At 40.0% G+C, this 144179-nt stretch overlaps 4 protein-coding genes across 10 annotated transcripts in view; 3 read left to right on the top strand and 1 right to left on the bottom strand.

Annotated features, from left to right (window-relative positions):
* rxrbb (retinoid x receptor, beta b) overlaps positions 1-4776 on the bottom strand; it is a 19620-nt gene extending 14844 nt beyond the window's left edge. Inside the window, exons 1-3 of one of the 6 annotated variants that reach the window (XM_079895932.1) lie at positions 4634-4776; positions 3434-3631; positions 3169-3316 (exon numbers count right to left, since the gene is read on the bottom strand). In XM_079895932.1, coding sequence (XP_079752058.1) covers positions 3169-3316; positions 3434-3580 — 295 coding nt within the window. In that variant the 5' untranslated portion in view covers positions 3581-3631; positions 4634-4776. Of the gene's footprint in view, positions 1-3168; positions 3320-3433; positions 3635-4633 lie in introns of those variants that run through there. The other 5 variants (XM_079895930.1, XM_079895928.1, XM_079895931.1 and 2 more) reach the window with 5 other exon arrangements.
* A 2708-nt stretch (positions 4777-7484) lies between these two features.
* LOC307172516 (C-type mannose receptor 2) lies at positions 7485-14710 on the top strand. Its single transcript, XM_079894944.1, has 6 exons — positions 7485-7543; positions 7710-7818; positions 8101-8475; positions 8696-9037; positions 9717-9827; positions 14215-14710. Exons 2-6 carry the CDS (start codon positions 7791-7793, stop codon positions 14601-14603), a joined length of 1245 nt encoding a protein of 414 aa, XP_079751070.1. The 5' UTR covers positions 7485-7543; positions 7710-7790; the 3' UTR covers positions 14604-14710.
* Positions 14711-26529: 11819 nt separating this feature from the next.
* LOC307172515 (macrophage mannose receptor 1-like) lies at positions 26530-31560 on the top strand. Of its 2 annotated transcripts, XM_079894942.1 has the most exons (6): positions 26530-26825; positions 26963-27322; positions 27534-27875; positions 27976-28005; positions 29722-29832; positions 30774-31560. In XM_079894942.1, exons 1-6 carry the CDS (start codon positions 26798-26800, stop codon positions 31160-31162), a joined length of 1260 nt encoding a protein of 419 aa, XP_079751068.1. In that variant the 5' UTR covers positions 26530-26797; the 3' UTR covers positions 31163-31560. The 2 variants fall into 2 exon arrangements, with proteins under 2 accessions (XP_079751068.1, XP_079751069.1); XM_079894943.1 differs by lacking the exon at positions 27976-28005.
* Positions 31561-59619: 28059 nt separating this feature from the next.
* LOC307173060 (uncharacterized protein) lies at positions 59620-134616 on the top strand. Its single transcript, XM_079895864.1, has 40 exons — positions 59620-59753; positions 68796-68982; positions 69226-69397; positions 78888-78958; positions 79970-80058; positions 81599-81681; positions 81785-81872; positions 82070-82190; positions 82287-82416; positions 83079-83191; positions 89541-89702; positions 92887-93054; positions 93324-93509; positions 93643-93798; positions 93923-94055; positions 94938-95009; positions 100245-100353; positions 100573-100643; positions 100722-100861; positions 101221-101439; positions 101559-101610; positions 101916-102005; positions 102162-102368; positions 107828-107903; positions 108112-108304; positions 108465-108566; positions 115374-115536; positions 115661-115845; positions 115957-116115; positions 122916-122975; positions 125078-125168; positions 125292-129369; positions 129460-129550; positions 129946-130020; positions 130121-130223; positions 130624-130713; positions 130861-130953; positions 131065-131148; positions 131333-131465; positions 134259-134616. Exons 1-40 carry the CDS (start codon positions 59677-59679, stop codon positions 134398-134400), a joined length of 8814 nt encoding a protein of 2937 aa, XP_079751990.1. The 5' UTR covers positions 59620-59676; the 3' UTR covers positions 134401-134616.
* Positions 134617-144179: the final 9563 nt, after the last annotated feature.

Genomic DNA, 144179 nt, shown 5'->3' with positions numbered 1-144179 from the left:
AAGTAAAGTTTTAAATATATTTTTCTTTTTTTTTAACAAAAACGCATCGCTTCGCTTCAGAAGGCATTAATCCACTGGAGTCATATGGATTACTTTTATGGTGTTACTTTCTATTGTGTTCGACTGAAAGAAAAAGTAATATACACCTAGAATGGCTTGAAGGAGGGATCATTTTTATTTTTGTGTGTGAACTATTCCTTTAATAAAAAAATAAAAAACTGCTATTAAGTAAGGAATAATTAACGATGGGCTATCGAATTATTAGAAAAATAATGTAGGGCTGCAAAACGATTATTCGCGACTAATCGTTTGCAGAATAAAAGTTTTTGTTTACATCATATATGTGTGTGTACTGTGTATAATAATATGTATATATAAATACACAAACATGCATGTATATATTTTAAAAATATTTACATGTTTATATACATTTTTATATTTAAATATAATTTATATTATATATAATTATAAATACTTAATATATAAATAGATTTTTTTCTTAAAATTATACATGCATGTTTGTGTATTTATATATACATAATTATTATACACAGTACACACACATATATGATGTAAACAAAAACTTTTATTCTGCAAACGATTAGTCGCCATTAATCGTTTTGCAGCCCTAAAATAATGCACACCTGAGGTGGTATTGCGGCCACGACGTGAAGCATTATTTATCTGATAATTCAATAACCCAGTGAATTATTGCGGTTATATTATGGTCACCCCACCTCAAGACATTGTTTCAAATGTTTTATTTCAAGACATTTGTCAGAGTTTGTCCTTAAAATGCTACTGTGTGTACAGAACTAATTTCTTAGACATCTCTTCCCAAAACTGTTTCAAGAACAGCGACGTTGCTGCCTTGTAGGCTAACTGAGAACTGTCAAGTAGAGTCCTGCACGGGTCCGATTTTGTAAATCCGCACCCGCCCGTACCCGCAGTGCTTAAAACCGCATCCGACCCGTTTTCCGACAGCAGCACTAATTAAAATCCGCACCTGACCCGACCCGCTTAAAATAGAACCAACACCCGACCCGCACCCGAAATAAAATCAGTTTAGCCAATCACATTATAGACACATTTATACATTTGTAACATTTTACCAATCGAACAGACGCGGCTACAACACTATATGCCACGCAATTTCGTCTAGCCTACATCTGACAATTTTGGGTTCAAACACGCCCTGCACACCACACATACTTAGTGTTAAATTTGAAAAATACTGTTCGATAGAACTGATTGCTTTGTTACCACAGTTATCTGCATGCTTCCTCGGCGATGAAGTTCCACATTTGCGGCTATCCAACACGAAAATGCATGCAGCAAATAAGCAGTTCACAATATTTTCTTCAGATAACTCCAAATTTCTCCCACACACTGGACTTGATTTTTGATGACGTATTGTCGACAACTTTACAATCTCCACTAGCTATTTTTTTCTTCAACTCCTCAGCATCCATCTCGACGACTGCAAGCAGATCGTGCACGCGCGCGGTTATGATGAATTTTTAAAAGTGAAAGTAGCCTATAGGTAACATAATAGATTCCTGGGAGGGCGTGGCGCGTGGGCACAAATAAACTGATGTGGATTTTAAATTATTTTATCAACTTGAAATACAGGCATATTTTTGTAGATGTGTTCCTAAAAATATGCATATATTTTTACGTTTGCATGTGATTGTTTTAAACCCGTGTTTAGACCCGTGTTTCCCCCGTGTCCGACCCGACCCGCACCCGTATCCGACACAGTTGGATATTTTTCACCCGTTTGAGCAAAATTTGCGGGTCACCCGAACCCGTGCAGGAAATTATTTTGCAAAAAACTGATGAAGTTGTGGGGCAGTGCTGACAAGAAGTTTCTGTGCACGCATATGTTTCTGTTTGTGTGCAAGTGTGTGAATCTGTACTGCATGTATGTGTTTGGGAATGAGAGCAGGAGAAAGAGAATGTGCTTTCCATATATAATTAAATGTAATTTTGTGGTGAAAACAGAGAAATAGTTTGTCAGTGTTTTTTTCTTCTTCATATTATTTGTTCTATCTATTTGCTTGATCAATGTCCTTGTGGGTTTTGGTTCTTTTGCTGCTGTAGGCTATAAGGACCTTGAAATCACCGGAATCATTTGACAAAATGATATGGAACTGTAAAACGGTCAAGACCAGCCAGGAACTACTTTAGCTGTAAGTTTAGTGGAAAATAATCGCACACCTTAGAACAGTGGTTCTCAACCTTTTTTTCCACTGGGCCGCACTATGGTCCAAGTTCAAGTCTCACGGGCCGCATATCATTTACATTTGACGCAAACCAATCAGATGGCTGCCCATCTTGCTCATTGACAGAAAACTGATTCTTCCATTTTTCCAGTAAAGTTACTTTCCTACCTTCGCTTCTAATGCTACAACTCTTTTTATTTGCATGTATTCTCTCCTCATTTAGTTGGGGATATATATCCATACAAAAAAAGTTTTTTTTTAATTTTTTTTTTTATATGGCTACTGGCACTATTGGAATTCAGCCAAGCGCGCACTTGTGAGTGTTAACTGCGTTGGTTCAGTACATAGTAGGTCCCCGCATGTCTGAAAATAATATATGATCACCAAAATTATTTGATATGACAAAAAAAAACCCATTATAGTTCAAACTTGTATTTGTTTAAACCATTTTAATTTAATTGTAAAACAAAAATAAATTGTAAAACTGGAATTTATTTTTTAAATGTGGTCGGCATATCGTGGGCCGCAGGTTGAGAACCACTGCCTTAGAACGTTTGTCAACCAATCAGGTTCATCATTTAACAGGTTTGCTATTGCTGTGATCTAATGTGAGTGACAGGTTGTCCTGCCCTCAAACCTGTAAACACGTCGTCAGAGAAGAGAAGAGACTGTGTACTATACTACTATGTACTGTACCTATATAACCAATTAATTGATATCAGATCAAAATCATGACCAAAAATAATGCTAGAATATCAATATGTAAAATATGTTTAGCTGAAATATTGAGAAACATCTTGTTGCTGAAGAACTTTACCATAACAAGCAAACCAAGTTCAAATGGTTTGGGTTTTCGGGTAAATGAAAATGTTGGTTAAAAAAAAGGATTTTGGTGCATCACTAATAAAAAGGCAATCTGAAAGCTCTACGTTCTAGTACATACCAGAGGAGCGGTCCCCACAAATGGCGCACATCCGTTTCTGGGATAGCATTGGCCCAGAGCCACTGACAGATTTCAAGCCAAAGGGGGGTTTCACATCATCAGAGCTGCTGACAGCATGTAACCCAGACACAGACATTGAGGAGTTTATCTGCTAGAGATAAATAAACAAGAAGTGATGATTAGACCAAAGTCATCAGGAACACAATAAAAGACTAGCAATACAGTACTTTTATCATATGGAGAAGAACTTGAATGTGTGGCTCACTTGAGAGTTGGACATGGGTCCATAGCCGACGGATGGGGTGCCGGGAATGCCGGGAGAGCCGATGGACGAGCTGACGGCTGACAGTGGTGAATCTATGGAGCTGACAGGGCTACTGACGGCAGAAGTGGAGGGCGGTAAGGTGTTCATAGATGCACGCTAGACTGGCCAACAGAGAGGACACTGTTGATCTTTGATAATCTACTGAAAGAAGAGATTAATAACAATGGACTTAAAGACAGGAAACACTGAATGTGATGGAAGCGTTCCGTCATATTCCTGTATATGTCATTAAAGTCCCAAAATGGTCATTTCAATGAAGAACGGAAAAAGAAAGCAAAGCTGGTGCCATAATCACAATATCTACCATTTCAAATGTGTTTCCTATTGAATATCTCAGAAAATATGGAAAACATTTTACGATGTGTACTTTAGGAAAGAAACTGGGGCGTTTTGTCTGCTGTTTACTGCTCTATTAATCCTGCTGCAGATTAGGCCAATGTCTAAGGATGTGTCTCAATAAACTAAGAAGCTGCATAGCTAGACAGCATATTGGACAATAATGGGCGAGTTCGAACGTTATAATATCAGTAACGTTATATGATGCCCTACAATGCAGTCTATGTAGGTAGCTCACTAGATTCAAAACTTTGAACACGCCCATATATCCCAAAATGCTGTCTAGGTAGGCAGCTCACTAGGTTTTGGGATGCAGCCTAAATCTGTTCCTTATAATCACCCCCACCAAAACTGACACTATCAGCGCTAATGTCTGCCAACTCCTTTTATAATTGATATTGTATGGCTAAGAGCGAAAAAAAATTGTCATATGCACATTTTAACACGATCACGGGCGTTATTTTGATGCTCCTGACAGCATTTGGATAATTTATTATGTAGCACGCAGCACTGAGTGAGCGCAGCTAACAACGGCTAACGGGCTGTTTATGATTAAAAGAAAACCATTTGGTCCACCCTTATCATTCTTAATACCCTGTTCAAAACGGATAAATGACACTGTTTACAAATAATTATAATTTTGTGCAGCATACAAACCCTTGTATGCTACAACACAAATGTCGAGGCGAAATAATACGACAAGCCCCCGTTAGCTTAGCCTAGCCCGTCCAAGTGTTTGTTTGTTTTTCCGTCATTTTTACAGAAGTTTGCAGAGTTTATATGAGCATATGTACTCATTCTCACCTAAGAAACCCCGAATCCTCCAACAGCAACGATGTGTGTCCTTTAAAGCATCGTTTCATCTATATTTTACAGTTTAAGCTATAAATGTTTGCTTCCAGACAAATACCTTCTAAGTCAAGCCTCCTAGTGGACACCGAGAGTCTGTTCACATAAGAAATATATGCAAGCAAATAAATAAATAAACAAATAATTAAATAAATATACACGCTGAGAACTACATGTTCTTTTGGTTTTTAAATGTGATATTTAGTCTGAACACTTATTTGAAATCACATAAATATTGTTATTGTTAAAATCATAAAAAATATTGTCACATAAATATTGAAATCACATAAATATTGCCAACTGTTTAAAAAAAAAAAAAAAAAAAAAAACAGTTGGCACAGTAGGCTATACCTATATTTTATAAAAAATTATCAACTTCTGGTCATATGGTGATTGCCTGGGACCTGTTTCAGAAAGGAGGTTAAGTGAAAACTCTGAGTATGTTAACCTTGAAATGAGGGAAACTCTGGGTTTTCCGTTTCAGAATGGGAGGTATGTCAAACCCGAGAAAGCAGAGTAAGTCAGGCCCGTTTCTGAAAGAGAGGTAACTTATACTCAGGGTCAGTTACCATGGTAACTTACTCTGTGAACCTAACCTGGTCGGGAGCAGGTTTTCTTAGATAAACCAAGAGTTTTTCTTATGTTGTAAATTCATCTTGATTTAAGAATGTTTAGATATTTTGACTGGAAACAACAAGATAAAAAGGCTAAGTAAGAAAAGCATTTTCTGCAGTGCAGTACATTCATTTATTGCGCATTTTTCTATATAACATCGGAGATGCAGAGCACATTAGTAAGGCCACTGGATCAGAGCAGGAAGGAAAGTGTGCCTCGTTCTCACACTCTTTCTGAGAGTTTTTTGTGTTGTCCTGGACACAAACCTGTGAGATCCATCAAAGAGGAGATTCACAGGATTGCAGGTCAGTGGTGGAGAAATCAGTTTAAATGAGGCTAATCTTATAAAGGATGTTCACTTGATAACATCTTGCTGTGACCTCTGGAAGTAACCTAATAATTAGAATTTCCCTTATGATTTCAAGTGTGGTTGAATGTATTGATGATCCCATCATCGCACCTTCCGAAAATGAACCAGATTACTGTATGGAATGGGAGGATGCCAGATGGAAGGGTAGAGATATATGCCGTAACCACCACAGCTGTTAAATGAACACAAATTATTCACAATTTATTTGGTCATTTTTATTTACTACAAATACAAAAGCAACAGTAATTCTTTTCCTGTTGGATTTTAATATTCTTCCAGTATAGTGTATCTCCTTTTAATCTATCAGTGGTGGTGCAAGTCCAGCCTATGTTGGTTAGTCAAATGTTAATTTCATTAGCCTAATTAAAAAATGTAACAGGTTGGATTAGAGAACATTTAATTATGTGAAAAGAGCATTATACAACATGGAAACATGTGCGGCACATTGAAATATATTTTTTTTGTAAAGCCTATACACTCTCAGAAAAAAAGGTACAAAAGCTGTCACTGGGACAGTACCCTTCAAAAGGGTTCTAATATGTACCATTTAGGTACTAATATGTACACGTTTGGTACCAATATGTACCTTTAAGGGACTTAAATGCACTCTTTAGGTACAAAGGTGTACCTTTTGAAATGGTACCGCCACAGTGACAGCTTTTGTACCTTTTTTTTCTGAGAGTGAACCTTTTATGCTTAAAGATTTAACTGATTGAATTATAGACAATAATGTTCATTGTTAGTTGTTGTCACGTTCTTCTTTTTTTTTTTTTTTTTTTGCCTGTGGGATACCATGAAAATGAGTATTAGTTCAATACCTTCCTGTCAGTTTTCACCTGATAGCATAACAGTGATTGAGAATACTTGTGTATTGACTCGGAAGTATGCGGATGTCTTTTTGTCGGATGCTGTTGCCATGGTGAATCGTAATTTCTGAGCTCCATTGATCATGGCTTTTCATAGTCATGGTGCACGCGCTTCAACCTACTCAGAGTAGATTAAATTAACTCAATTCAGATGTTCTGAAACCGAAAACTCAAGAGTTTCCCATCTCAGGGTAAATCAACTCAGAGTTCAAGTTTTAACTCAGAGTTGGTTGAACCTCCTTATTGAAACAGGCCCCTGGTTTCACAGACAAGGCTTAAACCTAGTCCCAAACTAAAATGCATGTTTGAGCTGTTTTAACTTAAAGCAACTTGACATATTTTAAGATATTTTAAGATGTCATTTTGTCTCAAGATGCATGCCATTAATGTATTTGTTTTTCTAAGGCACATTTATAAATGCTATACGTAAGTATATAATAAATCAAAATAAATGTTTAAAAATGCATTTAATGTTTTTTCTCAAAACTGATGAAATATTTCTACTTTTTTATTTATAAAACATTATCTTATCGGTGCAACATCAATGACTATTTAAACTGGGTTTGTTATAAAAAGTGACATATGGTTGTAATTGAGTAATTATATTGTATCAATACTGGAACTCCTTCATGCTTTCCCTTATTGTTTGACTGAATATTCACAATTTTAGTTTAAATCCTTGACTGAAACTGCATGGTCATCTGAAATGATGACAGATTATGTCCCACACACATTCCTCAGGTGTAACATTTAATTTAGTCTGATCTGCATCATGACCTGTTCACCTTCATTCTTACACAGAATGCATGCGCATCTGATCATTTCCAACTGTCAAAGTAATTTTATAGTTATCTAATCTAAAGAATTATGGTGCAGAAGACTGTGGGAGTACATGACGACATGATTTCTCAAGAGTAGAGTAACAGGCGAAACAACATTCTTAAAACATAGCCTGCTTTTAAAATAGTCAGACACCGATCAGACAATGAAGAAGTAAACACATTTTAAGCATATGTAAGTATTACATTTCTAAATGCCAGAATAAAATATGCAGTCAAATGTAAAAGTGTTATGCTTTTACTGTAGTAACCCATGGGTTATTAAAAGTCTACATTTCTTGAGTTGAGTACTATAACATTACATGTCGTTTTAACTTGTGATTTTGATTCTTTTGTGTCAGATAAAAGGAGGAAAACAGGGCTGTATGGACCATGTTTTACTCACACACTGAGCTCCTTGTTGCTCATGAAATTACAACATCATGGTTTTCTTTCTCCTTGTTGTCTTTGGTAAGTGTACACATGGATGTAGATTTTATGATATCTTAAAAAGGATGACACAATTTACAGTAGTTATTGGGCTTTCTGTTGAAATGTGAATTTAAAGCTTAAAATTTAAAATGAAAATGATTTATTTAAAATAATGATAAAAATAAGCTTTTATTTTTCACATGCAAGCATGTTTTCAAGTGTTTGTAGTGCTTTGCATACCCCAAATTACAGTCAATGTGCTGGTACTTTTCTTTGTAAATGCATTAATTAATCAATGTTTATCCTATATGTTTTCCGCAGGGCTTTTGGCCTTCACTTCAAGCCAAATATCTCACCAGTATCACTTCATAAATATCAGAAAGAACTGGAATGAGGCTCAGAGATTCTGCCGTGAGAATTACACTGACTTGGCGACTGTGAATAATGCAGACGAGATGAACAGCTTGTTCAAAACCATTGCGAATGTTTCGTATGATGTGTATATTGGACTTTATAGAAGTGAAGTGTTCAGATGGCACTGGTCCCTGCCAGACAGTTACAGTGAAGAGATGTTCCAAAACTGGAGAGATAAACAACCAGATGTAAATAATAATGAGGGATGTGCTGTAATGGACAACAGTGGGAAATGGTTTAATATTAGCTGTGACTCACAAAGGCAATTTGTATGCTTTGATGGTAAGAATTTCTATCGCACTTTTGTCTGTACATTGTATTTATAGTTTACTGTGTAGTTTGTGGTAATGCATTACCATACCACTGTTTTTATTTAATATAACAGATATGTTAGTACTCCAGTTTTATACCTTTGTAATCTGTTATAAAAGTGCAACATTGCACCCTTTTATTTTCTGACATTAACAGCAATTAGAATCTTTTTCTTGTCATGTGTCTGTAGCAACAGCCGATGCCAAGTATATTCTGATTGAGGTGAACAAATCCTGGAGAGAGGCCCAGGAATATTGCAGAACCTTCCACACTGATCTAGCCAATGTCAGAAACTCCTCCGAAAATCATGATGTCAAGATCACTGTAAAAAAAATAAACGATGTATGGATCGGACTATTTAAAGACCCTTGGTCATGGTCGGATCAGAGCAACTCTTCTTTCCGTTTCTGGAATTCAAGTCAGTTAAGAAACATCAGAAGAGACCAGGACTGTGTTTCAGTGATGGTGAATCAAACAGGAAAATGGAAAGATGTTCAGTGTAACACCACTCAGCCCTTCATCTGTCATAGTGGTGAGTTCATCCTTTTTTATTTAGCAGCCTTTAAATCTGCTCAGAAATCTGTTTACTTAACCTATAAATGCATAAATGTTTCATCAATCATTATTCCATATTTGGGTCTTTAGCGACCCGGATCTATATCTAACACTGATGGAAGGGTTCAGTTTCAGAAGTTTTATACCATCATCACTGTCCTCGTCAGAGCTCATTTCCCATTCATCATTCACGATCTCAAACATATTCTCAAAACTATAATTTTCAACATATTCAAAATCAATATTCAAGCTTCCTTACCGGATCCACCATCAAGTGACAGTGACACTAATATTTGACTGCATACAGTACTTTCTCTGCAGTAAATCACAGAGCCATTTCAAGTCTTGCTATTCTTTTGTTTTCTGCCTGCGGTAACTGAGTGAAACGTCACTTTATCATTGTGTATTGTGACACCTTGTAGAATAAAGGTGAATTGCACTTATTCAGTCATCAAAGATTCAATTCTTGTTGATTTGGGGATAAAATCTAATTGAGATCTTTCTAATAATTTTTTTGTGGGGAAAAAAGCTCCAGTTTGTAGGGCTGCACAGTATGGCCCAATTATTATTATTATTATTATTATTATTATTATTAATAATAATAAGGCAAAAGCCTTAACTATGCAATTTATTAACCAAAAGATTCTCACTCACAGCTACTCCTGGAACAGGAACAACAGCACAGCACAGACCAGCTCAAAACACAACGGAGGGTGAAAATACAAGCAGTCAACCAACACAAATACTCACTACAGGTCCAGAGCAAGGTGAGAGATACACTCACTGTCATGATTCTGCCTTTGTGTCCCAGTTCTTCTCTTGTCTTGAGGCAGGATCATGACAGACTCATGTTTTATGTGTAAGCACATGGCCATTTGTTTGGGCTGTGTGCTTGCGTTGTCTTGTCACCTTACCCCGCCCCCCTTGTTATCTCATCTTGTAATTATTATATTATCGCTTACACCTGTGTTCCTGATTAGTTTGTTCCCTATTTAATCCCCTCATGTTTTCTGTCCTGCGTCGGTACATTGTCAAACATTGTGTGTAAAACTCTGACAGTCCTGTGTGAGTACTTTGTCTGAATCCTGTTTAATGAGAGTTGTGAGTTAGTGTTGCTGTTTGTTTCCTGTCAAGTCATCGTCGAGTCAGAATCTTGTCTTTGTAGATTATCTTGTCTTAGTCAAGGAGAACTCTCCTCCTGTCCTGTTTCGCCCCCTCGTGGGTTTTGTTTTCTGTTTAGTGTTGTAATAAACCTTGAGTGTCTGCATATCGTCTGCGTTTGGGTTCTCTCCTTCAACCCTATGACAGAATGTACCGACCACAGAAGAACCCAGCAGACTGTATGTCTTCTCCTGCTAAACCACAGCCGACTGACCAAGAACGATGGTGGCAGTTGGCCATTGCGACAGTAGAAATGGAAGACTTCCGTTCCCTCCCCAGGGTGAGTTGTCCCTGAAGAGGTATGCCCAAGTCGTGGAAGAGAAGAGATTCTTCCTGCCTGAGGTCCTGATTTCTCGCTATTTTATCGCTGGTCTCAATTCTCCTCCTCCTCTGTCTGAACGAGAGGAGCTGACTCTTCGCCCATTTCGAGCAATGGTGGATTGCTTATCTCGGAGAGAGCCAAAGGGTCCCACGAGGTTTTCATCTGCCATGCTTCCAGTGGTCCCGGAGGGTCGAGTCCTTGCTGTCGTCACTCAAGGGGATCAGGCTCTCTCCGTTTCTTCTCCCGAGGTTTCATCCACACCCGCTGATCTCCGTGGCAAACGAGGGAGACGGATTTCATGGGATTCTCCTTCTGAATCATCCTCGACGGAGTCAACGCTGCCTGAGACTGCCCTTCCAGCACCAGTTACGGTCCCCGCGGAGCTTCTCCAACCGGCCACTAGTCCAGCTATGACTTCCACACTGCGACCTAGGAGAAAGAAAAGGAGAAAGGGAGCCTCCCGTCCTTTGTCTTTTGCTGTCCCAGAGCCCGCTACTGCGAGCGCTGTCCTAGAGCCCGCTACTGCAGGCGCTGTCCCAGAGCCTGTTACTGAAGGTGCTATCCCTGAATCTGCTGCAGAAGAGGCTGATCCCGGATCTGCTGAGAGAGTTGCGGCCGATCTAGCCGCTAAAGAGGTTCTGCAAGCAGTTTCTGCCCACAAGGAGATGCCTGTCGTCTTAGCTGCTCGAACCTTATCTGACTATCTTACCGCTCTTGCCAAGATCCTTGAAATGCCACCCAGACCCAATTTACTTTCAAGTCACGAACCCACGACATCAGACATCGCTTCTCCTGAGTCAAGTGTGTTAAGCCTGAAGGATTCTAATGAATCGAGTCCTGTTCCGAGTCCTGCTTCGAGTCCGGTTCCGAACGATTCAAGGGAACCTAACGTATCAAGTATGGAAGATTCAAGTGAATCGGTTCCTGTTCTGAATCCAGCTCTGAGTCAGGCGCATTCTAGAGTCATCTGCCCAGATGAACCAGTCCAGTTCGTCTGTCCTCTCGAGCAAGAACCTGTTCCACAATCACCCGCTTCATCCCCTGTTTTGTCTCCTGTGTCGTCGCCCCCTGTTGTCCCTATCAAGACTCCTGTCAACTTGCCGTGTGTTTCCCCTATCACCCCTGTCGTTGCCCAGCCCCGGACTGTTTTCACCAAGACTGTACCTCGTGTTTCTTCATCTAAACCTGCCCATAATCCTTGTCCAAAGCCCTCGTCCCGTCAACCCAAGACCCCCATCTCACCTATCCTCTCTGAATTTCCCCCCATGGACTCAATGTTTCCTCCTCCTCCCCGTCCTTGTTTGTTGTTTTTATTGTTCCATCCCAACCCTGTTATAGTTTATTTGTGTCTGCCTTTGTTAGTTTTTGTCATGTATTGTTGGTTTGTGTCTATGTCACAGTCGGTCTTGTCCTGTGTTTAATGTCCCCTTAGGGAGCGTCTGGTAGCCGCTCCTTAGGGGAGGGGTTCTGTCATGATTCTGCCTTTGTGTCCCAGTTCTTCTCTTGTCTTGATGCAGGATCATGACAGACTCATGTTTTATGTGTAAGCACATGGCCATTTGTTTGGGCTGTGTGCTTGCGTTGTCTTGTCACCTTACCCCACCCCCTTGTTATCTCATCTTGTAATTATTATATCATCAGGCGCTTTATATAGAATCTCTAGGGGTCAAGGGGTAATTTTATGGATTTAGTTATAATTAATTTTGTTTAAATTATTTTTTTACGGTACACTATGTAATTTTTGGCTCTCTAGCAGTTAAAAAAACTGCATGCATTTTGCGTAAGAATTTTTTTTTTTTTTTTTTGATTGTGCTCTAGCTCTGCGTGACTGTGTGGATGAATATGGTTCTCATAACTTAAAAAAGAAAAAAACGATGATCCTACTGTTCATAAACATTCACTATAGGCTTAAGAGATATAATTAGTTTATATGAAAAGGAACTCAAGCCGATTAAGACATTACTGTAGCTTTACCCATTAAAAGACAGTACTTTCTTAAAAAATAAATTCCAGCACAGCGCTAGAACAACCATAATGAAATGACCCTTCACAATAGATAATCTCTCTTGTTGTGACAACTAACCTATGCCACTCCATACAAATTAGTCGGAGTAACTTTTCTCTATTTACGGATATGACGAGACACGCATGGGTGAGTGACGGATCTCCTGCGAAAACCATCACGCCCGGTCTTAAATATATACACGTATAATAGGCTTACCATAGTTAATCAGACTAAGACAAAAACATATTTTGGAAGGACTGAGGACTCAAAAGTTACTTAGTGCACCTTTCATTTTACATCAATGTTATGAATTTAACAGCTCATAAACATACTTTATTTCAAGAAGAAGAAAACATTAAACATGAAAGTATTATGCAGTAATTTTTACTTGTACTGAACCTTTTTGGCATAAAAGGTTCTTAAAACTAAGTTCTTTATAGAACCCAATTGAACCTTAAGAAGGGATAGTTCACCCAAAAATGAAAATTCTGTCATTTACTCTCCCTCAAGTTGTTCCAAACCTGTATGACTTTCTTTCTTCTGCTGAACACAAAAGAAGATATTTTGAAGAAAGTCGGTAACCAAACGACTGATGGACCCCATTGACTTCCATAGTAGGAAAAAAAATAATGGATGTCAATGGGGACCAGCAACTGTTTAATTACCAACCTTCTTTTTTTTTTTTTTTTTTTTTTTTTTTTTTTTTTTTTAATATTGATTTTTATTGGTTTTATGACAACAACAACATAACGGAAAAAAAAAAAAAAAAAAAAAAAAACGTATACGAGCACCCACACACAGAAAAAGGGCCAGAGTACATTACGAATGACATAAGTGCCTAAAATAATTACAAAGGAGAAAGATCAAATACATACAAAAAGGGGATAGAATCAGCATTAAAATCACAGTATTATAAATGTGTCAAAGTCCATTACATGCTACTGTTATTAAGCTGATGGAGGAAGGGACTCCAGATCTTAGAAAACTTATTAAGAGACTTTGCTTCATTAAACCTCATTTTCTCAAGATGAATGACAGAGGCCATTTCAGCAAGCCATCTCTGAAAACATGGGGGAACAGTGGATTTCCACTCCCTCAATATAATTATCTTAGCCACCATCATGCCCAGCATTAATGCCACTTGCACATAATAAGGAAAAGATGAAACTGTGCCAGAGTAGCCAAAGATGGCCAATTCTACTTCAGGCAAAATAGCCAGGTTATATGCCGCAGAATACCAAGAAAATATATCCTGCCAATACCTATGGAGTTTTGGGCAGAACCAAAAAGAATGAGATAAGGTTCCCTCTGCATCAACCTTCTTTAAAATATCTTCTTTTGTGTTCAGCAGAAGAAAGGAAATCATACAGGTTTGGAACAACTTGAGGGAGAGTAAATTATGACAAAATTTTCATTTTTGGGTGAACTATCCCTTTAAGAGGCTTACACTGTTTATTATAAATAATAATGTAACTCTTATGCATGCCTTAAGCCTTAATCAGACACATTTTGTAAATTATATATACATCATGATTAATACAGATTTAAATGTAGGCTATTATTATACCATTTTCCTTATTTCTTACTTGCTTACGGCCTTAAGATGCAATCACTTCTTCCACATACGACTCTGTATAATCCATATTTTTGTCTAATCATTCCAAAGATAACCTGATTCTGGTCCGTGAGAACCTGACGTGGACTGAAGCTGTGAGTTACTGCAGAAAACACCATGTGGACCTGGTCTCCATTCACAGTGAGGAGCTTCAGAACAGGGCAGCGAGAAGAGCCATCCAGGCCTCCACTTCTCATGTATGGCTGGGTCTCCGTTACACCTGCACCTTCAACTTCTGGTTCTGGATAAAGAACAGAGAAGCAGGCTGCTACCAGAACTGGGCGTCTGGCCACGGGCCACGTGGTCATGAGGAGTGTGGGCTGTCAGGAGCTATGGAGTCCACTGGAGGGCACCGTTGGTTCGGGAGGCCAGAGAGCGAAAGGCTGAATTTCATCTGCCACACGTGTGCAGACTGCCAGTTATGTTCTGATGCAGTTTAACCATAAAGAATGAGGAAGGCTTTGAAGATGCAGTCAAAGAGAAACTGCTTATTTGATCATATATGTTTAATAGGGCTGGGAATCGATAAAAAAAAAATTAACTAGTTAATTGCACAATTTGCTGTAATTAATTGCAATTAATTGCATTTCCCTCAAGCTTGTAATCATCAATATTTAAACTCAGAATCACCTAATTAAATTAAACAACACAGGGGGGGAAAAGGAACAGAAAATAGCCCTATATTAAAATAATATTAAACATTAATATATCAATATATTATTCTTTTTCAATAATCAATCAACATAATCAATTTAACAGAATTTTTTTTTCTAATTATCAAAATAAAATATAACCCTACAAAGCTATTATTACCAGAGCATGTGATCAGAGCAGGTCATTTTACCATTGTTGCCCAGCATGACTATACTAGCTCAGCAAACAGAAGTCTACTACTGAGAAATTTCACGTTATTTGAGCGGATTTTGCTTTTCCAGTGCGTGAATTGGTACATGATTTGGAGCGTTTGGGCCGTTAACGACAGAGCCGCCACACACACACACACACATACACACACACGGAACGGAGAGCGCGCCGCTGGGCCGTTAACGACAGAGCGCGCTGACACACACACACACACACGGAACGGAGAGCGCGCCGCACACACGGAGCGGAAAAGACCCGCTCATGAAAGCTGCGCGAGAATGAAACATGACTGTAAGACTGAAAATACTGGTTGAGGCCCTGGTCTGAGACAAAGGGCTAATTACCATTTGACCTCCCCCATACGACCTCACTTCCGCAAACTACTAAGAACTCACACAAGAATATGGTTTAATGTGAATGCTTATCATTGACTGTTATGTTTTTGGTGTCATTTGAAATGTCTCAAAGTGAGTGGTACAGATATCTCATATCCAGATAGATAAAATAAAAGGTAATTAGGTTTTAAGAGTTTATGGATAACTGACTTACAAAGGAAGGTGGTCTCTCAAGCAAATGGTCACCCACCCCCATGAAGGTGCGACCACTGCATGCAAATTTCTTTTGTTAGCACATGTTTCCATGTGAAAGAGGTCTGACTATTTAATGAGAGGCAGCAGAGAGTTCGGGGCCTTTTCTGTACTTCAGATCGGTCCGTTAGGCTGAGAGATATAGATCTCTCAGCCTCATGTATTTCTTAATGTTGGGTTTGCATCTTTTCTTTATTCCGGATAATTTGATGTTTTGTATCGATTATCTTTGAATTGATTATGAAATTGGCATGATACATTTACCTGACATAATAAATTGTTACGTGATTATTCCAACTGATTTTGACATTGTTCATTTAATGGTTAAAAGGAATAGTCAAACATTCACCCATGATTAATGATCCACAGATATCATTAAAACCCTTTCATTTATGGAGTCAGATGAAATAAACGAGAGAATACATAACTAAATGTATTGTAAATTTAACCAACCAATACTTTGCATGAGTGAGGACAGAGCACGTGATAACCTTCCCCGTGTATTGGCGGACCGGCAGATTGGACCAATATATCGGGCCTTACAAAATGGTGACCTCGAGACGTGATCTCAAAACAGATCAAAACAGATTCACGAGAAACGTCCTTTCCGGCAAGTATTGGGACTTTAATATCAACAAGAGTCTTGAACATCTTCTCTTTCTTCCGCGGTTGTGGTAAGTCAATTTTCTTTGCATTCTTAGAAGTGTTGAAGAAATGTTTGCATTGTTTATGGGTAAGCGTGATGCCGCAGCCAGATGAAGAGTGATTCGATTTTAAAGATCTCCTTGTTTGGCCTAAGCAACAGGAAGCAAAACCTAAAGTGAGAATAACATCTTCCAAATAATTAATAACTCGATGAAGAGCCGAAAAAGTAAAGCCTAAAAGCCGCATGTTTTCAGGCCATTGTTGTATCTGGGCTTGTTAAAGACAAACCAGCAACACGTGAAGAGAATGAGCAAACTAACAGAAAACAGAGAAAGAAAAATCTAAGTTTGTAAACGATCGGAAAACACGTGATTTTATAAATAAAAGGCAGATCGATGCATTGTTTATAAAAAGAAAATTTTGGGAAAACAGGATGATATGATTTACAGGCTAAAAACGCTCAAGGCTAATGCTAAATGCTATTGTCAATGCTAAGCCATGCTGCGCCCAAGGCTAATGCTAAATGCTATTGTCCATGTTGCTTTCAAAACGCTCAAGGCTAACTTTAATGCTAAATGCTAAAGCCATGCTGCGCCCAAAACGTTTAACCCTTGTTTTGTGTCACTGGCTGACTGGGAGGGAAAGTCTCCATTTGCATGAATTGTATGAAACAGATATTAGAAGTATCAGAATAATCTAAGTAGTCCCATTATTGTGAAATCATGTGTACTGATAATGTCCTGTTTACATTATGGGCTGAAAAGGTTGAGCCTACACTGTACAAACTAAGTAGAAAAGGTCTTAACATGGATGCTATTGACAATGAAATTTTCACTTGGTGGAAAGCAGTGGGTAGTAAACAGAAGAAATCAAAACATGGTGAAATAATTGAGGCTTTAAACTTCATAAGTTATAAAAGGCTAAATGAGTCAACAAAATTTCTATCTTCGCTTATGGATGCTAAATGTGAAGAAGTGCATTCTAAAAATGCAGAGGCACAAAAGTCTGAGGAAAAGATTCAAGATCTTCAAACACAGCTAGATAAATTACTAGCTGAGCTATTAGCCCTGACTGAAAAGTGTAAAAATCACAAAGAGACCATTGCAGATCTCAAGGCTAAGCTAAATGCTAAAAGCAAGTCTCCCAAAAAGCTTAACAGCGATTGGGCTAAAAATGTACACTTCTTAGATGAGGCAGCCTGCTCTAATGATCTCGTATCTTTCCAGACAGATGAAGCATGTGATAAAGTTATGAAAAGAGTGCCTGTTTCAGCCCTTAAGGTGGTACGGCACCCAAACGGCACAGAGTCAACCATTCGGCGTCCTTTAACAGTAACTGAATGTAGCTTGTTTAAAGCAGAGATCGGACCATTCCCTTTGAAAGGGCCATTCGAACCATGGTGGAGACGCATTGTTAGTCTAAAACATGCATTTCAGCTCGAACCAAAAGATATTTGGCAAATTGTTATCAGCTCAATTCCAGATGTTCTGAACTATAAGATACCACAGGTTTTGATGACGGGCACCATTGTGCAGTCAATGCATCAAAATGAGCCTGAGAGTGAAATCTTGAATAGACTAAAACAATGCCTTCGCAAGCTGCGTGGTTGTAGTCCTGTTGGATGGGAATTGATTTTCAATCGGAAACAGAGTACTGAAGAATCGTTTGAGACATATGCAGAAAATATGTTTGAACTTTTTGAGGAGTATTCTGGAATTGAAGGTGTTAACCACAACAATGTAGTTCTCCTTGAATTCCTGCTTACAAATGCAGGGCCGCGTGTACAGCAATCACTCATGTGTGGTGCTTCTCCAGCAAAAAATACATTCGAAGGTATTGTTAGCTGGGCAACAAGAATTGAGTCACGGAAACAAATGCATGGTGAGGTAGCTGTGTTAGAATGTCATGAAAATCCTCCATCTACAGGAGAATTCAGAAAGCCACACTGTGGCAAACTCAACAGATTCTGTAATTCCTGTCACAAAACAGGCCATGCAGAGGAAAAGTGTTGGTCACTGGGCAGAGGCAGACCTCCACCCTATTTCATAAAACGCAGACAATCACAATCTAATGACACGAACCAGCACTCAGCAAGTAACCAAAGCTCAAATGCATCTAAAACTCTTACTGACCTGACAACTTTGGTCACTCAAGGCCCTCAGCTATTAGCGTCATTTGCTAGTTGGGTAGCAGCCCAATAGCAAATAGCTTAATAGTTTAACATCTAAATTCATTGAACCTGTCTGCATTTTCAAAATTTGAAATTGTGCTTAACACATCGTGCACTACACATCGTGCACATAGAACACAATTTGGTTGTTTGTGCTACAAGATGCACATAGGCTAATTTAAAGTTTATTCTTTAACACAGGATTGCTTTACTGTAAGTGTATTTGAAATACTTAAGCAAAGGTGATATAGATGTTGTATTCTATTGTTTTGTTTTGGGGGTATTTGGAACACTTAGGTAAAGGTTGTAGATGTTGTATTCTAGGCCATGTATCCTGTGAACTGAATTAAACGTGTGTCTGTGCTGAATTTGGTGGCTATAATGTGATTCACAATGAATTTGAAAATCAGAAACAGCGAATGCATCTCATTAATCCTGAAACAAAAACCTTTTCATATTTAAGGCTTCAGAGAACAAAATATTGTCACGTTTGAACTCATTCTGGATATCTCTGCAATTATTTTTTCCAAATAGATTACCGGATTCGTATATTTCCACAAGCCTGCGCTAGACATTAGTGACAACTAATACTGATATCAGATTCAAGTGTACTTGAATGAGGGGGGCGAGTTATTTCCGTCCAGAATTAGCGAATGCTATTTGATCAACCTGGATTCGGGTGCGTTCCATAACCTCTGTTCTCATTTAAATGTTCCTTTAGATACGTGTACGTGGTTATACCACGGGCTTGACTAAACCAAAGCCATTTTAAGAAAAGTAAGTTGATCGACTAACGTCTTTTATGGTGGTCATGACCTCTACTAAAGTGAAACAATTTGATTAAGTTCCTGAGGTGGCATTCAAGGGGGCTATGTAAGTGTCTGTTATTTTGTACGTGTGAATACGGCAAATCTCAGATGTTTAGCCAATTACCTCTGTTTTGGTAAGTCAGACTGGCGAGATTGTGTCGTGCATCCTTAGGAGAAGGACTGCAAAGCGATATAGTTTCCCTGATCTATAAACGGAAAATATAAAGTAAGAGTAAATAGAAGAATCAAACGTTAAAATGGCCATTTAAAAAGACTAAATGAGAAGAAAGGGTATTTGAAACCTAGCAAAGGAAAAAAGAAAAACAGCGAATGTACATCTTATCAGCCCTGAGCCAAAAAGCCTTTTAATATTCAAATGTATTGACATGAGAACAAGCAGAGATTTGACCAGGCGTTAAGTTGTTCCAGAGACTCTTCAGAGACTGAAAACAATATAATTTGACTTGTATTGTTAAAGAATATAATTATATTATAACTTGAATTATAATAAACATTATATTACACTCGCCGAGCAGGACAATAATTGGAGAAGTGTGACTTTTGTCATTAAAATTGAATTTCTGAAACAGAATTTCATTTGTGTGCTACCCAGTGCCAAAAAGGGGCGGGGTATGCCTTTATTTTTCACCGTTAGAAAACACGGCTAGAATTGTGGCACAGGTAATAGCAAACCAAATTGTGCAACAACTAAAATGTAATCTAATCAGAGAAGTAAATTTACAAGGAGGGTACCACAGTTTTTTGCAGGTCAAAAAATATCTGCACTAACTAAAATGTGTGAACGACACCATAAACAGATCTGGCCGTAATGAGAGAAAGCAATGAGCATTGCACATGCAGCGGACTGAAGGCTGAACTGGAAAAGCAGCTTCAGGTGTCACAACACACTGAAACAACAGCAACAATTCAGACTTGGTCAATGAAACTCGGTTTCATGTGACATCTGGAATTAAAATTCGTCTGAATTTAATGTTTTTGAAATATTGGAATTATCTGTGGTTCGCTCTCCTCTGTTTTCTGTCTCAGGCTTAGGCTACTTCTGCAAAATGGTGGAGCCCACCTGGAGCAAATCCAGGACAGCGGAATTGAGACTCGGGAGATGGGTGAAAAGACATTACAAAAGGCCTTTTCACACGTCACACTATCACATTACTGCAAAAATATGGCCTCCCAGTATAGAACTGGAACTAAATTTGCAACACAATTGTTATAGATTAGAGTACACCCATCTCCTAGAAGTGAACACTGAACACACACCTCCATCACTATACACTGCACATCATACGAAGATGTGTCATCTTCACACAAACAGATCCAGATAGCTTCACACACACAGGGTAAAGCTGATCTCATGATCATGGTCTAACAGAGACACAGAGAATAGCATACGCTATTCACAACAAACTGCCAACTAATGTAACACACATGGACAACTGAATGGCTACAGTCACAAATCAAGACAAATTCTAAGGCAGACCTGCCATTAAATTTCAAATTCTATGATTGTTGGTGGGAGTTGGAAGATCAGAGGGCCCCTGATTTCTCAACTTACCACTAATAACAGAAACATAATTAAAATGGATAAGTACCAATTCAATCAAGTACAAAAATTTACAATTCAACTCTGTCATAATCTGTGACTTAGCCAGATCAATAAACACACTCTCTCACAGACACACACACAGCAACACACACACACACAAAAACACTCTCACAGACAAAAACACACTCTGACATTCTAAAAAATACTCACACACAAACACACAAAACCATTGATTGGTTTACACCGACCTCTTGCTGCATTTCTGAAACCTATTTTGATTTCTGCATATTTTTCCTTTGAGTAATTCAGAAAAACATTTCTGAAACTTATTTTGATTTTAATTTCTGAAACTTATTTTGATTTTAATTTCTGAAACTTATTTTGATTTTAATTTCTGAAACTTATTTTGATTTTAATTTTCTGAAACTTATTTTGATTTCTGCTTATTTGTATATTGTCCATTTTACTCGCAACAATGTTTTTGGACATCAATTCAATTGAATCTCTATGTTTGGTTACACCAAAATTTCGCTGACACTCTTCATGAAATGTTGTTTTAACCTAGCACTGGTTGTTTTGTTAGAATGTCATTTATTTAAATGTTTCTAAGAACAGGGTAAGAGCTTGTAAGATCTTCCTTTGTCCTTCCTTGACCCTCTATAGGAGTATTATTGGCATGGTAATTAAAAATCAGGTAATTAATGAGACCAAATGTACCACTCACATTTGCTGACATGAACATGGTATTTTACATTGAACATGACATGATTTTGCTTTATTGCATTATGCGTTCCTATGCATTTCCTTACGACTGTAAGTTCATATATGTGCTCAATCGTGAAGCGGACATTTAAGATGCTTTTCAGGTGTCAAAGGAGAACCCCTTCATCCACTGAGGTCTGCCCAGACCACCGTACCGCTGGAGGTGACAGGGTGGGTCAAGAAGGGTCAGATCATCATCGTGGAGAAGGTGCCAGGGAAGCGGAAGTTTCTCCATGAAGGAATGACACGTCAACTGATCAAGTCACAAGAGGTCCAGATTGACTCTATGAACTTTGCTCACGTCACAGGATTACAGGAAGGGAACCTGAACGCATCCATCCACCTGCTGGACTCAAGCTATACAGCTGGTGAGAACAGGTGTTCTGCAGGTGAACACAGCCCACTGAGCTTCTACAGATGCCAACATTGCAAAGACAATTTTTGTGCTACATCTTCAAGGATTATAACAAACGTCTTACTGTGACCCCGTAAGTGTTCATCAGAATGTGACCCACGGGATCAAGGAGGGAATCTGTAAGACTGAAAATACTGGTTGAGGCCCTGGTCTGAGACAAAGGGCTAATTACCATTTGACCTCCCCCATACGACCTCACTTCCGCAAACTACTAAGAACTCACACAAGAATATGGTTTAATGTGAATGCTTATCATTGACTGTTATGTTTTTGGTGTCATTTGAAATGTCTCAAAGTGAGTGGTACAGATATCTCATATCCAGATAGATAAAATAAAAGGTAATTAGGTTTTAAGAGTTTATGGATAACTGACTTACAAAGGAAGGTGGTCTCTCAAGCAAATGGTCACCCACCCCCATGAAGGTGCGACCACTGCATGCAAATTTCTTTTGTTAGCACATGTTTCCATGTGAAAGAGGTCTGACTATTTAATGAGAGGCAGCAGAGAGTTCGGGGCCTTTTCTGTACTTCAGATCGGTCCGTTAGGCTGAGAGATATAGATCTCTCAGCCTCATGTATTTCTTAATGTTGGGTTTGCATCTTTTCTTTATTCCGGATAATTTGATGTTTTGTATCGATTATCTTTGAATTGATTATGAAATTGGCATGATACATTTACCTGACATAATAAATTGTTACGTGATTATTCCAACTGATTTTGACATTGTTCATTTAATGGTTAAAAGGAATAGTCAAACATTCACCCATGATTAATGATCCACAGATATCATTAAAACCCTTTCATTTATGGAGTCAGATGAAATAAACGAGAGAATACATAACTAAATGTATTGTAAATTTAACCAACCAATACTTTGCATGAGTGAGGACAGAGCACGTGATAACCTTCCCCGTGTATTGGCGGACCGGCAGATTGGACCAATATATCGGGCCTTACATGACCGAGGCAAAAAAAAAAAAAAGTGCTGCGTTAATTGCGTTATTTATTTTTAACGCGTTAAACATTTCAAATTAATCTTAAAGATTAACGTTAATTCCCCCAGCCCTAATTTTTAATGGATGCTGCGAGCTTCATGTCATTCCAATGACAACAAAAACATGTCCAACATTAAAATCTGTGTTATATTTAATTCTCATCTTCTCTATGAATTCATGTATTTTAAAGTTTTTTTCTTTCTTTTTTTTTTTATAATTTATATTTTATTGTCTTTCTCACAATATGAATAATTACAGAATAACAAGGCAAAACACAACCGATACTTTAAGACAGTCACAACAATTTTTCCTTGAATGCCCCTATTGATAAGACATTTGTTTTTGAACATAAAAAAATGTAAAAATTAAATAAATAAATAAATAAATAAGTAAATAAATAAATAGGAAAAACAAAAATAGAATAACATTGTAGCTTAGAACCGGGGTATGGTATATGTTACTCGTACCGACAATCAAAAGTGCTTTCCTCATCTTTCTACATGGTACATTAAAAAGGTATTTGTCACATTTTACGCCTGCTGTTTCCATCCATTCACCACCAGAGGTCGCCTGTTCACCATTAAGACTTTCACTGCACACTATGTTACAGATTACCCTGGACTACATTTCCCATGTTTCATGGCTTTAATTGTTCCCACACCTGTAGTCAATTACAGGGACTATAAAGCACTCATGCACAAGCTCACCTATGGCTGAGTATTGTTAGCCTATACTGCTCTGGACTCTTGCTCGCCTTGGATATTATTTGCTTGATGCCTGGACTTTATTATGGTTAGCTGTTTTATTCTCTTGCCTTGTCCGCTGGATTACGGTCTTCGTTTGTTTAGCCTCACCTGTCTCTGGAATACTGATTGTCCTGCCCATCTCATACCTGTTTGCCTTTGTTTGGGCCCCTGCCTGTTCAAAACACATCTCTTGTGAATAAAAGGCTTTGCATATGGATCCGTACGCCTCATTTCTCCATTCCCCCGTAACAGTATTCATAAACATTCAGCCCTTACCACAAGTCCCTAAACAAAGTCCATTCTATGTTGCCTAATATATTTAAGCCATCCTCTCCAGATATTGTTAAATTTATCAACTTCCAAACGCAGTTAGCTTTTCCATATTATAAATGCTTAGCATTACATCAAACCATTCTTTCACTTTAGGCACCAAATCACTTCGCCATCTTCTTGTTATTGCTTTCCTACTAGCCAACAACATAATTCGAAGCAATTTATAATCGTCCCTTCTTTTTAAATTAAGAGTCTCAACTATCCCGAGATACACACCTTACGGAATCGAATGCTTTTTCTGCATCCATTCCCATTATTAAGGCTTCTAGTTTCTTATTGTTAATATGTTGCATAATATCCAACGTTCTGCGAATATTGTCATGTTTTATGAATCCAGTTTGATCTAAACTAATAATGTCAGGTAAAAAATGTTCAATGCGCCGTGCCAGAATTGCTGTGAATAATCTATAATCTATATTGAGCACACTTATAGGCCTATAATTTGAACAGTTGGTTTTATCTTTGCCCTCCTTAGTGATTACGGATATGATTGCCTCTCTCCAAGAATCAGGAATAGCCCCTCCTTTTAATATCCAATTAAAAGTCTTGTGTAATAGTGGAATCAAATTTTTTCTAAAAACTTTGTACCATTCTGAAATATAGCCATCTGCACCAGGACTTTTATTATTTTTGAGTTTAGAAATTGCTAAGTTTATTTCTTCTGCCGTTATTTCTGACACCAATGAGTTATTTTGCTCTTCTGTTATTTGTGGCAACTTTAATCTGTTTAAAAATTCATCGATCTGGGATTCATTATTATTATGTATCTGGGAGTACAACCTGTTATAGTAAAATTCAAAACTCTTATGAATTTCTTCTGTCTTGTACACCACAGAATTCGTCTGTGGATCTTTAATTTTGTAAACATGTCTTCCCGTCTCCTGTTTTTTAAGCCTATATGTTAGTAATTTTGCAGATCTTACTCCCAGCTTCATAATATCTTTGTTTTGTATATATCATTTTCTTCTGAATTTCTTGTGACAAAATCTCATTTATCTCCGCCCTTTTCATTTTAATTTCAGCCATGATTTTGCTATCTATTGTGTTTTTATGTTCTTTTTCCAATCTTTTCAAATCACTTTGTAGAATTTTGAGCCTTTCTTATTTCTTTTTCTTCCTAAATGCAGATCTTGCTATCAATTTCCCTCTCATAACTGCTTTGCACGCATCCCACAATATTGATGGGGAAACCTCCCCATTGTCATTTTGTTCCACATATTCACAAATCTCCTTTTTAATTTCCTCCTTCATTTGGCCATTAAGCAGGCTTGAGTTCAGCCTCCATGCTGTCCCTAAAATGATATTTAAATATATTGGACAGTGATCCGACAGGTCTATCACTCCAATAGCACAGCTTTCTATTTTGTACCTATCTCTTCCATAAATAAAAAAATAGTCAATCCTTGAGTACACCAAATGTGGTGCAGAAAAGTAGGTATAATCTCTCTTAGATGGGTTTAGTTCCCTCCAAATATCCAAAATTCCCAGATATGATATTATCTTCTTAATTTTTTTGCCTATAGCATTTTTCTGCTGTGCTTTTCCTGATGAGTCTAGCTGTGCATTAAATCTCTGAATAAGATCCCCTCCTCCAATTAGCATCCCCTCCCCCTCTGTTGTAAACAAATCAAAAACTTGTTTAAAAAATTCCCAATCTGATCCTGGAGGGGCATAAACGTTCATTAAGGATACTAATTCTCCTTCCAATCTGCCTATCACCAAAACATATCTGCCCTCTTAAAGTTTTTTTCTTTCATTCAAAGTTGTAAACACAGTGGCTTAATTTCATAAGATAATGCACTTTTTATTATAATCGGTGAATAGTCAGCAAATATGTGATCTGAACACATCAGATTGAGCCTCTGTCTTCATGCTTGTACTGAACATGGTTGTAATATTTGTAATAATATAAATACACAATGCATATCATAATATGAATCATATTACAATTTAAAATATTGTAATGTTATAATGAAATTGTATAGTATTGTACTAATATATGATCAAGTAGCTTGTTGCAGAACATAATGTAAATTGGTAAATGTTAGACCTTCTCTCACAAATGTATTTAAATATTTCATAGGAAGTAATGGCATTTATTTTGTTGTATCATGAGGTAGTGTCACGGAAAGTGGTATATAATTACACAAAGACGAGGAATAATATAGGAGATAGACTTTAATAACAATACTCTGGAAACAGGAACAAATGCAGGAGTAAATCACACGCTAACGTTAACGAGAACTGACAAACACTAAGGGAGAACTGAAGGCTTGTAGGCATGAACAAACAAAAGGAACTAATGAGTTAATTAACAAGACACACGTGAATATAATGACTAATTAAACAGACTGAGGAAAACTATATGACAGAACCAAAAACACAATGAAAGAGGGAACAAAGAACATACATGTTACAGGTAGTTTACAATAGAGGATCAACAACTCTTTTGTTTGCTCCTTTCTGCAGAAAGAAGCAAACAAAATGTGTACAGTTACAGTTACAGGAACAGGTGTGTGGGTTTTCATTTGCTTATCTAGATCTGTTCATTTAAAAGGAAAGAGTGAGAGTAGAACTGTAATATGCTTTACAGTTTTTTTTATGTGTACATGTGTACAGTTACAGGAACAGGTGTGTGGGTTTTCATTTGCTTATCTAGATCTGTTCATTTAAAAGGAAAGAGTGAGATTAGAACTGTAATATGCTTTAACACACACTGGGGTGTCTTGAACACTGCACCATCATGCTGTCCATTCTCCTTGCTGTCTTGGGTAAGCTTTTCAGTACAGACTTTCTCTCTTGACTTTCGAAACTGCTGATTAGCATTTACTGCTAATGGACAATGATATGCTTACTTTTCTTTTCAAGGCATTAATTAATCAATGTTTATCCTATATGTTTTCCCCAGGGCTTTTGGCCTTCACTTCAAGCCAAATATCTCACCAGTATCACTTCATAAATATCAGAAAGAACTGGACTGAGGCTCAGAGATTCTGCCGTGAGAATTACACTGACTTGGCGACTGTGAATAATGCAGACGAGATGAACAGCTTGTTCAAAACCATTGCAAATGTTTCGTATGATGTGTATATTGGACTTTATAGAAGTGAAGTGTTCAGATGGCACTGGTCCTTGCCAGACAGTTACAGTAAAGAGAAAAATAAACAACCAGATATAAATAAAAATGAGGGCTGTGCTGTAATAACCAGCAGTGGGAAACTGTTTAATATTAGCTGTGACTCACAAAGGCAATTTGCATGCTTTGATGGTAAGAATTTCTAATGCACCATTGGCTGTACATAGTATAGTTTACTGTGTAGTTTCTGGTAATGCATTACCATACCACTGTTTTTATAACAGATACAAAATTGCTCCAGTTTTATGAATCTTTGTAATCTGTTATAAAAGTGCATTATTCCACCATATTATTATCTAATATCAGTAGAAATTAACATATTTCGCTTGTCATTTGTCTGTAGCAACAACCAATAAAAAGTGTATCCTGATTGAGGTGAAAAAATCCTGGAGAGAGGCCCAGGAATATTGCAGAACCTTCCACACTGATCTAGCCAATGTCAGAGAATCCTCAGAAAATCATGATGTCAAGAAAACTTTAGGAAAAAAAAATGATGTATGGATCAGACTATTTAAAGACCCTTGGTCATGGTCAGATCGAAGCAACTCTGCTTTCCGTTTCTGGAAATCAAGTCAGTTAATAAACATCAGAAGAGACCAGGACTGTGTTTCAGTGATGGTGAATCAGACAGGAAAATGGAAGGATGTTCAATGTAACACCACTCAGCCCTTCATCTGTCATAGTGGTGAGTTCATCCTTTTTTATTTAGCAGCCTTTAAATCTGCTCAGAAATCTGTTTACTTCATCTCTGTAAGTAATATGCATGTAATCTTCCTCGTTTACAGATCTAAAATATCAATCAACCACTAAACCAGGTATATTTCTAGCACCAACATTATAGGGATAGTTCATTTAAAGAACAACAACCTCACCCTCATCTGGTTCCAAGAATAGCTGCATGATTTGGGGATGAAATCAAAAAAATTTTTGTGGGGGGAAAAAGCTCCAGGTTTGCTGTTTTTGTTTCTAGGACTGCCCAAATTATATATATAAAAAAAATTGTAACATTTCTTGAAAAAAAAAAGAAAAGAAGTAGGCCTATTCAAGAAAGAAATTACAGTAAAACTGTGAAATACTAATATTTACGACTGTCTTAATCTCTTTACTTTTCAAATATAATGTAAACCGTGTAAGCCTTTAATATGGCAGAAAACCAGATGGGGCCCTTAAAGTTTCTCTTTTGTTGACAACATCATGGTTTAAAATTGCTTTTCGCTCCTCAATACATAAGTTTGGGAAGATGCTTGATGCATGTTGCTTTCCCACATGCACATCATGAGTGACCCAAACTCACAGCGCTTGCAGAGATGAGTTCGTGTGGAGTGGCATAGGCCTGCAGAACCAGCTGCTTTGAGACACTGAAAACATGAGCTGCTCAGTTGTAACAGAACACAGTGGGAGTATCTGAGTATCATATCATTTCTGCAGTAATATTAATAATATACGCAACAACAATAATATGCAATAATAATAGTAGTAGTAGTAGTAGTAGTAGTAGTAATAATAATAATAAGAGCAGATAGTAATAAATAAAACCACACATTTTCTCAGATTGTTAGAACAGTCTACATTTCAGCATATTGCAAATGCTTAAAGGTAGTTCACCCAAAAATGAAAATTCTGTCAGTAATTACTCACCCTCATGTTGTTCCAACCCCGTAAGACTTTCATTCATCTTCGTAACACAAATTAAGATATTTTGATGAAATCTGAGAGCTGGCTCACTCCTTCATAGGCTGCTAGGTAATTGATATCTGCCAGCCCAGAAAAGTTAGTAAAGACATCGTTAAAATAGTCCAAGTGACTACAGTGGCTCAACCTTAAGTTTATCAAGTGACAAGAATACTTTTTGTGCGCAAAAACAAACAAAAATAATGACTTTATTCAGCTATTCATTTTCTTCTGACGTGAGTTCACGAGAGCGCCGCGACGCATGCGCGAGAACTGAGAAGATGGCGCTCACGATCATTTGATGGGAAAGTGTGAAAGGTAAGCCATTCATTTTGCGGCATTGGTAAGGCACTTCTACGTTTTCTCGTTGGTTTCTCACGATTCGGACATCCAGGAAACGCACACTTTAGAACCATTTTAAACACTACATCGAGACCCATCTTCTCAGTTCTCATGCATGCGTCGTGGTGCTCTCGTGAACTCACGTCAGAGGCCCACACAGAAGAAAATGAATAGTTAAATAAAGTCGATATTTTTATTGTTTTTGGCAACAAAAAGTTTTCTTGTCGCTTGATAAACTTAAGGTTGAGCCACTGTAGTCACTTGGACTATTTTAACAATGTTTTTACTAACTTTTCTGGGCCGGCAGAATGAAATTGCCTAGAAGCCTATGAACCACTCAGCCCTATTTGAGACAGCTCTCAGATTTCATCAAAAATATCTTAATTTGTGTTCCGAAGATGAATATCTTACAGGGTTGGAACAACATGAGGGTGAGTAATTACTGACAGAATTTTCATTTTTGGGTGAACTAACCCTTTAACTATGCAATTTATTAACCAAAAGGTTCTCACTCACAGCTACTCCTGGAGCAGGAACAACAGCACAGCATAGACCAGCTCAAAACACAACGGAGGGTGAAAATACAAGCAGTCAACCAACACAAATACTCACTACAGGTCCAGAGCAAGGTGAGAGATACACTCACTGGGAATATTTTTGATGCTGTTGCTACGACAGTTAGTTCTGTTTAGAATTTTTTTTTTATTATTGTTTGTGTCATTCATTCGCTTGTGTGCCTGTTCCAGCCAAACTCTCATTAGACTGACTGTGCATTAGTGGTGGGGATTTTTCAGTTACTATTTCTGCATATTACATTAAAGTGCCATGACATGTAGCCAAGTATGGTGTCCCATACTCGGAATTTGTGCTCTGCATTTCACCCATCCAAGTGCCTTGTTCAATGGCACCTCAGTTGTGGGTAATGAGTGGAAGAGAGCGCTGTTCATTCACTGAGACTCGAACCCGTGACCTTCGGGTTACAAGTCTGACTCTCTAACCATTAAGCCACAACTGCCCCAGTAGGCAGTTAAATATGCCAGTAGGTAGCAATAATGATTCGGTCACACTTTATATTAGGTGTCTTTAACTATGTGTACTTACATCAAAAAATAAGTACAATGTACTTATTGTGTTCATATTTTATTGCAAAACTCTTTAGCTGCTATTGAGGTGGGATACAGGTAAAGTTAGACACAGGTTTGGTGGTAAGGGTGGGATATGGGGGTGTAATTTCAGAAATTAATTACAGCTGTAATTACATGCAGGTTTATATATATATATACTGTATATATAAGTACAATGTAAAAAACATGTAGGCTATGTACACAATAAATACATTGTATCAAATGATTAATTTAGTATAAAGTGGGACCAATGATTCAACTAATTTGTTCAAAAACAGATTTATTCAGGAACAAAACATTGTACCGGTTAAGCAAATGTTGATAAAGTAACAATATTGCATCTAAAATGTAAGTTACTTAATATTATTTAACTGTTGTATCACACTCGCTAATGGTCTTTAGACCGTAAGAGGATCTTGAAACATTTTTGTCAAACTATTCCAAAGATAACCTGATTCTGGTCCGTGAGAACCTGACGTGGACTGAAGCTGTGAGTTACTGCAGAAAACACCATGTGGACCTGGTCTCCATTCACAGTGAGGAGCTTCAGAACAGGGCAGCGAGAAGAGCCATCCAGGCCTCCACTTCTCATGTATGGCTGGGTCTCCGTTACACCTGCACCTTCAACTTCTGGTTCTGGATAAAGAACAGAGAAGCAGGCTGCTACCAGAACTGGGCGTCTGGCCACGGGCCACATGGTCATGAGGAGTGTGGGCTGTCAGGAGCTATGAAGTCCACTGGAGGGCACCGTTGGTTCGGGAGGCCAGAGAGCGAAAGGCTGAATTTCATCTGCCACACGTGTGCAGACTGCCAGTTATGTTCTGATGCAGTTTAACCATAAAGAATGAGGAAGCCTATGAAGATGCAGTCAAAGAGAAACTGCTTATTTGATCCTATATATTTTTAATGGATGCTGCGAGCTTCACGTCATTCCAATGGCAACAAAAACAATTCCAACATAATAACTGTACTATATTATTTCTCATCTGCTCTATTAATTCATGTATTTCAAAGTGGTTTGTTTTCTTTTTTGTTTGGCTTTAAATCAGAGGGTAACACTTTATGATAATGTTCAGTTATAAGTCATTTATAGGTTATCAGATAATGATAAACTAATCATTTACAAAACATGATACGTTCATAAATGATTAGCATGTGTTATGCTAATGATTTACAAATGTGTTGTCATTTATCTTAAATGTGTAAATCATTAAATAAATCAAATAGATAATTAGTAGATGGTTGATATGTTATTAGTTGATACATTATTTATCCCTTATAAATCACTGAAGTAGGCTATACACCTCAAAAATGTTTTAGTATTATATCAATATAGTTAATCATTGACACATGATGAACAAACCATTAGTAAATTATCAGTATATAATTTATTGATTTATTGTTAAGTTGTAAGCTGGTCTGTGTTCAAAAGCAAAAACATGCAGGTATGCTATTAAAGCAGTATTTTGAAGAAGAGTAATTTATTTGTTTTCAAGCAGTAGACATTTATAAATGCCTTACAGTCAGGTGATTCCAATGGGTTATGTTAAATCCTTTTACTCATCAGCACAGACTTTGGTTCTGTGTGAAGTGTGTGGGATCTAGTGATAATATGAACCGGTTTTACCTTCCACTGAAGCTTACATCAGGTACACAGCATTTAAAGACGCCATGACATGCGTGTAAAAGAAGACAGCTATCTGCACCCTCACCAGTCAGCACTTACACTTCAGTACACACTAAAAAGGGTTCAACACCTGTTATAGATGTGTAAATACATGAATTAATAATTTACAAAGCTTTTTTGCATCCCTTAATCTAAAGTGTAAACTATTCATCACTTATAAACAGAGATGTAAAGTCCAGGTTCAGAAAGTAAAAGTCCTCCTCAGTATTTTGTTCCAATCACCTGGATTTGCTAATTAGCACAGTTTTTTCAGCCAGGAGATAGAACTAATAAGTGAAATCAGCTGGCTGAGTTCATAAACATATGGCAGGACTTTTACTTTCTGACCCCTGGACTTTACACCTCTGCTTGTAAATGTGTTACACATTTTTTGTAGATCTCTCTTATTTGTTACAAAATACAGTACGTGTATGTGTAAATACAAGTCATTTACAACACTTTCTGGAAGTGAAAATGTAACATAACCCACTGGAATCACTTGACTGTAAGTGTCACATTGTCAGTTTGTTTTGATTTCTGTTCTGATCAGTGTTTGGTTAGTCTGTTAATTAGTTCAGTTCTGTCTTCCTCCGCCCCCTGCCTGCAATTAGATCCTGCTGCCTCCATTGCTGCAACCATTTGTAACAGTAAGACATTTATAAATGTTTATCTGCTTGGAAAACAAATAAATTACTCTCCTTCAAAGTACTGCTTTAGCATACCTGGCTTTGCCGGATGTGCCAATGAGCATAGCGACACTGTGCGCCAGATGCCATGTCACTTAATGTTAAAGGTGCTGTATGTAACTTTTTTCACTCTACTAAAAATACCAAAATATGTTTGCATATATTGAAGAAACGTGCTAAGTTCACCTACTCGTTTCTCTGAAAAACACTTCTACAGCCAGTTATTTTACTTTGAAATGTGCGTTTCCAGGCTGGAACGTTTGTTTTTGTTTTGGTCTGTGTGATAACTGCACGCTGCCAATTTGCCAATTTTCATTGTCATTTGCGCTTGTTCCTGTTGCGTGTGCTCAAACTGGCAACCCGTGTTAATACTGCTGTGGAGCAGACGTGGAGATGGAGCAGGCTTCTGACCAATAGGAGCATTTTCTTAAAGCAGCCGCATTCAGCTTCTGGAAAGAAAACAACTAACGACTCGTTAAGTTGCAACTGACATTTTTCAGACAAACAAACAAACAAACAAACAAACATCTTTTAATGCTTTTATGTTGACAAAATGGATGATGAGGGAGAGCAATCCACACTTGACAAAACATACACAGCTTCATCTGGTAGGAGAAAACGAAGTGATATGGACTAATTTTACTGTTTGCAGTACAGAAAAAACAAAGGAGGGGTTCAACCTGTGCAAAACAACCAATTGCAGAGGGGAAAGATACCAAATATCTGAATACATCTGTTATGCGTAAACACTATTTACGTTGCATTTCAAACACTCTATTGCCAAATCACCGGCTCTGAAGCCCAGGCCTTCTCAAAGCACAGAAACATGCACCAGTGCTGCCTCTTCTCCAAATATGAAATAAAATGCTGCTATCACCCTGCTGCTATTAACATCACCTATGCCATTGGTGAAATGATTTGCAATGATTTATTGCCATACTTATCATACCAGTCAAGACAGGATTCAGTTGCAGGCTCAAACAACAGTTTGACTGAATAACAGGCCTAAAAAATGCAATAGAAAAACATCTCCTTATATGGCGAAGCAGAGCGCAAAGCTCACGCACCGGGAGAACAGCAGGGCGCCAGGCAGAGGGGCGGTGGCGAGATCCAGAGGCGGACAGAGTACACAGCTTCATTGAGTAAAAGTACAGATACGCCTTGCTAAATTTGACTCAAGTACAAGTAAAAGTACTACAGTCAGATGTCTACTTAAGTAAAAGTACTGAAGTACTTGTTTTTAAAAGTACTTGAGTATCAAGAGTACAAGAGTACATTTTCTAAATATTGCATTACTACTGCCACAGTGCTTACATTGGTAAACACAGCAAACACTTGAAGCGAAAACTATCATTGGGCCCTGTTTTAACGATCTGAAAAGCAAGTATCAAGCACGAAACGCAAGTAACTTTGTGGGCGGGTCTTGGGCGCTGTTGCTATTTTCCCGGCGGGATAAATGACTCTTGCGCCCGACGCAAATCTAAAATGGGTTGGTCTGAAGTAGCTTCATTACTCATAGGTGTGGTTTGGGCGTAACGTGAAATAAACCAATCAGAGCGTCATCTCACATTCCCTTTAAGAGCAGGCGCGCTTGTTCCATGGCGGATTGCTATTATAACGGCGGATTTGCCAGACGCACACCAAGAGCGGTTCACAGCCGAGGAGACCGACGTTCTCGTCAGGGCCGTAAAAGACAGAGAAGTGACATTGGGGATGGAGAAACACACCCAAATAAGCTTCGGTTAAACAGGCGTATAATAATTTGGGCAAATGTGTAAGCTATATGCTTTTATAATAATCTATCTATCTATCTATTGTAATAATGTATGATTTGCAAAAATGAAAACTGCTGCTGTGTGTAGATGAGAGAATCAAAGTGTATGTGCGTTGTGCACATGCTACATTGATTATGGCCAAGCATGCGCCCTTAAAATAGCATCTGAATAACTTGCGCCACTGACTTTAGACTAGGTTTCTCCTGGTCAGTGGCGGAATTGTTTTCTAAACCTGCAAAATAGCACCAGGGAATGTTTGCGCCGGAACACGCCTCCTCTTTTCGCTGAACCGCCCCCGAGAAGCGAAAGTATATTTTCTACCGACATGTGTCTGTGGAGGGAAAAGTCCGCTGTGCGCGGGTGAGAAATAGGAATGATACATACGTCGGTGTACAAAGTCAATTGCACTGGGTGCAAGATAGGGCCCATTAACTTGTTCAGAAAATGTAAATAGTCTGGCGAGGTGGGGCCACGGGTTGGCACATTCCCGGGATGGACCTGCTGCCTCTTCATCCCTTCTTTCATCTCTTATCTAAATCTGACCATGGAGTTGACTTTGGAGGAAAGCTGAAGGTGATTGCTGATAGGCTGTCCCAATCAGTGGCGTCTGCGCAATCCAATCACGTTTGAGAGGGAAACAACAAAATGAGGATTTCTGAGATTTTTCTTTTTTCCTGTTTTTTTTTTTTAGAAGAAGTAACGGGTACTCACGGTTATGGATAGAAATGTAGTGGAGTAAAGAGTACAATATTTGCCTCTCAAATGTACTTGAGTAAAGTCATGAGTACTCCCCAAAAATGATACTCGAGTAAAGTACAGGTCCCTCAAAATTGTACTTAAGTACTGTACTCAAGTAAATGTACTCCGTTACTGTCCGGCTCTGGCGAGATCGCAAGCTGATGATAGACAAGTGACTGGAGCGGGAAGACGGAACCAGTGAGCTGTAACCCAGGCGGCAGCAGAGAGAAGGCCTGGAGAGATCGACAGAAGATGATCCACAAAATAAAACAAACAGGGGAAAAAATGGCACTGGAGCCTCAAAACAGAATTGAACAAGACACAACTGGAGTTAAATATTAATGGTCTGGGTTGAAGCGTAGCGCGAACCAATCACAACAACCTGGTACAAGACAGATGACACAAGGAGAATAAATAGGGGAATTAACAAGGAAGGTAATCAGTAACAGGTGCGGGGACTGTGCAGGAAGTAAAATCAAAACAAATCAACCACAATGACAGCGGAGATCATGGCGAACTGTCAAAACAAAGCCATGTGCTCCGAGACAACAAAGACACGCGGACAACGAGCATAAGGACAAGAAAACATGCGAATCAGACCGGTGGAAAATGCTGGCTTAAATAATCTCCTCAAAGTTGTTGCACCTCGCTACAAAATACCTTCCCGTACTCACTTTTTTCGCAAAGTCGTCCCAAAAGCTAAATGCAGAGGTACTGTATGTAAATGAGGATTGCAGTGCTGCCAACATTCAGGAATATCTTGATAAGATGCTGCATATTTGCCAGACAACGGTGAGACATTCTCAGTGGGCTTTTTTGTGACTGATGATGCTGGCCTATGGTTTTCATACTGAAAACAAATCTTGATTCACGGTTTCAGTCAGTATTTCACGACACGACTGGCCCATACTTCAAGGCAATGCTTTTGGACCCCAGATTCAAAAGAAGGCCCAAATAACTTTTTCAGCATGCAGATTTTAGCAGGCTGAAGGAAGGAGTTACCGCTTAAATTGAGCATGAGATGATAGAGAGCCAGCCAGCTGCTTCGTCAACTACCACTGATTCAACCATGAATGAGTCAGCTCGGTCTGTTTTGGGGTGCAATGTCAACTATGACCCAGAAGAGCAGCAATCCAACTTACCATGCCACATTTCAGATGACTGCCAGTGCTGCCATAGAATGCTACCTCAATGAGAGCTGCTCTGTGTCACTGATATCAGATCCAGTAGCAATAAACAGGCAGCTAAAAATCCTGCACCGACACATATTGCCTTGAAAAACTTGACCATGCCCTCCTACAAGTGTCTCATCCAAACGGCTTTTCAGCACAGCTGGAGACATTGCTTTTCTACATCGGTCAAGACTTCTTCTATGTCATTTGATTCAGTTTGCATTTGCTAATTTTCAAGAATTTCTGATGCATTAACATGTTTTAAAGCTGAATCTGCTTTAAGAATCTGTATTTAGAAATGAATGTACTCAATTCAAAGGATGCACTCTCTCTTGCATGTTAAAAACTCTTGCACATTAAACTGGTCAGTGTTCAAATGTTTTTGAATGATAAACTTTGCAAATTTCAGTGATCTTTAGAAATCAAATAGAAAATGTGACTAAGTTAAGGACTGAGGGTCCGTAATTTAGGTTTCATTTGTTCAGATTTACATTTATGCATGTAAATTTTATTTTGGCAGTTTTCAACTACTGAATACTTTCTTTCAACTTCTTTTTTTTTCTTCTACTAGTCCTCTTATATAAGATCATGGGTGTATGTTCTGACAATTTTGTACACAAAGTTCCTCTGGAAAATAAGAAAAAAATAAATAAATTCCTTTTCATTAAAATGTTGTATTGTTTAAATGGGAAGATATTTAAAGAAATGTATAATTATAATAAAAAGAATAATTTATTACGTTATATAAGTTATATTTGTTAAACGACAACAGAATTATATTAATAACAGACTTTTCACTAACTTCCGGGGTAAGCCCCGCCCACTTCCGTTTTCATCCAAATACAGCCACAGATACAAATAATTTTGAGATTGTTACATATACAGATACTGGCTCTGCTGCACACCCTTAGAATGCTGATACGAAATAAGCTAATAATTTTTTTTTTTTTTTTGCCCTGTAAACACCCATTTGCAGTCTATTGTCCAATGTCTGGCGAGGAGAACTTCCCCATTCATGTTTCTATTGTTCTCACTTGATGAACCTTTTACACCTCTGTTGGTATGAGATTTATCATTATTCTTTTGTTTGTATTCAGCCATTATTCACCTTTATTCTGGCATTACACGGCTTGCCCACAACACTTTGATCCCGCTATACATTATTCCACCTATTATCTGAAGTATATACTTGGGACCTTATGAGAATTATTTTAACAAATTAGTTTATGGAATTGAATAGCTCCTGGAACAACAGGTGCATTAGAGCTACAGATAGTATCAAACTAACACAATTTAAAAGATTAATATTACGCTACTCAAAACTCACTTTCAACCACCATTGAACATTTGTATTAACTAACGATCGCGATCTAATGTGGATTTTAGTCATATAATGATGTTGAAATATGCTATGTTAGCCTTTTAGCTAATCACTACACATGGGGTCCATTCTTCATACCTCGCTAACTCAGTTAGCTGGATTTGACTGATGACGATTTGGCATGATCTGTTACAATGCAGCTCTAGCCAGGGAAGATTAACTAAAGGGAAGCTACTAATAAGGGAAAATTTCAGTGTCTGAAAAGTCTGAGGGTTGCATCTGACAGGGCCTGCAACATTATTGTTGCATGTGCCATACTCCACAACATTGCCACCATCAGAAAGGACAGGACCCCTGTGGTGGAGGTGCAGCCTGATTATGACTTCTAGCCAGTGCACTTGAACCAACCTAGTGTCAGAGCTGCACAGGGCAGAATTGTGGAACACCATTTTTGAGTAATGTTTAAAGGGGGGGTGAAATGCTATTTCATGCATACTGAGTTTTTTACACTGGTAAAGAGTTGGATTCCCATGCTAAACATGGACAAAGTTTCAAAAACTAAGTTGTACGTTTGAAGGAGTATTTTTGTTCCAAAAATACTCCTTCCGGTTTGTCACAAGTTTCGGAAAGTTTTTTTCGAGTATGGCTCTGTCTTACGTAAGATAGGGCGGAATTTCCTTATATGGGTCCTAAGGGCACTTCTCCGGTAAGATCGCGGCCGCGCGCGCACTCTTAGACCAGAGCAAGAGAGTGAAAGCAGTTCGCCATCAAAGCGCCCTGCCCGGCTTTTGGGAAGTCAATGTCACCAAAGAAGTGTGTTTTTGGTTGCCAGGGCAAGACAACCCTGCACAGATTCCCAAAGAACCCAGCGTTAAGGAACCCGTGGATGGAGTTTGTTTTCCTGAGCATAAACGGAGTTGTGTAGCTGTTTGTTCCCTGCATTTCGACGATGATTGTTTTATAAACAAAGCCCAGATCGTCTAATGCTTAAGGATCGAGCAGTCGCAATGATAAAGGTTCGCGATCGTGCGTTGGAACCGGACGGTGAGTAACTGTTGAACAAATAATGTCTCTGTGTGTTGTCACTAGCTCGGTGCGTTAGCACAGCTAAGCTTCGCCCACACGGCCCGCCCCCAGCCGCTCGGTTTTTTCCGGAAAGACTCGGTACACCCTATCTTTCTTTGATTAATATAATAAAACAAAATACTTTTTGGAGATATGAAGGATGCAATATTACTCTATAGGTACTCAAGATTAACAGGAGATTGAGTGAAAATGAGCATTTCACCCCCCCTTTAATAAAAGAGAAGACAAATATGCCTAATCCCTTAAGAGTTTTATTTCACTTATTCTTTGTAAAGAAAAGTAATCAGTTATCAGTCATCTTTGCCAGTAATAAATCATCTTTTGCCTGCAATAAGATATATTATGTAAGGTTAACAATAGTACTCTGTGTGAAATGATGTATTAGCACTTACTCTGAAGTTCCTTTTGAAGCAACTCTTAGTGCCAGTTTTTTCTTTGTTAAGTGGTCAAGTTCTATTTCTACGGAGCCCTATAGGGACATGGTGGTGGAAAAAAATGTTGATGGGAGAAAAAAATATTTTTCAAATCTTTTGTGTTCTCTTGCAAAACTTTTGTGTTCCTCCGTGAGATACTTTGCGTTTTAGCTTTGAAAACTTTTGCATTTCCTCGCAAAGATATATGCGTTCCCTCACAAAACTCTTCATTCCCTTGGAAAACCTGTTGTGAGTCCAAGTTCAAACACTATGAACAGCTCCATGTTAACGTACGGAGCTGTCTGAAACACTGCCAGCAGGATATCAAACAGGAAGTGTTTGTCCGAGCTCACAACAGGTGTTGCGAGGGAACACAAAGTTTTGCGAGGGAATGCAAAGTTTCGTGAGGGAATGCAAATATTTTTGCAAGGGAATGCAAAGTTTCTTGGGGGAACTCAAAAGTTCTGCGAGAGAACGCGAAAAATAATTTTATTCTCCTATCCCAAATTTTTCCACCTCCACGTCCCTTTAGGCCAGGTGCTCCATAGAATCCTGCAGGCACCCCTGTTTGCACCATAATCTAGCATAAGCTAAACTCTGTCGGACAGTGGCCATCCAGAAGAAGGATTGGACACCCCTGATAATGTGTCCTTAACAGACAGATTTTTACAAATGTTTGTTAAATACTGCATAAATGGCTGTCAGGAGCTAAGGAGTCTACTAGGGGAACCGCTGGGTTGAGAGGTCAGAGAGCGAAAAACTGAAACACTGTAAAAAGAACTCTGTTAAAAAAGGAAAATTTTTGAAAGTAACAAACTGTTTTCCATTAAAACAGTAATATAATGCAGAAAACAATGCATTCTGGGCAATAGTTGTCATTTCCTAAAGTAAACAGCAAAATATACTGTGAATTAACAGCAAGAACTGAAAGAAGAGAGGAGCTATGTCACGGTCACCAGCTGGGGTGCCCTTGAGAGCAGCCAGGGGGCACTCCATCACAGACTACTGTCAGTCCTATCATGAACTGTAATTCCCACAACCTATTGCCTGGACTCATAATGCCTGATTACATCCACCTGTGTCTCATTACCCTTGTTAACCCTGTCTATATATACCTGGTTTATTCAGTCATTCTCTGCGAAGTCTTGTTTAGTGTTATGCTGCAATTCTGAGCCTTCTGTCTTTGGTATCCCATATTTATGGTTTTGATTCTTGTGCCCTGTTTCTTGGATTTTCCCTGTTTGTCCTGGTTTTTCTGCCCTTTGATTGGATTGTTTGCCCCGTGGTTCTGACCTTTGCCTGTATTTTGGATTACAATTCTGGATTACCCTCAAATAGAGGTGCGTTTGCATCCTCAGTCCCGTGTGTCAGAGCAGTGCGTAACATGCAGAAACACAACTTTAATTAAATCTGTCAAGATCTCACCAGAGGATGATTTGCAAAAAGAACAGGGGTCTGTTTCAGAAAGGAGGATAAGTGAAAACTTTGAGTATGTTATCTCTGAAATGAGAGAAACTCTGGGTTTTCTGTTTCAGAATGGGAGGTATGTCAAACCTAAGAAAGCAGGATAAGTCAAGCCCGTTTCTGAAAGAGAGGTAATTTATACTCTGAGTCAGTAACCATGGTAACTTACTCTGTGAACCTAACCTGGTTGGGAGCAGGTTTTCTTGGGTAAACTCAGAGTTTCTTTAAGTCTCCTCCCCCTTTTTAAAGCATAAATTAAATTCTTTATTCACACTACAAAAAATAATCTTAATGCAAACTGAAACAAGATTATTGTTCTTACCTCATTGGCAGATAATAAGCAAAATAAGAAAAATGCACTTAAATAATTCCCCCCCCCCCCCCCCCCCCCAGGAAAGACTAAATAACTTATGTAATTTTTCTTATGTAGAAAATGCATCTTGATTTGAGAATCTTTAGATATTTTGACTGGAAACAACAAGACAAAAATGCTAAGTAAGAAAAGCAGTGCAGTACATTCATTCATTGCACATTTTTCTATATAACATAGGGGATGCAGAGCACATTAGTGGTAAGGCCGCTGTATCCAAAGCGGGAAGGAAAGTGTACATCGCTCTCACGCTCTTTCTGAGAATTTTTGTGTTGTTTCCTGGGCACAAACCCGTGAGAGCCATCAAAGAGGAGTTTCACAGGATTGCAGGTCAGTGGTGTAGAAATCGGTTTAAATGAAGCTAATCTGATAAATGATGGTTACTTGATAACATCTTACTGCGACTTCTGGTAGTAACTAGGGCTGGGCGATATATCGCATGACATTGACATTCACTACAAAGAGCCGTAGTTAACTGACAAGCTGAGCCATATCGCATTAATTATCGCAGGCGATACGTCCGTGATATTAATGCGATATGGCTCAGCTTGTCAGTTAACTACGGCTCTTTGTAGTGAATGCCGCTCCATCTGAAAGCAGGTGATGGCGATTTACTACTAATCAAGGAACCGGCTTTACTGACGAGATGCGCCTAACAATGTCATGCGATATATCGCCCAGCCCTAGTAGTAACCTAATAATTCAAATTTCAAATAACTCTAATATGGTTGGATGCATTGATGACACACATATTTCCATCATCGCACCTTCCAAAAAGGAAATGGAATGGAATGATGCCAGATGGAAGGATAGTCCGAGATATATGCTGTAACACCAACACAGCTGTTAAATACACACAAATGATCAATTTATTTAGTCATCTTTATTTCCTACAAATACAAAAGGAACAGTTATTCTTTTTCCTGTTGGATTTTATTGTTCTTCCAATACTTGGTATTGTGGCCATCTCCTCTTCATTGCCCCATTTTGCAAGCCTCTGCCTTCTTGCTGTTGGCTGAGTAGAAGTCAAATGTTAATTTCTTTAGCCTAATTAAGAAATGACACAGGTTGGATAAGAGAACATTTAATTATGCAAAAAGAGCATTAGTCTATGTGGTAAAAGCTGCTGCACATTGAAACAGACACTGAATTATATTTATTAAATATGTCAAATGTTTGTAAAGTCATGTAGCCTACACCCATTAACCTTTTATGCTTAAAGCTTTTCCAGATTGAATACATTTTTATGCTTCATTTCACTTTTCTTCTTTATTTATTTATTTATTTTTGTCCGTGGGATACCATGAAAACAGCAATTAAGAATTAAACATATTGGCTTAAGAATGTGGAAGTCTTTTTGTCGGGTGCTGTTGTCATGGTGAATCGTAATTTCTGAGCTCCATTGATCATCGCTTTTCATAGTCGTGGTTCATGCGCTTAACTCAAAGTCAGTCTACTCAGAGTTGATTGAACTAACTCAATTCAGCTGTTCTGAAACCGAAAACTCAAGAGTTTCCCATCAGAGTAAATCAACTCAGAGCTCAAGTTTTAACTCAGAGTTGGTTGAACCTCCTTATTGAAACGGCCCCAAAACACGAGAAACCAAGGAAACAAAACCAAGCATACCAACAAAACATCCACATAAAGACCTGAGAACAAGTAGAACACAAGGTTTATGTCTGAGTCCAAAAGTTGAAAATTGCTGCCTCCGCAGGCAGCATTCTAAGGTAGGAAGGCAACAAACCATGTCCAAAAACGAAGATTGTGTTGCATCCTGTCTACTGAGATACCTTCATCTAACCGATTTTTTATGGTAGCATAGACATATCCTTTGCTACCTATGATATCGCACAATCCATGTGCTTTTGATTCTGACATTTGGGCTGAAAAATAAAAAGGGCATCTGAAAGTTGCGGTTGCAGCTTGTGTGTATGCTTTTGATAAGCTTTTTTAACTTTTGATGTAATTTCTAGCAAGAAATATCTTAGCAATTAAATATCTGCTTAGTTACCACCAAAGAACTCTCTATCTTTAGGCTTTTCCAGCACATCTACAGTCCATTCCTCCAGAAGTTCAGTGTCTTTTAAAGTGAAAAGTGGGTATTTTCGGACACATATGGACATTTTTATAGAAATCCTATTACTCTTTGACAATAATGCAGGTTCTCATGGAGGACATATGGGAATGTAAATCAGCAGCCAAATGGACCATTCCACAATTCATTTGCATATTGCCATTGTTCCCTTAGTTGCTCTTTTGGCTGATTCCCCTTGACCCCCAAGAACAAACCCCACAATCAATTCAACCTGACCTTAGCATGGCTGACCTCACCTTCACTCCTCCCTGAAAGAAAGCAGCCTGGACACGGATTTGTACCTCAAACCACAGTCATCTCTGCCTAGAACTGCACAATCAATCCTGCCATGGCATATTAATTCCCTTATTACATTTCAATTTGCCTTTACCAAATGTACTTAAACGTTGTTTTTATTTTCAGTCGTTTTAATCCCAGCAAATCTAAATTAGTTTTCAGGTATGAAAAACTCTATATATCTATATATAAGAAAAATTACATTTCTATTGGATGGATGGATTAATGGATACGCTACATTGCCCGGATGCAGATTTTTGTCACTGCTTTTCAGGAAGCAATCCTGGGACATTCCGCATGCTCTGGATCACACGTACATGGTACGTAATACCAATAAGAGTTCGAAACAGATGTCACAAAACTCTTGTTAATGGGCATGGACCGTTACGCAGTAGCAGATTTTAAGCAGATTCGGGCATGCCAGCTAAAGACCAGTCCTTGGATTTCGCACAAACCCTCATCAATATCCTTTATAATTGCGCAGTTCAATGTTAATGTCTTGTTGAAGCCCCTGTGTCAGCAGCTGCAGTCCCACCACCCCTTGCTCCTTTCTCACCCTCCTCTCCTCTTGTGTGTTGTCCAGCTGCTGGTGATCCCTGACCTCCTGACCCTCACTCCTGACCTCAGCGAGTCTTTCCCACGCCACACCCTTTTGTGTGAAGTTTGCTATGGCAACACAGTGGTCAGTGGTAATATATGCATTATCCTGCTAAAGGGACATTTCATAAAGGAAATTATTTGACTTAGCACATGAAGCAGAATCACTAAGCCCAAAGAGTCAACACATTAGAGTTGCTTAAGAATGATTTTAAGATATCAACAAAAAAAGTTAAGGAAATAACACTTAAATTACATCCCACCAGGATTTGATAAGGTGTTACTATGGTGTTGAAAGGGTGAGAAGTTTAAAAAAATCTTGGGTATATCTTACAGAAGATCTTTCCTGCAAATGCATGAACATCACGTTGTGACAAGGGCAAATCAACGCATCTATCATTTATGACGGTTGGCCAGGTTTAAGGTTTCCCAAAAAGTGCTGAGGACTTTCTATACTGGTGCTGTGGAGAGCCTACTCACAGGGAGTATTATTTCCTGGTTTGGAAGCACAACTGACCAAGATCAGAAAGTCTTGTCCAGAGTGGTAAGATCAGCACAGAAAGCCATCAGGATTTCGCTCCCCGGCATCAAAAACATTTACACTCAGAGATGCAGGACCAGGGCCAAAATAATTATTAAAGACTTTCATCATCCGGGACACAGCTTATTGTCTTTGCTCCCATCAGGGAAGCGTTACAAGATCATGAGAACCAACACAGAAAGGCTGAGAAGGAGTTTTTATCCTAAGGCAATCCGGCTAATGAATGAGGACACTTGATGAGTCTGTACACATACATTACATACAAACACAGACATTATCATATACTGATGTTATATGTACTCATGTTTGTTCTATATATTATTGGTTTATTTGTTTTTATCTTATTGTTGTTAGTATTTTTGCATTGTGGGACGAGAAACTAGGGGAAAACCATTTCACTATATTGCATCACATGTATGTATGTGACAAATAAAGAACCTTGAACCTTGTTCTGGGTGGTTACTAGGGCATCATTAGGTGGGTGTTTATGATCCAAAAGGGCTCATACACAAGTATATCTCTGATATTTTGGCCCCTAGATATGGCTTGGGTTCAATCAGTGTAAGTCTGTGTTTTTCTAATCATTTTGACATATGCCAAGCTCAAACTGTATTCATAAAATCACAGAAAAGTAAAATACACTTTTTACACCTTACATCAATGAAAACACATTATGCAGCAAAGTTTAATACATAGAATTAGAAGTCTGCTTACTTGTGAGCATCAGTAAAAGTGAAGCCTGGGTCAATGACATACACGACTGAAAAAACATGCCTAATCAATCTAATCATTTACCAAGTTCTCAGAAATGTATTTGTATTCATGTTCATTTATTGACTCTAAAATTGACTCTAAAAATGTCATGTGTAACCATCAAGTAAAAAGTAATAGCATATTTCCTTACACCTTGAATATGTGTGTGTGCACATAGTTTGTATATATTTGTTAATATTAATGTTAATATTATTTATATGTATTTTATTATCATTTTATTTATTTATTTGCCATTTATTTAATATATATTAAATATAGCATGCATTTGATATATATAGTCGATTTAAGTCAAAGTATGTGTGAAGTACATTTTTAATGTATTGTTGAATAATTAATACATAGTAAAAAGCATTAGCATCACATCACAAGCACCATTAATAATTAAATAAAGGCAGCATTTTCCCTATTCCTTTTTTGCTTGTTTGTTTTAAACAACAGTGCATTTATTCTCATTTTCAGACATGTTTGATTCTTGAAATCAGGGGTGTTATCTTTGTTAATCTGTAATTTGTCAAAGACAAACTTTAAAAGCAAATTGTAAGCATTAGATGCCTGTGAAATGACAACTTTAAGATAAAGTCTTGGAAAAAGTCTGCAGTTTGCTCAGCATATCGTCAAGCCATATTTTATCAGACTCAAGGGCTTGAGACACTCTCTCCATCAGATTGACTATCTGCAGCACAGTCAAACAAGCCAATGTAGTTATTCTTGCATCCATCCACCTGTCATCTATACTTCTCCCTCACTCGTTCTCCCTCTCTCTCAACCCCTCGACCCCCCAATCCTGTCACTTTCTCAGTGTATTGTAGTACAAGAGATGTTCTCTTTTCAGGCCTGGTCTCTTAGGCAACCCCACTGCTGCATGTAATGAGATGGATAGAAAGAAAGGGAGAGAAAGATGTGGACACACACAGATACCGACAGAGACAGAAGAGGACGCTGACCAAGACGGTCACTGACCACAAAACTCCTGTATGGATTTATCAACAACATTTGAAGTTCAAGACGATACTGGACAACTAAAGGTAAGTTGGAAAAGAATCACAGTGGCATGGGATTTCTAGTAAATTAAACAATATAGTAATTTAACTGGATGTACTTATTTTGATTGGTTTGGCATGGGAAGAAAAAGTGTCAGAGTCAGGATTACAATAAGACAATAAAACTCTTCATAGAGTTTTATTATAATATAATATAATATAATATAATATAATATAATATAATATAATATAATATAATATAATATAATATAATATAATATAATAAATTAGATGGCAAGCTTCTCTATATCAGTGAAGCTTCTGAAGATTTAACTCTGAAGTCTATGCAACTCTACAGTGTGGTGGTACTTTTTATACAAGTTCATGATTTATATGTATGATTTACTGTCTGTTTCAGAAGACTTTTGTTGTCATCCTGTTGTCTGCATAGCAGCTGGATTGAGCTGGATTTCTGTGGCCCTTCTCCAGTGTCTCCTTTCACTTACAACCTGGCAGTCAGAGACTGATTGTCCAAACGCAATTCTTGCGTCTTCCTGATCATTGTGCAGGAGTTGTGGATGGACATCATGCCTCTGGCTAGCCGCCCCCATCAATCTGAGATTCACTACTTAAAAGGGAAAAAAGACATGATGAAGGAAGGGTATTACATCCCAATGTGTGAAGGAGCCTTTTTGGAATTTCTATCAGAATTGGGAACCAAACCAAAAAGATCCTTTTGGGATTAAGATCCTTCTGGAAAAACTCAAATTCGTATTTTAGATTTAGATTCTGATTTTTACCATCCAGGTGGATATTGGGTCATTTTTAACAGAACCCTCCTTGTATTGGAGTCATGTCTTGCGACTGGGCATTACCATAAGGATTCCGATTATAAATTATGATAGACATTCCAATTAGAATAATTTTTACATTTTATTTTTATTTATTACAAAAAATAGAAAGTGAAAGATGTGTTAACAATGAGAAACAGTGAAGTTAATTATGTGAGCCGAGGTGAGTTTATCTAGAACGTACAGCTTGTGGAGAAGTTATAGCTATGCTCTACTACAGTATACTTTGTATGTGTGTGTGTGTGTGTGTGTAACTGAGACTTGCCTTGTCAGATGGCCTGTTATTCTTTGACTGGGTCATTTGTATTTTTAAAACCACACACACACACACACACACACACACACACACACACACACACACACACACACACACACACATATATGAGAATGTTTGGGGTAATATTTTTTATGTTTAAGTTTCATGGTGACCATGACCGTGTATTTATTTGATCAAAAATACAGTAAAACTGTAATATTGTGAAACATTATTACAATTTTAAAGTAACTGTTTTCTATTTTAATATATTTGAAAATGTAATTTATTCATGTGATGGCACAGCTGAATTTTTCAGCAGCCATTAATCCCTTCTATTATGCTGTTTTGGTGCTCAAGACACATTTCTTATTATAATCAATGTTAAAAACAGTTTAAAGCTGCTTAATATTTTTGGTGGAAACCGTGATACATTTTAATTAATTAGAAAGTTCAAAAGAACAGCATTGATTTGAAATAGAAGTCTTTACTCTAACTTTTGATCAGTTTAATGCATCCTTGCAGAATATATTAATTTCTTTAAAAAAAAAATCTTACTGACTTCAAACTCTCAGACAGTTGTTAAGATAACAGCCCATGTCGGAGCAGATAGCATTGTGGGCAAGTGTGCCACATGTAGCGCCAGGTGACCCTAGTTTGAGTCCTGGCTTGTGGACCTTTCCCGATCCTGTCCCCCCTCTCTCTCCCACCTCACTTCCTGTCTAGCTACTGTCCTATCCTAATAAAAAGCTAAAAAAAAAAAAAAAAAAAAAAAAAAGGATTATAGCCCAGGTAGCAAGGTAACATTGATACAGTACAATGATGAGTTTTGATCACTACCATAATTTTGGTTGTTGGACATTTCAATGTTTAAAGTGTGTTGGATCAGCATTGAAATGTTGATGAAAGTCAACACACATGAGTGGAGACACTGAACAAACAGTGATTTGTAGTTGATGAGCACAAGATCATTCAGGCATGTATCTCTGCAGAACACTAGAGGGTGTTTCTCAATCAGTGGGGCGTTTACAAACCACGATGGGCATTTTTAACTGCTTTACCCAATTTGCTCTAATCCACTGAGGGCTTGGTTTAGGGGTGGGCCTCCATGATTTTAGCAAGTCAGTTGAAAATGATTGAAAAACATCCATTGTAGTATGAAATTGGCCACTGATTGGTAAACGGCCATTTTGGTTTTGCATGTGCACTTCTCAGTATGATTGATGCTTCCTCATTAGAGAGAAAACACAGGTGCATCCTATAGGCTATAGAAGTCTTGTGTGTTGAACCACCTACCAACAAGACTTAAAGGGGTCATGTGATGGTTCTAAATACAACATTATTTTGTGTATTTGGTTTAATGCAATGTCTTTACGTGGTTTTAGGTTAAAAAAGTAATTATTTTACACATATCATACATTATTGTTGCTCCTCTATGCCCCGCCTTTCTGAAACCGTCGATTTTTACAAAACTCATCATTCTGAAAAGTGCGGTGTGCTCTGATTGGCCAGCAATCCAGTGCATTGTGATTGGCCTGAATACCTTAAGCGTGTGATGGAAATGTCACGCCCCTTACCATATTTGGAACATCAGCTCCCAAAGCAACGATCACAGGTGATTATGTCGTTACTACCTTATTAATTCGAGCCCAAATCTGATCCGGAAAATGCTGTCCAAGCTGATCGATCAACTTTGCCAGTGCGACTGGACCAGATCGTATCAGATTGGTAAGGTTTTATTTCATTGGGGACATAATTACTGATTATAATGACTTATACTCTCTTTTTACTCGTTGTGCCGTGCTATGGGGGGGAGAACACAGTGTAAACATAAAACCATGTCTGCATTTGTCATTGTAGAAACGACATACAAGCGCTGCTCTATACTGCTCAAAACCCGCGTTTGAATAGTCCGTGGCAAATTATTCAAATATGAAAACATACTTACAGGCTGTGTCTGTGAGTCAGAAGTGGCAGATTGTACTTGCAAAGATCTTTTTAGAATCAGCCTTTGTGACAGCCGGCCTTGTACTCTCCCAGGTTCTGGAAACAGTCCCCTGAAAAATGTGCAGCACACAGTCAAATATTTTGGTTTTACTGTTCTGGAACAGTGTTGTAAATAAAGCGTAACCACTGTTTTCCAATTGTGTCTGCTTTTGGAAGGTCAAAAAAAGTAGTTTGGCTTTCACAACGAAAAACACAGCGTCTCCACAACATGGCGGCGCCGGCGGCAACAATAATACAGCGAGAATAAAAGTTACGCCTTCTTTCTTTGAGTATATATTTGGGCGGTGTTATGAAACTCTGCCCCCACACACTGACGTAGATCAGTGTGAGGGGGAGTGTTTAAATGAAGCGTTTTTAGGAAAGTGTAGCTGAGCTTGAACTTTTACAAACAATAGGCTATCTCTTTGCGTTTGAGACTTTGAGCTTATGTAATTCTGCAGCTCTTATACATGCACAAACAGCTACATAACACACTAAAGAAAAAGGAAACAAGAAATCATATCATATGACCCCTTTAACACAGTTTCAAACAATGGTGCATCTACCTTATTATTTCTCTGTTCCTTTGTTTTGCATGCTTGCTATTTGTGTTTGATTTGTATTGTTACTGACTGTAATTAGATAGGTTAAAATGTTATTAAAGTGTTTGAATAAAGCATTCATTTTTCTACATTCTTTAAAAATGTAAATCAAATCTTGCTTTAGTAATGTCTATTAAGAATTTCCTGAATAAAGTTCTAACATCATTTCAAAGATTTCTTGAAGTGCAAGAGACATGAACATGAGCAAGAATGTCACACTTCCACACAGCCCATGTCTTGCATTCACCACTTTTGAATAAGAAACAATATCATATAAAACTCGTCAAAACTCCACGAAACACAACAATTATTTAGCATATCAGTTAGTAGCCTACACTTGTTTTAACAGCATACACACATCTGCCCCTGACATTTTGACTGCCCATTTCATTTTTTATATTATTGATACGGCTTTATTCGATCGTTATGCAACGGAACGGTCTACGGGCCTTTAAATAATAGGGTTATTGAGTAGTTACACTGTCATATAAGAGCCTGCACAGCAACAGGAAATAGAAATGAACACAAAAAAACCTGCCTAGTACTACCTTACACAGCAGCACTGACGGTGGACTTGCGCTCAGCAGTAGAGAGGACGAATTCTTTCTAAGCACACTGCAGCGGTCACAATATGACGTCACACTCTGCACATAATGGGTCTCATTCATGAAACATTCGTAAATATACGAGTAAATATGTGAGTGATTTGCGCGTAAAGAGACATTCCCGAAAATTCTTCTCCTGATTCACAAATACTTCGTAAACGTCAGATTTGATAGTGAAATGTGTGTGTGGGTTAATGAATTCCAATCAGTCGTAAATGGGACGCGCGTGCACGCTCATTCTTAATTACCATAAATCCCGCCCATTAAAACCGACTGACAACTATATATGGGCATCAATATTATGACACCAAACGAATGATTTCAACATGTCTTCTCAAAAGCGAATGAAGAAGAGAAATTTCTCAGATGCAGAAATGGAAGTTTTATTATCAGAAGTTCGTTCAAAACGCCACATTTTATTTTCAAGCGTACATAGTGGCGTATCAGGTCCTAAAAAAAAAGGATTTTTTAGGTAATACCTAAATGCTTTAGGTAAAAATGCTTGGCAGCATATTACAGATGCAGTTAATGGAGTTTGATCTGTTAATCGAACAGTCCCAGAAGTGAAAAGAAAATGGTTCGACATGAAGCTTGACTGCAACACTTGTTACTTGCGGACTTGTAAAAAAAAAAGATAAAGAATAAACAGCTTGAATATAAAAAATAAATAAAAATAAAATAAAAAAAGACTTGCGGACTGGTGTTCCGTTTGCAGATGCTATTACTGGCTCTCGTAATAAAAGTAAAAAGAAAAACCGTATGTAATTACTATATAATCTTTTTTCAAAATACTGTGTAAATATGTACCCGATTATGGTGAATTAAAAGGCAGCCTTATTAATGAGCAAAACGTTCGGATGTTAAACGCACTATTTATGCGTGGCTGGGACCAGGTGTAGATTTCTTTCGTACCAACTAACATTTGGGAAATACGAACATTTTAATGAATCCGAAAATTTACGCCAGAACCACTTTACACTCGATTTACACAAAAATTCGTTCTGCTCGTGTTTCATGAATGAGACCCAATATGTTTTAAAAAACATCATTTAATTATATTCTAATATCCCACTTAAAGTGTTTATTACAAATACATGACTAAATACTAAAAAAGAGTAAAAAATTTAAATGAACCACAAATTTTCGCAGCATCTTCCCACGCCCGTGGTCAAGCCAAGAGGGTAATCCATCGGCCGGATACTGAAGCTTCCCCGGGGCCGCCATTGATTAGCAGACCATCACCTGCTGTTAATAATAATTTATAATTCGTTATATTTATATAGCGCTTTTCTAGGTACTCAAAGCGCTTTACATGAAAGGGGGAATCTCCTCAACCACCACCAATGTGCAGCATCCACCTGGATGATGCAACGGCAGCCATATTGCGCCAGAACGCCCACCACACACCAGCTTACTGCTGGAGAGAAGACAGTGATGAAGCCAATCAGTATATGGGGATGATTAGGAGGCCATGATGAACAGAGGCCAAGGGGCAAATTTGGCCAGGATGCCGGGGTTACACCCCTACTCTTTTTCGAAGGACATCCTGGGATTTTTAATGACCACAGAGAGTCAGGACCTTGGTTTAACGTCTCATCCGAAGGACGGATAAAAGTTAACGGAAAAGTTAAACTTATGTTCATGTTTTCTTAAAAAATATGTTTTCCTTGGTTTTATTACTCTGTACTTTGTGCTCTCTTACATTTTCTGCTCATATTTTACTCTTTTGTACTCTTGTGCTATTTTGTTCTTCGCTCTTCTTTCCACGTTCTGCGCTTGCTTTTCCAAATGTTGCAGTTCGAGTTTCATGTAAATTAGGGCGGGCTTAAGTGTCACCATTGGTCCACTAGTTCTAGATTGACAGCTCCTCCTCTAGCCAATCAATCGAAGAGGGGAGTTGACGTCAGTAGTCTGTGTCTGACACTCAGCATAATGGGCCGATCCATTAAAAATCGCACCCGAGCCTCTTGTTGCATTTCTTTATATACCCAAACCAAGACAGAAACTTCTTTCACATGGAAACATTTGCTAACAATGGGAATTTGCATTCAGAGTTTACACCATAGACAGTAAAAGAAATGGACACAGCGACCCCATAGACTTCAATGGAGAAAAGGGAAGTCAATTAGAAGCACTCACTTCCTGATGGCTGAGCAGACTCAAACTGAGCTTGACGACGTAGATGTGACGTGAGCAACCTGTCTGACAGTTGTAAGTCTTCTAGTAGCTCTGCCAAGAGAAATCTGAATCATTCCCTTCTGAATCTTGCAGAGATGGAGAGCGTGAGTAGGAGCTGTCCATGAGCTAGGAGAAGGAGCAGGAGCAAAGTATTCTGATTTTTTTTTTTTTTAATTTTGCCTCCACATCCCCCCGATTACCTGCAAGCTTCTCCTCCTGTCTATACGGTAAAGTCTCTACTGTGTGACAGAGAGTCGCGTGGTTATGACGCAATTGTTAGCCTATTTTTACAAAAACGGCTTCTACGGGGCCATAACGGAAGATACAAGGTAATGGAGCCTTTTTTACATTGTCATGTTTCTTTAGAAATAATTAATGGACAAATGGAGTCTTTAAACACCTCAGATGTGAAGTTATTTGCTGTTAATGTGACACCAAAATGAATGGGAGTCAATGGAATGCTAACAGCAGGTGATGGCTTGCTAGCCAATGGCTGCCCCTGCTATGCTTTCCGGGTGCTGGCTTACCCCCTTGGTTTACACCTTTTGAGGGCAGGATTCCATTTGCCTGGAGGACCCACCCTCCTCAGTAAGCAAGTTATCTTTAAAATCTTAAAAACTGTATTACCTTTTGGTTTACTTATTTGGGGATGAGACCTTTGTACCAGTCACACTGAGACATTTCAAATGATACCAAACATGTATAATACTGTATGATAATTATTCACATTAAACCATATGGATATTTGGGTGAATTTTGGTGATCTCAGCATGAGAGGAAGAATGAATGGGGGAAGAGGGAAAGAGATGTAGACTAGGATGATTCTGAGGTGAGACTTGCGTCTCAAATGGTGATGCTAACTTCACAAGAGTGACTTCAAATGTTAATTTCCTTTGTTTTCTCAGAGAGTTGCCCTCTCTTCCAGTTCTTCCAGTTTTCCAGTCTTACAGAACTAACATCACTTCATAATGTTGATTCTTGATATTATCATTGATTTTTATTTATTTTTTGTGGAAATCTCAACAAACTAAGGGTGCAAAAGTGATGTTGAAAAAACTATCACTTTGTAATGTTAAATCAATAATATTACCATTGATTTGTGGTTGAAATCCTAACATTGTTTCAACAGTAACTGAGGGCGCAAAAGTGATGTTGAAAAAATAGCACTTTTTCTGTCAGGACCAAATATCGTCAAATACGATTGACAATTAATATTCAGTTTGGATTGGCGGTATGGTTCCATTCTGGGCAATAACTCCCTGCACATCCATGCAGCCTTATGTTTACAGTGATAGGCATTCAAGTTCCTATAGGTAGACGTGGATCAGCTGAGAGTCAGCTGACGCGAGCTTGACTAACATGACCTGCCAGAACTGATGCTACGCTTGATGTAATGATGAATCAAAAATATTACCATTGATTTTTGGTTGAAATATCAACATTGCTTCAACATTAACTGAGGGTCCAAAAGTGATATTGAAGCAGCATCACTTTGTAACGTTAATTCAGTGCAATTAATGTTGAGCCATCAGCATTGACTTAACATTGTTTCAATGGTTGCTTGTTATCTGGGAGGGTACAATGGGGCTAAAGGCACACCGGGGTAAATGGCACATTTTACTTTATTCTCTTTTAAACCACTAGATGGCACAAAAATTGAGCTTGGCACTTTTCGCAAAAACGCTTTTGATGATACATGTGAAAATTGGGTTGATCCATGATGTGATCGCGGACAGCAACGCAAAGTTGATTCCGGACTAATTTGTTTTGTTCCAGGTAATTAAAGCGATAGTTTTAGGGCTAAAGGCACAATAATTAACATGATAATAAAGCTGGCTGACTTTTCCATTTGTTGACATGACATTGTTAGATTCAGAGAGAAAATATACTATATCTGTCATGATGAATTGGTCGTAACCCACCGGTTTTCTTGGGTACAATGAAGTAGGTGCTGAAGAAGCCGGACTTCATTTCGGCTGGAGGGACAATCTCGATCGCACCCTTCACCAGTAGGGTGGCGACCTCCGCATGCATGACAGGGGCATAGCCACCGACCATGGTATAGCGGACTCCCCGGAAGCGGGGAGGAGACCGTGCGAACTGAATCTCATAGCCGAGCCTGATGGTTCTCACGACCCAGCGGGACAGGATGGGAAGCTCTAACCAAGAACTGAACCAGCGGGGTCATGCGAACCACAGACGTACCCTCGATGGAGCAGCGAGGGGAATGACCGGCCCAGACATGGGAGATGTGGCGTCCTGGTGTGGGGGCACGGTTATAAGCCGCATCCTGACAGAGTAGGCCAGGAAAGGACCAGCGTTCCACAGGGGCCTGCTCTGACAGGGGTCTGGCGACAGAGGGGGACGAGAGTTGCGAGGCAGAGCGTCACACACTGCCATCCACGGCCTCTTGGGGCTCGGAGGAAGGGGCATCAGTTCTTAGAAAACAAAAGATTCTCCCCCAGCCCTCCACTGGGGGAAGGAGTGGTCCTGCTACCAGCTCCTGAGAGGAACTGAGCCCTAACTCCAAGCTGCCCGTCTCAGGAGTGCTGCTTAACCTGCCGTTTGGCTGGCTAAGGGGCAGAGACAGGTGGTGCTGCCCTCCTGCAACTTCCTCCTGCTCGGGGCCGGTGAAGGCCTCGGCGGGAAGCAGACTAAGGAAACTGCACGGACGGATGACCATCGGTGCAGAAGGGCCTGAGTCTACATCTGGGTAGTCGAAAACGACCGGGAAGAAAGGCACTGGGGGCAAGTGCTGGTAGTGTGCAAGCATGGCTTTCAGCTCTGGATCTGACTCGGCTAACGCTGGCACTCCAGAGGGAGGCAACACAGTCGAATCCTCATTTCCAGAGGAATCAAGCCCGCCTTGTGATGATGTGAGTGACATGACATCATCCGCCGGAGCCCCGAATGAAAACACTGAGTCCCCAAGAGGAACCAGGCACACACAGAAGCTCCATGGTTTGCGATGTGGAGGGGGGCGTGGCCTGAGGAAGACTTGTCGGTTATTATGGCACATCGTAACCCTCAGATCACCCTGGCCACCAGCCAAAGTATCCCCTCTCGAGGAAGAGATAGATTGGGGTGTGGCAGAGGCGACTCTACCCACACCGAGATCATTGAGTCTCAATTTAAACATCGCAATGGTCATGTTCCCACTATGAAAACATGACTCATCCACGAGCGCTGCCGAGCATGATTAAACCTAACACACCAAACAGCGCTCGTGACCATTAGGCAGATGGATCACACGACCACATCCAGAAAACACACAGGCGAGCCGTCTTGAAAAAGACGTGCCACGTGCAGTTCTTTTAGAGACAGGAAAAAGCTCAGCAGAGTGCTGAAGTGCCCAGGGAGAAGCACACACATTGTCGGCAGATCACTGCACAGATCAGCAGCAGGCAATGTGATCTCGCTGGAACGCGCCGTTACACCAACACACTGGAGAGCCGCTCATCTCGTAGAGTGAAGATAATTCAGAATGGCTTGTGGGAGTGAATAAAACTCTGAAGCGAAAACATAATGCGAGATTGCCGCACTCCTCCTTTATACCCACGTGGTGGGGCGGAGTTGCGCCATGCAAATTCCGCAGACCCATGGCATTCCCATGCCATTGGCTCGTTTTGTAGAACTCGAAGGTGATAGGCTTCTAAGCGAAACCCCATTTCGTTATTCACTGACGTAACTTGTAGTGACTGAACGAAAGGGAACAATGGAGTCTGAAGTAACTGCTCGCTTAAATAATCTTGCTCGTCCAATTTCAAACCGGTTTTCACATGATGAATTTTGAGTTCGTAAGCTTTCGAATGATACCTAATCTTTGATGATTACTAAAATATGTGATATGAAAAAAGGCAATAAAAGCAGCTAGCAGGACGTGACAGTTAATTAAACCTGTTTTTCTCAAAATTCCGACTTGCCAACTTCAGATAACCATAACTTTTGTTACAAAAGCTTTAATCGGTAAAATTTTACCATGTGATGGGATTTTCCAGATCGCATCACATATTTAAAAAAATATGATATTAATTATATCATATAATAAAATATCATATACATTTGGTACTATAAAGCTTTGTTCAATTATTTTGGGATCTCATTCACTGCTTTCAGAATCTTTACTTTTTAAAATAATTTTGTTTATGGCAAAATTACCGTTTTAAATTAATATTTTAATGACAGTATATTACTGAACAAAAATAAATTATTTTATTTAACAAAAAACAAAAACAGTACAAACTTTGCTAAAGTGATTGTTTTGAACAAGTATTAACTAAAACATTTTTAAAAAAAATCTTTAAATCACGATTTTCATAGAATGATTCAATAAAATACAATGAAATACATGGACCTAGATAATATGGACTTTGTACTACATTTTCAAAATGACCACTAATCCAAATAAAATTGAGCCAAAACACATAAAATCATTGATTTTTTTTTTCAAACCACATGGCTTTAAAGAAGGCATATTGACCTTTCAAAAATATCTGGGGTCAAATTGACCCTGAATCAAATTTGACATCTATGAAAAATATGCTCATTGTATCTTTAAACCTTTCTGAACCTTATGAAAACTTCATAAATGTGGATATCTTGTGTTAGAGAGTTTTCAAAATGCCTGTACACATTTTGACCCATCTGTGATGTCTGGGGTTATTTTGACCCAAACCTCTTCTTTTTTTTTTTTTTTTTTTTTTTTTTGTGAAAAAAAAAAAAAAAAATTCTAGAATATTTTCCTGTTTTGTTTTACTTTTTATCTGATGAATCTCTTTCATGATATTGCAAACTTAAGTAAATATCATTTATTGGTCAAACTTTAGCCTTTTCTCTATTTTACTTTTTTACTTCAAATAGCTTTATTATTATTCTACTATTATTTTTCTTCTAGAAACAAACTTTGTTGTATTATTTTCATGTTATCAATGTGAAGCTGCTTTGATACAATCTGTATTGTAAAGCGCTAAATAAAGGTGACTATTATATCCCCTAAACACAGCTCTTACAGAAAACATCCTGCATTTTTACATAAAAAAAAAAAAAAAAAAAAAAAAAAAATTCCTCATGAGGACAACAGATATTTCTTAAGACAGAGACCTTCAGTCAAATTTCCTCAAACAATGATAGTAAAACCTGATTTTTTTTTTACCTTATGGGGACAACTGAGTGTCATTCTCTGTCTAAAGAAAACTGGAGACAAGGTATACTGTGAGTGAGGTGTTAGGACAGTGTTTGGATGATGTGAGTGATTTAGAGGAACTAATCTCAGAATCTGAGGACAATGTTTTCAATGATCCTGATTATGAAGGATCGTCCAATGATTAGAGTGATTCTATGAGCATTTATTAAAATATTGTAAATATCCAGTAAATTCAGTAAAAAACTAAATGTTCTTCAAGATTTACACTGTGTCTATGCCTACACTAGACATGAGCGATGCGACAAAAGATGATAGAACATTATAATTTGTGATGTTGGGTACTTCTCAATATCCCTCCTCGTTTCCTCACTCCTCGTTGTTCCATCCTCCATCCTATGACCTGGAAACCGATCGAGCTCAGCCATCTTGAAGGACATCTCAGTTGTCTAATTGCACCACAAGGAGGCGAGGAACGAGGTCTGAGGAAGCTTTCAGAGGAGTTATGAGCAAGGATGTACAGGTGTATCCTATGCAGAAGTCCTTCTTGTCGAGGGACCTGACACACATATAAATTCTCCTCCCCCTTCACATCTGTCACAATAATTTTAATTTATACTTTACCATTGCAGTTTAAATAAACCATATCACATATTTAGAAAGGGTATCTTGCTTTATTATCATTTATTATGAATTTCTTAAATAACCAAACTACATAACAACATAAGGGTAGATCCTTTGAGCGCTGCTGATGACGCTTTGAAGTGACGCTCGAGTGATCAAGTATTCCAATGTATAAGCTTTCCTTCGATTCCTCCGTCCTCCTTTTCTTTCCTTGCAGCCTTCACTCGCATCCTACAGGGGGTGGAGCTGAGACGCGAGGAAAGGAAGTGAGGAAAGGAAACGAGGATGCACAAATAAGAATTGAGAAGCACCCTTTGTCGCGTCCAGTGTAGCTTCAAGGGCTCTGTCCCAAATGGCACCCTAAGCACTCGTGGTCTTCCTAAGAGTCTGCACTTTCTTGACGTAATGCCACATTGACTGTTGGGAAGAAGTCTGCTGCAGAGCCCGCATCAGTGGGCGCATATCGACCGCAAAGGGGGCGCTCGCGAGCACCCTTCTGAGGCTTAAAATAACAAATTACATAAATTGACCCTACGGTCTCACGGATTTAAAGGACACGCGCACGCGGCAGCCATTGTAAGTCCACAAGACCAAAAGTGTATATGAAGTGTGCCAATTGGGACGCCTAGCTGTTGCGGCATAATACGATGGTCTCATCCGGTGTAGACACGGTGTTAATAAATATTAATGTAACACTGAAAATACAAAAAGCTCAAATAAATATTTGAGTTTGTACTCGGATATGACTTTGTAGGTGTAGGTTTTAAGTAAATGAAGCAATTAAATATACACATAAAATATAAAAATCTAAATGTTATGTTTTGTCCTAATATTTCCTTTAAAATATTAGGTAGGTAAAGTATGAATAAATTCAAACAAATTATTTAATTATATTAAATAATTATTACAAACATTTTCAATCTGAGTAATTTATCATATATTAAAACATTTGGGGTCAATTTGACCCCACACATGAAATACATTGCTGAAATCTGCACCAGTAAGAGCACAGACACTGGTTGTGCAATGACAGAGACAGATAACCCGTTAATCCCCATAATAACATTCACTCAATTGCTCTTGTGAGACATTTGCATAGCAGAGCTGAGAGACCTAAATCTGCTTGCTATCCTCACACAGGACTTACACACTCACCATGGAGGTACACGTGCATCCTCTTCTCTATCTGCTGTTGTACATGAGTTTTGCTGTTCAGGGACATAACAATAAAAGGTAAGCATTACAGTCTACAAATATTACTATTGTTTATTGTTATTATCATTATTGTTATTATTATTATTAGTAGTAGTAGTAGTAGTATAATTTTAACAATAATGAAACAATATAGTATATAATTCCTTTAGCTGATTACACAAGTGGCTGTACATTTAAAAACAACAAAGGTTGACCAAATTGCTGCGCAAAAATAAAACTACAAGAAATACAAAATAAAACTATGAGGAATAGAGAAATAAAACTAAAGAAATAAAAGTAAATGATCAAACCAGTGGTCAAGGAATATTGAATGCCAGAGAGAATGTCTTTAGAGCAGACTGAAATAGAGGGGGCTAATCTGATATGGAGAGGTAGACTGTCTCAGAGTTTCAGGCCAGTGATCACAAAGGCACTATCACCTTACAATTTGAGTTTGTATGACATCTCTTCTCTAATGACATTTTTGGTGTGAGGGCAGGACAACCTGTTACTCACAAGAAATTGCGGCAATAGCAAACCACAACAATCCAATCATTTCCTGATGGACAAAATCAATCATAATTTTTTCTTTTTCAAGAAGCAGTTTAACTCAAATTTACATCACAAGAGGGAAGAAAAGACTATCACAACTTCTTTTTCATGCCTACTTTAATGCAATTAATTGGCATCTGACTTTAATGTAAGAAAGGTTGTTTGAGAAGGTCAGCCGTTTTTCCCTAGAAAGGGCTGACTCTTTCTCATGTCTCAATCGCCAGCTTAAGCAATCAGCTGGATCAGGATGTGTTGTCTCTCGAATTCTCCGATCCAGCAGATAGCATATTGCTGACACCATCCAGCCAAGAGGAAGCGGATGTGGTTGAAGAAGGCAAGGGAAGTCTTCTCAACCTACCAGCCCCGCATTCAGGGAATTGCTGGACATCATGACCTGTGCCACGGCCGGATTGGATCTGGCTTGGGGGCGTGAAAAACAGGAAGTTGTTTGTGGTAGGCTGGTCAAGCCAGGCAGATCTGCTAATAGATCTGGATAAGGGCCAGGGACTGACCCCTGAAGCAGTTTCTAAACTGTGCCGCACCACAGATCTAGCTTGGTGCCCCAGTCTTGCCCTCTGAACTTTTTGCCACATCTGTTGAGAAAGTGGTCGGAATGTTTAGAGAGGCAAGGTCGGCAGCGTTCAGAAAATACATTCTGTGCCGATCCAGATCCTTGCCTAAAGCCTCTTGGGGTTCTGGCCTGCCACTGTCCGAGGACCGGAGGCAGGGCCAGAGGGAGAATGTGGCCACTCGCACTCTCCCTTCCTCGAGGAGTCGAGAGCAGAGGAGGCGAGGTGCGAGGAAGAGACAAGATCTCAGGGAAGTGATTAATAAGAAGCGCTTCGGTAAAGACCCGAATGCTGACGAGAAATAACATCTCTACTCTTCCCTCCAGCTTCTAATATTTTCCCATTGGGTTGAGTATACTGAACAAAATGTTCCTTTCTAAACAGAGTTGGGGTCAAAGTAGGGTTCGCTCCCTTTTTGGATTGGGGTAATGCAAAAGGAAACTACAGTAAATATTATGATCATAGCAATTGGTATTCCTGCTAATTAATCAAACTACTACAATGGTTTCTAATTATGGGTTTGCTTCCCTGATAAGTGGGTTATTAAATGCCTGACTGGCCTATTTAACACTCATGTGAGTTAACAACGCTTAAAAGTAGAGGAACTTTGCCTAGGGGACGTCCCTCCTTGTTATTTCTCACTCTCTGGTCCAGTGCTTAAAATATTGAATATATAAAAAAATACTACAACACCTCCCTGTGGCAGGCGGTTCCTGAGAGCTGTGTCAGAAAAGAAAAGGCTGTCACAGACAAGCCAGACAGGTAGAGCTCTGCCTTTGGGGCTAAAGTAGCCAGCTGGGCAGGGAGGAAGGTTCTATTAAGGCTGTGACTTCCCCTGCTATAGAGGCATAGAAGCTAAGGGATCTTCTATTTTTGTGGTAGATAATGGCTTAGGGCTGCATTTCCCAGCCCTGTTCCTGGAGGCACAACAACACCACACGTTTTCCAACTCTTCCTAATCAGATATGAACAGAGGAGTGGTTTGTTTCTGTCGACCTGAAGGACGCCTATTTCCACATCCGGGTTATTCCAAGCGCTCTGCAAGCGAACAACGTCTTGTGGTGCCATCTCAAAGAGGCACAAAATCTCTTTCTCTGACCTTTACCATGACTGTTATTTGCTGGTGGAATGATCTGCCTAACTCAAGCAGAGCTGCTGAGTCCGTAGCCACTTTCAAGAAATGGCTGAAGACGCATCTTTTTTGACAGCACTTGATCCAGTAATACTAACACATTCTCTTCTATTCTATTCTATTATTACAATTTTTTTTTTTTTACTGCATTAGATTAAACTGAGAAGGGTCACAGCACTTGTATATTGTTGTCCTACTGTTAGTTTTAACTGCTTCTATTGTTCTCATTTGTAAGTCGCTTTGGATAAATGTAAATGTAAAGCCAGGTACGTAGTAGAGGAAGACATTTTATCATTGCTGCATCCCAATTCGCCTACTTATACTACACCTAAAAGTATGTACTCTTTTTGTGAAGAAAAAGTACATACTTTTGAGTGTGTCGCAAAAGAGTAGGCAAGATGCAATATAATGTAGACAACATTGAATAAATACATTTTCGTCAGGTTAGATACTGATAATTAATCACTCAAACCCCTTTATCTAAACCTCTCTACATAACCGCTGGACTCGCGCGTCCTCCATGTCTGTAGTTTAACACTTTTCACTCGTGTTTGTAGTTCTAACCGAATCCTAGTCCAACGCGCAATGGGTTGTGGGCAATATTAGCCGCTAGAGTGCGCATTGATCTGCACTTCGGATTCTGACCGGAAATAGTAGACCATCCGGGTATCTTTGGAACACTCATTTCAACATACTACGATTTGGGATGTACTAATTCTATTTTCGAATACTATTTAGGACGGATAGTATGCAAATTGGGACGCTCTGCATGTTGGATGTTTCCCCCAATGATTTTAGATTTACATATACAAAATGAAATAAAGAAACTTAATCGGAAAGGAAATTGGGCAGAAATAGTAGATGGAAGATTGAGAACAATGCATGTGTTTTTTATTGCGATTTTTACTGATGGATCTAAGTAGAAATGCTGGAAATACTGGTTATTCCAGATTTGAAGATAAATATTAGGGAAAGAACATCTGATCATTTAACTGTATACAGTTGAGATGTTAGCTGTTTTATAGGCATTAATGGGTATAACATAATAAGCTTAAAATGGCAGTAATATGCTCAGATAGTTTATCAGCTTTGGTGTCTTTACAGTCTTTATCATAACAGACCTGATTTTGTTTATGAAATATATGAAACTCTGTAGATTTAATCATATAGAAATGAGAGTTAGATTTATGTGGATTCCAGCCCATAGGGGAATTGAGGGGAATGATACAGCAGATGTTTTAGCAAACCAAGCTTTAAAATAAGACAGAATAATGGAGGTATCGTATAGTAAAGCAGAAATTAAAACAATAATATGTATTAATATAATGAATACATGGCAAAAACAATGGGATGAAGAAAGTAAAGGACGTTATTTATACAGGATAAAACAAGTAGTAGGAAAATTAAATCAACAAGAATAACTCCTAGAGAGCAAACCATAATATCAAGGATGAGGTTAGGACATACTGAGATAAATAAAACAATGTGAGAAAGCATGAAAATAATTTTATTGATTTATTTTTATTTATTTAATAATTTTTTTCTTATTCTTCGTGATCCCATGTTTCAAACTTTAGTTAGTGTGTAATGTTGTTGTTAGAGTATAAATAATATCTGTAAAATTATAAAGCTCAAAGTTCAATGCCAAGCGAGATATTTTATTTAACAGAAGTCGACTACATCGAACGGCCCGTTTGGACTACATCCCTCTACTTCCTTCTTTAATGACGTCATTAAAACCGCTTTTTGACTAACCGCCGCCCACAGGAATGCTCCCTCAACTCTACTTACTGTGTTTACTCAGCTCTTACGGTGATTTTCTGAAGTAAAACTGACGCTTCATCTTTTGTGTGATGTACAATAAACTTTATTAAACTCATCAGTATATGTTTGATCATCATTCAGACAGCAGACTTAGGCTATTAATAAATAATGGATACATACAAGCAGATGACAAATACGTTATAATAACCGTAATTAAACTACTAAACTATACCTGTTTCATCTCTATACAGCACTCTATACACACTCGAAATGAACACCGTTACTGAGAGTTTCTGATGAAATTGTCCTGAGAGACTGAGCGCGAGCTCATGAAGCTCCGCCCCCTGTGCCGTCCAGCAGCAGCTCATTTGCATTTAAAGGACACACACTAAAACAGCGCGTTTTTCTGAGCCCCCAAAAAATGACAATTTAAACATGCTGTAAAAAATGATCTGTTGGGTATTTTGAGCTGAAACTTCACATACACACTCTGGGGACATCAGAGACTTATTTTACATCTTGTGAAAAGGGGCATAATACGGGACCTTTAAGAAAACACAAATCTCTGGCCCACACTCCAGTACAGCAGGTGGCAGATATGCACCTAAATTGTTAGATGCCTCCCACCAATAAAAAAAGAAAGAAAGAAGGAAGACAGATTTGTTTGGGCAGGGGGAAGCATGGCTTACCTGCTGCATCGCCTCAATTAAAAATTTCCTGATTCAGAACATTTTTGTTTCCTTCTCAAACGAAGTAAGATATTCTTTTTTGTTATCTGTACATTGTAATTCCAGGACTGCTTTCTGTCATTTTATACAGTATGTGCTTGTTATCATGCTATTTTATAATGCCAGTTAATCTGTGTTTATAGAAGGACATGTTGACATGCTGCTTAATGTGTATTTCTGTTCATGACCTTTGTTGGCATTGCTTGTGGATTCTGTTGGATTTGGCGCACAAGGATTTAGAACAACTTCTTTCTGTGTGATTTTTTTAATTGTCTCTCTTTTTTGGATTTCTTTACTTTTTGCTTTATCTCGATTACAAAGGAATCTTTCTTTCAAAGAAGGATTACCTCAAACAAAGTTGCTAGCATAAATCATATAAACTCCCAATATAACTCATTATATGAGCTATTATTTAATTTATAATTATTTCAAAGATTTGGTGTTTACTTGTTTGTTTTTCAATATTAATTGTTGGTTGCTTTTGTGCTATTCCTATTATATATATGTCTATACATGATGCTTAAATGTTTTGGGTTTAAACTGTCTTATGTTTATTTTGGCTGCACTATTAATCGCAATAAAACCGCACGCGATTTGGCAAAGGCTGCGATTATTTTATGAGCAGCTTGTCAGTGGAGTGCGGCTGATTGGTAGTAAATACTGCCCCATTTGAACGCCAGAGGGCGCTCTCATGCAAATACGATAAATATGCCCCGCCGCAGAAGTACAATAATGCACATCATTCCAGGAAATCCCTATCGCTGAAGCTGAATAAACAGAAGATTGAAACGCTTTGATTAAACATGACTTATAAATACACGACTGCCTTATTCTGTGTAAGGAGGCACATCATCTCACAGAAAGATGCTCAACTGTCGTTATGAAGTGAGTTTGGAGTAAATGCATGTTATTAAATGTCTGTTGTTGGACATGAGGTTCATAAATGCTTCTCATGTTTTGGAAAGATGTTTGACGCGTGTTGTTTTTTCAAATGCACGTTATAAGTGACTCAGACTCACAGTGCTTTCAGATGGAGCAGCGTTTACAGAGCAGTACATCAATGACAAGCTGCACATAAAAAATAATCGCAGCCTTTGCGATTTTAAAATCGCGATAAGCCATCTTGATTTAAGTGTGGTTGGTTGTTGAGTCTTCCAAAAATTCAGATTATAACAGCCTCTTACCCAAGTGTAGTTAGATATTTCTTATAACACAGTGTAGAGTTCCCATTCGAAAGGGAACGTCTCAGGTTATGATTGTAACAGTGGTCCCCTGAAAAGGGGAATGAGACACTACATCTTGTTGCCATGGCATTGGGTCTGCCTACACCTCTTCCTTAGACAAAGAAATTGATTACTTGTGCTACTCTTATACTTCTGGGCACTTTACTACTAATGTCTCGGACTGTCGCCAACCAATCAGGTTGGAATGTCTTCACACGTGCTTCAGACACCGGACACGCTGATGCATCCCCATCAGTGATGCGCGGGTCAATGTATAAACAACCTGCACCCGACCAACGTTTTCAACTAACCCGCCCACAACTCGGACCGCAAAAAAAGAAAAAGGAAAATATTGTACCCGACCCGCTTCCTGACCCGCATTTTTTAAAAGTAGTAAATGCTCATCGTAGCGTCATTGGGCCATAGACGTAGGAACTAGGGGTGCGGGGGTGTGTGAGCTCTGATCAGAGCTTGTGAGCGGAGAGCGCTTTTCTGAATATTCCGCTCCGCTTACTCATTCCGCAGGGTCGCTCGCTCAACCCAGAATGGCCTGCTGGTTCGAAAATATGTGGAATAAGGGCTGCCTCTGACAAATTTTTTTTCTAGTCGACTAGTAGTTGTTAATTTAAGCCATTCGTGGACAAATCGCCCTTATATTAATTTAATTAGCCTATTTCTTTTGGTTTGAATATTTTCGTTTAAAAGTAGACATTTCAAGCTTTCTGTAATATATAGCCTATATTTCTCAAATCTGTGAGGCACAAGCTGAGTTTCGGCGCCCTCCAGTTCACATGCAATGCAAGTGATCGTGTCAGCCCCTTATTACATTGTCTGCTATATATTTGCTTCTTATTTATTAAATACGGGCAATTGATTGATAAAACATTGATCAAAATTAAGATACAATTTATACAAAATGAAAATCTTTTAAAAAGAGTTTTCTATAAAACAAAACTTAATGAAGTCGTCAAAATCATGTTTTACCAAAAACAGCGCCGTTGCTAGGAGGGCGCCAGCGCCTCTGCCTTTCAGCGCCTCTGCCTTTCAGCGCCTCTGCCTCGCGAGTGGATGATAGCCCTGAAGACGCCTAGCAATGATCTACCTTTAGTGGTAGTATACCTTTAGTTAAATTATACCTTAAGAGTCTTCGTAGCGCATGATGCGTATGATGCGTAATGGAGATTCCAAAGCGCTCTTCTTTGGTCAGAACCATGGAGAGCGATCGCGGAGAGGTCCACTCCATCCTATGCACCGAAACTTTTTACAATGCAACAAAATATTTAAAGAGCATCAAGCTATTAAAATCTATATTATGTATACGCACAGATAATATAACAGTAGGCTATATTAGTCAATATTTTTTATTAGGTTAAGCAGTGATTGGATAACGTTTTTTTTTTTTTATTTAACGTTTTTTTAATTTAAGGCCCACCCACAATTGGTCTGGCCCATCCAAAACTGGAATCCTGGCGCCGTGCCTGGTTGGTCGTGCCAGTTTTGTGGCTATCAAATGTGTAAATAGCATCGCAAGTACACATGACAAAGCCAGCACTTTGGTCATCATCTTTCATTATTTCGGCAAATGTCTCCCACACTTTGCTCTTTCTATTTGTGTATTTGCGGAGCTTCCACTCCCCAGTCTTCACCTTTTCTCTTGCCGCCTCCATCTCTACCTGCAGACTGAGCTCGTGCGTCATTTTCGCGCCAGTTATTCAGCCAATAAAGTGTAGGCCTATGTATTTCATAGAAAATTGTGTCTAGTACTATATAAATTACAAAGGTTTAATTGGCATCTTTATTTCAAACGACCCGACCGACCGCGACCCGAATATCATTAAAAATATTTTTGGATGACTCGTAACCGCGGGTAACCGCGGGTGACCGCAGGCACCCGCTCATTTTGGATCAACCCGCGCATCACTGATCCCCATAGCATCCATCCAAAATGCAGTGTATCATTACCCTTCTCAGGGAACCATGGTTACAGTCATAATCTAAGACGTTTTGAGGAAGCATAACCATTAGGGCTGGGAGAAAAAATCGATTCCAAAAATAAAAATAATTCCAAAATCAATATTAATTCAAATTCAATTGCTTTATTTTTGTCCTTGCATGTAGATGAGGTTGACAGAAGTTAGACACTTTTGTTCCAACAGAGGATGAAATGTGTCGTTATCTATGAGTGTTAGAGTGATCTCGATTCAAACACCCATGCAATCTTTCAATTCTTCTGTCTATTAAACTTTGACAAAATCATATTGCAACATTCAAAGCTGTGTTGGCGCTGCCGCTGAGTTGTCATGAAACGGCTTCACAAACAGTCTTTTCAACCTCATAGTATCATTATTTCTGTGATGCAACCGTTAAAATTATCATAGAAGTACTTGCATAAAAGTTTAAAGTTCAAATATGAACACTGATGTCTATGATAGCAATCAAAATCAGCTTTTGATAGAAACTTGGTGCTTAAAATAGCGCATTTATCAATTACATTGTTTTGCCACTAAGTGAAGACAAGTGACACTTAATGTATTTATTGAATAATTTATTTAAGAGAATGTAGTATTGTATGATGCTTCTTGAAATAAAAGTCAGAAAGATGTGATAATTTGTTTTTGTAAATATGACTCATCTTATACATCATGGACAGTCTAAGTGTATGATTTAACTTTTCCCGATGGTGTAGTGTTAAAAAAATTGCAATATCGAATCACAATACTTATAGAATCTCAATTATGAAAAAAATCACAATACATATCATATCGGTACCCAAGTATCGTGATGGTATCGAATCGGGAGATAGGTGTATCGTCCCAGCCCTAATAACCATACGTCAAGATAAAGGTGAATATGACATTCAACTTCTACATCATGGTTCTCAAAAGTAGTTGTTAGTGCATCTACTGCAAATTCTCATTCAGGTCTAGCTCCACTTATGCCATGAAAGGAAAACGTGTCATTCTTTACATGTCTTCTCATTGATTACTTGGTTTTACTCTAAAATGATCACATTACAGAAGAGAAATGGGTTGTAAATGCTGTTGCCATTTTTATAAATAATTCAACTAAATTTAATAGAGATTTAAAAAATTGTCTTGGTTTGTGTTTGTCAGATTCCTAATCATTGCTCCGAGTGTCTTTCATGTTGGTATGAAAGAACCCATAAGGATTCAGGTGGGGGAGGCATTGCTTGGAAAACCTGTGTCCTGTCAGTTAGAAACAGGGATGCGTACCCCGATGTCTTCAAGGGAGACCAAACCAATCAGCAAAAAAGGACAGTTTGAGGAATTTAAGCTTGAGGTAAAGAAATAAACATTTAAATGAATAAATAGACCTGCATTTTCTTATTTCAGATTTGTTTTTTTCGATTCCAAACGTTTTTCGTAGAATTTAGTTATGTTTAAATAACTATGTAAAATAATTAGATATCTGGCTGTTCATATATCATTTTCAAATTTATTGTTGAATAAAAAGTAGAAAAACATAAGCATGCCATTTTAGAAAGTTGCTGTGTATTAGGCTCATTTCTGTTTCCTCTTCAAGATATTTGCAAATAAAGTTTCAAAAATTAAATCTATCAATGGAGAGCCTCCTTATCTCAACCTGGCATGTGAAGTTGATGGTCAGAAATGGCAGACTCGCGTCCTGGTCTCCAAGCAGATTGGCTACATCTTTATTCAGACTGATCAACCCATTTACAACCCCACACAGAAAGGTACAGTAAACACACTTGTAATTTCCTGTACTAATGCCAACAGTAAGAACATTTTAATGAAGCTGGACAGAAAATGAGTCCAAGTTCAAATTTACAAAAGCTGATAGGTAACAAAAATGATGAGAAAATCGGCATGTAAATGTAACAAATTATTATTATTATTATTATTAAATGTATAAATTAATAGTGTATGAAAATAATGTGTATGACACCTGCAGTAGTATTCACCTTATAAATATCAGAATGAGACTTTTTGTGAAAGACTGCAGTATAATTTACTTATGCAGTACTTATTTTTTGTTAATTACAGCCAATTTTTATTCAGTTTAGTATCTGTATAATTTCAGTAAATGTTACATTTACAATAAAAGTACTTATGGATTTCTCACTTTTTGATTCCCATTGGCACAGGTAAGGGTTGTCATAATTGATATACACCAAAAGTTTACTTAGAATGGTTGACAAACATTATACATTATATGTACATTATACATTCATAAAAGTAAAATCTCTTTTTTTATGTCTGCTTTTCTAGATAAGGTGAATAACTCTCTAGATAGACTGCAGTTCTAAACATAATTGGGTAGATGAATGTGTCCAGTTCCCTTTCTGTCAGTCATGTTCAACGTTTTGTCGATAATAACATTAGGGGTCTAAAGCCGGGTGCACACTGTGCGATTTTGGCCCCGATTTGGCTGTCTGAGACACATTTTGCAAATCCTAAAAGATTCCTCTGATCCTAGGCTAAAATCTGAAGTCTTTGACCGTTAGTTTGACGTTCACAGCCAATTAATTACTGTTGCGATAAAATTTGACCTCCGATGAAATTCATGAGATGAAAGTCAGAAGATTTGACTCACAGTCCTGCAGTGTGACTTCTCCTACGACGACTGTCAAATTGTTTTAGTTTTTCATGACAAAGCATGACCAAAATAAACGTTCAAGATTTTTTTGTAGCCATCATTTCAATCCCGCGTGTAATGCAGCTCACATCACCGAACGTGTCATTTGTAGAACTCCGGACAAGTTTTCTTGCACACGTCCGTTTTTAATGCGTCTTGACTGCTGTACAGTCTGACATCAGTGACAACTGAGATCTTACAGTGTGACATGGCTTAAAGCAAAGATCATGTTCGTACAGTCTGACAAGCAACAATCATAAAGGACAATAATAAATCGCAGAGTGTGCACTCGGCTTTACTGGGGAGCCCCAATTACCTCTGAGTTTCACAAAAACGGCCAATGAAATTAGTGATTGCATGCCTAGCCAATCCCCCGGACACATGGGTATATAAGATGGATGCCTGCATCTACTCATTCACTCATCCATGATCGCTATCTCACGTGGCTGGGCCACGAGCATGCTGAGACTGCATTCGTGGATGGTTCATGTCTTCATTGCGAGAATATGACCATGTAACCATATGACCATTGTGATCATGACTCTCCTTCCTCATGAAGGGTGGAGTCCCCTCTGCTGCTACCCAGCCCGGTTCCTCTGCACAGCACAGGGCCTGGTTAGCACTCAGGGAGATCTGAGGGTAACAGTGGGACCTCTCACTCCTCCTGCTTGAGTTGCTGGTAGTGCTGCTCACCCTTTGCCGGTTTAGGCTGCTGCTCCAAGGTAAGCACGTGTTGGTCAAAATGGACAACCCTGGGACAGTTGCGTACATCAACCACCAATGCAGCGTGCACTCACGTCGCATGCCACATCTCGGCCGCCATCTCATCCTCTGGAGTCAGCAGCGGCTCAGGTCGCTCCATGTCATTCACATTCCTGACGAGCTCAATCATGTGGCCGACATGCTCTCACGACAGCTCATGTTCCCAGCAGAATTCATGCCGAGGTGGTCCAGCTGAATTGCAGTCGATTCAGGGAGGCCTAGGTAGACCTGTTTGCTTTCCAGGAATCCTCCCACTGCCCGCTCTTTTATTCTTTGACTGAGGCACCCCTCGTTACGGATGCATTGGCACACAGCTGGCCCCACAGCTTTCCCCCAGTGAGCCTGCTTGCAGAGACTTGCAGGGAGGATGAGGAGCAGGTTTTGATGGTTGCGCCTTACTGGCCTATCCGGACCTGGTTCTCGGACTTAATGCTCATTGTGACAGCCCCCCCATGGCGGATTCCCTTGAGGAAGGTCTTTCTTTCTCAGGGATGGGGCACCATATAGCACCCTCGTCGGACCTCTGGAACCTCCACGTGTGGCTTCTGGATGGGATGTGGAGGACTTAACCTGTTAACCGTTGCCAGTGCGCCCGCGCACTGAAGCGTTTTTTATTTATTTAATTCAAAATTACTATCAGATTTAATGTTATACCTTGACAAACTATACATAATTAAAAAGATATAATACTCAAGTTTCAGTATTTGACCACTATTGTATTCTGAGAAACTCATAGTGACAGTTATTTCTTAATTTGTGTCAGGAGTTATGAAATGAAAAAATGAGTCGATACCTTTAATATGAATTATGCGCGTCAGCCTGTTCCATTCATAAAAAACTCCCGTGCTGTCGTCATGACAGCGATACACAAAACAACGTCCTTCAGGGCTTTTAGCTAAAAAATGTGCAGATTTGGAGAAATATTGATAGATTCTCATAGATGCACATCATATTTCTATAGACAGGAATAATATTTATTGAATTTATACCCAAATGCGTCGATGTAATCTTTATGAGCGTTTGGTACTCTGATACTGTGTTATAAATTCATACCAATAGCCTGAGGGCGCTATTATGCACAATAATAGTCCATATATGGAACATGAAGAAGAGCCATGATCATGTGACATTCCAGGACGTCACTGATACACACAAAGCTAGCTACAGAGATCGCGCTGTTACATGCAGTTAGATGTTTTGAAGATAATAAACATGATTGCAATGATATTTGAGTTACCTGTGTTTTTCAAGCCATGCCAGGTATTTCCATAATAATAGATTATACTTATAATGTAATGCTAATCTAGACTGTCATTGTGCAGAATACCATACAATAGTATATTTTCTGTCTGGTTTTTTTTATCTGAAGCCAAATTAGATCACAGAAGATTATTTAAAATACTCACTTGCGTTATAAAAGTAAGTTTGGAGCACAAACATGGTTTTAATCTCATAAATTGTCGTGTATTGATGGTGTGCTAAGCTAACATGCTAGCTAGCCCTAGGTGCACCTGCCACTAGCAGTTATACTTTTATAATTTTTTGAATGCTTACTGAACTGTTTCTTTATTCAAGAAATGCATTTGATACAGGATAAAATGTGAGGTTAACTTTGAGAAAAGAAATTAGGGACTGAAACCCTATGAATAGCCTGTGAATAGCCAGTCGTTAGTAACTATAATGCAGACAAAAGAAATGCATATTTAGAGCCATAACCAGGCTGGAGAGGTGTGAATGTGTGCAGGGGGAGACTGAGACTGAATGGGGCTCGTCTGCACCACAAAACAATAGAGACAAAAGACTGCATAGATGGTTAGAAGTTGACAATAAACATCAGAAGCATTTTAGTGTCAAATCAAAAAGTCATTGACATGGTCTTGAAAAACATTTAACTAAATACAGAGTTTTGGACTTATTATCTTCAGATTTTAAACATAAAATGTTTAGACATGTGGCTTTAGCTGTAGTGCATTTCTAGATTGCCCCAGTGCCAACTTCTATTTTATTTTCATGAGGATGTTTCATAAAAATTAATTTCTAATAACTTTACAAAACTTTGAAGCTATTTATAACAATTTTTGTCATTATGACAATAATTAATTCTACCTTTACAATAAACTGCCAGGTGTCAGCTTTCAAATGAGATCATACTTGTGCTTTTAGTGCAAAGGGTTCATGAACTGTATCTGTTTTAGTTTGGGTATGCCATTTCTGGGGATTTTTCAAAAGTGGGGTTGCAGCTTAACAGGTTAAATGCTGATCTTGAGATCCCAGCCCGGAACATGCCTAAAGTTCCCACCACTCCCTTCCGGGACCAGGTGGTGAACTTGCAAGAGCTACCCCAGGAGGAAGCAGACCCAGCCCTTGCAGTGTTACTGTGTCCCGTTTGTGCCCTGCACATTTACGTGGAACTCACGCAGAGCTTCAGAAGTTCTGAGCAGCTCTTTGTCTGCTTTGATTTGTCTTTGTTTCCCTTTGATGGGAAAACGCTGTCTCCAAGCAGAGGCTGGCCCACTGGATAGTGGATACCATTGCCTTGGCGTGCCAAGCCCAAGGCATGCCGTGCCCCCTCGGAGTGTGGGCTCCCTTCACGAGGAGTGTTGCCCTACTCCTGGGATCTAATGCACAGCTCCTCTCTATCAGACATGTGCCGGGCTGCAGGCTGAGTGAAAATCAGATTTCCTAGAATCTAGAAGACTGGCTCCTGGTCTTTCTTGTAGCGCCATTCCCCTCTAGTGGGGGATGCGAGCACCCTCTGTGCTCTCCATGAGAGTTCCCCAGCTGGCAAACCCTGGATTAGAGTTTCCTTTGGGCATCCCTCGGCAATCGTACTCAGCGGAGGAGTCTGACGTCCCTCTTGCCACTACCTTTAACTACCTGCTGAATGGCCGGGACACATTCTCGGCTCCTCAGCACAAACCTGAATATGGATGCAGGCCACCGTCTTATATACCTGTATGTCTGGGGAGTGACTAGACATGCAAATTCCACCTGCCAATTTCATTGGCCATCAGACATAACATCTCTATTCCCTCATCAGGCAACGAGAGTTACGACAGTGACCAAGATGATTTCTTTTCATTAACATCAAGAAATTACAGTATGTCACAACGTGAATAACAAAAACAGTCTTTGTTAAATCCATAATGAATACTCAAGAGATTGCACACAAACACATTAAACACAACCACATAAAACTAAGATGATACCAGACAATGAACTTGGGGAAAATTCGAGATTAACCCTCTGAGCCCGACGCGTTCTGATGGATTTTTTCCTCATGACACAAGTACACTCACAATAACAAAAAATCCTTGTGTTTTTGTACAATAATGAAAATAAACAGGATGAGCTTTCTGAAAGACGTCTGAATAAGGAACTGAAACTCAGCGAATACTTATCACACAAACATAAAACGTACGTCTAAAGAAATTTTGAAATGTCTACTTTTAAATAAATTCACCATTCACAAAACAAATATTCTCCAGCAATGTAATCTGTATGAAACTAAAGAGATGTACAGTTTCTCCTGGCTCAGCTAATTATCATTAGTGATCACACCCACGCGCAGAGTGCGTTTTTCCTCAGAAGAAGAGAGGGACTCCGACAATGAACGTTTGCATTTTGAATAGCGACTTGATCCAGCCGTGGATACAATTTCGGATGAGTACGTTTTTATTTATATTCGTTGGATTATTTCCAGACTTCTATTTGGATATATTTTTAAAATGCAATGTATTCCTGTGATTAATTATTACTCCAGTCTTCAGTTTCACATGATCCTCCAGAAATCATTTCAATATGCTCATTTGATGCTCAATAAACATTTCTTAATATTATGAATGTTGAAAACGTCTCGGGTTACGACTGTAACCCTTGTTCCCCGAGAAGGGAACGAGACACTGCGTCGTCGTCGTGAAGACACTAGGGGAATGCCCTTAGCGTAGCGCATCTGAAGCATGAATGAAATCTGTCCAATCCTGATTGGTGCTGCATCATGACATAGTAGATGACGGCATAACCGGAAGATACAAAGGGACGCTGGCACAAACACACGTTAGCTCCTTTGCGTTGAAGCAAGCGCTCTGCCCGTGATAGGTGTGGCGACGAGACGCAGTGTCTCGTTCCCTTCTCGGGGAACAAGGGTTACAGTCGTAGCCCGAGACGTTCCCCTTCGAGGGAACTCGCACTGTGTCGTCGTCATGACGACACTAGGGGAACGAAATGCCCACTATGCCACACCATAATCACGCCCGCCCTAGTGTGAAGCTGGGAGACCAGGCACACTTAGGACGCGAGCACTCTGGCGCCAGGCGTCACAGGGAGTTGCAGACTGTAGAAACATATGAAGGTGTGCGGGGTGGCCCAGCCGGCCGCCTCACAAATCTCCTGAAGCGGGACGCCAGAAAGGAGGGCCACCGAGGAGGCCATGCCCCTGGTGGAATGAGCCCTCACGGCCATAGGTGAAGGCAAATTGCGCACCTGATAAGCCATGGCTATAGCCTGGACAATCCAATTGCTGATTGTCTGTTTAGATGCAGGCAGCCCTTTCTTGGGTGAACCAAAGCACACCAACAACTGGTCTGACTTCCTCCACTGAGAAGACTTCTCCAAGTAAACCCTTAGGGTTCTGTCTGGGCAGAGCAGGTGAAGTTTCCCCTCTTCCGCCGTCACGTGAGGTAGAGGATGGAAGGCATGAAGAACCACTGACCGTGCCACACTAGACGGCACCTTGGGCACATAGCCCGGTCTAGGATGTAAGATGGCCTTAACTCCGCCAGGGGCAAACTCCAGGCAAGTTGGCGTTATAGCCAAGGCCTGGAGATCCCCCACTCTCCTCAGAGAGGTGATAGCAAGGAGAAAGGCCACCTTGAAGGTCAGGTTCTTTGCCTCAGCTGACTCCAGTGGCTCGAAGGGGGCCTCAGCCAACCCTTCAAGTACCACCGCCAGGTCCCAAGTTGGGACTCTGGAGTGAGCCGCAGGCCTCATCCTCCGAGCCCCACGGAGGAAACGTACAACCAGATGGTGCTTTCCCAAAGGCCCATCACCTACAGGCGAGTGGAAAGCCGCAATGGCAGCCACATACACCTTGAGTGTGGACGGGGTAAGACCGGCGGAGAAACGATCTTGGAGGAACTCCAGCACTGAAGCCACTGGGCAGTTAACTGGGTCCACCTCACGCTCTCTACACCAAGTGGAAAACACATTCCACTTCAGGCTGTACAGTCTCCTGGTAGAAGGAGCCATGGAGCTGAGTAGGGTCTCGACAAGACCTGCTGACAGGCCAGCCTCTAGGTACTGAGCCCCCTCAGGAGCCATACCCAGAGGTTCCACAGCTCTGGCCGGGGGTGAAATATTGTGCCCCCTGCCTGCGACAGCAGATCCCTCCTCAGAGGGACCTGCCACGGGAGGCCGTCCAGCAGTGCTACAATGTCCGAGAACCATACCCGGGTCGGCCACCGGGGTGCTACTAAAAGTAGGCTGATCCCCTCCCGGCGGACCCGCTCCAAGATTCCCGGGAGCAGAGCGATTGGGGGAAATGCGTACAGACGCAGCCTCGGCCACGTCTGCATCATAGCATCCAGCCCCAGCGGAGCTGGATGCCTGAGAGAGAACCACAGTGGACAGTGGGACAGAGAACGATTCAAGTGCTTGAGGTCTATTATTGGACGCAACCCCCCATCCTTCTTGGGAACTATGAAGTACCGGCTGTAGAACCCGGACTCCCTGTCTGGCAGAGGAACACGTTCTATAGCCTCCTTGACCAACAGGGATTGAACTTACTGTTCCATAACCCGAACCTGCTCTGGGCCGACCACAGTGCAGACCACCCCGTTGAACTTCGGGGGAGGGGAGCTGAACTGCAGTCTGTAACCCAGCTGTACAGTACGCAGGGCCCACGCAGATATATTCGGAAGGCATGACCATGCGCCGAGATAATCTACTAAGGGAACCTCTCGAGGCTGGCCTCGGGTGTCAACCGAGACTCGATTTTCGGTGTGCGGACGCATTCGCTGCCCAGCCACAGGTCTTTCTAGAGGTGGCTGGAGTGGCGCGCGTGCGCGGGAAATTAGTGAGGCCCGAAGCATACTGGACGGCGGGAACACAGCACTGATTTCCCGAGAGCTCTGGGAGGGAGGCGACCTCGATCGCTCCACCCCGGGGGGGACAGCTCTCAGCGGTCCGGCCACCGGCCGAGCTTGGCCGCTTTCATCAAACACGGCCAGCCGTGAGCGCAACACCCTGAGCAGCAGCTTATCTAGCGTGCTGCACACCCAAGCAATGCACACACAGCTGGTGTGTGTCCGTGCCCGATAAATAGCGCGGACACGGGTGCACACACGGTCTGAACTGCTCGCTAGACATTATTTCTTGTGTAACTGATTATATGAGGACAAACAACACTAAATAGGACGGACAATTCACACAGAGCGCTTTAGCTGAAGAGCAAAAAGCTAACGTGTGTTTGTGCCGTTTGTGTGTTTGTACCCTTTGTATCTTCCGGTTATGCCGCCATCTACTACGTCATGACGCAGCACCAATCAGGATTGGACAGATTTCAGTCATGCTTCAGATGCGCTATGCTAAGGGTGTTCCCCTAATGTCGTCACGACGACGACGCAGTGCGAGTTCCCTCGAAGGGGAACAGTTGTGTGCAATTTTTTTTTCAGGATTCTTTGATGAATAGAAAGTCCAAAAGAACAGCATTTATCTGAAATAGAAATCTATTGTAACATTATTCACTACTGTTCAAAAGTTTGGGCTCAGAAAGAAATTAATACTTTTATTCAGCGAGGATGCCTTATATTGATATAAGTAACAAAAGTAACAGTAAATAAGACATTTTTTAATGTTAAAAAATATTTCTATTTCAGATAAATGTTCTTTTGAACTTTCAGGTCATCAAAGAATTCTGAATTTTTTTTTTTTTTTTTTTTTTTTTTTTACACTGTTTTCAACATTGATAATAATCAAAAATGTTTCTTGTGCTGAAATTTTTTATCACAGGAATAAATTGCATTTTAATATATATTTAAATGGAAAACATTTATTTTAAATTGTAAAAATAAACAGTTGTTGTTTATTTTGGATCAAATAATTGCAGCCTTGGTGAGCAGAAGATACTTATTAAAAAAAAAAAATAACGTACAGATCTAAAACTTTTGAATGGTAGTGTAGGTCTAAAATGTTTAACTAAAGTCTTTGTGTAAAGAATATTTTTAGTCAGATTACTTCTTTTAACTTAAACTTGATTTCGTGAATAAGCCAAAACAATACATTCAATCATTAAGTCTCCTCACATTCATTCTCTATAGTTCCCTCTGTCACATTCCTCATTGATGTTACCAGGGAGGGTCTTTGTCTCTTCAGGTGTGAATCACAGCATTATTCATAATGTTTCATGCCCTCCCCGCATATCAGCCATTCTGACAATTAGTGTCTTACAAAAGTTAAATGACTATATTGTTTTGTATGAAGGAGTGATCAGGGGTGGGTTTCCCGAAAGCATCGTTGGCCAACTATGGTCGCAAGTTCCGTCGTTACCAATAGAGTTCAATGGACATTGCGATGAACTTGCGACCATAGTTGGCCAACGATGCTTTCGGGAAACGCACCCCAGGATGATTTTCACATTGTTTTGAATAAAAAATTACTTCAAAAAATCTGGTTCTTGCTTAAGTTAATTTTAGTTGGCCCCAGAGGTGAAAGAACTAGACATTTTCCATTTAGTCTCTCACATAATGTATATGTAGCATGTCACAAGTAAAAAATTCATGTATGTATATTACTGCTTTGTTTTTACCTGGTTTACTGTGTTTCCTCAGTTTTGTTCAGGGTCTTCACTCTGGACCACTCCATGCGACCAAAATCAATGATAGTTCTTGTCTCTATATATGTAAGTATGAAAGTACTAACACATTCTCTTACTGTCAATAATTCATTCTGAGTTTTTTTTTAATTTTTTTTATATATCTCATGAAATAGGATTATTCCTCTAGCTTAAATTCTTGCCATAATGTATTGAGCAAAAATAAACTGTATGCTATTAGTATACTTATTTTAAACTAAAAATAAGAAAGGATGCTTTCAGTCTGCGTTTTGTCTACTTATCAGAAATATACTTTATGTACCTCTCCGAAATATACTTAAAATGACACTTAAGTACACTTGACCCATACTGACAGAGAAAAGTCTAAGTATATTTTGGCCTATACTTGTACTCAATCTTTTGATCAAGATATACTTAAACGCATAGTTAAGTATGCAAAGTATACTTGGCTTGTAGTTGTTTACTATTTTGATTGATAGCCTATTAAATAAATGTTTCACATAGTTTTATATACTGTCTTATAAACTTACATTGTTTAAAAATATTGATTTATTTTTATTGAAATAAAATATTATTAAATTATTAAAATAAAATAATTAATACCTAATTCTGAGAATGTGAACTGGTAGTGTAGGAGTTTACTTCAAATCTCCTAAATTCTCTCTCCGTCATTTACAGAAATGTCTGGCAATCCATGTTTTAACTGTTAACTGTAGGGGAAGCTATTACGCTTTTCTTCTGAAATCTCCAGATCAAAACACAGACGAAGAAGCCGCAAAAACAAGCGATATAAACATTGCTCATGCACAAGTATCATCAAAATTAAAAAGCATATAAATCTGACAAAACTGCCTGACATTACCAAATTAAATCCCAACCTAGGAAGAGCTCTAGGACTGAAACTTTGGGGGTATTGATGGAAGCGATCTACTCCATTTAAGGATTTTGATAAATTTTGATCATCATTCTAAATCCATTCGGACATAGTCTTTGACAAGTGATTTTTCTCAGCTTTTTGTTAAAAGTGTTTTTTAAAAAGGGATGTAAGAGATGCCTAACTGACCTTTATATCCTCAGAATGCTGCTGGGAACAAGGTCAAGAAATCGACACACAAAGTTTTAGATGGCATTCTGTCAATGAGCTACCACATCCCTGATATTTCAAAGTACAGTCAATCTCATTTTCTATCTTAGTTAAATACCTTGAAGTATAAAATCTCTGATACTTACGAAAATAAATATTACTATGCTATTCAGTGTTTTAAGATGGCACCATTCTGAAGCTGCTGTATTTATCATCAGCCCATATACAGTGGATAAAAAGTCTACACACCCCTGTTAAAATGCCAGGTTTTTGTGATGTAAAAGAATGAGACAAAGATAAATCATGTTAGAACTTTTTCCACCTTTAATGTGACCTATAACATGAACAATTCAATTGAAAAATAAATCTTGAAATCTTTGAGGGGGAAAAATAAAAAAACTAACAATAATCTGGTTGCATAAGTGTGCACACCCTTAAACTAATACTTTGTTGAAGCACCTTTTGATTTTATTACAGCACTCAGTCTTTTTGGGTAGGAGTCTAGTAGCATGGCACATCTTGACATGGCAATATTTGCCCACTCTTCTATGCAAAAGCACTCCAACTCTGTCAGATTGTGAGGACATCTCCTGTGCACAGCCCTCCTCAGATCACCCCACAGATGTTCAATTGGTGTTAGGTCTGGGCTCTGGCTGGGCCATTCCAAAACGTTAATCTTCTTCTGGTGAAGCCATGCTTTTGTGGATTTGGATGTGTGCTTTGGGTCGTTGTCGTGCTGAAAGGTGAACTTCCTCTTCATCTTCAGCTTTCTAACGGACGCCTGAAGGTTTTGTGCCAAAATTGCCTGGTATTTGGAACTGTTCATAATTCCCTCCACCCTGACTAATGCCCCGGTTCCAGCTGAAGAGAAACTGTCCCAAAGCATGATGCTGCCACCACCAAGCTTCACTGTGGGGTTATAGTGTTCTTCGCAGTGGTTTTTGCGCCAGACATACCTTTTGGAATTATGGCCAAAAAGTTCAACCTTGGTTTCATCACACCATAACACATTTTCCCACGTGCTTTTGGGGGACTTGATGTTTGTTTTTGCAAACTTCAGCCGGGCTTGGATGATTTTCTATGTAAGAAAAGGCTTCCATCTTGCCACCCTAACCCATAGCCCATTCATATGTAGAATACGGGAGATTGTTGTCACATGTAGCACACAGCCAGTACTTGACAGAAATTCCTGCAGTTCCTTTAATGTTGCTGTAGGCCTCTTGGAAGCCTCCCTGACCAGTTTTCTTCTCGTCTTTTCATCAATTTTGGAGGGACGTCCAGTTCTTGGTAATGTAATTGATGGCAGGTGTGTAATGACTTCTATTTAACACATGAGTTTGAATGTGATTGGTTAATTCTGAACACAGCCACATCCCCAGTTATAAGAGGGATTATATGCAACCAGGTCATTGTAAGGTTTTTATGTTTAATTTTTTCCCCTTCAAAGTTTTCAGTTTGTTTTTCAATTGAACTGTTCACGTTATAGGTCACATAAAAAGTGAAAAAAATTCTGACATGATTTATCTTTGTCTCATTCTTTTACATCACAAGAACCTGGCATTTTAACAGGGGTGTGTAGACTTTTTATATCCACTGTAAGATGTTTATTTCAATTTCTCCAGACCTGGTGTATGGAAGATTACAGCACATTACAAAGGTGACGAGAAAAATCCTGCAGTGTGTGAATTCAGGGTCCAGAAATTTGGTAAATGAAATTAAACTAGACATTTGTATTTATATATAAAAAATAACTTTATTCACAGATATCGTATATTGCATCTAACTCAAATACAATGCATTTTTGTCAGTTCCTCCCAGTTTTGAGGTTACTGTTCAGTCAGAGAAAACCTTTCTGCTTGTGAATGCGGAGACATTCACATTCACTATTAAAGCCTCGTAAGTTCACATTCAGATTAAATAACACTCTTCAAGAGATAGTTTACCCCAAAAGAAGAATTTTGTCATTATTTTCTCATTCTTATGCCATTCCAAACCTGTATTTTGAGGTGAACTATTCTATTAATGGTATCAATGTGAAATTACAAAATTTGAGACAGTAGAATAAAAATGTTTTATTTTTAATCATTTGAAAGATACACATATGGCAAGGTAATTGATGGTGCTTTCAACTGTTGGTTTGGGATGAAAAAAGGCGAGTCACAAAATAATCCTGGAGAAATCCAATTCATCAAGGGACTGGAGAAAACTGGATCTGTGAGTAGAAACCGATATCTATTTAATCGCCAAGAAGAGTTAGTACACTCATAGATCACTCTTTAATATTGTTTCATGGTGTTTTCCCCTTTTTAGGTGAAAGGAGGCCGTGCTGAGATTGCAGTTAAAATTTCAGAAATAAAGCAACTCCTGGATTCAACATTAGAAAATTTGGCAGTGATTCAGGCCCAATTCTACATTGCTGTCACAGTCACAGATATTTTAAGTAATCAATCGTGGCACAAGACATGAAATCATTTTTGTCAAAGTTAATTGAACTTTAAAGACTAAGGGCCAGATTTATTAACAGCTCGTGCCAACAGAAACCCTCTTTTGGCGTTGAAACTACTGTTATGATTTACTAAAGACACGCAATGAGGCATGCACAGATATTTTTGCAGCTGACCTTATTGCATATGCATTTGTTGGATTTTCCCTTTCATAGGCATCATTTATGGGGGGAGAGTATTTAAATAAATCATGCAATGGGATTTGCTAAGGTTTTCTGTATATACTGGTATTTGCGCCATTATTTAACATTGAACAAAAAAGAGTTAATCTATTTTGCTCTTGACATGGCTGCATCTGTCTTCTTTCTGTGTCTGTTTTATTTTTTTTAATTGTCAGTGGATTACTCGCAGAACTTTCAACTGCCATCTGTGCTTTTATGGGATTGCATTCTTATGCTAATTTACCCTGTTTAGTAAATCTGGCCCCAAAAATGAACAGTCTATTTAACTGAACAAACAGACAAACCAATGTAATTTTTCTGCATGTGCTATGTAGCCTAATGTTAAGATGCCTGTAGTAAATATTTCTTAGCTGAAAAGTTAATTGTTTTTTTGTTTTGTTTTGTTTTTTCCTAAAATGACTGTGCACTCTCATAAGGTGGTGAGGTACAGAAATCAGCAGCTTTCGTTCCCGTTGTTTTGAGTCCATACAATGTGGATCTGTCTCGGACAAGATCCTTCTACACACCTACATTTCCCTTTCAAGCAGTGGTAAATAAAACACCATTTGATATAATCAAACTTCTATTCACAATACTATGCATCATAATGATACTCTCAGTCATAAAGGATTATGCTAGCGGTAATTCATAATGGTAGTTCTCTTACGAGAGGTTCTCTCGTACTGCGTAATATCTTACGCTATGGGGAAATCTCTTTTACGCGAGATATTGAAGCCAAAAATGAACCTTAATTTTGAAATGTAAAACGCGTTGCGGCAGCATGCAGGCATAGGCAAGATGGCCTATTGGCTGCCCTGCGGCAACTGCAGCAGCCTATCGAGAGAGGCCCCCGTGACGTCAGATCCAATGGGGGCGCTTCGCGCCCACTGCATCACGTCCCGTCGAAACTCACGTGGCCTGGGCCTTATAAATATAGCTCGATAGGCTGATTCCACTGATTTTTCATCTCTTCAGCAAAGCGTACACATCGCTGGATCCGGAGAAGAAGAAGCCGCGCCGTCTGAGAAAGCCTCACTGCGAGCTGATGCCCGTGGTGACTCTGAGGACTCGCCTGGCATCTTTCGTCGAGACTGCACCTCCGCCCGCTGCGGTGCCGCACCGTAAAGCGCCGTACTCAGCGGGTCCCGGAACCTCCTCCAACCCACAAAAGCTCGCCGGTTCGCCCGGCAGCTTCGCCGCCTGCTTCGCTCGAGTCTCTCACTGACGGACAGCGGCCGCCGTCTGCTGCCGCTTCCGTCATAGATGACGATGAAGAAGCCGCGTTTATGGAGGATTACAGCTGCTCTATCCTGGCGTCGAGCAGTAAGGAAACTTAAGAAAACCGCGCAAACTGCGCCGCTCACAAGGGATGTCAGAAGCGGACAGTCACGCGGCTAACTCTCTTTACGTCACAGGAGAGCTTCCCCGCCCCCGCACTCAGTTCGCGCGTGTCATTCACCGGTGAAAGGAGAAAAGAGTGTTTTAATCCCGCCAAGGCCGGACCAACCTCCATTTCTCACACATTTCTCAGTCCCCTCTTAAGTTCAGGCGACTGGAAATATCAGTATTGCAGTATACAAGCCTGTTTTAATACATGCACGTCTGCAAACTAACGCTGACGCAAAACGTGACGCTCTCTGGCTACTCGCCCCTCTTCCCGCTCTCTCTCTCTCTTTGCTTGTGCCGCGCAAACTGCGCCGTTCACAAGGGATGTCAGAAGCGGACGGTCAAGCGGCTGTCTCTTTACGTTACAAGAAAGCTACCCCGCCCTTGCGCCCCTTTCGCGCGCAAAGTCTTCCTAGCCCGCCTAGGAAAACGATGGTGTTCAAGTCCCGCTGCGGCCAGACTTACACCAAAACTTCCCGCTCGTTCAGTTCCAGAAAATGTGACTGTTCCAGTGTATTTTGCAGTAAACAAGCCGGTACCACAGCCCGTTTGCCTGCACTCAAACGCCGTTTCTACGGCGACCCAGATAAATCTCATAGTGTATTTCTGGTGTCCCGGCCACGGCCGATGGTGTTATGAGTGTAGCAAAAATGCCCACTGCCCAGTGTTCATTACTACACACAAGCACAGCCCGCCACATTCCAGGGCTCGCACACATAAAATCGACTCATATCGATTGTGCTTTAGATGTAGTGAATGTGCCCAGTGCCCATGAACACTACACACTGCATGTCAAGTGAAGTCAAGTCAAGTTTATTTATATATCGCTTTTCACAACATAGGTTGTATCAAAGCAGCTTCATAGTAATAAATTAAAACAATACATCAATGTTTGTTTCTAGTGGAACGTCCACGTTTGGTAATGCTGATCAATGGTATCGTTGATTGATTAATTCAATTAAATATCCCCAAATATCCCCAAATATCCCGCATGTCTCACGTTTTCTGTGGAAACGAAATCCGGCCACGGCCGATGGTGTTATGAGTGTAGCAAAATGCCCATGGCCCAGTGTGCATTCCTACACACAAGCACAGCTCACCACATTCCAGGGCTCGCACACATAAAATCGACTCATATCGATTGTGCATTAGATGTAGTGTATGTGCCCAGTGCCCACGAACACTACACACTGCATGTCTCACGTTTTCTGTGGAAACGAAATCCGGCCACAGCCGATGGTGTTATGAGTGTAGCAAAATGCCCATGGCCCAGTGTGCATTCCTACACACAAGCACAGCCCACCACATTCCAGGGCTCGTACACATAAAATCGACTCATATCGATTGTGCATTAGATGTAGTGAATGTGCCCACGACCCAGTGCCCACAAACACTACACACTGCATGTCTCACGTTTTCTGTAAAAACTAAACCAACGCACATACAGTCAGCTCAAGCCAACGGCGTTTTCAGTGTAGTAAATGTGCCCGCTGTCCCACTCCCACATTCACTCACAAACATGACAAGCCCCACGGGGCTCACCCCGCTCGCTCTCTCGCAGCAAGCTGCCATAAGAGAGCCAAGCGCGGGCAGGCTGCCCGCTGTGATCAGCGTGCCCCCCACCTCGAACGCTGCAAACATGGCGTTTATGTTACAGCCCAAACCGATGGTGTCTTCAGTGTAAGAAATGTGCCCGCTGTCCTGCGCCCATATTCACTCACGAACATCACGGGGCTTCTCACGCTCTATCAGCAAACCGCTATAGGAGAATCGAGCGCGGGCAGACTGCACGCCCCCCCCCGCCTCAAACGCTGCAAGCGCAGCGTCTGTGTTACAGCACACCGGGGCTCTCCGGTCGCCACTGCGTCGCAACCAGAGCCCAGATTTCATTAAACCCCTAGCTATTCGTGCAAGTGCATGGGCAAAGCTTCCAGGGGTATCATAATGGGTGCTGAACATTGTAGAAAGAGGCTATTCGCTACAGTTAGCTCGACGTCCCCGCAGTTATGCGGCGCGAATCGAAACTACGGTAAAAAAGGAAGTAGCACACCTACGCACACCTACTTCGAGCCGAAATAACGAAACAGTTGAGCAAAGGGGCCATAGAGCCTTTATCTCATGCTCAGAGCGAAGGGGGGCTGTACAGCAGATATTTTCTGGTACCGAAAAAAGACGGGGGTATCAGACCCATACTAGATCTAAGACAGCTGAACAAAGCGCTTGCAAAACGCCAGTTCAGAATGCTTACAACCAGAAAAATCCTCACGCAAATTCGCCAAGGGGACTGGTTTATGTCAATAGATCTGAAGGACGCGTATTTCCAGATACAAATAGCGTCACGTCACAGGCGATTTTTGAGATTTGCCTTTGAGGGCCAGGCATATCAGTACACAGTCCTGCCGTTCGGCTTGTCCCTAGCACCCCGTACATTCACGATATGCATGGACGCATCGCTCGCACCCCTGAAACTCCGGGACATGCGAGTTTTTAACTACCTGGACGATTGGCTGGTTCTAGCTCGATCACACTCAGAGCTCATAGAACACAGGACCATATTACTCGAACATCTTGAGAATCTAGGTCTCAAAGTCAATTGGGCGAAGAGTTCACTGTCTCCCAGTCAGAGAATTTATTTTCTGGGCTTGGAACTGGACTCGCTGTCTATGACAGCACAACTGTCGCCACAGCACAGACTGGATATCCAGCACATGACGAAATCCTTCTGCCGCGGCACTATAGTCCCGCTCAGAAGGTTTCAGAAAATGCTGGGTCTCATGGCCTCAGCATCATCAGTGCTCCAGCTGGGTCTGCTTCGCATGCGCCCGCTGCAGTTCTGGCTAAAAGCGCGAGTACCACGGCGAGCTTGGACCTCTGGTCTTTTTCGCCTCAAGATCACTCAGGAATGCGTCTCAGCCCTGAAATCTTGGAAAGTGACCGACTGGTACCGGTCAGGTGTAAGCCTGGGGACTTCCTCGAGTGTGTCCACGGATGCCTCCACCTCGGGATGGGGAGCGCTGCTCGAGGGCAGACCGTTCTTTGGCCAGTGGTCAGAACGGGAGAAGCTCCTGCACATAAACTGCCTGGAAATGATGGCAGTCGACAAAGCGCTGAGACACTTTTGTCCCCAAATAAAAGGACACCGCGTCTTGGTCCGTTCAGACAACATGTCGGTGGTGTCCTATATAAATCACTAGGGAGGTATCAGATCCCGAAACCTTTACAGGCTGACGGAACGCCTCCTGGTTTGGGCTCAGCACAATCTGCGCTCGCTCAGAGCAGCGCACGTGCCAGGCCATCTGAATTTGGGACCAGACAGACTGTCCAGAAACAATGTCCCGGCAGAAGAATGGTCCCTACACCCACAGACAGTCCAACTGCTGTGGAAAACTTTCGGCAGCGCTAAGATAGACCTGTTTGCGTCTCAAGAAAACGCTCACTGTCCGGAGTTTTTCTCCAAGAGCAGGGATGCGCTGGCCCACGTCTGGCCCCGCTGCCCGCTCTATGCTTTTCCCCCAGTTGCACTCTTACCTCAGGTATTAGAGCGAATCAGGGAAAACGGATGCTCAGTGCTACTAGTGGCACCGTTCTGGAAGAACCAGGCTTGGTTCCCAGTTCTGATGCAGCTGACAAGCACTGCCCCATGGCCAATACCAGTGAGGAAGGACCTCCTCTCTCAGGCCAAGGGCTCGATCTGGCATCCTCACCCAGAGCTGTGGTCCCTACATGCGTGGGCCGTCAATGGGTACCTGCTAACCTCCCGGTGGGAGTGTTGAACACGATCATGCAGGCTAGGGCTCCATCTACTAGACGGCTCTATTCCTCAAAATGGTCTGTGTTTTCTAGCTGGTGCACAGCTCGTGGCATATCACCCACAGACTGTGGAGTGACAGAGGTTCTCTCCTTCCTACAAGAGCTACTGGACAAGGGTAGAACCCCTTCCACGCTCAAGGTTTACGTGGCGGCTATAGCGGCGTTTACTAAACCGACGCTTGGCCAGTCACTGGGGAGAAACGATCTGGTCATCCGCTTCCTTAGAGGAGCTAAGAGGTTAAATCCTCCCAGACCCCCCTCAGTTCCCATTTGGAACCTTTCTACAGTTCTGGAAGCCATGAAGGGGCCTCCATTCGAGCCAATACAGTCAATAGATATCAAACACTTGTCTTTACAAGACAGCCTTTCTTCTGGCTCTCGCTCCTGTGAAGCGCGTAGGGGACTTGCAAGCGCTCTCAGTAAGCGCAACGTGCATGGAATTTGGGCCAAATGACTCGAAGGTCATACTCAAACCAAAGCACGGATATGTTCCTAAGTCCCTCAACACACCGTTCAGGGCTCAGGTGATTTCTCTGTCGGCTCTGCCGGTCTGTAATGAGGAGAAGGACGCGAGATTCCTTTGCCTGGTCAGGGCATTAAGATCTTATGTGTTGCGCTCAACCGTCTTCAGACAGACGGAGCAGCTCTTCGTTTCGTTCAGCGGATGTTCTAAGGGACTAGCTGTATCGAAACAGACCCTATCCAGGTGGATAGTTGATGCTATAGCGCTGGCTTACACTTCTGAGGGCCTGCAGTGCCCATTAGGTGTCAAAGCGCACTCCACTAGAGGCATGGCCTCATCGTGGGCTTGGTATAGTGGGATTGCCTTGCAAGATATCTGTATGGTGGCAGGCTGGGCCTCCCCGTCTACATTTATAAGGTTTTATAACCTAGAGGTTCCCGCTTTGCAGGCTAAGCTGCTTTCAGTCCAATAAATCAGAATTATCTGCCCCGACGCTATCGGTTCAGAATTCTGAAACTGCTTGAGCAACGCTCGTAGATCGATCAAATATCTCTAATGGGCAGTGTGTAAGACCCATTATATTCATCTGTCCAGGCCGATTTCTCGCCCCTACAGTGTGAAACACTATAAATGGCCCCTTACCAGGTGCTATTCATTTAGGGAATGACGCTATCAGCCCTCTTCCCGGACTCTCTGTGAGCCCCTGATGATTATGCACTATATGATCAACTATCCAGATGATTTGATCAACTACCCTGATGATTACGCACTGGATCAACTATCCAGCTGCTTTGAAACAATCTACATTGTTAAAAGCGCTATATAAATGAAGATGACTTGACTTGACATGAGCCCCGGGCATCTGCCCTTGGGACTTTGGTGTTGGATCTCAGCACGCACGGCGTGTTACACTGTGTTCCCCATAGCGTAAGATATTACGCAGTACGAGAGAACCTCTCGTGAGAGAACGTACTCGGTTACTAACGTAACCTCGGTTCTCCCTATGCCTGCATGCTGCCGCAACACGTTTTACATTATTTCAAAATTAAGGATAATTTTTGGCTTCAATATCTCGCGGAAAAGAGATTTCCCCTTAGCGTAAGATATTACGCAGTACTCGTTCCCTCTTCTAGAGAGAACCGAGGTTACGTTAGTAACCGAGTACGTTTTCACTCTATAATGGAAAACATTTTTCTGATGATTTTGGGATAGGGTAACACTGGTTTCTGTTTTTTATTAGGTCACAGTTCATCACCGAAATGGTTCACCAGCTGAAGATGTTCAAGTGAAGTTAGATGTCTCAAGCACCAAAGAAAAGTCCCTAAATATTAAAACTAATAAAGAGGGAATCGCATTTCAAAATTTCAATTTGGAAGGAACTCCACCTTCCATTTCAGTGAAGGTTAAACAATCAAAGAATAAAGTTTTTTTTAATACCTGTGAAGGCTGTTTCACACTGCTGGCAAAAGCAGTAGGTCTCATTCACTAACTGTGAGAGTGTATGAATTTGAGAGTGAAATCTGCATATGAACGTTTTCATGAACAAATCATGATTCATCAGTAACTTTTGTTCTAAAATTCATTCTAATTTGACATAATGTAACAACCGAAACCACTCAAATATAGCCTACTCTTCCTGGCCTTATATAGATCTTAGATCTGAGCCGCAGTGATGAGCGTCCAAGGTGGAGCCAGGTTGCTAGAGGACTGAGCCCAGGCGAGCTGGAGGGAAGGCAGAGCCTGACAGAGCCGAAGGGGTGGAGGGATGAAACGTAACTAATGGCCCGTAAATTAGTGGCACATGCAGGATGATGTTTGACCAAGGCAGAGCCGTAAGGATGATGGTCACAGGTCGAGCCTAGGGAGGGAGGAGCCATGGTGGAACCGGTAAGTCGTGTTCAGTGGCTGGACGCAAGGATCCTCATGACTGAGCAGAGCTGGAGACCAGAAGACCTGTGGTAAATCCACACAACAGAGTGGCAATGGAGTATAGGGGCTGAAGGGAATGAGAGGAGGTGGGGCAGAGGAACTGGCTGAACTGGGAAAAGGAGGCTGGATGGGAACACTGGAGTCACAGGAGACTTTGAGGTGGGAAAAACCAGCAGAGGCACAGGAGACTTTGAGCTGGGTGGAAACAACGGGCACATAGGAGACTATGTACTTGACGGAAGACAGCAGGGACTGGAGGAAAAAAAAATATCCTCTTTCAAATCATAATGTACAGAGGCCAGCTGAAGCTCACCCTCAAAGGTGGGAATTTGGGCAGGGCTTTCCTCCATGCCCTCATGTTTCACAAGTACTCTCACGGCATCACAAGTTGTAGCCGGCTCACGCACCTGGTCAGATCCTCAATGGGGCTCTGGGGTGTTGGCTCGCTCAGTCCTGGCTCTTGGCACTGGCACTGGCACTGGCACGTGCACCGTGGCAGGCTCAGGCCCTTTGTCTGTGGTGATCTCTGGCGTCATGTCCATGCAGCTAGCTGATGGCTGGCTGGGCTCTGTTTCTGGAGTGGCGCTGGTGATGTCGCCCGCAGGGCCGATAGTGAAAAAAAAAAAAACACACAGCAAGCAGTGAGGGAAGTTGGTGAGGTACGCCAGGTCTAAAAAGGTCCTTATGTGGTCCTCAAGGCTTTGCTCCACCAGCTCTAGACAGAGCTGTTGGGTGGCCGGCAAGTAGGCCTACATAACGAAACAAAAAGAAAATAACGCCACAAAAAATCTTGTCTTGGTCCAGTATTCTGTCACATATGACTGTATGAAGCGTACGACAAAAGGAGTATATGAACAAATACAGTCTTTATTAAATTAACAACAGAACACTGAGGAGATCACAGGAGAATAAATCAGACACAACCACTTTAACATTAACATGACTGGACATCAGAACGAAGGAAACTCAGGGCTTAAATACATAAAGGGATATTAACACCACTAGGAACAAGTGAAAACTCAATGAAAAACCTATGAAGATAAACTAGCATAGGGAACGTCTCGGTTACGTATGTAACCCTCATTCCCTGAAGGAGGAAACGGAGACGTCATGTTGGTGACCGACAAATAGGAATCTCGCTAGAGAGGATTCCTATTCACCGGTCACCGACATGAAGTCGAGAGTCACCAACTGACAGGGAACACAGACAAACAGGAACAGAACACAGAGAAAACAAAAACAAAACTGAACATAATCGTTACAATTGTACGATGTGCCGATAAATAAAATTTATCGCAAATTAATCACACATCAAATTTGGCTTAGAAATTTCCCCAAAAGATAATTTAAAATAAATTTAATTTCTAAATATTAGGTTAAATGAGAAAAACATCAAATAGACATTAGGCCAACTAATTAGGTCAACACCAGATGTGAAAAACCAGCACACACCATTTAAAAAAAAGGCTGTGTAAACACACAGATTATAGCCTATAAATTTACTCCAGAAACTAACTCTACGAACATGGAAAACAGTGATAGATGGGCATCTTAACCTTTGCACTGAGGAGAAAATCCAACGCGACGGAGGGGACCAAGGCAAACATGCTTATGTAATTTGCATGCTAATAACTTTTCATTACTGTCTACTTTCTAACAGTTCTTTGTAATAACTTATTAGACAGGACTGTTAGACATATCGTAAACTAATGAACACGGAGAATGCGAGCACTGTTTGTTTGCTCAGGCTCTGGCTGGCGTTCTCAGCGGCATAAAAAAAAAAGTAGTTCCTACTGGCGGTGCAAATGCAACCAGGAAAACGTTCCTATGGGAACCATTAGTTCTCGGGGAACCAAACTGGTGGTTAGAGAACTATCTGGTGCGAAAGCCCTTATTAAAAAAAGAAAAAAGCTTTAGAATGACATATTTAATTTGATTCAACAAGAAATTAATTACAAAAACTTTTAAGCAATTTTTTTCAGAAGCTGCATTTGAATTGGCATTTAGATATAGTTACAGACCATTTATTACAGCTCAGACATGGCGTAAATGCATTTACACTGCAATTAAATAATCCCATGAGACTCAAATACATGGGCATTTTGCCCAATATCGTGAATTTTAAGGGAATTCTAATTGCATTCTATAGGCTACATCACAAAGTGAGTTTTTGCCCTGCATCATGTATGTTACCAATCAACTGAATAAAATTTATGTTGACTTGGGTAAGTCTGGGGCGGGGTGGTGTGTTAAATTAGTTAATCATTTTAATGCATTAAATTAAAGAAAATGTCACAGAGCAGGGTTAGCACTGCTCTTTCCCCGCATTTTGCCACATTGCGGTGCCAACCTAGTACAGTTTGAAACTATGTGGTGTTAGAATGTTACAGCTAGACACTTAAAAAAAGGGAGCAAGCCGAAAGAAAGAGATTTTCTCAAATAGAACACTCCAAATCCTTTTTGTGATAAGGTAATCCAAAAAAAATCAATGCAGTTACAGTGTGTGAAACCCATTGCTGATATTTACTATTTTTACTATTATGTATTAAGTTACAACATACAATGATTTTGTGGGCGGTGTGAAACAGACCTAAAAAAAAAAAACTTTTAGTTACTATATTCTACTATGTACATTTTTGACTGATTAATTTCAACAGGCAACAGTGGATGGTTTCAAGTCAACAAAAGAAGTGCGCCCAAAGAAATCCACAAAGAACAGCTTCCTGTATCTGAGTGTGACTAATAAAGTCCTGTCATTAGAAGATTCTCTAGATGTTACATTTTATGTCAATGGCAATCCAGTAGAAGGGCAAATATATTACATGGTAAGTAATGTATTAAATGTTCCTTCTATTACATGTGGTGAAATGTCTAATGTTTTTAATACCATTGGTCAAGAATTTTTTTTTTCAAATGAACTCTCAGAAAACAATAATATTTTAATATCTTACAAAATTTTCCTTCTGTAGCACATTTATTTTGATTTACAGAAAGCATGTTTAGATATTTTTACTGCACTCGTTAGGATTTTTTTCATTAAGATTTACTATTTTATAAACCTCAGAACTCTTGAGAAATATGTGCATCTCTTCAGATTGTCAGCAGAGGCATGCTGAGAACAGCAAGCTCTGTTGCATCAGGTTCTGCAGTAAAAATATCCATCCGTATCAGCCCAGAGATGATCCCGTCCTTCAGAGTGATCGCCTTTTACTATGACACAGATGGTGACATCATTGCAGACTCAGTGTGGGTAGATGTAGAGGACAGGTGTGAAGGAAAGGTAAGCAGACACTAAAATGCTTTTAAAATATTTTTAACTGCTTACAATGTTTTAGTAACCTTATGTCAAAATTATACAATACAGTAAAATATTGCCAAATGTTTACAGTTCTGCTTTCCCATCTCCTGTTTAGCTTGAGATAAAACTGAATGGCAATCATAACTATGAGCCAGATGATTCAGCTGAGCTTGACATTGATGTTGGAACACAGAATGCAAAAGTGGCCTTACTTGTTGTGGACAAAGCCATTTACGCCCTGGGTTCTCAAAACAAACTCACTCCAAAACAGGTGTGTTGCACTAACTAGCACCTATAGGTTTCTGAAAAATCAGACATAGACCTGCATATAAGATAAACCCAAATTTGTCCTTGAGTTTTTGTTCTTGTACTGTTTCTCATTTTCCTGTGTGAAGGTGTTCACCTCCATGCAGTCTTATGATCTGGGGTGTTCGTATGGCGGTGGAGAGAACACAGCTGCTGTTTTTAATGACGCTGGTCTGGCCTTCATCTCACACTCGACCACAATCCGTTCAATGATGAGAAAAGGTGCCAAATGATGCTGTAGAAAATTAGCTCAAAGGGGAAATATCAATAATTAATCATAAATTATAATAATTAATTACAAATATTTGGATCAGTTAATTGAATTAACTTGATGTATCAGAATTAACATTACAATCAGTTAACCTGCTCATCCAGTGAACACTCTATTTTGGCTGTCTATCAAAAGTTACAAATCTTTATTGTCAGATTGGTACAATGAAATTGTTATTTTATTATGTCCTCACGAGAAAAACAGGGTAGAAGGGAAACAGACAATACATTACAAGAATATACAAGCATATATGTAAAAGGACAAGGCAATAAAACATAGAAAACATCCCTTGAATGACAAACCAGGAATAATCATTCAAATGAATAAGAAATGGCAATTATATGTTCTGTGTGAATAAAAGAAAAAAAGTCTTTCACATTATAATGTTGCAGTGCAGGTATCGATAAATCACCATTAGAATTTAAGTGTTGAGTGTCTGTGTAAAGTTGGTATTTGAATTGTCCACGACTATCAGTTAAATGCAGTATGAGGTAGTGCAAAGTCCAGTAGGTAAAGTGCAGAGGGGCTTATCTAATCCTGATGGTCCAGGTGGAAGTGGCAGTGGGTATAGACTGTTCCGGAGCCTGGGTGTTCTGGACGCAGTGCTCCTGTATCACTTGCCGGACTTCATGAGGATGAAGAAATTGTGGGTGGTATGAGTGGGGTCAGGGGCGCAACTACCCAGTGTCAGAGGGGTATGCAGCAACAATTTTGATGTATTTTGTTTTCAATCAGTGCTTAAAAATAAACAGACTGGTACTGTGCTTATTGCCTTTACATGAAAAGTTTGTTATAATATGGAAATAATATTTTCCAATTCATTGTACTTCCAGGTTTCAGCTGCGAGTCTGGTTTTAGGCGCAACAAACGCTCTACATATATTCAAACAGAAATGACTAAAAAAGGTATAGTATTGTCAGCTGAATTTTTGTTTACCTTTTGTATCAATTATCAAACCTCATCTGAGTTATTTTAGGATTTTATTTATATAGTATTATATTCTTAATATTTTTCATTACCTTTTATTTGTATATTTTCAGTTATCATTTAAACTTTTAATCATTTTTTTTTTTCTTATTTTCAGTAATTGTATTGCTTCAGCTTAAAATGATTTATTTAATTTAACTGCCAAGGCAACATTTAAAATTTTCATTTAAGTTTTTTATTAATTAAGTTTTTGTTTTTCATCTAATATTTATATTTTATTTTATTTCAGATTTATTTTAATTACCAAAAAAAACATTTTAATAGTTTGTTTTAGTTGTAGTTTCACAACACTCATGTGTATAGATGTTTTTTTCTGCCACGGAATAGAAAAAAGTCAGAATTGAATTTTTTTTTATTCCATGGCGAAAATAAGTTTTCATAGATATAAGTCTCTTTTTAAACTGAATTTTTCAAAAGCTGTGTAGGAGCTAACACATTGCAAGTAACGTGCATTATGTAATTACTTTTTGAAGTAACAAATGACTTTATACATTTACATATCAAAATTTGAGTAGCTTTAAAAAAAGGAATTCACAATACCTTTCAGTTTAATTCATTTGCTTAAAAAAAAGGAACTTGGTTAAAAAAAAAAAATGAAGTGTGGGTTAAAAGGCAGGCTTACAATACACGACATTTGGCTGGATTTTGCTGTCTGCAACAAAAACTCCGGACCGTGGCCAAATCTGTGCTCGCTGCGGTCGCTGATGCTTGTCAAATAAGAGCATACACTCACCTAAAGGATTATTAGGAACACCTGTTCAATTTCTCATTAATGCAATTATCTAATCAACCAATCACATGGCAGTTGCTTCAATGCATTTAGGGGTGTGGTCCTGGTCAAGACAATCTCCTGAACTCCAAACTGAAAGTCAGAATGGGAAAGAAAGGTGATTTAAGCAATTTTGAGAGTGGCATGGTTGTTGGTGCCAGACGGGCCGGTCTGAGTATTTCACAATCTGCTCAGTTACTGGGATTTTCACGCACAACCATTTCTAGGGTTTACAAAGAATGGTGTGAAAAGGGAAAAACATCCAGTATGCGGCAGTCCTGTGGGCGAAAATGCCTTGTTGATGCTAGAGGTCAGAGGAGAATGGGCCGACTGATTCAAGCTGATAGAAGAGCAACTTTGACTGAAATAACCACTCATTACAACCGAGGTGTCAGGATTACACCCTCAATCAGTCCTCAATCACCGTCATCATTCACTCCGCCCACTCGTTCACAATCACCAGAGTTCTAATCACCACCACCTGGATCCCATCACCAGCTCACCCTTCATAAACTGCACTCACCCCTTCAGTCCTCGTCTAGTCTCGTCTCTAAATGGACACACAGACTCACCTCTCTCATCCCGTTACTTACCTGTATACCCGACCTTCTTCAGCCTGCTGTATTCCGCTCCAGATCCAAGTCATCGTCACCTGCAAGAGAGACATTGTTACTTTACAGCTAAGTCTTCCTAAACTGTATATAATCTGCTTACTCACCGTTATCTCTGGAACCGATCCATTCTGCTGAATAAATCACATTATATACTTACCATCCTGTTTGCGTCTTGTCTGAAACCTGACACGAGGTATGCAGCAAAGCATTTGTGAAGCCACAACACGCACAACCTTGAGGCGGATGGGCTACAACAGCAGAAGACCCCACCGGGTACCACTCATCTCCACTACAAATAGGAAAAAGAGGCTACAATTTGCACGAGCTCACCAAAATTGGACAGTTGAAGACTGGAAAAATGTTGCCTGGTCTGATGAGTCTCAATTTCTGTTGAGACATTCAGATGGTAGAGTCAGAATTTGGCGTAAACAGAATGAGAACATGGATCCATCATGCCTTGTTACCACTGTGCAGGCTGGTGGTGGTGGTGTAATGGTGTGGGGGATGTTTTCTTGGCACACTTTAGGCCCCTTAGTGCCAATTGGGCATCGTTTAAATGCCACGGCCTACCTGAGCATTGTTTCTGACCATGTCCATCCCTTTATGACCACCATGTACCCATCCTCTGATGGCTACTTCCAGCAGGATAATGCACCATGTCACAAAGCTCGAATCATTTCAAATTGAACATGTCAATGAACATGACAATGAGTCCACTGTACTAAAATGGCCCCCACAGTCACCAGATCTCAACCCAATAGAGCATCTTTTGGATGTGGTGGAACGGGAGCTTCGTGCCCTGGATGTGCATCCCACAAATCTCCATCAACTGCAAGATGCTATCCTATCAATATGGGCCAACATTTCTAAAGAATGCTTTCAGCACCTTGTTGAATCAATGCCACGTAGAATTAAGGCAGTTCTGAAGGCGAAAGGGGGTCAAACACAGTATTAGTATGGTGTTCCTAATAATCCTTTAGGTGAGTGTATAAGAGACGTGATCTGAGACTGTGATATTTTCAAACCTCTTTGATATTATCGCCACGTGATCTTGTAGTGTGAGCGATGGAACAACATGGTAAAGTGCTTGTGCTCAATGATATCGTGCACGTTAATATAGGCTATGAATGCAACAATTTGATCATAACTGTTTTATCATAATAAACTAACAAAAAATATTTTCAAATGTAAAGAAGTGGTCTTTGCATATAATACTTGACATTATGATACATTTAATTTAACATCAGTTTTTGCTTAATGGACAGCCAGCCCACATGTATTTCTGCCCAATTTTCTTTTTTTGTCTCACCTTTTTTCTGCACATATGACTCAAACAGCGAGCATGAGCTGTTCCTTGTGTCATGCCGAATCCATGGATACCGATTTTGCCAGGATTGGATGTACCATGTGTCCGCCATTTTCAATTTAGTCATAAATTGCAATATCTTTTAAACTATTTGACATATCTTCACAAAATTTGGTAGGGATCATCAACAGCATGTCCTGAAGGTACATACAAAGTTTTAACAGAGCACCATCTAGTGTTCAAGAGATATAAGTTTTTTTGCAAAAACGCTTATAACTTTTGAAAACATTGTCCGCACAGAAATGACTGAATGGATTTTGGATTCTTCGCTACCATTCACGAGATATTCGTCTCCAAAGTGGACCTTGCCTGTATTTGTAGCCTTATGCAAGTTAGCTTAGCATGCTAATTGGTAATGCTTACCAAATGCTATTCTTTCTAATGTGGTTCTTCAGCTATCAAGCTAACCATAAGCTACATTAGCATTAAGCTAGTTTAGCATGCTAATCTGGTTAACATGCTTTTGTGTGAAGCCTCTCCTCTGCAACTTGGTAATTCAGCGTCAACTGAGTGTCGCAAGCTGCTAAACCACGTGCCACAAACCCCGAACCATTCCGGTCGTGGGTTCGAATCCTGTGTGGCACATGCCCAGAATGCAAGAGGTACTGTAGCCAGAAGTGGTGCAAAAGTTGCTTCAGTTCCAGTCATGGTGTCTATCTTAGAAGGAACTCAATAAATGAATACCTCTGATTCAAAAGCCTCTAAAAGCAACCTCTGTCAAAAATGAGATAATAATATTGAGTGAATGCTCTCCGCACATAGTATACGTTCATCAAATACTTTTGACTTCAAACTCACTAAATCCCAACCTCAGCCCATTGAGAAATGCAGGTACTTGGGTAGAAACCAAAACATAGGAGCCTGATAAAAATGTTAATATTAAACAAAAACTTTACACAGACTTAGAGGATTTAGCATCTGAAATCTTCAAATATAAAAATTTGTCATTTTGAGTTAATTTCATCTTTAACTCGCCACTTTGGCGAGTTGAATTTTATATAATTTGCAATATATAATACATATTTCAAATCTAGTCTTTTAAAAAGGTATCTGAAATAATAAACTAAGTGCAATCAAGTGTTGTCAAAAATATAGATTTTTCGATACATATCAATAATTAAATATCTTAAACTCTTCCGCAGGATACACAATACCAGCTGCACATTCTCTCTCTCTAATCTCTCTGACAGCAAGTATACAAACCTGCTTCCCTTTACTCACTTGTTTCATTTGCTCTGGATGAATATTGTTGCTGTTACAAAGCTTGAATTTCGCAGAGGGATTGCACGTATTGAGCATATTTTTAATAATTTCCATAGATTTTGTGCTCAGACCCAAAGTGCGTGCACATAAAGACAAGTATATTGGCTGTATAAAAAGTATAATGGGTCCGTGCGTCAGGTCTTAAAGCAGAGGTCTTCAATCCTGCTCCTGGAGGGCCACTGTCCTGCAGAGTTTAGTTCCAACCTGCTTCAGCACACCTGCCTTTGAATACTCAAGCAATTCTGAAGTGCTTGATGAGCTGATTCAGGTGTGTTTGATTAGGGTTGGAACTAAACTTTGCAGGACAGTGGCCCTCCAGGAGCAGGATTGAAGACCTCTGTCTTAAAGTGGCAGCAGCCTAATATAGTCTACCGGCTGCCAAATTACGAGACAATATTTGAATGATCTATATGGTACTTTTTCCCCATGGTATCAATGTCAAAATTGTGGCCAGTGAAAATGCTGAGTGGCTAGTAACTTTGGAAACCACAACAGCAAAAAAAGTTAAATATATTATGCCCCTTTTCACAAGATAATATAACATAAATAATAATATAAATCTATGGTGTCCCCAGAATGTGTCCCCTTTTCACAAGATAATATAATATAAATAATAATATAAATCTATGATGTCCTCAGAAATTATGCTCAAAATACCACCCAGATCATTTATTATAGCTTGTCAAATTTGTATTTTGTGTGTGTCCCTTTAAATGCAAATGAGCTGCTGCTCCCCGCCTCCATTCAGAAGATGGCTGAATCCTTTACACAAGCTTCAGATACTCCGGCAATAACAAAAATGCGAAGATCCCCATAGTCGCATATTTAAGCCCTTATGTGTACATGTTACTTTGTCATATATTGAAAAATGTTATGCTGTTTCCACGCTTCCATGTTCCACATGCCAGGCCCATTGTTTTTTGTCAAGTTCATAGTTTATGTTTTGTTTAATGCCAGGATTTAGTTTGTTTGGTTTCATGGTTTTGGTTCTTCACCATTGTCTTCGTCTGCTCCATGTAAACTATCATTACACAAAGGCTTTTGTAAATTAAGCTGTGCCACAATCTGTACAATGAAGTAATCAAAACAAAAACAATCAAAAAAAATTCACAAATGATTCACCAATATTTAATCTCCCCAGGTGCTGATTTTGAAGATGAGGAATTCTTTGATTTTGAAATACAAACATTTCGCAAATACTTCTCTCCAAGCTTTGGGTTTAAGGAGATGGATGTGAAAGGAAAAGATAGGTGAATAGCTTCTCTCTCAGTTACTAAAAAGTAAGAATATATAAATGTTACATTTAAGTCCATAATATGTGAGAGTCTAAGGCAAAAAGTGCTCACTTTTACATTATACATATAGTTATTACAATTTAAAATGTTTCCATTTTTTAAAAAACAGTCTCAAGTGTTAGTGTTTACAAAGGTCTTGTATAATGATGTAATTGCACCAGTTCTTTCTTCCAGACACACAATCCATTTACCCCACTCTATCACAACATGGGAGATCCAGGCTCTCAGCTTATCTCCATCCCATGGTAATTTTCCCCTTTCACTGCTATCAAATTTAATTTAAATCCACCAAAGAACAAAACTTCTACTTTTATTATTTACAGGATTTTGTGTGATAGAGCCTGTTGACCTTCCAGTATTTAAGCCGGTCTTTATATCCTTGAGGCTTCCCTATTCGGTCAAACGCTTTGAACAACTGTCTATAGGTGTGGTGATCTTAAATTATGGAACGATGAAAAGAGAGGTTTGTTTCAAATTCACTGCACTATCGTACCACTTTGGTATTTATATATTTACAGAAGATACATTTTACTAGTGCTTAAACTTAATATTTATATTTATTATAAAATTAATTAATTCACTGAAACTGTAAAAAGTTGCTGTTAGTAATTTAATAGTAAAGTAATTTATTTCCACCTGTCCTTAAAATTGACTTTTATTGGTATAGTGAAGTTGGTTCAGTCATATGATAATTGCTTTAAATTAAACCAAATGTAAATCATCATAAGAGTACTTGTTACAATATACATTGTATATTTTAATACATTACAAGACAAATTTGTTCTGAGATTAATATATGTTGTTTATCACTTTCCTGATCAGCTTGTTGTGCAAATGAAGAAAGTGGATGGTCTTTGTTCACCTGGGTCAGCATCTTCCTCTTCCACTGTCAGAATCAGTCTGGAGCAAAAGTCATCTCAAACTGTGACTTTTCCTGCTGTTCCCATGGTAACAGGCCAAATCCCTATCACTATTGAACTTTATGAAGATGAAAAAGAAAAAACTAAAGTGGCTTCTGCTCAAAAGATGCTCCTGGTCATGGTAAGGGGAAGTGAAATATAAGAATACCCAAATTTATCTCATATCCTTTGTTGTTTTTGGAACAATTGGATTTCAGTGATTCTAAAATATATTCTTTTGTCTTTCTCTTCATGTCTCAGAATGAGGGAGTGGAAAAGAGAGAAGAGCAGACTTATTTTTTTAATCTGGATGGTGAGATTTGTTAGCTTTCATTTGAACACCCAGTCACACTTTTGAATACTGTTCTGTAGTTACGTATTCCTGTGTTGTTAGTCATTACTCATTTGTTCCTGTGTTGTTATTATTTAATAATAGAACACTATTCTGAAGTGTTACCAATCACCCATTACAGATATACACATATTTTGGCAATTTTTTTTTTTTTTTAAAGCTCTGACAAAGTTTGTGACATTGTTTATAAATACGTTATATACGCATTTATACATGTGTAATATACCTGAAATACCTGATGTAAATACCTGAACTCTGCTCATCAGGTAGAAGTGACCGGCAGTTGTTTATCGATGGATTTTTCCCAAACAACACTGTCCCTGAAACGGACGTCAACTTGTTTGTCAAACTAGAAGGTCCAAAGCAACATATTTTTAAAACTTAGTTGTTGTGAATGCTGTCAAATTCTCCATTTTTTATATTTATTATTTATTATCACTTATTGGGTAAGGTCAACCCCATACTGTATTTATTGTGTTATCTTAGATTTAACTAAAATCTTTTGAATGCAGAAGTAGTATTTTTCCAGTCCACTGCTGTTCCGTTACTCTCACCATCCAAAGTGGAAAATCTGATCCGTGCACCGAAAGGCTGTGGAGAGCAGACTATGATCTTTATGTCTCCAACTGCCTTGGCAGTCCGCTACATAGACAAAACTCAGTGCTGGCTGAAACTGGAAGCAGGCTCCAGAGACAAAGCAATGGATTTCATTGAGCAAGGTTTAGTGTACCTGTATGCCACATTAGAAAACATAAAAATACAAATAATAATATATATATTATTATTATTTTTAAAATATATATTTTTTAAATGACAGTCCAATGGACCTTGAGTACATGCCATTTTAACAAAAATGTCAAAACACAGTCTTTAAAAAAATGTATTTACATTTTTCATTAAAGGGGTCATATGATGGTTCTAAAACGAACGCTATTTTGTGTATTTGGTTTAATGCAGTGTGTTTACGTAGTTTTAGGTTAAAAAAAGTAATTATTTTACACATACAGTACATTATTGTTGCTCCTCTATGCCCCGCCTTTCTGAAACACATCGATTTTTACAAAGCTTCTCGTTCTGAATAGCGCGGCGTGCTCTGATTGGCCAGCGATCCAGTGAATTGTGATTGGCCTGAAATCCCTAAGTGTGTGACAGAAATGTCACACTCCTTACCATTTTTGAAACATTAGCTCCCAAAGCAATAATGACAGGTGATAATGTCGGTTCTACCTTATGATCAATTTGAGCCCGAATCTGATCCGGAAAATGCAGATGTCCAAGCTGATCGATCAACTTTGCCAGCACGACTGGACCAGATCGTATCAGATTGGTAAGGTTTTATTTCATTGGGGACATAATTACTGATTATAATGACTTGTACTGTCTTCTTACGCGTCGTGCCACGCTACGGGGTGTGAGAACGCTATGTAAACATAAAACTATGTCTGCATTTGTGATTTGTAGAAACGACAAGCAAGCGCTACTCTATACTGCTCAAAACTCACGTTTGAATAGTCAGTAGCAAATTCTTAAAATATTAAACCATACTTAGAGGCTGTGTGAGTCAGAAGTGCCAGAATGTGCATGCAAAGATGCATGCATGATGACTTTTTAGAATCAGCCTTTGTGCACAGCTGGCCTTGTACTCTTGCAGGTTCTGGAAACAGTCCACCGAAAAATGCGCTGCACACAGTCGAAAATTTTAGTTGTACTGTTCTGGAATAGCGTTTTAAATAATGCTTAAACACAGTTCTCTTACGAGAGGTCTCTCGTACTGCGTAATATCTTACGCTAGGGGAAAACTCTTTTCCGCGAGATAATGAAGCCAAAAAATATCCTTAATTTTGAAATAATGTAAAACGCATTGCGGCAGCATGCAGACATAGGCAAGACGGCTCGCGCGCCTATTGGCTGCCCTGCGGCAACTGCAGCAGCCTATCGAGAGAGGCCCTTCGTGACGTCAGATCCAATGAGGGCGCTTTGCGTCCACTGCGTCACGTCCCGCCGAAACGGGCGTGGCTAGGGCCTATAAATACGGCTCGAAGGCTGATAGAATCTGATTTTTCATCTCTTCAGCGAAGCTCTCGCATCGCTGGATCCGGAGAGGAAGAAGCCGCGCCGTTGAAAAAGCCTTCTGCGGGACGAGCCTTCGCATCTGAAGCCGCTGGCCGACAACTCGCCGCCTTCAGTCGCCGTTCCTGCTACGCTATCCGGTGTATAATATCCTTTTCTCTGCTAGTGTGTGTTCGCCGCCGCGACGCACACTCCTTTCCTAAAAGAGCCGAGCGTCTTTATCAAGATGCCTTGCACCTTCTGTGGCTCGTGCCGAGCCCCACTCAGCGACGGGGACCGCCATGTCATCTGCGTTTCCTGCCTGGGTGAGGATCCTGCAGCTCTCGCGATCGCTGACGGCGGCTGCCCTCACTGCAAGCTATTGCCCATGGTGACTCTGAGGACTCGCCTGGCATCCTTCACCGAGTCTGCACCTCCGCCCGCTGCGGTGCCGCGCCATAAAAAGCGCCGTGCTCAGCGGGTCCCGGAACCTCCTCCAACCCGTGGAAGCTCGCCGGTTCGCCCCCCAGCTTCTCCGCCTGCTTCGCCTGAGTCTCTCACTGCCGGACAGCGGTCGCCGCCTGCTGCCGCTTCCGTCATGGATGACGACGAAGAAGCCGCATCTGTGGATGATGACAGCTGCTCTATCCTGGCGTCGGGCAGTGAGGATTGGTCGAGCTCTGTGGATCTTGCCCCCTCTGCTCGCGAGCCTGCCGGGAAAAGGGCCAGCATTGAAGCAGAGCTGATGCGTCTGCTCACGCAGGCCGTAGCGAGCCTCGGCCTTGAGTGGTCTGTGCCTGCGGAACCTGTGCACAACCGGCTGGATGGATGTTTCCTGCAAAGGGACCGCGTCTCGCAGTCTTCAAGACTCGCGCCCTTTCTTCCTGAGCTTCACGAAGAAGTCGCGAAGTCCTGGAACGCCCCCTTCTCAGCCAGGGTCCGTACCTCTGTTTCAGCAGCATTCTCCGTGGTGGACGGTGCTAAACACAGAGGTTACCTTTCTCTTCCTCCGGTGGAAGAAGCTGTAGCGGCCCATCTTTGCTCGCCCTCTGCTGGACGGCGTGCCAAGACGGCGCTACCTTCTAAAGCTTGCCGCACGACTTCAGCCATGCACAGCCGCGCTTACACCGCCGCTGGACAGGCTGCATCTGCGTTGCACTTGATGGCCATTTTGCAGATCTTCCAGGCCGACCTTCTCCGTAAGCTGGATGAGGAAGGACCGGAAGCTATCAGCATGCCAGACTTGAGAAGCGCCACGGACCTGGCTCTTCGCGCCACTAAGTCCGCTGCACAGGCCGTAGGGCGGATCATGGCTTCTTTCACCGTAGCGGAGAGACACTTATGGCTCACGTTCTCTGAGATGCCGGACTCTGAGCGCTCCGCGTTTCTCGACTCCCCCATCTCTTCTACCGGCCTCTTTGGATCATCCGTCAAGGATTTCGCGGATAGATTCGCTGAGGTGCAGAAAATGTCACAGGCCATGAAGCACTTTTTGCCTAAGCGCTCCAGCTCTGCGGCAGGCTGCTCTCGACAGCCGTCTGCTCGAAGCTCCCAGCCGCAGCCTCCGTTCGGACAACATATCGGTGGTGGCCTATATAAATCGCCAAGGAGGTATCAGGTCCCGAAACCTTTACAGGCTGACGGAGCGCCTCCTGGTTTGGGCTCACGTGCCAGGCCACCTGAATCTGGGACCAGACAGACTGTCCAGAAACAATGTTCTGGCAGGAGAATGGTCCCTACACCCACAGACAGTCCAACTGCTGTGGAAGACATTCGGCAGAGCAAAGATAGACCTATTTGCGTCTCAAGAAAACGCTCACTGTCCGGAGTTTTTCTCCAAAAGCAGGGATGCGCTGGCCCACGTCTGGCCCCGCTGCCCGCTCTATGCTTTTCCCCCCATCACGCTCCTGCCTCAAGTATTAGAGCGAATGGGAAAACGGATGCTCAGTGCTACTTGTGGCTCCATTCTGGAAGAACCAGGCTTGGTTCCCAGTTCTGATGCAGCTGACAAGCACTGCCCCATGGCCAATACCAGTGATGAAGGACCTTCTCTCTCAGGCCAAGGGCTCGATCTGGCATCCTCGCCCAGAGCTGTGGTCCCTACATGCGTGGGCCATCAACGGGTACCCACTAACCTCCCGGTGGGAGTGTTAAACACGATCACGCAGGCTAGGGCCCTGTCTACTAGACGGCTCTATTCCTCGAAATGGTCTGTGTTTTCTAGCTGGTGCACAGCTTGTGGCATATCACCACCAGACTGCGGGGTGACGGAGGTCCTCTCCTTCCTGCAGGAGCTACTGGATAAGGGCAGAACCCCATCCACGCTCAAGGTCTACATGGCGGCCATAGCGGCGTTTACTAAACCGACGCTTGGCCAGTCACTGGGGAGAAGCGATCTGGTCATCCGCTTCCTTAGAGGAGCTAGGAGGCTGAATCCTCCCAGACCTCCCTCAGTCCCCATTTGGGACCTTTCTACAGTTTTGGAAGCCATGAAAGTTGCCCCATTCGAGCCAATCCATTCAATAGATATCAAACATCACTGTCTTTCAAGACAGTGTTTCTTATGGCTCTCGCTTCGGTAAAGCGTATAGGGAACTTGCAAGTGCTCTCAGTGAGCGCGACGTGTATGGAATTTGGGCCAAATGACTCGAAAGTCATACTCAAACCAAGGCACGGGTACGTTCCTAAATCCCTCAACACACCGTTTAGGGCTCAGGTCATTTCCCTGTCAGCCCTGCCGGTCCATAATGAGGAAAAGGACGCAAGCTTCCTTTGCCCGGTCAGGGCATTAAGGGCTTATGTGTCTCACTCGACCGTCTTCAGACAGACAGAGCAGCTCTTCGTTTCGTTCAGCGGACGTTCTAAGGGACTAGCTGCGTCGAAACAGAGTCTATCCAGGTGGATAGTTGATGCTATAGCGCTGGCTTACACTTCTAAGGGCCTGCAGTGCCCATTGGGTGTCAGAGCGCACTCCACAAGAGGCATGGCCTCGTCGTGGGCTTGGTCTAGTGGGACTATGTGGAACACTGTTTATATGATTAGCTCCTTATAGGATGCTACTTATTACGGGAATTATGCTATTCTAGCCCCTCTTCCCGGACTCTCTGCGAGTCCCTGGTGATTATGCACTATATGAGCCCCGGGCACCTGCCCTTGGGACTTTGGTGACGGATCTCAGCACGCACGGCGTTTAACACTGTGTTCCCCTAGCGTAAGATATTACGCAGTACGAGAGAACTCTCGTAAGAGAACGTACTCGGTTACTAACGTAACCTCGGTTCTCTCTAGAAGAGGCCATGCCTGCAACACGCTCTGGTTCGCTTCGGCGATGAAAAACCAGATTCTATCAGCCTTCGAGCCGTATTTATAGGCCCTAGCTACGCCCGTTTCGGCGGGATGTGACGCAGTGCTCATTGGATCTGACGTCACGAAGGGCCTCTCTCGATAGGCTGCTGCAGTTGCCACAGGGCAGCCAATAGGCGCGCGAGCCGTCTTGCCTATGTCTGCATGCTGCCGCAACGCATTTTACATTATTTCAAAATTAAGGATAATTTTTGGCTTCAATATCTCGCGGAAAAGAGTTTTTCCCCTAGCGTAAGATATTACGCAGTACTCGTTCCCTCTTCTAGAGAGAACCGAGGTTACATTAGTAACCGAGTACGCTTTCTAATTGTGTCTTCTTTTGGAAGGCCAAACAAAGTAGTTTAGCTTTCGCACTGAACACAGCGTCTCCACAACATGGCGGCAACAATAATACAGCGAGAATAAAAGTTACACCTTCTTTCTTTGCGTATACATTTGGGCGGTATTATGAGACTCTGCCCCCACACACTGACGTAGATTTGTGGGGGCGTGTTTGAACGAAGTGTTTTAGGAAGGCGTGGCTGAGCCTTAACTTTTGGGGTTTCAAACCCCAAAATGATATGGGGTTTGAAATAAATGTAAAAAATGAATAACAGAATTTTTATTTTGGGTGAACTTTCTTCAGTCAGCACCAAATATCCCACACACACCTGTTTGCAAAAATCTTTTTAATATAATTTATTTCTTGACTAAGGCCTATGATTTAACACAATTTGATTGTATCAGGCTGTACCCTGCTCTGACTCATTACATTTTATCCTGGCAGGTTATGAGCGAATTTTAATGTTCAAAAAGCCTGATGGATCCTACGGAGCTTGGCAAGACCGTCCGACAAGTACCTGGTAAATTTGATGTGCATTTAAATGTGATGGTAAATTTGATGTGCATTCGATGTCAAAAATATGCCAAGTCACAAAAATGTGACCTCTTTTGTGCAATTCAGTGCTACACTTCCCATATCTATTTTTGCAAATAAAATGTTGTTGTTGTTGTTGTTTATTTTAAATCCCAACCTACTCGAAGTAATAGATGGCTTCTCACTTCTCGTAGGTTGACTGCGCTGGTGGCGAAAGTGTTGTCCCTAGTTGCTGAAGGACAGATAGGAACTCTTAAACAGCAAAATTCAACGGAAAAGTTTATTTCACTGGAGGACATCCGTCAAGCAGTCACATATCTGATTGGAACACAGAGCTCAGATGGGTCCTTCACTGATGCCAATCCAGTCATACACAGGGAAATGCAGGTCTGAATGCCTTCCATCATTTGCCAGTAAACCAAGGGGTTTTGCAAAAAAAACTTTACTATGTCCAACAACATGTGAAACATTGCACAATAGTATAAACAGCAATTGCATTCCTGTGGTACTGCAATAAATGTGCTGATATTCATTGTTTTTGTTGTAGGGAGGTATTAGAGGAGTTGAGCAAGATGCCTCTTTAACAGCTTTCATCACGATAGCCCTTTATCATTCCCTCCCTTTCTTGGGCAGAGAATTAACCGATGTGGTAAGAATCAGTGATTGTATCATTTACACTGGTCTCAAAAAGTATTTGAACACTGCAAAGTTTCTCGGTGGAACACAAAACCCTGAATGCAAAGTGTGAGGGGAACACAAAAACATATATATATATATATATATATATATATATATATATATATATATATATATATGTATATGTATATATGTATGTATATATATGTATATATGTATGTATGTATGTATGTATGTGTGTGTGTGTGTGTGTGTATGTGTGTATATATGGTAACACTTTCCATGAAGCCCATGCTTACAGTATAATGAATTATAGCCCCAATTATACTTGCTGTGTATAAGTAAGTATTACTATTCTATAAATATATTTACAAAGACTCATTAAGACCTATACAATATTATACGAACAGTTATAGTTACATTTATATTATTTTTATAATTACTTATAAGTCATTCATTTGCTTTTTCAATGGCCAATTATCAAATATCAAAGTGTTACACTTGTTTTCTGTAGCAATTAGATGTATTAATTATGTATTTTACTAGCTAATGTTTGAAATAGAGGTCATGAATGGTAATTTTGATATATTAAAACCCAAATCTCCTCAGTAATATGGTATTTCTTATAGCAGTTTAAAATCATACTTCAAAATAAAAAATAATAATTTACAAATAAACGATTTAAAATGTATAATGAGCACATCTTCATGATTTGTTAATATTTGCTTTAGGAAATTGCATTCTATTAGGAAAAAAAGATGTCAATGAAGCATTTATAGAGGTTTGTAACTGTATTATTGCTCACAATAAATATTTATAAGAACACAGTGGCTATTCATAAAGTCATTGTAACTACAATATAATAACATTATAGCGTTGCTAAATTGCTAAATTGTTGGTGATTTTAATATCCATGTAGATAATGATAAAGACATATGGGGATTGGTATTTAGAGACATTCTACATTCTTTTGGAGTTAGGCAACACGTGTCAGGACCCACTCATTGCCCTAATCATACTTTAGATCTAATACTTTAGATCTTATATTGTCACATGGAATCAATGTTGATGCTGTTGAAATTCTGCAGCAGAGCGATAACATCTCAGATCATTATCTAGTCTCATGTATACTCCTTTTAGCAAAGGCTGCAAAACTGACTCCCTATTACAAATAAAGTAGAACTATCACTTTTACCACTAAAGATTGCTTTATAAATAATCATCCTGATCAAGACTAGTTTAATCTCCTCAGCATACCAGAAAGCATAGAAGACCTCGATGTTGCAACAGAAACTATTGACTATCTCTTTTCCAGCACTTCCAGCACAGTAGCTGCTTTGTGCTTAAAGAAAATTAAAGAAAATTAAAGAAAATTGTCCAGCGACGCTGTACAACGAGCACACTCGGATCCTTAAGAGAGCAGCCAGAAAAATGGAGCACAGCTGGAAGAAAATAAAAGTAGAGTTTTTATTTTTTTATTTCATGGAAAGACAGCACTATTGCATACAGAAAGGCCTTAAAAACTGCTAGATCTGCTTTTTTGACCCTCTTAGAAGAAAATAAATACAACCCAAGGTATTTATTTGATACAGTGGCTAAATTAATGAGAAATAAAGATTCAACCCCAGACGTTTCCAAACAGCACGGCAGTAATGACTTTATGAACTTCTTTACTTGCAAGATTGATAATATTTGAGAGAATATTATAACCATGCAACCGTCTACTACAGAATCGCTTCAGACAGTGCATAATAGTGTCCCTGGGGAAAAATCCCATTCATTCATTCATTCATTACTATAGGAGAGGAAGAATTGTCTAAACTTGTTAAAACATCTAAATCAACAACATGTATGTTAGAACCTATACAGACTAAGCTACTGAAAGAGATGCTTCCAGAGGTCATAGATCCTCTTCTCAATATCATTATTTCATCTTTGTCAATAGGATATGTACCAAAACCTTTTAGCTGGATATTATTAAACCGCTTATTAAAAAAAACTAGATCCTACAGAATTAGTCAATTGCAGCCCAATTTGGAATTTACCCTTTTCTGTCAAAGATACTGAAAAAGCAGTATCCTCACAACTACAGTATGTTGCTTTTTAGAAAGAAATGGTATCTGTGAGGATTTCCAGTCAGGATTTTGACTGTATCATAGTACTGAGACTTGCCTAATTAGAGTTACAAATTATTTGCTCTTATCATCTGATCGTGGTTGTATCTCTCTAATAGTTTTACTGGATCTTAGTGCTGCATTTAATACTATCGACCACAATATTCTTTTGAAAAGACTTGAAAATTATGTTGGCATTAGTAGAATTGCATTGGCATGGTTCAAATCATACTTGTCTGACCATTATCAGTTTGTAGCAATAAAAGAGGTGTCATATCGATCATATCGAAAGCAGGCTGATGATCAGGCTCAGTACTTACTAGGACAGTTGCTTTTCATCCTGGACATGCTACCCTTTTGAGATATCATTAGGAAGCATGGCATTAGCTTTCACTGTTACGCTGATGATACTCAGCACTATATTTCTTTGCACCTTGACAAAACTTACCAATTCACAAAATGAACGGAATGCATAGCTGATATAAAAAATTAGATTAGTAATTTCCTACAACTTGATTCAGAAAAAATAGAGATTCTAATTATTGTACCAAAAACCTCTGCACCTAATAACCTAGAACACTGTCTGACACTTTATGGATGTTCTGTCAAGTCTTTGTCATCAGTTAGAAACCTGGGTGTGCTCTTTGATACCAATCTTTCATTTGAAAGACACGTTTCTAGCATCCGTAAAAACGCATTATTCCATCTTAAAAATATATCTAAACTACAACATATGCTCTCAATCAGGGCTTGAAATGGTTGAGATTCACTGGGGGGACTCTAGTTGGGAAGGTTTTTTATTATTACTTTTTTTTTTTAAGAGTTACAGTTCATTTACTGTCGTGCTTCAGAATGAGAGAGATGACATAACGCGCATGTTTATTTTCTTTATTTCACGAAAATCACAACATTTTGTTTTTATTATGTGTACACAAATAAAAGTAGACATTTAACAGTTTTGATATATAACACTTATATGTATGCCAAAAATCGACTGAGTTATTTGAGTCTCTTTCGCACTGATAAGAAAAAAGCAAGGCCGACCCCAGGGGGTTAACTACATTCTCTATAGAATTCAAATGGGTTGCACATTTTACCATAGGAACGGATTGCGCAAGTCTAATCACACTTTTGGAGCGCGTTGGTGAATGCGCCTACCTACAGTGAGAATTTTTACTTAATTTCTTAATTTCACTAAACAATTTAACCAATTTTACCTGAAACATTGCCTCCCTTCAAAATGCACTCCCCGGGAGTTTATAATGGTTTATAATGGATTATGAGCATGCACATTGAAAAAGCAAATGCATGACATAAGTAATTATAAAAATAATATAAATAACTATAACTGTTCTTGCAGCATAGGTCTTAATATTAGGGGTCTTAGGGGTCCCCTTTCATTCGGTCATGTTCGACGTACCAACGTATTGGGATCTCGTCAGAGAGCCCCAATTATCTTCGAGTGTAAACTGAACGAGCCAATGCACATTGGTGTGTGAGATTTGATTCATGCACTCCGCCCCACAGGGCAGGTATAAATAGTAAGCGGATGCAAGCACCAGTTGTCTTTCGCTTCGGAGCTGAACAGATCTTCTTTATGCAGTCTCTGAGAGTGTTGAATTCAACGAGTGTGTCGAGCGTTCTTCAGGAAGAAGGCTCTCCAGCAGTGTTGATGTCGAGGGCGTCTTCAAAGAGATCGCTGTTTTAATAACAGCTGAGTGAATTAATTCCTGAAAGAGCAAACATGTGTTTCTGGATGCGGTTGTTCCCTGGCGCAGGCTGATGGTCATGAACACTGCAACACATGCCTGGGCATTCAGCACACTGAAGCAGCGTTTGTGGATGACTCATGTTCTCACTATGGGAACATGACAATCTCTGTGTAACGGTCGAGACTCCTATACCCTAAAAGAGGTGGGATCCCCTTACCTATGCCTCAATATAGTTCCTCTTCCTCTTCTCAACCCCAGAAAAGGGCTACTTGGATGAATAGCCAGGGTGACTTGAGGATAACAGTGAGGGCTTCCCCGCCCTGTACCCAATCCCCATGGGTCCCTCACTCCTCACAAACACCACAAGCCGTGGAGATTTCGATTGATCACATTGGCTCCTCTCATGACCAGCCAGTCATTTCATTTGGAGCTCCCCCTGCCGACCAGATGCAGCATCGGAAGGTGAGCTTGAATCTGCGCTACCCCCTTCTGGGAGATTAGATTTACAAGAGCCTGATCCAGAATTGATGGCTATGCTTTCCTGGGCCACCAGGATAGTCTGGCTTGAGTGGAACCGATCGTGTCCCGAACCCTCGAGGTTGGACGATTGTTATCTCGAGTGCTGGTTCTCAGCACTCCGCCCCAGTGCCTTTCTTTCCGGAAATGCACGAAGAGGTTACCAGGTCGTGGACGACACCTTTTTCTGCCAGAAACAGAGCTGGTACCTTCTCCCCCTCACTACCCTTGACGGTGGTTCGGCCAAAAGGTATGTGGATATTCCTCCGGTTGAGTGTTGAGTGGTTGATGCAACTGTGCCGGCGACCGCTACTTCCTGGAGGGGTAATCCGCGTCTCCCATCCAGGGCCTGTAAGTTCTTGTCCGTTCTCACAGGAAAAGCTTACAGAGCACGAGGACAGGCGCTTCCTCCTTGCAGGTCCTGCAAGTCCATCAGGCCAAAGAACTCATGGATATGCACGAGGGTAGCCCTGACCGTGAGCTTATGGGTGAGCTCCGTACAGCAACTGACCTTGCCCTCCGGGTGACAAAGGTTGCCACACATTCAATTGGTCAGGAAATGTCCACACTTGTGGTCCAGGAGTGCCATCTCTGGCTGAACCTGGCAGACATGAGGGAGACTGACAAGTATCGGTTCCTGGACTCCCCCATTTCCCAGGCTGGCCTATTCGGTGATGTGGTGGAGAACATCGCCCCGCAGTTCTCTGCCACCCAGAAGCAGACGGAGGCGATCTGACACATCCTGCCCTGGCAGATCCTCTGCCTGCTCATTGCCGAGGGCGTCCTCCTGCCGCCACCTCCGCTCCCGCTCAGCCTGCGCAGTAGCCTTTACCCAGGCCTCAGCATGGAGCCGGCTGCTGGAAGGCCGCCCAGCCCATCCCAGCTGCTGCCAAACCAGGTGGCAAGCACAAGTACAAGCGTCCCTGAGATGGGCGACCCAGGGATGGAGGAAGCAGCTCTTTGGGAGATGGTGACCGCAGCACTGCCTCCCCCGGAGGAGGGCCGGGTGGACAATCTTCAGTTATGTTCTGTTTGTGTTCCTGTTGTGTTTCAATAAAAAAACTTCAGGAGCATCCACTTCACCTCCGTGCTGAACGAGGGTGCCCCTGTGTTATGAGCGGAGATCGCAGTCCTACTGGAGAAGCCGTCCCTCCAGCTGATCCCCCCGTACTTCATTGTACCCAAGAAAGGCGGTGGGTTACGACCGATCTTGGACCTGTGAGTTTTGAACTGGGCCTTACTCAGGCTCCCGTTCAAGATGTTATATACACCCCAGAGCAGGACAGTGGCCCCACTGAAATATTTTCAGAGGCTCCTGGGGCATATGGCAGTTGCAGTAATGCCGCTCTGGTTTTTTCATATGAGGCCGCTTCAGCACTGGCTTCACGGCCGAGTCCCGAGATGGGCGTGGCAGAGTGGCAAGCTCCTTGTGACAATCACCCCGGCCTGCCATCGAACCCTCAGCCCGTGGTCAGACCCTTTTACGGGCAGGAGTTCCCCTAGAACAAGTGTACAGGCATTCTGTGGTCACCACGGATGCCTCCACCACCGGTTGGGGGGCCACGTACAACGGGCATGCAGTTGCGGGGATCTGGTCGGGCCCCCAACTGCATTGGCACATCAACAGCCTCAAGTTGTTAGCAGTACACCTTGCGCTGGGCCGCCTCAAAAAGCCGCTACTTGGCAAGCACGAACTGGTTCGTACAGACAACACTGCAACTGTTGCGAACATCAACAATCAAGGTGGTCTATGCTCCTGCCGCATGTTGCAACGCGCCCGCCATCTCCTCCTATGGAGTCAGCAGCATCTGAGGTCGCTTCGTGCCACTTACATTCCTGGATTCTGGAGAGTGCAGACTCCATTCCCAGGTGGCCCAGCTGATATGGGGCAACTTCGAAGCTGCACAGGTAGACCTGTTTGCCTCTCCGGGCTCATGCCATTGCCAGTTATTCTACTCCCTGAACCTCGGGGCCTACGCAAGTATGCGTTTTCCCCAGTGAGCCTTCTCACACAGACACTGTGCAAAATCAGGGAGGAGGATTTGCTAGTTGCCCCTTATTGGCCCAACCGCACCTGGTTCCCAGAACTCATGCTCCTCACGACAGCCTCTCCCACGTCTTGGTTACGCATGTAACCCTCGTTCCCTGAAGGAGGGATGGGAGATGTACGTCCCATCGCCACAACCGCTGGACCACTGCTGGACCACCGCTGAGGCCAGGCTCCTGCTCGGCTCCTCAGTGAAAAACAACTGGTGCTTGCATCCACTTCCCATTTATACCCGCTCTGTGGGGTGAAGCGCGAAATGCAAATCTTTTGCTGTTTTAGCTTCCTTCATCAAGGTTGTGTTTTGCAGAAATGTTGTCAGAGTCACATATTTCCAGTGAGCCTGGATTGACAAATAGCCTGCTCGAGAGACAAATGAAAGAATGCGATGTTGTAATAAAGGAAAAAAAATATTGTCTTTTAATGCCGACTAGGAGAAAAGTATGTATCGTGCCACCGACTTCCTCCTAATACGGGCTGGTGATCTTAAAAGACCCTATGCATTAGCCATTACGGCGTACTGCTTGTCTATCTGCCTCACTGACCACACTCGAGCACTGTCAGCCTGGAAGAAACTCAAAAGTCTTGCAAAACCAGGTATCATACCATATACTGAATTGTTTATGGAAGTACTTTATTAAAGAGACTCATCTATTTAAGTCATTAATTCGTGTTATTTCTGTAAATTCTTTCTTCTAACCTGCTCAACTGAACTGATTAGAGGGAGAGTGTCTTGTGTGGAAAGATGACTTCAATATGCGACTGGTAAATGAGGCGTTAACAGTAGAGACCACTGCATACGCTCTCATGACTGCACTAGAACAGAATGACTTAATAACAGCACATGCTGCTGCATGCTTCTTGTCTTCACAAGAGAACTATGAAGGAGGTTTCAAATCAACACAGGTGAGTCTAATGCGACTGAATGAATTTTTTCAGGGTTCCTGATGCCAAAGAATATCTGAAGAAGGAATTATAAAATGAGAATACTAATTTTACTGTTCAAACACACTTTAGGATACTGTCGTGGCTTTGGAAGCCCTCACAGAGTATGCACTGAATATACCACAAATCCCCATCACTGCAGTCAACGCACAGTTCACCGTTCCAGGAAGGTCTGAGATGGAGAGGCTGCAGTTGGACAAAAATGAAAAGAAAGTGGAAATAGAATTAAAGGTAAACGGACTGAACCTGTAGCTAGCTAATATAACCAGATCAGCCTTTGCTGCTTGAAATTTTGCTATCCCACCGCCGGGATAGCCTCTGTTGTAATATGGAATACAGTGATATTTTATATATATATATATATATATATATATATATATATATATATATATATATACATATATATACATATATATACATATATATACATACATATATATATATACACATATATATAAATATATATATATATATACACATATATATATATATATATATATATATATATATATATATATATATATATTTATATATATATATATATATATATATATATATATATATATATATATATATATATATAAATAATATATATAAATAAAATGGGGGGTGAAAATGGCGGCGTGAAGTTGACAGTGTGAGTGAATCAGTCCGTGAACAATTGTCTTTAAACATGTAATTTAAAGTGCATCTCGTTTAATACTACATAATTTCTACTCGAAAGCACTTTTTGATCATTTAGGGGTCTGTTTTGTTACTTATTTATTTTTTATTCTGCTTTTGGGATGTTCGTTGTCGTGAATTAGGCCTATCCTTTTATTTAGACTTTTGTTAGATAGGCCTTACACATTTGAGTTACGTGCTCAAAGAATTTTTGAACTATGACAAAAGATAAAAAACGTAAATCTAAATCTAATCTCGGTGCAAGTGTGACTGTGGACTTCGACTCGTGCTCTGATTCAGTCGTTCCTCTACCTGAAACTCCGTTAAAGGAACCATCACGCAAAAAAGGAAGGAATGATGATGATGATAATGATGATGAAGATCTGCATTCCCCTTTAGCCATGATGATAATAACATCACTCAAGTCTGTCATTAATGAAAGAGCCGACATCCTTGATAAAGTCATCGAAGAAGTGAAGGTATTAGTCGAATTTCTGGCAGAAAGTTCTGGATATATGCAAGGCTCTTGTCCCAGCTTTTGCTGGTAAATCTCACGAGTTAATTGATGTGGTACACCGTGTGGGAAGAGTGAGGAGCAACGGCACTCTGCCCTCTGGTAAAAAAACCTTGCAGAATTATTCTTCAGTTCACAATGCATTATTTTCGGAATGCTCTCTGGAAAGCCTCAAAGAACTCTCCTTATCTTGCTACGCACCACTTGCGTTTCGCAGAAGACTTGTCCCCCGAGGATCGCATGCAGCGTAATAAACTTTGGCCACTTGTTGAGAGATCCTGTTAGCAAGCTTACTTTGTTGGTCTAAAGGTGTACGTTGATGGCAAAGAACTTCATTTGCAAGACATGGAGGTCATTGAATTGTCATTTTGTCATGTTTCTGACTTAAGTAACAGTTCTCAATCTTCAAAATGCTTACTGTGCGTTCACACCGCCGGCGGCGAGAGCGTCAAAGTGGCCGGAAGCCATTCATTTTCAATGAGAGCCGGCGGCGAGCTCCGGCGAGGGCGGCGCGGCGCGTCTTGGACGGCGAGAGGAGTTGAAAACAAGTCAACTTTATGGTAATAAGCTATGACGCGGTTCGGCGGCAACCAGCGGCAACCAATCGGAATGTAGAAGTCCTCCGCCTGGGAGGAAAAAAATCACACATTCTAATCTACGTCAGAGCGTCCCCGAATCTTTCTACGGCGTCGGTGGCAGGGCGGCGAGAGCGAATTTTGCCGCTCTCGCCGGCGGCGGTGTGAACGTACAGTTAGGCTACTGAAAGATTAACAGACTATTAGAAAAAATCACTTTGAGGTGCATCTGCGGTGGGTGTTTTTTTTTTTCTTTCTTTTTTTTTCAAATGACCCGAACCTTGTTTATTTACGAGAAATGTTCTCATTTACAGGATTTCATGGACTGAATCACTTGTTACAGTTCTGGTGTCATATTGTTCTAATGTTTCCTAAACTTTCTGTTTGCTCAATTAACGCACGAGGGTTATGTAATGACGTCAAACATAAAGCTATTTTTCTGTATGCTAAATCTCTTAGCTCTTTTTGTTTTATACAAGAGTCTCATGCAAACTCTAGCAATTTTAAGTTTTGGAAATCACAATGGTGTGATGAGTTGTTTTCTTCATATGGTTCTAATCTTTCAGCAGGAGTCTTAACTTTAAAGCACAAGTTTAAGGGTAAAATAATAGAGACAATCTCTGATCCTGAAGGTCACTTTCTTTTTTTATTAGTTACCTTAAATGATTGTATCTTTTGTCCTGGGTAACATTTATGGATTTAACACTGCAACAACAAAAAAATAACTCAAAACTGTTTAATTCGATAGAAACATATTTAGACTATTTTAAATCTAAATATTCTAATTTGCTTTTTTTTTTGGGTGGAGACTTTAACCAAACTATAAACAGCTCTTTGGATAGATCACCACCTAGAATATCTAATGGATCATCAGGCCTCTGTGAATTGATTTCCCGTTTCGGTCTGACTGACATTTGGAGGGAAAAACATCCTCATGCTTCACAATTTACCTGGGGTGCGTTTCCCGAAAGCATCGTTGGCCAACTATGGTCGCAAGTTCCGTCGTTACCAATAGAGTTCAATGGACATTGCGATGAACTTGCGACCATAGTTGGCCAACGATGCTTTCGGGAAACGCACCCCTGGTCTAACAGCTCTGGTTCATTGAGGTCTATAGGATTGACTTCTGGGCCCGTATCCCTAAAGATTCTGAGAATCCTCTCAGAGAGCTCCTAACTTAACTTAAAAATTCCTTGCCAGGAGTTTTAGCTTAGAAGTGATTCCAGAACATTTTCAGTGAACTCTGAGCAAGGAATGGATGGAAAATCCTATCTTAGTGAGGAGGTGTGGTTGACCCCGTTGCTACTGTAGGTATGAGTCATCATTTCAAAAGCCGTGATTGGTTGATCCTACAAGTTTGATGAAAATTAACTTTTGGTGATAATGAGCAAAGGATGTACCCTCAAATCAATAAACATAATTATACACTCTAATCTTATGCAGACTGTAATTGTAAATAATATTTCACATTCAAGAAAATATCTGGAAAATGAATAGTAAGCTGTAGGGGTTATAGCCTGACATTAGAATCTAAAATGTGAAAACTTAAGCTCATTACACCCTGTTCAAATAATGATTCCTGTCTTATTTGCTCATATTAATATCCTAGCTGGCATATTTTGTACTTTCACTCCCATATGGACCCCATTGAAAACAAGATGGCTTATCTCAAGGGGCTGTCCTTAATGTAGTAGAAATTGCAACGTTACAACTCAGTGTGGTCTTAACGAGGGTAACACGGCTCAGCTTTTATCAATGTCTGTGATTGCTGGCTGGTCTATTTATGAAGGCTTGTTAACAAATATCCTAAAAACACATTTTGTGCAGCTGCTTAGGGGAACTCCTAAGCCACTAAAAGTCCTCTTCCCTGCTCTTAGCAGATCTCGCCTTAGGAGCCCTTTTAAGCGCTAGGAATCTTGAGGAATAGCTTTTATATTAACTGGGATTTTCGTGTCACTTTTAGGGGAAATTCTAAGAAAACGTCATGACTCTGAGAATTTTCTTAGAATTTGGCCGCTAGGAGCCACTTTTTGCACAAAAATTCTTTAGGGATACGGGCCCTGGTTAATAATAGACTCTTTATCTGATTACGTCAATAAGGTTGAAATTTTGCCCTCTCCACTGTCCAATCATAAGTCTATTATTCTGTCTTTTGATAACCCATCTTACTCAAGAATATATAGTTAATATTGGAAACTAAACTCTGCTTTATTAGAGGATGAGGAAACTTGTGTCAATCTGTAATTTCTAAAATTCATTTATTTTTTAATAAAGCTCAAGATGAAAATAATTTTGGTTCTAGTTGGGAGCTATTCAAATACAATATTAGGTTAATGTTATTCAAAGTTGGATCTCAAAAAGCCAAGCAATACAAATTAGAGGAACTTAACATTGTTAAATCCATAGCCAAAGCAGCCGTTTACCAGGACATTTTCAGAGCACTTCATGCTTCCTTCATTTTCCAGCAGGATTTGCACCTGCCCACACTGCCAAAAGAACCAAAACCTGGTTCAATGACCATGGTATTACTGTGAAATTACTGTGTGATTTCATGTAATATTTTGATTTTGTGGGTTTCATAAGCTGTAAGCCATAATCATCAAAATTATAACAAATAAAGGTTTGAAATATCGCACTTTGCTTGTAATGAGTCTATATAATATATTAGTTTCACCTGTTAAGTTGAAAACTTGAAATAAATCAACTTTTCCATGATATTCAAAATTTTTGGAAAGGGTCTGTAGTAGGGCTGTCAAACGATTAATCGCGATTAATCGCATCCAAAATAAAAGTTTGTGTTTACATAATATATGTGTGTGTATGGAGTATAATTATTTTCTATATATAAATACACACATGCATATATATTTAAGAAAAATGTGTTATTTATATATAAAATATTTATATATAATATAAATTATATATAATATAAATATATATACACAGTATATACATGCAAATATTTCTTAAATATATACATGCATGTGTGTGTATTTATATATAGAAAATAATTATACACCGTACACACACATATTATGTAAAAACAAACTTTTATTTTGGATGCGATTAATCGCGATTAATCGTTTGACAGCCCTAGTCTGTAGACAGAGGCATCCGTCAAGGCTGCCCAATATCGCTGTATCTTTTTCTGCTTCCTATGCAATTATTAGCCATCCACATTCAAAATAGTCATTTGAAAGGTATCTCTGTTGCAAACCAATCAATATTAATTAGCCAACTGGCTGATGACACAACTCTGTTTCTGAAAAATAAAAGATCGAGTTTCTGTAGCCTTAAATATAATTGATCTCTTTTCATCTGCTTCTGGTTTAGTTCTTAATCTTCACAAATGTGAACTTTTATCTACTAAACATTCCACTGATGATAAAGTCATCATGATTCATGTCAAATCCGAAGTTAAATACTTGGGTATAATTATATGTAAAGATCAGAAAAAAAGATCAAAACTGAACTTTGAACCTCTTATTCTTTCTATTCAATGCAAATTTAATTCTTGGTTACAGTGTGATTGTCTATAACAGGTAGAGTGTTGCTTTCCAAAGCAGATGGGTTATCTCGGGTTATGAGTTTTCTGATAGCTGATCGGACAATGGGTGGTTTTGACTTAGTGGACTTTTCCACTCTTAATAATTATTTTAAGGTAAAGTGGATAAAATCCTACTCCTACATCTTTTTGGAATATTATCCCAAATTATATTTTCAGTTCAGTTGGAGGTTTGCATTTTTTGTTGCGCTGCAACTATGACATCTCTAAAATACCTTTAACTCTTTAGTTTTCATAAACAAGCTTTAATATGCTGGCCCCTAATATATCATTATAATTTTTATAATATAATTTTATCTGGAACAACCAAAATATTAAATATAAAAATAAATCTCTTTTTTTTAAATAATTGGTTGGATAAATATATACTTTTAGTGAGTCAACTTTTAAATGAAAGAGGTGTCTTGCTCTCTTATGAACACTTTTTGCAAGAATTCTCTCTTCCAAAGTTGATCCGATTCACGTTTGGCCTGACGAGCTTCAGCAGATAAAACTTTTTTGTTTGTTTTTTATCATTATGTGGAGTTCGTGTTGGAGTCTGTGTTGTGCTGGGAGCAGGTCATTTCTTAGTGTTAGCAGACTCCATGTCATAAGTTGCAGTGTCGTCGCTGTTGAGTGCAAAGTCAGTAGACGAGGCTCGGGAGCGTGCATGCAGGTCTCAGTCACGTCACTGGATTTTGCAGTAAATCCGACCCAGAGCCTTCACATAGAAATAGGAATACTTGCTTTCAGAGGTAATAGCAAAACCCGCTATAAGTGGATCATTTTAATGTGAGATTACAACCCCTTCACACACAGGCAATAAAAAAAGGATTTATTTTAGTAGAAAAACTACACATAGCCCCTTTAACAGAGATCAGATTTCTTTACCTGCTTGTGTAAGCTTTTGGAATAACAAATTTGATGATATAGTATGGGAAGATTTCTGGCTCTTTTTATCTAATAAAGTAGTTGAAGTGTCTATTAAAATTATTCACAATTGCTACCCAGTTAATTATAAGTTTACTCAATTTAATAATAGTATTTCCCCTTTGTGCTCCTCTTGTCATCAGGTTGATGAGACAATTATTCATTTATTTTGGGAATGTTTTTATTGCAAAATCTTCTGGGTTGACTTTTCAAATTTTGTTAAGGTATCTTTAAACTTCTGTATAAGCCAAAAAATGTTTTTGGTGAGTCTCTGAAATTAGACCCTTATATACTTTTTTAATTTATTCTTAACTTGCTACTTTTTCTTGCCAAATGTTATATTCACAAGTGTAAATTTTCAAAGAAAACTCCTTTTTTTCATTTTTAAGAAAGATTTTGATATATATTTAAATTCTTTGAGGGACTCTAAAAACTCTGCTGCATGTAAGACTCTGCAATGGCAATCATTTAAGCTATAGTTTAATATTAGCTTTTCCTAGTTTTGTGTGTACGCAGATGTTTCTTGAGACAACGCCATGTTTACGTAATTCTTTTTTAGAACGAGGAAAAAAAAACATCGGGTAGGGAAAGCTCTGGCTTCACAGAGATAATTAACTAGATGATTAACTAAAGGATGAACAGCTGTGATGATAAGTGTTAGTGTCCATGGTGACTGATGAGTGGTGGGAAACTAGAACAAAGGAACACCCATGAACTGAACATGCCTAGACAGTCATTACTTAACTGTAGTTATCTTTTTTTTTTTTGTACTTTATATTTCTTCTTATCGCTTTTGTCTTTCCAGAGACTAGCCGGAAGGGGAATAGATGTACACCTTTCTGGAGAAGGAAAATTTAAACTGAAAGTAAGCGATTTAAATAATATTTCCATAAATGGAGAGAGTTTTAAGGGGAAAAAAACTCAGCAAGGATGCATTAAATTGATCAAAAGCGACAGTAAAGGCATTTATAATGTTACAAAAAAAGATTTCTTTAAATAAAAACGTTCTATTCATCACAGAATGATTATCACGATAACCACAAAAATATTATTGAGCAGCACAACTTTTTTCAACTTTGATAATAATAAGGGTCACACTTTAGATTAGGGTCCAATTCTCACTATTAACTAACAATTAACTATGACTTTTGCCTCAATAAACTAATAATACTAATTATTGCTTATTAATAGTTAACAAGGTAGTTGTTAATTTTAGGTACTGGGTAGGATTAAAGGATGTAGAATATGTTCATACTTTATAAGGACTAATAAACAGCCAATATCCTAGTAATATGCATGCTAATGAGCAAAAGTCAGAATTGGTCCCTAAACTACAGTGTTACCATAATAAGAAATGTTTCTTGAGCACCAAATCTGCATTTTAGAATGATTTCTGGAGGATCATCTGACACTGAAGACTGTAGTAATGGCTGTTAAAATTTAGCTTTGCCATCACAAGAATAAATTAAATTGTAAATTATATTCAAATAGAAAAATATACAGTGCTGGTCAGAATTATTTGCCCCCTTGGTAAATATGATCAAAGATGGCTGTAAAAAATAAATCTGCATTGTTAATCCTTTTGATATTTTATTTAAAAAATTAGCAAAAATCTAACCTTTCATTGAAGTAAAATAATTGAAAGTGGGGGGGAAATCACATTATGAAATAAATGTTTTTCTCCAAAATGTGTTGGGAATAATTATTTGCCCCCTTTTATTAAATACTTTTTGCAACCTCCTTTTTCCAAGATAACAGCTCTGAGTCTTCTCCTATAATGCCTGATGAGTTTGGAGAACACCTGACAAGAGATCAGAGACCATTCCTCCATACAGAATCTCTCCAGATTCCCAGATCCATGTTGGCGCTTCTTCTCTTCAGTTCATCCCACTCATCTTCTATAGGGTTCAGGTCTGGGAACTGGGATGGCCATTGCAGATGCTTGGTTTTGTGCTCAGTGACACATTTTTGTTTTGATTTTGATGTTTGTTTTTGGATCACTGTCCTGTTGGAAGATCCAAACATGGCCCGTTATAAGATTTATAGCAGAGGTTGTCAGGTTTTGATTTTTTATCAGTTGGTATTTGATCGAATCCATGATGCCATGTATCTGAACAAGATGTCCAGGACCTCTGGCAGAAAATTAGGCCTACATCATTAAAGATACAGCAGAGTATTTCATTTTACACATGGACTACTTTTTTATCCCTGTATGAAGCAAACCCATGTTAAGTGTTTGCTGCCAAAAAGCTCTTTTTTGTTTCATCTGGCCATTCAACGTTAGAAAAGTAACTGACACTACTGGAACTTCAACCGGGACAGGTTCTATGGCCAGATGAAACATATAGAAGATGACATTTCATACTGAACCCTATAGAAGATGAGTGGGATGAACTGAAGAGAAGAAGCGCCAACATGGATCTGGGAATCTGAAGGATCTGGAGAGATTCTGTATGGAGGAATGGTCTCTGATCTCTTGTCAGGTGTTCTCCAAACTCATCAGGCATTATAGGAGAAGACTCAGAGCTGTTATCTTGGAAAAAGGAGGTTGCAAAAAGTATTTAATAAAACGGGGCAAATAATTATTCCCAACACATTTTGGAGAAAAACATTTATTTCATAATGTGATTTCCCCCCCACTTTCAATTATTTTACTTCAATGAAAGGTTAGATTTTTGCTATTTTTTTTTATAAAATATCAAAAGGATTAACAATGCAGATTTATTTTTTTACAGCCATCTTTGATCATATTTACCAAGGGGGCAAATAATTCTGACCAGCACTGTATATATTTAAATTTTGAAATTTCACAATATTACTGTTTTACTGAATTTTGATCAAATAAATGCAGCCTTGGTTGAGTGTAAGAGACTTCTTTCAAAAACATTAAAAAAGTCTTACTGACCCCAAATATATAAATGTATGCCACAGCTGTGTTATCTTTCATGGGGATTTGTGTTACTGTAGGTGGCAAAGACTTATTATGTTCTTAAGGAAGACTCCAACTGTGCTGATTTGTCAATACATGTAACTGTAGAGGGAAAAGTGGAATATACAAGTGAGTTATGAATTGAGGCAAAATCGAGACTTAATTTAACTACATTTAATTTTTTCTTTTTTTTCACTTATTATGTGACTGTGCAATAACTGTGCAATTATTCTTACAAAAATCTATTTTTAGCTAAAGAACGAGAAACTTCTGATTCCAAACAGCACTCTAAAAATTCTGAAGAGCTGAAGGGAAAAGATCATTCTAAAAAGTCAGAAGAGCGGAAGGGAAAAGAGCACTCTAAAAATTCTGAAGAGCGGAAGGGAAAAGAGCACTCTAAAAAGTCTGAAGAGCAGAAGGGAAAAGATCACTCTAAAAATTCTGAAGAGCGGAAGGGAAAAGATCACTCTAAAAATTCTGAAGAGCGGAAGGGAAAAGAGCACTCTAAAAATTCTGAAGAGCGGAAGGGAAAAGAGCACTCTAAAAAGTCTGAAGAGCAGAAGGGAAAAGATCACTCTAAAAATTCTGAAGAGCGGAAGGGAAAAGAGCACTCTAAAAATTCCGAAGAGCGGAAGGGAAAAGAGCACTCTAAAAATTCTGAAGAGCGGAAGGGAAAAGAGCACTCTAAAAATTCTGAAGAGCGGAAGGGAAAAGAGCACTCTAAAAAGTCAGAAGAGCGGAAGGGAAAAGATCCCTCTAAAAATTCTGAAGAGCGGAAGGGAGAAGATCCCTCTAAAAAGTCAGAAGAGCAAAAGGGAAAAGAGCACTCTAAAAATTCTGAAGAGCGGAAGGGAAAAGAGCACTCTAAAAAGTCAGAAGAGCGGAAGGGAAAAGATCCCTCTAAAAATTCTGAAGAGCGGAAGGGAGAAGATCCCTCTAAAAAGTCAGAAGAGCAAAAGGGAAAAGAGCACTCTAAAAATTCTGAAGAGCGGAAGGGAAAAGAGCACTCTAAAAATTCTGAAGAGCGGAAGGGAAAAGAGCACTCTAAAAATTCTGAAGAGCGGAAGGGTAAAGATCCCTCTAAAAATTCTGAAGAGCGGAAGGGAAAAGAGCACTCTAAAAATTCTGAAGAGCGGAAGGGAAAAGAGCACTCTAAAAATTCTGAAGAGCGGAAGGGTAAAGATCCCTCTAAAAATTCTGAAGAGCGGAAGGGAAAAGAGCACTCTAAAAATTCTGAAGAGCGGAAGGGTAAAGATCCCTCTAAAAATTCTGAAGAGCGGAAGGGAAAAGAGCACTCTAAAAATTCTGAAGAGCGGAAGGGAAAAGAGCACTCTAAAAATTCTGAAGAGCGGAAGGGAAAAGATCCCTCTAAAAATTCTGAAGAGCGGAAGGGAGAAGATCCCTCTAAAAAGTCAGAAGAGCAAAAGGGAAAAGAGCACTCTAAAAATTCTGAAGAGCGGAAGGGAAAAGAGCACTCTAAAAATTCTGAAGAGCGGAAGGGTAAAGATCCCTCTAAAAATTCTGAAGAGCGGAAGGGAAAAGAGCACTCTAAAAATTCTGAAGAGCGGAAGGGTAAAGATCCCTCTAAAAATTCTGAAGAGCGGAAGGGAAAAGATCCCTCTAAAAATTCTGAAGAGCGGAAGGGAGAAGATCCCTCTAAAAAGTCAGAAGAGCAAAAGGGAAAAGAGCACTCTAAAAATTCTGAAGAGCGGAAGGGAAAAGAGCACTCTAAAAATTCTGAAGAGCGGAAGGGTAAAGATCCCTCTAAAAATTCTGAAGAGCGGAAGGGAAAAGAGCACTCTAAAAATTCTGAAGAGCGGAAGGGTAAAGATCCCTCTAAAAATTCTGAAGAGCGGAAGGGAAAAGAGCACTCTAAAAATTCTGAAGAGCGGAAGGGAAAAGAGCACTCTAAAAATTCTGAAGAGCGGAAGGGAAAAGAGCACTCTAAAAATTCTGAAGAGCGGAAGGGAAAAGATCCCTCTAAAAATTCTGAAGAGCGGAAGGGAAAAGAGCACTCTAAAAATTCAGAAGAGCGGAAGGGAAAAGAGCACTCTAAAAATTCTGAAGAGCGGAAGGGAGAAGAGCACTCTAAAAATTCTGAAGAGCGGAAGGGAAAAGATCCCTCTAAAAATTCTGAAGAGCGGAAGGGAAAAGATCACTCTAAAAAGTCAGAAGAGCAGAAGGGAAAAGAGCACTCTAAAAATTCTGAAGAGCGGAAGGGAAAAGATCCCTCTAAAAATTCTGAAGAGCGGAAGGGAAAAGAGCACTCTAAAAATTCTGAAGAGCGGAAGGGAAAAGAGCACTCTAAAAATTCCGAAGAGCGGAAGGGAGAAGATCACTCTAAAAATTCTGAAGAGCGGAAGGGAAAAGAGCACTCTAAAAAGTCAGAAGAGCGGGAGGGAAAAGATCACTCTAAAAATTCTGAAGAGCAAAAGGGAAAAGAGCACTCTAAAAATTCTGAAGAGCGGAAGGGAAAAGAGCACTCAAAAAATTCTGAAGAGCGGAAGGGAAAAGAGCACTCTAAAAAGTCAGAAGAGCGGGAGGGAAAAGATCACTCTAAAAATTCTGAAGAGCGGAAGGGAAAAGATCACTCTAAAAATTCTGAAGAGCGGAAGGGAAAAGAGCACTCTAAAAAGTCAGAAGAGCGGGAGGGAAAAGATCACTCTAAAAATTCTGAAGAGCGGAAGGGAAAAGAGCACTCAAAAAATTCTGAAGAGCGGAAGGGAAAAGAGCACTCAAAAAATTCTGAAGAGCGGAAGGGAAAAGAGCACTCTAAAAATTCCGAAGAGCGGAAGGGAAAAGAGCACTCTAAAAATTCCGAAGAGCGGAAGGGAAAAGAGCACTCTAAAAATTCTGAAGAGCGGAAGGGAAAAGAGCACTCTAAAAATTCCGAAGAGCGGAAGGGAAAAGAGCACTCTAAAAATTCTGAAGAGCGGAAGGGAGAAGAGCACTCTAAAAATTCTGAAGAGCGGAAGGGAAAAGAGCACTCTAAAAATTCTGAAGAGCGGAAGGGAAAAGAGCACTCTAAAAATTCTGAAGAGCGGAAGGGAAAAGAGCACTCTAAAAATTCTGAAGAGCGGAAGGGAAAAGAGCACTCTAAAAATTCTGAAGAGCGGAAGGGAAAAGAGCACTCTAAAAATTCCGAAGAGCGGAAGGGAAAAGAGCACTCAAAAAATTCCGAAGAGCGGAAGGGAAAAGAGCACTCTAAAAATTCTGAAGAGCGGAAGGGAAAAGAGCACTCTAAAAATTCCGAAGAGCGGAAGGGAAAAGAGCACTCTAAAAATTCCGAAGAGCGGAAGGGAAAAGAGCACTCTAAAAATTCTGAAGAGCGGAAGGGAAAAGAGCACTCTAAAAATTCAGAAGAGCGGAAGGGAAAAGAGCACTCTAAAAATTCTGAAGAGCGGAAGGGAAAAGAGCACTCTAAAAATTCTGAAGAGCGGAAGGGAGAAGAGCACTCTAAAAATTCTGAAGAGCGGAAGGGAAAAGATCACTCTAAAAAGTCAGAAGAGCAGAAGGGCAAAGAGCACTCTAAAAATTCTGAAGAGCGGAAGGGAAAAGAGCACTCTAAAAATTCCGAAGAGCGGAAGGGAAAAGAGCACTCTAAAAATTCTGAAGAGCGGAAGGGAGAAGATCACTCTAAAAATTCTGAAGAGCGGAAGGGAAAAGAGCACTCTAAAAATTCTGAAGAGCGGAAGGGAAAAGAGCACTCTAAAAATTCCGAAGAGCGGAAGGGAAAAGAGCACTCTAAAAATTCTGAAGAGCGGAAGGGAAAAGAGCACTCTAAAAATTCTGAAGAGCGGAAAGGAGAAGATCACTCTAAAAAGTCAGAAGAGCAGAAGGGCAAAGAGCACTCTAAAAATTCCGAAGAGCGGAAGGGAAAAGAGCACTCTAAAAATTCCGAAGAGCGGAAGGGAAAAGAGCACTCTAAAAATTCCGAAGAGCGGAAGGGAAAAGAGCACTCTAAAAATTCCGAAGAGCGGAAGGGAGAAGATCCCTCTAAAATGTCAGAAGAGCGAAAGGGAGAAGATCACTCTAAAAAGTCAGAAGACCGGAAGGGAGAAGATCCCTCTAAAAAGTCAGATGGAAAGGGAAAAGATCCCTCTAAAAATTCAGAAGAACGAAAGGGAGAAGATCCCTCTAAAAAATCAGATGGAAAGGGAAAAGATCCCTCTAAAAAGTCAGATGGGAAGGGAGAAGATCTTTCTAAAAAGTCAGATGGGAAGGGAGATCCCCTCAAGTCGGCCACTGAAAAGACTGAGACAAAGAAGAGACAAAGAAGAGACTCCATGCAAAACATGCAAAATGATGTGGTCTATACGGTGTGTGTCAGGTGAGAAAAAGATACTTTTGACAAACATCAGTTGTCTTAATCATAATCTGCTGTTTTAAAGGTTTATTAGAATCATCTGTCCCCTCACAGGCACACACAGGGGAGGAAACTTTCTGGAATGGCCATTGCTGACATTACTCTACTTAGTGGCTTTGATGCAATTAGTACAGATCTGGAAAAGGTCAACACTAATCTTATCCAATGACTTTTGACCTTACATGGCATTTTGAAAGTATTTTTAATTAATTGTTTAAATAAGTAATTCAAGTAATTATTATATTTTCATTAACCTGTTGGCATGTTTTCATTTAAAATATTTTATAATAAATAAAAATCTTTCAAGGTTTAAATAGTTATTAACTACTATAACTACTATTATATATAATTATTTGTTTATTAAATGTATAAATATATATTGAATTATTTGTTTATTTAGAATTTTATATTATTATAATATAAAGTGTGTAATCTAGACTTCCTCTGTTTTAATATTTATCTTATAAAATGTCTTTCTGCATTTTGCTTTCTTCGTTGATTCTACTTTTCTCTTATTTTCTGTAACTTTCTCTCCAACAGCTGAAAGACCTGGTGGACAGATATATTTCTCACTATGAGCTCACACGTGGAAGAGTGCTGTTGTACTTCAATGAGGTGACATGAGCACAAACACACAGTCATAATTAATCATATCTCCCCATAATTTTTTTTTTTTTTTTTTTTAAGTCAAACTTGTATTTCCTTCACCCCTCAGATAGATGAAGATGGGACCTGTATAGCATTCAGAGCTAAGCAAAGTGTGCCCATTGGATTAGTTCAACCAGCTCCTGCTACATTTTATGATTACTATGAACCAGGCAAGCGGTTCCTCCATTTCACTTCAAATGTACAGTATTTTACCGGACTGTGACATTTAATCTTGTTAATGACATGATAAATATAATTTGATAAATATTTAATAGGGGAGCATAATATCAAAATGTCAAGGTGTTATAACTGTCTTGATATAATAATGAAGATACAATCTGAATTCTGAAAAGATAACATACATTTTTCATATGTAAAAGTTTTTTTGAGGAAATTCTGAAAAAAAACAAACATTTGAAGTGATGCAAGTCAAAAGTTACATCAAAAGTAACTTTTAACTCCCCCCCCCCCCCCCATACTAGATAATGAATAGCTAATAGTTACCTTTTCTTTATTGTGGATGATCTGATTTGTCACTTATGTAAATATCAATCCCCATCATTTTCACAGACAGGAGATGTTCTGTGCTGTACAGCGCCCCCAAGAGAAGCAACATGGTTTCTGTCCTGTGCTCAGATGATGTGTGCCAATGTGCAGAAAGTAGGTTCTCGTAATTCGTTTACCATTCAATCAATTACACACATTTTAAAACCAGTTAGCATATCTACACCACTCCAATGATTGTTAATTGTAGAATTGGTTTGATTTTTATGCCATCATAAAATCTAATGGTCTCTGTGTCATCAGGGGGTTGTTTCTCTGAGAAAAAAAAAACTGAGATGAAAATCACTAAAAAGGACAGATATGATTATGCTTGTAACAACTCCAACATTGACTATGGTTTGTGACCCAAATACAAGCAAACATTAACAAAACCTAAAAGATTTTTGAGGGTCAAATATTTTCAATAAAGCAGATTTGACTTTACTAATGCATATTTTTTTCTGACAGCATTTGAAGTCATTGTGGATTCAGTTACTGAAGAGAGCAACTTTATCTTGTATTCAACATCTGTAAAGGTGGTCCTCCAATACAGTAAGTTATTATTTTCCCTAAAAATAATAGCAAGTTCATTAGAGTGTCACATGCATTACAGTAATTATGAGAAATATAGATAATGTCAGGAGCATTTTAAAAATAAATTAAAAAAGGACACTGTGCTGTGCTTGTTATTTTATAAATGCTCAATTAAATTAAGAGTTCAACCTCTAAACCTCAGTGGGAGACTGGGACGTGAGCCCAGGCAGCACACGGGTGTTTGCCAAGAGAAAGCACTGCAAAGGTGAGCTGAAAGAGGGCGAGACGTACCTCATCATGGGCAATGATGGCCCCACCAAAGACTCGAGTGAAAAGTAAGTCATTTTTTATTTTTTCATTTAGAAGATGTATTTCTTATTAGATTAGTATTACATATTTCGGTATGATTTTCTGTTTTCTGGATATTTAGAAAAGTTCTAATACACTTAGTATATAAAATAATTAGTGCTGTCAATCAATAAAAGAAAAATAGATTAATCACATTTTTTAAGATGTGTATCACTGTTCGTTCAAGCGCAAAAGAGACATGACATTCACAGACAGCGCGCTCTCTTTTGTATTGTCACTCTTTAAAAGCGTTTGCGTGAATAAGAGCATGATCATATAACGAAAATAAAAAAATGAAAATTAGCCCATGATTTACTCACCCTGAAGCCATCCCAGGCGTATATATGACATTTTTCTTTCAGACAAATACAATCAGAGTTATATTAAAGGGGACCTATTATGCAAAATTCACTTTTGCATGCTGTTTGGACATAAATGTTTGTTGGCAGTGTGTACACAACCACCCAATAGTGATAAAAATCCACTCACTCCTTTTTTATTAATCCCCATAAATCATCAGCAGTGTCTCCCAACGACCTGTTTTCAGAATGCGGCTTTAGTGACGTCACTAAAGCCACAGGCCCCGCCCACGAGTGTTGACAGACACTGCCGTTTTAACATAGACCCGCCCTGATCGAGTTCCCAGCGAGTTGTATACATCCGCCATTGCTGCACTGACGAGAATGTCTCCCAAGCATTGTAGGTGTTGTGTGGCTGGATGTATTAATCCACATAGCTCTCTCTATTTACTCCCGAAATCTGAGGCAGCCGCTGAAGACGAGGTGGAATTATTTTGTTTTCAAAGAAAATGCTCCCTCAACTCTACCGAAATTCGTTTACGCACTTCTTATACTGTTTACTCAGCTCTTACGGTGATTTTCTGGAGTAAAACTGACGCTTCATCTTTTGTGTGATGTACAATAAACTTTATTAAACTCATTATTATATTTTTGATCATCATTCGGACCTGGTCCGAAACAGCAGACTTGTAGGCTATTAATAGTGGATACATACAAGCAGATGACAAATACGTTATAACCGTAATTAAACTAAACTATACCTGTTCCATCTCCATACAGCACTCTGACTCTGTAGGCATTATTGTCCGACTCCGGGTCGAAATGAACACCGTTACTGAAAGTTTCTGATATTATCATCATTCTGTGAGATGAAATTGTCCTGAGACTGAGCTCATGAAGCTCTGCCCCCTGTGCGTGCAGCAGCAGCTTATTTGCATTTAAAGGGCACACACTAAAACAGCGCGTTTTTCTGAGCACCAAAAAGTGACAATTTAAACATGGTGTAAAAAATTATCTGTGGGGTATTTTGAGCTAAAACTTCACATACACACTCTGGGGACATCAGAGACTTATTTTACATCTTGTGAAAAGGGGCATAATAGGTCTCCTTTAAATAATGTCCTGGGTGTTCCAAGCTTGATAATAGGAGTGAATGGCTGGCTGTCTTTGGATGTCCATCAAAGCACATCTATTCATGATTAAAGTGCTCGAAACGGCTCTGCGGGGGTTAATAAAGGCCTTCTGAAGTGAAGTTATGCCTTCATGTAAGAAAAATATCCATATTTAAAACTTTATCGACTAAAATAGCTAGCTTCCGGCAGTCGGCCGTACGCATCAATTTACGCCAAAAGAGTAACACTTGATCTTGATGCACAATGTAATGATGGCAAATGACGCATCTCGCAGTTCAAACAAACAGGGCCGGGCAACCGCGTTTGTTATCACATTGTGCGTCAAGTTCAAGTGTTACTGTTTTGGCGCAAGTCTACTTGCGTACGGCCGTCTTCCGGAAGCTGGTTATTTTAGTCGATAATGTTTTAAATATGGATATTTTTCTTACATGAACGCATTGCTTCACTTCAGAAGGCCTTTATTAACGCCTGGAGACGTGTGGAGCACTTTAATCATGGATGGATGTGCTTTGATGGACTTCCAAAGACAGACAGTCATTCACTGCCATTATCAAGCTTGGAAGAGCCAGGACATTTTTTTATATAACTCCGATTGTATTCGTCTGAAAGAAGAATGTCATATACACCTAGGATGACTTGAGGGTGAGTAAATCATTGGCTAATTTAAATTTTTGGGTGAACTATCCCTTTAAATATTTTAACACGTTGAACTGAACAAAAACAAATCACATGCCTTAACGAGTTACTGTTGACAGCACTAAAAATAATATAATTAATTTAAATAGTTAAATAATTTCCATACTTTTCTGGTTTATACACTAGCCTACCATAGTTTGTGGTCAGTAGTTTTTTTTAACAATAATAATAATAATAATAATAATAATACTTTTAGCAAGGATGTATTACATTGATCAGAAGTGATAGCAAAGGTTACAAAAAAAATTATTCCAAATAAATGCTGTTCTATTGAACTATTCGTTTAAGAATCCTGAAAATATGTATCACTGTTTCCACAAACTCACAGCAATATAATGCAGTCTTGGTGAACATAAAAAAACATTTTTAAAAATAGTACTGACCCCAAACTTTTGAACGGTAGTGTACATGTAACAAATTCAGATCTGCTTTAATACTAGAAAATAACTTAATACAATATCGTATTAAGAAAATAACTTTATACCTGGAAATATACAGTAGCTGCCTATACATGAAAAATGTAGGATCCCCTTGCATTTAGATTATTATATTTCAGGGTCTTTGGCAAAATTGGCATCAAAAACCTTGAAAACAGATGCACTAGCATATAGAAGACCTTAAAGCTAATAGACATGAACTCTTTCTCTCTCAGCATGCAGTACCTGTTGGATTCAAAGACATGGGTTGAGCAGATGCTATCAACCTCAACATGCCAAGCAGCAGTCAACAGGATTTACTGCATGGAACAGAATGATTTTGTGGAAAAGTACCAAGTTGATGGGTGTGTAGTCTGAACTGCAATTTGGGTAATTGAATAATTCCACATGTAACTACAGCAGAGGAGGAATCTACATGCATCCCTAAATTGTAAACCAGCTTTTGTAAACAAAGCTCATCTTTTTATGCTACAGATTATGATAACGTTAACTATAAACCTGTACGACATGCATATGCTTTTCTGTTATCATGTCTTAAAATAAACCTGCTTACAAAGCATTTTAATGTACTTATCTTCAAAACAATCACAATAGTGCATTATTTCCCGTTCACTTTTTCAGCAGCATATTGTTCCAGAAGTATTTTTTTGTTTACGTGTTACAGTCAGTGGCGTCATGCCCATTCAAAGTGAGGGGGCACGTGCCCCCTCAGATTTTTCCTCCCTGATAATTTTTTGTCACAACTTTACCAGAGCCTATAACGACTCAAATGTATTCTTCTGGATGTGTAATAAATCGGTCAGCATCAGCCCTTTTTCCTAATATGGTGTCTGAGTATCAAATCTAGAGCGCTACGCGCGTAGCGCTCTTTGCTGTGTATGTTCAAGCAACTCACTCGTCTCGCACGTTGAGCTGGCAATGTTTTACAGATGGCCTTGAAGTGGTAAGTGGGCAAAGCAACAAATCAGCATTGAATTAGTTATCGGATGATATTAAAAGGTAGTGGGATTATTTGTGGTTGACCTGGAAATTTTAACTTTAGCTGCGAATTCAGAGCATTAACTTAAATTGTGTCAGTGTAACGTTATCGATAGCTAGCCTAGTCTAACCGTAAACTAGTTGGCTAACGTTACTGCCATACAAAGCCATAGTAACGTTATCTGATCGGTTTTGAAACATCTGTTCTGTTTTGCCTTGTGTCAAAGTCTCCAGCTGGTTCAATTGTTTTCAGTTTCATAGAAACGAGGGTGTTAAATTTGTTGTAGGCTAACTGCAAAATCCAACCTAACGTTATCAAGGCATCGACTTGATGTTTCTCCCATAGACTGTTATTCATGGTTCTTCACGGATCAGGCAGCTAATTCAAATGCAGTGAAAAAAGATAGGCTACCCGTTCGAAAGCTACAGCATAGTTGTTATACAGATCGCTATGACCGTGATGTAGGCTATACTGTGCTTTCACACCGGACGCGAATAGCGCGTCAAATTCGCGCCTGCCGCGTCTAGTTATACGCTTTCTTTCAAAGTCCTTCATCACATATTAATATTAAAATAATTTAATTTCAGAGCACCACAAAGTCAGACCTCAGCACCTTTATGTACCTCTATGTACCTTTAATGTAAGATTGTTCTTAGGTCACATACCAATTTAAAATCATAACATAAAAACTGCAATGGTACTGTTTTTAAAATCATGTGTAGTAGGCCTAAGTGTACAGTAAGTGTGTGTGTAAACATGCTTTAATGAAGTAGACTTCAAAAGCTTTTGAATTTAAGCTTACAGTTCTTTCATCAAGTCTTTTACATAAACTTACAAAATAGATACTTTAACTTAGTCCTCAGATAGAGGAGGGTTGCTGCTAGCTCCGTTAAGGTATTTCTGTCCCTCCCAAACTGCATTGAAATGGTATGTTTAGCAGCCAGAATATAAAAATTTTCAGGGGGAGAAACCCCCTGACCCCTCCTAACATGATCCATATCACCCGTCAGAAAACAATTGCAGCGTCTCAGATTGTGCCCCCCCCCAAAATTTTGGCTTGCATGACGCCCCTGGTTACAGTGATGTGAATAAGTTAGGACACCCATGCTAAAGTTGCCTAAAAAGAGGAATAAAAATTCATCTTTTAGAAATTGATCTTAATGCCTTAATTTTTTTTTATATTTAATGAGGAAAAATCCAACCTTTAAGGACCATAATTTTCTTTGTGAATGAATAATGTATCGTAAATAAATAAATGTTCTTCCTTAAAATACAGGGTGCATAAGTCAGGACACCCCTATGTTAAATTCCCATAGAGGCAGGCAGATTTTTATTTTTAAAGGCCAGTTATTTCATGGATCCAGGATACTATGCATCCTGATAAAGTTCCCTTGGCCCCTCTGGGGTCGACAAACGCGTCTGCGCGTTTTGCTGGATTTTCTTCACATTGTAGCACAATAAACTTAAATTACTCCGTCATTTATGGTCATATAGAAAAAAGAAATATAAAAAAAATAATCTGTGATATTTCTACTTTTGTATGTGTCCACTTACAATCAAATCAAAACATTGTGCTTTTGTAAAATAAAGAAAATAAACAGGGTGTGCTTTCTGCCTCCCCGTCGCGGTGAACTTTTTTTTCTTGAGCACTCTATAAACTGAAACCAAACTCAGCGAATACTTGTCACATTTATGAGCCATATACCTTTATAAACATTTAAGTGTGTACTTTTAAATGATCGTATTCAAACTGAAAACAAATAATCTCTGTTTAAGTAATTTGTATAAAACCAACAAGATGTCCAGCTTCTCAAACGCTTCCTAATTATTTTTAATTTGACCACGCCCACGAGCGCAAAAGAGATTCACATGCAAATCTCCACATGGAACGCGATCGCGCTCATTACCTCAAAAACAAAGCACCAACAAAACTTCACAAGTCTCTGCTTTTCGTCGAGTTTGAAAGACGTGCCGTGAGCTTACATTGGATTTACCTCAGAAGAAGAAGAACGCGATTTGAAGACAAGAAAGATGTAGCCTAAGGTAAGAAATTCTTACATATTAGTTTGTTATTGCTGCATAAATTTCACATTGCAGTTGAACTGTTGCTAGATATGTGGTGAATATTATAATATTTATACCTGTGTTTACTGTTACTGTGTTTGATATCTGCTCAAACGTAGATATGTAGATGGTAGCAGTTCCGCATCACAATCTGTACAGCAGTGCGTCCGTAACATAAATCCGTACAGTGACGCTTTGAATCAAATGTACAATGAATCACTTCCAGGTCAAATAAAGTTATATATACCTTTGGAAACTGTGTTTTGTCCTCTTTAATCTTCTTCACGCATTGTCGAAGTCCACGCCCTTTGAAGACGACATTTGACTGGTAAGTACAATGACACCCGAGTGGCATTTTAAAATGGCGGTGGGAGGGGATCTCGCGTTGACTCCGGCGAAGGAGTGAAGAGAGTCCGCGAATGAAATTAATTAAGTTTTGGTCATGTGGTCTACAGTATTGAAATTAAATGTAATGGTTATTGGTGTTGAACATTTTTAACCTAAAATGTGTGTTATAAGGTTAATAAAACCCCATTTTAAACGGCGGTTTAAAAACTATGTTCTAAAACTAAATCTAACTACTATAAGACACCCTGCACGATGAGGCAGGGTGTCCATAAACGAAGTAAGTAGCTAGCTACTGCTAGTGTAACCGGTCTGCTGCCGACCGCTGTCACGATACTCTTTTTCTCTGCGTTGTTTAATAAGGACCAGGACACTGTTACTGCGGTTCATCACAATGACGATGTTTATTCACAGTCACACCCAACATGGGCTTTCACCAACTGTGGATCTGTGGATTACAGCAATAAAGTTGATAAACGTTGTGTGAGCATCTCACTATTGCATCACCTCTCCCCAGCATGTGCAATGCGAACTCAATGCAACAATTATTCTAACAACACATAACATTAACACAATATAGAAAATAAAACACAATAAAAGTGAAATACCTGTGGATTACAGCAATAAAGTTGATAAACGTCGTGTGAGCATCTCACTATTGCATCACCTGAATGATACAACACTAGTTTAGCTGATTAATGACTCAAAACCTAGCTAATACAGATCACAAAGCTCACAGGATATATCTTCAAATTATTGATCCACACACACATATAACATACAACAGAACATACTAGACAGTCTCCGTACTGTTTACAAAGGATTATCAAATCGATTTACACACTTTACAAACTTAATTTGCTCACAAATCGAAGAGCTCTGCAAAATGCTTAGGCCTACCTCTCCCCAGCATGTGCAATGCGAACTAAAGAGAGAGGCGCGCGCACACACTCAAAATGGCACCAATGCAGCAACAGAAAAACATGTCAAAATAAAAGTCTCTAATGTGAATAGCAGAAACAACATATATTGCTCAAAGAAAAACAAAAATAAATCAGTAATAAAACAAGGATTTTAGTGGAAAAGACAACAACAATACATTAAACTTGAATTGTACTTATAACTCGTTACATTCACCCCTTCCAGATTTCACTAAAATCCGTACTGGATCCAAATCAAACAACAACTGGTACAGGTCTGCCAATGAAACATTCATTAGTTCAACTTGTCAGTTACCCACAAATAGGTCAAGAAAAACCCCAGGGTGATCAAACCTAAGTTTATCTTGGAACAATACGGTGCCTTGTACACCATAAAATGACCTGACCCTAATGTTTCATATTTGGAATCAAAATGTATCTTCACATCATACAAAAATAAAACACAACAAAATACTCTTTAAAACAAAGAAAGGAATGACCCACTTCTCTTTTTCAGATTACTTCCTACACCTTGGAGGTAAAAGGGTTTCTGAACCATCGACTCAATTAATCTGTTCACTTTCTTAACAACTCTACCTGCCCGTGTCCTAACACCCTGAACGTCAGTAACTGGAACTTGGATGTCAGTGTCAGTCTGAGTGTCAGTCAAAACTTGTGGTTGTGTATGTGTATCTGTGTCACAGTCAATGTTAACATCAAGAGATGATGGACTGGATTCAGCTCCACTCTGAGAGAAATCTCTGCTCTTATTCTCTTCAATGTGCAACTGATCACTGGACTCCATTTCCTTCGGACTGCAATGGTCTGTTTCCACAGCTTCCTCATCATCAAAATCTGGAACTACAGAACTTTCAAAGTCTACGTTCACCCATCTCCTGGTTCTCTCCTCCAGATCTGTTGGTTCAAAGTCATCCACACAAGACTCATTTCTGACGCTACGTGACTCACACTCTGAATCTTCCACAGAGGGCGGAAGGCTTTCCTCCTCATCAGGTGTTTCAACAGGTAGGAAACTAATGTCTAAAACCAGGTTCCTGTGCACAATCTTTACTTTCCCTTTCTCATCCTCTAGCTTGTAAATGTGCTTCTGCAGATTCCTATCTACTACAGTGTACACCACAGGGTCCCACTTATCCGCTAGCTTCCTCTTCCCTCTTTCTCCTTTATTCGCCACCAGCACACGATCCCCAATGTTCAGACACATCCCTCTGACTTTCTTGTTGTAACCTTTTGCCTGTTTCCTCTGCTCTTTTTCAGAATGTCGCTGCGCAATCTCAGATGCCTCATGGAGGTACGACATCAACGATTTCAGGTAAGTACCATGATCAACAACCACAGGGTCATGTAGCACCTGTCTGAACATAACATCCACCGGCAGCCTTGGTACACGGCCAAACATAAGTTGGAATGGAGCAAACCCAGTTGTCTCATGGACCATAGCGTTGTAAGCAAAAGTCAGCGTTTGTATTTGCTCTGGCCATTTGTGCTTCTCTTTTAGAGGCAGAGTTCGGAGCATACTTCCCAAAGTACGGTTGAACCTCTCTACTCCTCCATTTCCCATGGGGTGATATGCAGTAGTGTGAGACTTTGCGACTCCTGGTAGCTTCAACAACTCCTTTAGAAGGGTACTCTCGAAGTTGGCTCCCTGGTCGGTGTGGATGCGACTCGGGAATCCGTACACACAGAATACACGATCCCACAGCTTCCTTGCAACCTGTTTTGCGCACTGATTCGCACAAGGGAAGGCATGTGCCATCTTCATGAAATGGTCCGTCACAACGAGCACATCCACGGAGCGTTTCTTCCCGTCCTCCGCAGACCAGAAGTCCAGACATACCAGCTCCATGGGCATAGAGGTCTTAATACTTTCAAGAGGGGCCCGTGCAGATGGTTCGGGAGCCTTGGCTAGGATGCATCTTTGACAGCACTTGATGTAGTCACACACATCGTTTCCCATTCCCGGCCAGAAGAAACGTTGGCGGGCTAGATGAATGGTTCTTGCTTGCCCCTGATGACCCGCAAGATCATACACCCTTTAAAGCCTGCCCCTTGAGGCTAGAAGGTAAGACCAGCTGATACCGCTTCTGTTTACTGTGTGGATCTTGTGTGACTCTGTACAGTATTCCATCCTTGAGCTTTAATTTGTCCCACTGCCTGAAAAGAGATAGGGTTTTGGAACTCATGTTGGCCTTCTCTCGCCTCGATGGTTGACGCTTCAAGTTCACAAAGGACGTCACTCTTGAAATGACTGAATCAGCCTCTTGCATTTCACGAATTTCATCCTCAGCAATCGTAGGAAGGGTGTCAATACCAGCTGGTATTAAATCTTGGTAAGACTGAATTAGCCGCACAGCTCTTGCTTGAGAAGTCTCTTCCCACTGATCATGCAAACTTAAACAGGCTTTGATAGTGGCACTGTCAGAAGGTAAGACAAGACAAGACTGGTGACAGATCTGTAAGTTCTGAGCTCCTTGACGAAACGCATCTCGAACTCCATCTCCATCAACCACTTCAGCCTCCACAAGTAAATCATGATATCGCTCTTCCATTAGTCTGTCGCCCACAGTCTTGACAAAAGGGTCTCTACTCAGAGCATCCGCCACCACGTTTTTCTTCCCTGCTATATGCTTCAGTTCAAAAGTGTAAGATGCCAGTTTGGACACCCAACGTTGCTCACATGCAGCGAGTTTTGCCTTGGACATGATATACGTGAGCGGATTGTTGTCTGTCCATACCGTGAATGTTTGACCTTTCAATCAATGGCTAAACTTCTCGCACACGCTCCATTTGAGTGCCAGGAACTCGAGTTTATGAACCGGATAGTTCCTCTGTGATTTGCTCAAAGTCTTGCTTGCAAACGCGATTGGACGAGCCCGCTCTTCACCCGCAGGCACTTGGGATAATACAGCTCCCAGTCCATCCAGTGAAGCATCAATCGCCAAAATCAGAGGCAGAGTAAAATCAGGGTGTGCTAAGACCACACTTTGAAGCAGATTCTCCTTGAGGCATGATAATGCGCTATCACATTCTGAAGTCCAATCCGTGGACTTAAGCTTCCTGTAAGTTCCTCCTTTCATGTCTCCCTTGATCCCTCTTTTCCTCCTCTGTCCAGCCTTAAGGGCGAAAAGCGGCTTTGCCAAAGCAGAACATCCAGGAATGAAATGTTGGTAATATAAAATCATCCCAAGAACTGATTTAATCCTCCGCACTGATGGAGTACATTTGTCATCTTCCATAAGATCTGCCTTAGACAGCTTCGAGATCACATCGACTTTGGCAGGATCTACTGAAACTCCATCTCTGTCTATTATGTGCCCCAGGAATTTTACAGAGGTTCTCAGTAAGTGGCATTTCTTAGGGCTCAGCTTCAGATTGTACTGCCTCAGACGACTGAACACGACCTCCAGTCTTTCTATCGCTTCCTGCTCATTCGGAGCAAACACCAACAGGTCGTCGAGATAACATAACAAGCTGCTGAAGTTCAAATCCCCGAAGATGCTTACCATCATCCGCATAAAGGAGGCTGGACTGTTGCATAGCCCTTGCGGCATCCTATTATACTCATGCAGCCCTACAGGAGTCGTGAACGCGGTGTATTTCTTGTCCTCTTCAGCCATGGGGATGTTATAGAATCCTGACGTCAGGTCCATGGCACTGAAGAGTGTGTTTCCGCCCAGAGCAGCTAAGCAGTCAGACTGGTGTGGAAGTGGGTGTGCATCCTTTATCGTTCTTGCGTTTATCCATCTGAAATCTGTGCATAGCCTCAGACTGCCATCCTTTTTCCACACCAAAACTAACGGAGAAGCATACTCACTCACAGACTTCCTTATTATCCCTTGTTCTTCCATCTGGGACAAGACCTGCCGCAACTTTTGGTAGTGTGCAGGCGGCACTCTACGATAGGGGAGTCTGAATGGACGTTCATCCATTAGCCGAATGCGATGGACAAAACCCTTTACTTCTCCACAGTCCAATGCATGCTTAGAAAACACATCGTTGTATCTCTCCAGTAACTGTACTAACTTCTCCTTTGTCACTTGGCTGACAGAAACAGAATGAATGTCAAGATCAACGAGACCAACATTTTCCAATCTCTGTTTGAAATCCTCTGATGATTTAGAGGAATACTGACTCTCCTCTGCAGACACTTCAGCTCGACTCAGCCCTTGGAAAAGTTCGAAATCTTCCATGGCAACACATGGGAACACGTCTGCTAATTTGCGATTCCTCTTAAGGGTTACTGGTTTATCAGAGAAGTTAGTGACTTTTACGGGGACCCAGCGATCACCCCATAATGGAGTGACAACTCACCCAACCATAATGTCTCGTGACACAGACCTTGAATTTGTAGGTTCTACTACAACTGTGCTCCCGGGTGACATCGGGACATTATTTGGCAGCTTTCCCCAGACAAGATGTTCCTGCTTTGCTAAAAGAGTGACACACTGTTGTAGCTTGACTGTTCCCACCTTATCTGGTAGCTCAGAACCCTTCCACCGACACGTATTGGCCATTACATCCAGGAACTGCTCACATCCTGCCATTGGCTCCACTCTATGATTAGAAACAAGTCTCCAAAAATCACTGCTACCTTTCATCCGATGCGCAAGGATTTTTATGACATTTGTGCCAATGATCAGATCATCCCGCTGGCCAGGTACAACGAGAATGGGCACTAGGCAGCTCTCTCCATAAACTTTCAACTGGACCTCGTACATGCATTTTGGTCTTGTAACCTTGCCACCACATCCTACTAAAATGACTTCCTCTTGGAGTGGTGTGGGTGGAGGCAATACATTCTCACTTAACATCTTTTTTTCCACGTTGTCACTAAAAGTGCAGGCCATGGAGCCTGTATCAAGCATCCCTTTAATCGAAAACACATTATTAACACTGACTGGTGCATAGAACAAATCGTCGAATGCCTCAACTACCTGGACATTTTGAGCGATCACCTTGGTCCCAGTGGGAGCCTGTGCACGTGCATTCTCATAAAACTGGTGAAGATCAACACTCTCTAGGGGTTCTTGACCTGTGCTCACGCATCCCCCTTCCAAACATGAGCCATCTAGTTTAACCCTGATGGACCCCGGAATGGTGTTGGGCCAGGTCTGGACCTGTCACTTGTACAGTCTCTTTTACTGTGCCCAGGCTGGAAGCATGCAAAACACAGATGTTCTCGTCGACAATGTGTTACAGTAGAGTGATCATAAGATTGGCATACTCTACAGACTTTGCTTTGGGGCTGGCGAGATGGCATTTGAACATTTTGAGACAGTGCACGGTCAAGGAGATTAATCAGAGTTCTCATACAATTGTTGTCATCCTGTACATTGCGTGCATTACTGACTCTGCTGCACTCACCCGACTCTGTTGGAGAGCCTACATCCGCTTCATCCTCATTGAACGCCTGAACGTGAGCGGTGACATGTCTTGTAGCAGGGTGACACTTAGGCTTGGCTGACATCTGCTCTTTTAACTCTGTGTGGTACCTGTCAAGCTGTTCTTGGATTTCCTGTGCGGTCCATTTTTCTGGAGCGTTGAAACGGAAAACTGCGGCAAGATTGGAATCTGGACAGTAGGGCTGGGACGGTATGGATTTTTTCTTACCGCGGTTGAAAAGCAAGAAATTCCCGCGGTATAGCGGTAAACCGCTTTAAACCTCAACCCCCCTCCCCCAGTTTTTTTTTTTTTTTTTTTGCGAGGTTGCGGCTGGAATAAACAAAGTGTGGCAATGATAATCTCAGGTACTGTTTATGTGCTTTATTTAATGTTAACTTAAAAGCATGCAATGTGACTTTGAATAT

The sequence above is a fragment of the Squalius cephalus genome (assembly GCF_949319135.1).
Source record: "Squalius cephalus genome assembly, chromosome: 15".
Taxonomy (NCBI): Eukaryota; Metazoa; Chordata; class Actinopteri; order Cypriniformes; family Leuciscidae; genus Squalius; species Squalius cephalus.
The sequence above is the reverse complement of the archived record's forward strand: the minus strand, read 5'-3'. Positions and strand labels throughout refer to the sequence as shown.

What these genes read in the sequence shown, in the direction of transcription:
- LOC307172516 (XM_079894944.1), top strand. Translation starts at nt 7,791, where the DNA reads ATGGTTTTCTTTCTCCTTGTTGTCTTTG. An exon ending in CTTTCTCCTTGTTGTCTTTG is followed by an intron (nt 7,819 to 8,100) that starts GTAAGTGTACAC and finishes TGTTTTCCGCAG; the next exon opens with GGCTTTTGGCCTTCACTTCA. An exon ending in GCAATTTGTATGCTTTGATG is followed by an intron (nt 8,476 to 8,695) that starts GTAAGAATTTCT and finishes ATGTGTCTGTAG; the next exon opens with CAACAGCCGATGCCAAGTAT.
- LOC307173060 (XM_079895864.1), top strand. Translation starts at nt 59,677, where the DNA reads ATGGAGGTACACGTGCATCCTCTTCTCTATCTGCTGTTGTACATGAGT. An exon ending in TCATACACAGGGAAATGCAG is followed by an intron (nt 108,305 to 108,464) that starts GTCTGAATGCCT and finishes TTTTTGTTGTAG; the next exon opens with GGAGGTATTAGAGGAGTTGA. An exon ending in TGCTGTTGTACTTCAATGAG is followed by an intron (nt 130,021 to 130,120) that starts GTGACATGAGCA and finishes TTCACCCCTCAG; the next exon opens with ATAGATGAAGATGGGACCTG.
- LOC307172515 (XM_079894942.1), top strand. Translation starts at nt 26,798, where the DNA reads ATGCTGTCCATTCTCCTTGCTGTCTTGG. An exon ending in TCAATCAACCACTAAACCAG is followed by an intron (nt 28,006 to 29,721) that starts GTATATTTCTAG and finishes TCTCACTCACAG; the next exon opens with CTACTCCTGGAGCAGGAACA. An exon ending in CACTACAGGTCCAGAGCAAG is followed by an intron (nt 29,833 to 30,773) that starts GTGAGAGATACA and finishes ACTATTCCAAAG; the next exon opens with ATAACCTGATTCTGGTCCGT.